Below are 136,369 nucleotides of genomic sequence, written 5' to 3'. Positions count from 1 at the left end.
GTTTGCAAAATATGAACGTGATTCCCAAGCCAACATAGAAGAGGTGGAGAGCTGGAAGGCTGGTTTAACCAGAGCCATCGGTTTATCTGGCTGGGTCTCCAAAAACTATGAGTAATATTCTTCAAATTCTTTCATAATTAGTCTATTTGTTTCCTGCTGAAGATTAATTATTTTCTTGAAGTTTCCTGCTCATACTTTATGATTTTTTTTTTTTCATGATCAAGTCGTAATGATGTTTATAATTATTCATAGTGTTCATATAATTAAGTCTTGAACTCTTGGTATATTACTGAGGTAAGTCAGGTAACATATATAACCTCTGGCCTGATCTTTCGTCATAGAATGAAATCAAGAGGAATTTAACTGATTTGTGCATTAAAAGTTCACACTATCTTCAAGTACAGAAGAATTGCAGGACTCATCCTGAGCTCAACTAATATCGCAGTGATAAAATCACTCTTTGTCCAGTTTTTAGTTTAATTGGATTTAATCTGTGCTTTTATCCTTCAACTATTTGGTTGATTTTTAATAGACCATGCTTCAAATTAATGTCTCCCACTTCCATATTGTTATTTATTTATTTATTTTCTAATTTCACAGAGATGATTTCAAGCTTATCGAGAGCATTGTAGAAGACATCTTAAAGAAATTGATCCACATCTCAGTAAGTAAAACTGATGGCTTGGTTGGAATGGACTCTCACATAAATAAAATTGATTCGCTATTAGAAATGGGGATGGATGATTTTCGCATTGTTGGAATCTGGGGAATGGGCGGTATCGGCAAGTCAACCATCGCTAGAGCTGTTTATGACAAAATCAGTCCTCAATTTGAACATAAGTGCTTTCTTGATAATGTGAAGGAGGGTTTCCTCGCAAAAAATGGTGCAGTACAAATGGTTGAAGAACTTTTATCTAGAATTTTGAAGGTAAAAGATGGACGCACTTTGGTTGGAGGCCTGAATATTATAAGGGAAAGACTAGGTAAGAAAAAAATTATTCTTGTTCTTGATGATGTGGACAATCTAGACCAAATTGAAACCTTGATTGGAAAGAAACCTTCATTTGGTGGTGGGAGTAGAATCATTATAACCACTAGAGATAAAAAATTACTAGCTGGATTTTTGATATACAAGCCCAAGTTATTCACTACTGAAAAAGCTCTTGAACTCTTTAGCCAGTATGCTTTCAGAACAAACAAAAACTCAGTGTGTTACAATGCTATCTCAAGACGTGCTGTAGAATATGCGCATGGTCTTCCTTTAGCACTCAAAGTCTTGGGAGCTTTGCTTGATAACAGAACTATACAGGAGTGGGAATATGAGTTGGAGAAGATAAAGAAAAACCCAATCACGTTTCTTGATAATAACATTGGACGTGTGCTTTGGGCAAGCTATGATGGATTGGATGAATATCAGAAGAACATATTTCTAGATATTGCATGTTTCTTTAAGACGAAGCACAAAGATTTTGTAACAAAGTTTCATGAAAGTTGTGGCTTTTTCCCTCATAATGGACTAAGAGTTTTGGTAGAAAGATCTCTTGTAACTGTCTCAATTTGTGGTGAACTAGAGATGCATGATTTGATACAGGAAGTGGGCAAGGACATCGTCCACCGAGAATCTACTAAGGATCCGGGAAGGTGTAGTAGATTATGGGGTTATGAAAATGTTCTCCAAGTGTTAGCTCAAAATACGGTAAGAATGTAAGATCATGATCTCCGTTTTCATATCTTAGATCTATACATAATATTTAGTAGAAAAAGTTCAACTTTTCAACCAAAATCATATTTTTTCAATGAGTTTATATATGATAAATATATATATATATATATATATATATATCTGCATCATATTGTTAATTAAGCTAGCTTCTGGACATTTATTACTCACTCTTTGTAATTTCCACGATTGGTTATGCAGGTTACGGAAGCAGTTGAAGGCATAATCCTAGACTTAACAAAGTTAAAAGAGGTATACGTAAATGATGAAGCTTTTGTTAGCATGAGGAGACTAAGGCTACTCCAGCTTTCTGAAAATTATCATAAAGATGGATATGTTTATGGAAGTGCATGGATGCGAGGAGCAGATTATGAACCCTGTGTACAATACGTGAGTAAGAACTTAAAGTTTCTTTTGAATGAGTTGAGAGTTCTTGTGTGGCATGGATACCCACTAAAGTCTTTACCAATTGACTTTCTACCAAAAAATCTTATTTACGTTGACATGTGTTATAGTCATATCGAACAACTATGGGAAGAAACTAAGGTACGTAAAACCATGCATCATGAATGTGTCATGTCTTCATTAATATAATTTAGTTCTCATATCTCTCATTTCTTTAATGTATGTTTTTCCTTTGTTGTTTTTTACAGCCTTTGCAAAACTTGACATACATCAATTTAAGTGGCTCAAAGTATCTAATCAAAACCCCCGACTTCACTGAGGCAACAAATCTCGAGAAATTGAATCTTGCGGACTGTACAAGTTTATTGGAGGTTCACCCATCCATTTCAGCTCTTAAAAGCCTAGTTGAGTTGTACCTAGACGGCTGCTCAAATCTCAAGAAGTTCCCAAATATATCCGGAAATATGAAGGAGTTGAGAAAACTTTACTTAGATGAGACTGCAATTATAGAAATGCCCTCGTCAATTAATGATCTTTCCGGGCTGCATGCTTTGAGCCTCGCTGGTTGCAGAGAACTCAGGAGTCTTCCGAGCAGCATTCACATGAAATCTCTGGAATATGTTTGTCTATCTGGCTGCTCGAAACTTACGGAGTTTCCAGAGATTTCAGAAGTAATGAAGGTGCTAAGGGTGCTTAGATTAGACGGGACAGCAATTAAAGAACTACCCTCATCTATTAATAACCTTACTGGGCTTGAGGAGTTGAGTATGAGAAACTGCAGAAGCCTTGTCTGTCTTCCCGACAATATCTGCAATTTGGCATGCCTTCATTATCTCAATCTGACTGAGTGCTCTAACCTTTCAAAGTTGCCTGAGAACTTTGGGAATTTGACATTCTTGGGTAGAAAGGAGAAATATGCGGTGACAGCCTTACATAGATATTATGAACTCTGTCTTGGACTAGAGGGAGGTGATGAGGAAGACAGATGCATTGAACTGGAGGGAAGTGGAATAAAACAACTTCCATTTTCTATCTCGTGTATGGAATCATTATCATGTAATGGATGTAAAGAAATGACGGCGCCCTTTTCCTCGTGGCCAACATGGAACCACCAAAATCCTACGTACTCTCTTCTGGGTAAACTTAATTTAAGCGACTGCAATCTCTTGGAATTATCGGATGGTATTGCTCATTTATCTTCATTGGAAACATTAATACTGCGCAGAAACAAGAATTTGGAAAGTTTACCTGCAGCAATGAATCGCTTGGGTTGTTTAGAACGGCTCTATCTGGAAGGTTGCAAGAGACTGAAATCAATACCAGAGCTTTCATCAAGTATATTAGAAATAAAGGCCGAGAATTGCACATCTTTGGAGACAGTTTCAACACCACAGCTTCCGTGTGGTGAACAGATTTTCTTCAGATTTTTTAATTGCTTCAAGCTGGTGAATACCAATCTATTTATAGATAATGTGGAAACTGCTACTGATAATCAGGTTTATGCCCTCTCTCAGAAAGAATGCACATACACATACAAACACCCCAATTTTCTAATTTTGTTTAACTCTCTGATTTCAATGTGTAGGAGAATGATTCTGTTTTTGGTCGTTATTACCATATGACTATGTCTCTTCCTGGAAGTGATATTCCAGATTGGTTCAACCATCAGAGTAGAGGGTCTTCCGTAACTGTGCAGTTACCACCCAATTGGCTCGCAAACAAGTTTCTGGGGTTCGCTATATGCGCCATCAGTAACTTGCGGGGTGCTGATAATAGAAAAAATCTTACATCTGCTTCCTGTTGCTGTACCTTACAAGCAAATGATGGTCAGGACAATTTCTCCTATTTTCCTTTGTTCCATTTTCTAGATGGAACGGACGTGCCCCTTGAGTCGGATCATATGTTCCTCGGATATACAAATTCCCGAACTTTAAGAGAGTCGTCCTGTAAACGCAAATACACTGAGGCCAGATTTAGGATAGTGGTAGGGCCTGATTCAACGACATTGGAAGATTGCACTTGGATCAAAAGTTGCGGGGTTCGGTTATTCCCCATGAGTCCACCATTCTCTGTGGACCTTATTTGCAATTTGGAAAATAGAGAAACAGAGATAAGTAGTAGTGCTCAGGAGGGAACACTAGAGAGAGGGAAAGAGAAGATGGCGGTGGAGGTGCAAGAAGAGGGGGAGGAGTGCTCAGGAGGTCCCATATGCTGCTTCTCGTTGAGTGGGTGCACTATTTCGTTGAGAAAGAGAAGAGAGAGAAAAATAGGAAGAGGGATAGGGCGTCAGAGGAAGCGGATGTCTCAGGGGAAGGGGAACTCCTCACATTGTCTCTCTAGGTATCTATCATCATTACAACTTTCCATATATACTCCATTTGAAATTTGATTATTCTTTGTGTCTTGGCTTTTTTCTTCTTCTTGTTTAAGTATAATGTATTTGAGAGAGATTGATGAGAGAGATGTGTTCTTATTATTGAGAATAGGAGCCCTATATATAGGGATTACAAAGTGCTAGTTCTAATGTTACAAGGAATACCAATCCGTGTAGGATTGGGAAATCTAGAACCTTCTCTCCTATTGCTACTCCTAGTTTGATAAGGCACACTAAATCGATATTCCTTCAACACTCCCCCTTGTGCCGCTTCAAACTTGGTGGTGACGCTTCATCCGTTGCCTCGTTAAAAACCTTGCCAGGTAACAAAAAACCCTGTGGGATAAAAATAACCCTGGTCGAAGGACAAAAAGAGCACAACACGTCCTTCACTCTTCGAGATCGAACATGTAGACATCATAACTCCCCCTGATGTCGATATCTCCCCCTGATTGCTATAATCGTGGGAGTTCGGATAACTTTCTCAATCCGATGCTCTTCACATGTTTCTCGAAGGTGGATTTAGGTAACGACTTAGTGAATAAGTCCGCTACATTATCCTCTGATCGGATTTGATTCACTTCAATCTTTAGAAGTGATTGTTGTTGCTGATTATAAAAGAACTTAGGCGATATATGCTTGGTGTTGTCGCCCTTGATGAAACCTAACTTCATTTGTTCAATACAAGCTGCATTATCCTCATAAATGCATGTAGGTTCATTTGTGGTAGACTTCAAACCACAACTTCCTTGAATGTGTCGAATTACAGACCTTAGCCATACACATTCACGTACAGCTTCATGTAGAGCAATAATCTCTGCATGATTTGAGGAAGTAGCAACAAGGGTCTGTTTTGTAGACCTCCAAGATATCGCAGTGCTTCCCATGGTAAAGACATAACCAGTTTGGGAGCGACCTTTGTGAGGGTCAGAGAGGTACCCTGCATCAGCAAAACCCATCAAGACATCATTGTCGTTTTGATGGAGGGAGATAGGAGAACGCCGGCCACCATGAGCGATGGCGGCGCCGGCGGCGGCAACATGGCCGGCGGCCATTCCATGGACGGGGGCGTTTTGCCTTTTGGGGTCCAATCCCAATTTTCCGTCATTCCTTTTCTCTCTGTAGGGATAGAATAGGCCCATATCAATCGTACCTCTTAGGTATCGAAAGATTGTCTTTATACCAATCCAATGGCGGCGTGTTGGCGCAGAGCTATGTCGAGCTAACAAGTTCACTGCGAATGAGATATCCGGTCTTGTGCATTGAGCTAAGTACAATAATGCGCCTATTGCACTCAAATAGGGCACCTCGGCCTCTAATGGTTCTTCGTCCTCATCCCTTGGACGAAACGGATCTTTTCCGGGCTCAAGACTACGGCCGATCATGGGAGTACTCGTAGGCTTTGCTTTATCTTCATTAAAGCGCCTTAGGATTTTCTGAGTATATGCAGACTGATGGATCAAGATTCCATCACTACGGTGCTCGAGTTCTAAACCGAGACAAAACCGTGTTTTCCCAAGATCTTTCATCTCAAATTTGGATTTCAAGTATTTAGCAGTTTCCTTCAACTCATCTAGAGTTCCAATTAGGTTCATGTCATCGACATAAACTGCTACGATTGCAAATCCGGAACTTGTTCTTTTAATGAACACGCATGGGCATATTTCATTGTTAATATATCCCTTCCCAATCAAGTAGTCACTTAGACGGTTATACCACATCCGTCCGGATTGTTTTAATCCATTTAGTGAGCGTTTTAATCTTATTGAAAACGCGCTCCGTGGTTTAGAGCCACTTGATTTGGGTAATTGAAGTCCATCTGGAACCTTCATATATATCTCTGAATCTAGATCCCCATAGAGATATGTTGTAACCACATCCATAAGCTGCATGTCAAGTTTTTCGGAAACTACCAAACTGACAAGGTAGCGGAACGTTATCACGTCCATTACGGGAGAATATGTCTCCTCGTAGTCGATTCCAGGGCGTTGTGAGAAACCTTGCGCCACAAGGCGGGCTTTGTATCTTACCACCTCATTTTTCTCATTACGCTTTCTAACAAAGACCCATTTATGGCCAACAGGCTTTACATTTGGGGGTGTCTGCGTTACAGGCCCAAATACCTGTCTCTTTGTTAGTGAATCCAATTCAACCTGGATCGCATCTTTCCATTTAGGCCAATCTGCTCTTCGTTGACATTCTTCAACAGAGCGAGGTTCGATATCATCATATTCTATAATTCCTTTTGCAATATGATATGCAAATGCATCATCAATCGCCATAGAATTTCTATCCATCATCTCATGTACACTAGTGTAATTTATGGAGATCTCTCTATTCTCTGGAGTTGGTTCTGACATTGGAGCGTCCCCCAATGATGTCTCTTGGACATAACCATAATCCGGAATATTCTCATGAGATGGATTATTTACATCGATGATTAATGGATTATTTTGTGCCAAACTCGCTTTCTTTCTTGGGCGAGAATCCATCGAACCTATTGGCCTCCCGCGTTTCTTGGCGGGAGCCGTGGGCCTAGCCATAACGTCACCATCATTGAGAGATGGGACGTTGGCGCCATGCTCATGCATTCTTGAGTTGGCGTCATGTCCTCTAGTTTTAGGGACATTAATCCTTGCAGGCACATTTGCAGCAGGTATGTGTGATCTCGTCACTTTAGCGATATCAGAAAACGCATCAGGCATCGATTCTGCTACGTTCTGAAGATCGAGAATTCTCCGCACTTCAATTTCGGACTATGCGGTTCGGGGATCAAGATGAGACAGAGTGGGGACAGACCACGACAATTCCTGTCGTTCCTGTTGAACATTTATGTTCTTATCTCCCCCTAACGACGGGAAGACTGTCTCATCGAAGTGACAATCCGCAAATCTAGCGGTAAAGAGATCGCCTGTCAAGGGTTCTATGTAGCGGATAATCGTTGGAGAATCATATCCAACATAAAGGCCTAATCGTCTTTGAGGACCCATTTTGGTGCGCTGTGGCGGCGCAATAGGCACATAGACTGCACACCCAAATATGTGTAAGTGTGAGACATCAAGCTCATACCCAGTAACCATCTGGGACGCAGAGAAGGGTTGAGTGGCAGTGGGCCTCAGACGAATAAGCACAGCTGCATGCAATATTGCATAGCCCCAAGCAGAAATAGGGAGATTGGTGCGCATCACCAATGCTCGAGCAACCATTTGTAGTCGTTTAATGGTGGCTTCTGCGAGACCATTTTGGGTATGAACATGAGGAACAGGATGTTCAACATCAATCCCAATGGACATGCAATAATCATCAAAAGTCTTTGATGTAAACTCCCCAGCATTGTCTAATCTTATAGACTTAATGGGATGATCAGGGTGGTGAGCCCGTAACTTAATTATTTGTGCTAGGAGTTTAGCAAATGCAGCGTTCCTTGTGGACAATAGCATGACATGTGACCAGCGTGTCGATGCATCAACCAATACCATAAAATATCTAAATGGTCCGCATGGTGGTTGAATAGGTCCACAAATATCACCTTGGATTCTTTGCAAGAATGGTATATTTTCTTTGGTGTCCTTTGCATAGGATGGTCTCGATCCTAACTTTGCTAAAGAGCAGGCTTTGCAGAACAGATAATGGGCTCCAGAAACAACCAATGAGGATTTTGGTTGAGCCATGAAGTCACAATGGACTTTAGAAGTCGAAATTTGAGTCAGAGGAGCAGAGGTGGCGTCAAAGCCACCCTTGAGCCGCAGGGGGATGGCGGCGCCGGCTAGTGGTGGCCGGACTTGAAGGGGGAAGGCACCGTGAGGCGCAGGTGCTCCTCCTTGATCCAAATTTCGAGTTTTACTTCCTTTTGTTCTGAAAAAGGGATGTCCGTGTGAAGTCTTTAATATACGGATCATCATGTCACGACCTGGGTGTCCCAAACGGTCGTGCCAAAGCCTATACGTGTCGGAATCCCATAAATCATCTCTCATGACATGGTTGGATTCAATGACTAGAATAGTGGTTGCATACAACCCACTAGAGCGACACATAAGTTTCTCTAATACTCGTTTATGTCCGTAGTCATTAGAGGTGATGCAAAGGAACTCTTGTCCATTCTCACAATGTGTTTCCACATGAAAACCATTGGCTCTTATATCTTTGAAATAATAAAGTTCGAAAAACATGTCTACGACATGAGATAAAATAAATCGATACTTTATTAATAATATCCAATGATGACACCAAAGTTTCGTGACCGTAATCTAATCCAATATAAAAATCAAATCGTAGACAAATCGTAGTCACTCTATCCGTTCGGGAATTTCAATTTAGTTGTGACCAGGTAAGGTAAGGCGAGATTTTGGTGGAGCGTTGCTCACTTTTAAAACCGTTCTCTCAGATCAAACCTTGCCTAGACATCACAAGTACTCTTGAGTACGCCTAGAGGGAAAGAGTTAATACAATAAGTCATTTTATTGATTTAAGGCATAATTGCCATTACATAATTCTCGGAAATATAAAAGACTATTCTAAATAAAAATCTGCGGCATGTTGTCTTCATCGCCAGATTTAAAGTCTTTGTGAACTCGATGTCTGGATCACCATAATGCGACTACCTTCGTAGGTACATTGCAAATTCAGGTCCATTGATCAGACGTTCCATATCAGAAATAGACACCATAAAGAGGATTCTCCCTTGATTGAGGCGCATTGGCGCAATATGCATAGTCCCTAAGACTAGTGGCGTTGGAAAGTGGTGCCCATGGCCAACGTTGGCTCCATGGTTTCCAACCCTATGTCCCTCAAAATCACGCCTCCTACGGTCGTGTGATTGTCGCCTTGAGTGATTACCTTCTTGAGCGTTTCGATCATATGGATCATGACGTCGATGGCGACTTTCTCTAGCCATAGGACGATGCTCTTGATAGCTATCTTGAAGCCTATCAAATCTTCTTTTCACAAGTTCATTGCCATGTCTTTCAGTAGTGACCATAGCTTCAATAAGCTGTTGAAAACTTGTGATCCGCCTTGCATTTACATGAGTCCGGAATAAGTCAGAGGACCTCATAGCATAGACGGGGAAGGTATTGAGGGTTTTCTCAATCAATTGGTCTTCTGTGATTGTTTTTCCACAGAGACGCATCATTGCTCTGATGCTGAGAGCTTCCGAATAAAATTGCATGACAGTGTCAAATTCAGAAAAGCGAAGATGTTTCCATTTTGCTTCTGTATTCGGAAGTATGGAGTCACGAACATTGCCATATCGTTCGCGAAGCGCATGCCAAAGCTTTATGGCACTATCCTCATTTATGAACTCAAACTGTAGGTCACTATCCATGTGACGTTTCATGAAGGCAAGTGCCTTGGAATTATCTTTCTCAGTTTGAGGGTCTGGAGCTGTTTCTATAGGACAAAGCTCTTGGATTGTATGCAATAAATCACGGGCAATGAGGTGGATCTCGACATCAGTGACCCAAATTAAGTACCTTTTGCCTGCATAATCCAATGGAACAAAATCGAGTTTGTTTGTGTTTGACATCTTGTTGAAAGATGAAACAAAAACAAGTTAGTTTCGGAGTCAATGCTTCCACGAAAACTAAATAAGATTTCCGAGCTATGCTACCAAGAAATCGATTTCCAAGAATAATTGGATTAGACCGAAACAATGATGTTTATATGGTCGTTAATCGATGCTTACGGACGCTCTTAGTCCGAAGTCTTACGAACGCTCTTAGTTCGTTAATTGCGTGAATCCCCACGATTCCGCTTTTCAAGAATCGAACCCACGTTATAAGAAAGGTGGGATGTAGAAGAAGGGAGGTTTTCAAGTCCCCGAGAAAAGAAGAAATATTTAAATTTCGAATTATAGGAACTTCAAAACTTACTCTTTTGAATACTTACTTGTTGAAAATTCGGAGCAGATTCTGTTCTGAGCAGCTTGTACTTCGATTAGTGTACAGATCTCAATATAACTCCGATAAGGCTGAAATTCGGAGATTAGATGGAAGAGACAGAGACGAACAACTTTGATGAAGAAAGTTTTTCGATATGAGCTTCCGAACTAGACGTTTCGAGGCTTGCAAGAAGACGGATGTGCACAGGAACGGGAAAAAGATGCAGTGGGTGTGCGTTGGCTTGTTTGCGCAGCAGTGATGCTTCGATGGCAGCAGGCTGGAACGCAGGGCTGCAGGAAGGGGGGCAGCAGGGGCTGCTGTGCAAGGTTGCAAGCGCACGGGCGCGCGGGCTGCAGCGAAGGCTCGGCTAGCTCGGGCTAGGGGCTGCTTTGTGAATGAGTTTTGGTTTTCTGTTTTGTGGTTAGAGTCGTGCTGATAACGTGTTTAAGTATAATGTATTTGAGAGAGATTGATGAGAGAGATGTGTTCTTATTATTGAGAATAGGAGCCCTATATATAGGGATTACAAAGTGCTAGTTCTAATGTTACAAGGAATACCAATCCGTGTAGGATTGGGAAATCTAGAACCTTCTCTCCTATTGCTACTCCTAGTTTGATAAGGCACACTAAATCGATATTCCTTCAACACTTCTCTCTTTTTTTGGAAACATTAATTTTTTTCTTTTGAAATAAAGGAGGAAAGGGTGGTAACAGGACTCGAACCAAGGCTGAGGTCAAGAGAGTGCAAAATTTGCTCAGCCCATGGCCAACTGAACCACCATAGGTTTCTGGAAACATTAATTTTTCGCAAACATGGTTTGTTGATTGCATTTGTTTCTCTTTTTAGAACACTTCTGTTTGAAATGCGTCATATTTGATGAAATGCCGCAGTGTGTTCTGCTGGTAATTTTTAGGTCCAGTAACTTCGGTACTTGCTCTAGCCTCTAGATCTCTCCGTCTATCTATAGCTGATAAATTTCTTAGCTCGATCGGTTGACTTTGGTATTCTTTTCAAGTTTTTTTATAGTAACTCAGTAGGCCTTTTGTTCTGGTATGTTAACTAGATTATTTAATTTGGGTGATTCATTTGTGTTCCTTTCATGTCAAGCCTCAAGGATCGACATCCTTTCATAGTTTCATGTCAGTTTCATGACATACTTGTATTCCCTTACTTGCATCTTCGAATTGCAATCTCTCTTGTTTCCTGCATTTGTTATAGTGTTATTAAATACTAATTGCATAGACGAATCAAACATTATATACCATGCTCATGAATACGACAAGTTAACCAGAAGCAACAACTGACAAAGCAAATAACAAACCTCATTGAAATGTTAAAACAGAATTCTTAATTCATGCATCCGTCTTGCTTATATGAAAGTTGCCCTGCCGACTGCATTTCTAGCTCTCTGTTTTTCCTTTCCATATAACATCAGATAGTACATATCGAGACTTTAGGTCACTGTATGAAAAGTAAATAATAAAATTGAGGCAAAGACCAAGTTTCAACAGAATAATGGCAAATCTAGATCTCCTTGAGTATATATCAGGCATCTCATGTAGTCAATCAAAATACGAAGTTATATCTGAACATTCTCAGGTGGTCATATATTAAGCCAGTATCCCTTGCTACAGTTTCACCGACTGATTAATCCAAAGAAGCATAATATGACATATCTGTATGTGTGAGGAACTAATAGGATATTAATTCAACCAAATAATGACTCAAAATTTTCCAATTGTTGCATTCTATTTGTTGATCAACATAACACTTTTTTTTTTTTTTGGAAATCCAAAAGAAGAGGTTGACGCTCAGAGCAATTTAGTATCTGCGTGAACAAAGAGGACAGAAGCATATATCAGATGGAACACTAGATTGGGATAAACAAATTGGTAGCCGGAAGTTCAGATTCAGCCTCTTATGCAGGAATCAACATCAATTTTACTTCAGGCTAGGTAATCAGTTTGTCGACCTTTGTTGTACCAAGGTTTCTATGAACAAGACACATACATCATTTGTGACGTTCTTACATGTCTTTACTTCAATTATATCAGATGGGATATTTGTTAGTGAACACTTTCACCAAAGCTGAGGAAGTGAGGAATTGTATTGCTTTAGGCACCATGCACCAGTATGAAAAGCAAAGACTGAAACAGGTACCGGTGGAAGGTTCAGGAAATTTAAATTCTCATTCTAATTGGTATGGTAGGGGTAAAGCTATGGTATGTTAACATTTCTCATACATCAACTATTTTTACCCCTCTAAGGACTCATGTTATCACTTTGAGGACTAATATTACTATTTTCAGGACTCATATGGTAAACTAAGAAATTTTACCACTGTAAGGACTCATGTTACCACTTTGAGGACTAATATTACTATTTTGAGGACTCATGTGGTAACTAAGAAAATTTACCATTTTAAGGACTCATGTTACTACTTTGAGGACTAATATTACTATTTTGAGGACTCATTTTACCACTTTCAAGGCAATTGTATGCATGTCATACGTTAACACATTGTAGAATTTTCCAGTATGGTAGATGTATGCAAGTCTTCCATGTTGGAGCACTCTTAAATGAACAGGAAGTATCATATTGTTGATTATCTGTAAGAGTACAGGGACAGCACCTCCTATACCCTTTAAGCTCTGTCAGATATATTTTATTCTCACTTTGCGTATACTTCTTGCAAAGAGGGTGAAGCTTAAATGAGTTATGGCGTGATTTTCAATTTCATACTTCAAGTTACGGGAAATTCTAGTGTAGTGGTGGGTATCTCATACCCACATTTACAAAAGTGAGAACAAATTTTGTTGTCAAAGTTGTAATTTGAGTCCTACTTTGTGTAATCTTAGTTCTAATAATGGTAATTACACCTCTTACGACATTTTACAAGTTTTTGAACAAATTCGTTGTCAATGTTGTAATCTTAGTTCTAATAATGGTAATTACACCTCTTACGACATTTTTACAAGTTTTTGAACAAATTCGTTGTCAATGGTGTAATTTTTGTTTAATTATATGTAAATAGTGTAAATGAATATGGTAACTTTTGTTCTCAATGTTGTAAGTTTGGTTCAAATACTTGTAATTTCACTACTAGGATAAAGTTCATAGACATCAGTTCACAACTGATGTTAAAAAAAAAAAAATCCGATGTCTTAGTGGGTGATGTTAAAGATCGCCAAAACTAAGACATCGATTGTGAACCGATGTCTAGTATGCGACCAGACATCGGTTTCAGGTTCAGAACCGATGTAAAAACGTTAATGTGATCACCATTTTGGTGTGTTTAGCTATTGTCAAACCTTCATATTTTGGCATTAGATGCTTAATGAAATATAGCTCTAACAACACAATTATCCATTTTAACATCGTTTCTGATTTAGAAACGATGTCTGATAATATTTTACACATCGGTTCCCATTATTTTTTGCTTGTGGTTCATAAGCTTTTCGTGTGTTTGGTACATAATATTTCACTAGATATTCAATCTACATTCTGTAGTATAGTTTTAACTGATGTCCATATTTATGCTAGACATCGGTTTTGTATATGTATCGATGTCCATAGTAATCCTAGACATCGGTTTTTGTTTATATATCGATGTTTATAGCAATTCTAGACATCGGTTTTGTTTATATATCGATGTCCATAGTAATGCTAGACATCGATTTTTGTTTATATATCGATGTCTATAGTAATCTAGACATCGGTTTTGTTTATATATCGACGTTTTTAGTAATCCTAGACATCGGTTTTTGTTTATATCTCGATGTCCATATATATACTACACATCGGTTTTGTTTATATATCGATGTGCATAGTAATGCTAGACATCGGTTTTTGTTTATATCTCGATGTCCATGTTTATATTAGACATCATTTTTGTTTATATATCGATGTTCATAATAATGCTAGACATCGATATATATATCCCTTTTGCTGCTGTATTTGGTACTAGAAAGCTAATCCACAAATAACATGAAATTCAAATGTACTTTAAATATTAGGGAATTGTATTAATTTCTATCAATCCGAGCTTAGGGAAATACAATTGAGCATCTCATGTAAGCAATATTAACAAATCTAAGCATCTTCTACACAATTGAGCATCTCGGTGGAAATTCCACAAATAAGCTCCATGAATCACACACTTTACGCAAGCACCTATAAAAGAATGCATTCAACACAAAGTCAGAGATACAATGACTGGCAATCAATTGCAATTCTCTAGAGTTAACTAAATTATTGTTCTAATACCAGCGAACTGCAGAATTGAAACAAACAAATAGTAGTGGAGTGCAAGAAGAGTTTTTGTAACTTCATAATGTACCTTAAAAGATATTCTGCACAACTGATTCCAGTATCTTTTGAAATAAGGTAATCAAGAAGCACCTGATGGTCATAGCTTAACTACAGAATAGAAGAAAAAAAAATAATTCCATTTATCTTCCCTCCCCAAATGAAAAGTAAATACCAACAATTCAACAAAAAGATCATTACAAGGTGGAAATGGGGGTAATTAGATGTACAAAACTGGCAGCATTTTTACCTCTACAAGAAATAGATGGAATAAGAGTACAGGATTGAAAAGATCTGAGACAAAGAAAAGCACATTGCCCTTTGAATCCTGAAATGATCCCCTTTCCTCTTCAAACCTGTATTAAATCCAAAAATTTGTTAGAAGGAAACAGTTACCATATATTTTACAAGATGGAAAAACTAGGATATTAATTCCGTACTGTTTCTCTGCAGGACAAGGTACACAAAGCAATTGCAAGAGCACTCTGAATAATACATCATCCTACAGTTGAAGATTAAGCCAAGAAATAAGGACATATGACTAAGAAAAATTGCAAATAGTATAGCAAACTTGTTGAAAAGATGATGCACACAGACAAACAAACATGGAAAGTAATCGGCTAAAAAGTTGGATACAGACATAATACAATTTCAAAACTATAGAGTGAATTCAGATGAGAATGGGGCACCTCTTTGATATATAGTTGGAGGAAGGATTTGGCAAAGTCTGCACATTTTTCAAAATACATTTCATGGTCCACTAACATATCAGTTGGAAGACGTCCTTGAAGCCAGTTATTAAGCTCCAACAGTCCTTCCTTTCTTCCACAACACTGCAACTCTGCATTTGAGTCATAGTCCAAGCATAAATTCCAACTTGCACAAGCACATTTTCTGTTAGTGCCTCCATTTGAGTTAATCAAACTAAAAGAACACCTCAGAAAAAGGAACACAGCCTGTCTTTGCAGATGGCGAGACAGAGAGAGAGAGAGAGAGAGAGAGAGAGAGAGAGAGAGAGAGAGAGAGAGAGAGAGACTTACAACTGGTTGAGTAATACCCAGTTGGTTGCTTGTAGTACCCAATCAACTGCTCTGCATACTGGGAGTATGCAAAGGATGAGGGTTTTTGGGCAAATAAACCAGATGAGATTGAGGTATTAAAAGGACTTGAAAATGTTTGAGAAAACGATGGTGCAGGCATATGTGAGACATGTATGTCTAAGACTCTGCAAATTTTAAGCTCCATATTCCCATTGGTTTAAGAACTATGGTCTTCCAAAGTCAATCTACAGTAATAATTTCGGTTCTGACCCTCCAGCATTCCAACCAATATTGCAGAAGATTTAGAACTCCAAATGCAAAACCCTTTTACAGGGAAACACTAGACATACAGACCTACAATCCCACAAAGTATCAGAACTTATGCTCTCACGAGGTGAGAACTCTAGGACTCCAAAGTCGACTGATATTTCTGGCAGAGCCTAAAATCAAAAAACTTTGAGCAAGATCGAATTTGGCAACCTAAGATTTAGCACCCCTCAAATTAATTTTCTGGTTGAAGAACCCCAGATATCTATTTTACCAAATACTCTAGTTTACCCACAAGCTGAAACCATCGCCTAAAAGCCTTCTCGTTCTCTCTAAATGCACACCATTTAAATCATGATTAGAAAAGCTTCCTGCTTTTAACCCATTAAACACTAAAACTGGCCTATATAGCACAATCACAATAAAGAAACAGAAATTGGAGAACAAATCATACAATCCAAATTTGATAACCGAAGAATTGGAAAAGAAACCAAAAATTAAACTTCAGTAGACATATAATTAAGAAGAAAGAGAACTATCGCTCTCTTTCCGAATTTGTTTTCAAGAGAAAAAAGTTGAAACCAAGTTTTGCAAACTGAAGCAAAATGAAGCTTTTTGCAAACCATATCATCCACTATATCATCATCCGTCTCTGACCTTCTCTTAAATCCTCAGGTATTGGCATCAAAACCCTGGTCCCAACCTGAAGTAACCCCCAAAATAGGTACACACATAGATATAGATTGATACATAGGATTAGACAAAAATTAACCGAGAAATTAACCAAAAGATACCCAGAAGCAATTGAAAACAATTTAACGCAAAATCGAGTGAGACCCAATAATCCAATACCTGAATCGACGGCGGGGGAACAAAGGCGGGGGAACAAAATTTCAAAACACTTAGAAGTTTTCCGCGTTTTTCAAAATTTTGAAAAAAAAATGTAGACATCGGTTAACTATTAGAAACGATGTTAGTGTACAGATAGAAATCGGATTTTTAAGAACCGATGTTAGAAATTTTTTTTACATCGCCTCAAATCCTAACCGATGTCTATGACATGATGTCTATTAGCATTATTCTAGTAGTGTTTTTTGTTCAAATAGTTGTAAATGAGGGTATCTCATACCCACCAGTACACTAGCTTGTCTCTTAAGTTACATTCCGTTAATATTTTCATATCTAACAATGTCAATGGCCAAGGTATGAAATTGAAAATCGCTCCATAGTTCGGTAGTTATTTGTAACTAATCATTTAACAAACTTCACATTTACCAGCAAATAAAAGATATTGTATGTAGTATGAAATTAATCCAATCCAGGACTAGAAAGGTTTATTCTCTAGCAAATCCTAATTTGGTTGAAACTAAAACTACTAATCTTTTCCAGAAAAGGATTCCTATGATAATTAAACGAAACCATGCTCTATAGATAACGAGTTAATTTAGTGCCATTTACACTCATAACACAAACTGCATCAGCAATTACTTTGCATATTAAACCATGTCAGCTCGTAGAGAAAGAGAAGCACTTGCACCAAGAAGAAGAAGAAGAATGACATTAGGGCAAAGACTAAGAAGAATTCATTCCCTCATTATGTTATCCTTCATTGCTGTGGTGTTTATGACGCTGCTGTTTTTTAATTGCACGTTAGTACTTGACGCGTTTACTTAATTAATGGTGGATTGTGTCTTGCATCTGCTAGATGATTGTTTACATGTTCTAGTTATTGTTGACCAGAAAAAGAATTGTTCATGTGCTTCATGATCTCAATTATTTATTCTTTAGATAGTTCATGTTTGTGATTACTGTATATTAAAATTGAAAACTGAATTGGCTGTGTTGATTGGTTCAATCTTTACATAGAAGTGTAGATACTGAATACTAAAATTGAAAACCAATTGGCTGTGTCGGTTCGTTTCAATCTTTACATTGAAGTGTAATAATTTAAGAATGATCTCCCTAATTTTGTTTATGAGATAAGTTGGGTCTCCCTAATTTTCGTTTTAGATGATTTCTTTTGTTTTGGAAGGCAGGATGATGTTTGTCATTCCTCATCAGTAGTACTTTACTTCTGGAAGGTGCAGGATATGTCCTCTCCTCTTACTTGTATTTTCCTTTACTTTTAATAAATATTTTTCCTCGCAAAAAAAAAAAAGTTAAGAATGATCTATTTGGTTTGCAATAAATACTCTATCTTACTTTTTTGGTTTAGTGATATATTTCTTAGTTTTCGATACTAGCAATCTCAATTCGATATACAATTTTGTCACACTTTTTTTTAACATAAAATTTTTACTTGTGCATCTTTATGTTGTTTGGGTTTATGGCTAACAGGTATCACAAACTATAGACTCATGCATCTTTATTACCTATCTATTAAATAACAAGATTATGTTATGTACCAATAAAGCGTAGCCCAACAGAAGGGGGAAATTAGGTTAGGATTAGGTCATGTCAAATGTTAGATTCGCGTTGTTGAAAATAATAACAACAACAATAACAACGTTATGTACCGACCAGGCATATCAGATGTACGTTGATTCACGACATTAAACTCTTGCTATTAAACTTTCCTTTATTAGTTTTCATCATATTTATAGGCAATAAGCTAGTCCCAGCTTACTTGAGCAGTGTTTTGTAAGAACTACACTAATCTAATGCTGTAAATCTATCTCAGTAAGAGCACATGTAAACAATGTTATATACAGGAACTTTATTTAGGATTGCAATAGTAAACGCATAGTAAATTAGGATTGCAGAAACATATCTATCCTAATATATGGATGAACTATTTAGAAGTGATATACTAGTCGTATCCTAATATAGGACTGAAACAACATATCTATCCTAATATCTGCAATGTATAATCATTCATCTTAGTCTTCTCCTGATTCCACCTCCAGTATTCTCTTAGTATGATGAGACTAATTTATGAGAACAGATCGTGTATCAGAAGGGACCAAAACGTTATATATATAGCAATGTAATAATAGTTTCTTCCATCAAGAAACTGCCATCACCCTTTAACTGCCATTTCAAATATATAACTTCTTGCAAATGTCCTAATTTGATTTCAAATCAATCCAAACAGATTAGGATAAGTATTTAAACTTATTTTAAATACAAACTCTAACAAATACGTTTACTTAAGTGTATATGTTGTACATACAAGGTTTCTATGTAATGTGTTGTTCATCAGGTTTTCTAACAATCTCCCACTGAACTTGACATTGCTTAGAAATTGATATGTGCATATACATGTATCAGTTAACTAAATTGTGCACATTCAGTTTGTATTCCCTGCCTGTTCCAAATTCTGTCAATCATGTTTGTTGTAAAGAATCATAGAATAACACAATGAATCAAAGAAAACATTAGTGTTCCATGATCACATTGCAGCAACCAAAATCACATGAATCATCCTTATTACAGCTGCACTGTAATCAAGCTTAAATCATCATACCATATATGATATAAGCATGCATAATGTCCTACCAAAATTTCTAATCATATAGAACTGAAGCAAATTATATTTCACTCGCCTAATATCATGAATCTGCATATTTGCTGTTTATAAACAACAATCTGAAATTGTACAACTTAATCATGCAAATACACAATGAAGTGAAAACTCAAGAATGTAATAATACTTAACTGATCATTGTCTGAAAATCCACAAATTATAATACACAGCAATGAGTGAGATACTATTAGACTTCATCAGGATTGAAACTGTCCAACACTCCCATATTTTTGGGGTGTCTAATAAAATCAGAAACTGCCAAGACTTTTGTCAAAAGATCAGCCAATTGATCTTTAGTTCCAATCTTCACTACCTCTATCTCCTCATCGATCTCTGACACTTTCTCTCACTGCAAAGTATTTCACATCAATGTTCTTAGAACCTGAAGACCTTTTATTATTCTTTAAAAAGAATACCGCAGATGCATTATCACAGTAGATTGTTATAGGCCTTGACACAGATTCTACAATCTTTAAGTGAGCAATGAAATTCCTCAACCATAGAGCATGCCCAGTAGCTTCAAAGATGGCTCTATATTCAGCCTGAAAGGTTGAAGTTGCTGTCAGAGTTTGTTTAGCTGTTTTCCATGAAATTGCTCCTCCTGCCATAACAAATATATAACCCGAAGTCGATTTCAAGTCAACTAAATCTGACTTGTACGATGCATCAGTATAAGCTTCCACTTCAAGTTCTTGATCTTCAATTCTTCTGTAAACCAACATATAACTTATGGTTTTCTTCAAATACCTCAATACTTTCTTACCAGCCACCCAATGTGCATGACCTGCACTTGATTGATACCTTGATAACATATTCACAGCAAAGGATATATCAGGCCTTGTACACACTTGAGCATACATCAAACTCCCAACCAATCTAGCATATGGCATGTTCTGCATATTCTTCCTTTCTAATGCATTCTTAGGACATTGGCCTTTATGCAACTTGTCTCCTTTTGACATTGGTGACTCTCCTGAATTAGAATTCTGCATCCCAAATCTCTTAAGTATTTTATCGACATAATTCTTCTGAGACAAGCCTAAAGCATACTGTTTTCTATCCCTTGTTATCTCAATCCCAAGCACATAATGAGCCTCTCCCATATCATTCATATCAAACTGATTTAAAAGAAAAGCCTTTGTTTCTTTTAATAGGCAAACACTACTACTAGCAAGCAAGATATCATCAACATACAAAATCAACAATATAAAGTCACTCCCACTGGTCTTCAAGTAAATGCACGTAGTCATCTAGTTTATTTTCCAGAAAACCAAATTGAGTGATTACTTTATCAAACTTCAAGTACCATTGTCTTGAAGCTTGTTTAAGACCATATATTGACTTTCTAAGTTTGCATACCTTACTGTTATCTTCTACAAAACCCTCAGGTTGCAGCATGTATATTTCTTCATATAGATCACCATTCAAAAATGCAGTTTCACATCCATCTGATGTAGTTCCAGATCATAATGTGCTACAAGAGCCATGATGACCCTAAATACATCTTTTGTTGAGATTGGAGAGAAAGTCTCATTGTAGTATATGCCTTCCTTTTGATTATATCCTTTTGCAACTAGTCTGGCCGTATACCTGTCAATATTCCCATATGCATTTCTTTTAGTTTTAAAAAAACTCACTTACAACCAATGGGCTTAAAATCTTGAGGCTTGTCCACTAAGATCCACACTCCATTCTGTGACATGCTTTGCAACTCATCTTCCATTGCTGATTTCCACTTCTCACTATTTGAGGATTGCATGGCCTCCTTAACTGAAATTGGATCACCTTCATCTCCCAAATCAGTTTCCTCAATAGTCAAATATAATTTGTATACATCTGGTATGGCTGATTTCTTTTCTCTTGCAGATCTTCTCAAGGTTACAGGTTGTGGTGCTTCTGCAATTTATGTGGTCTGCATTGCTAATGTATTTGTTGCAGCTTGCTCATTATGTTGTGCTTGCAATGTATCATCTGCAATTGGCTCACTTTGTTCACCTGTGATAGTGTTGACATGATCCACAACATCTGCACTTGCTTGTTGTGTTACGTTTTCAGCCTCTGCACTTGCTGGAACAAGATTCAACGACACTGAATTGTCTAGGACTGAAGTATTACTATAGTCCTGATCTAAGACTGATGTATTGCTGAGATCCTGATCTAAGATTGATGTATTGCTGCAGTCCTGATTTAGGATACGAATGTTGTTGCAATCTTGATAGACAAACCATTTCTCCATATCATCTTCTTCCTGTGATGAACTTTTATCCATTTCTAAATCATTCTTTGCACTGTTATCAAACACCTCATCATAGAATGCAGCTCTTTGAGATTCCATTATTCTTGTTCCCTTTCCTGGACAATAGAACTTGTATCATTTGGACTTCTCAGAATAGCCAATGAAAAATGCACTGACTGATTGAGAATCCAACTTTCCATCTGTATTGCCATGAATTCTAGCCTCTGCTTTACATCCCCACACATGAAAATGATTCAGAATGGGTTTATATTCACACCACAACTCAAATGGAATTTTGTGAACTGCTTTGGTTAGAACTCTGTTACAAATATAATTTGCAGTCTTTAAGGCTTCTCCCCACAGAAATTTTGGAAGTCCAGACCTAAGTATCATGCATTTAACCATGCTCATGAGAGTTCTATTTCTTCTTTCTGAAACTCCATTTTGTTGAGGATTGTATGGAGTTGTATACTGAGCAACTATCCCACATTCTTGCAAAAATAAAGCAAACGGGCCTTATGTTGCCCTTGTTCTGTATACCTTCCAAAATACTCACCACCTCTGTCAGACCTGACAACTTTGATAATCCTGCCTGTTTGTTTCTCAACCTCAGCTTTATAAATCTTGAAGGTTTCCAAAGCTTGTGATTTTTCAGAAATAAGGTAAACATAACAAAACCTAGAAAAATCATCCATGAAAGTTATAAAATAACAATTTCCACAGATTGTGTTAACAGGGAAAGGACCACAGACATCAGTATGGACTAAATCAAGCAAATTTTTACTCCTTTTTGAACCAAAACTCCTAGAGTTAGTCAATTTACCCTTTAGACAATCTACACAGGTTCTAAAATCTTCAAAACTCAAGGCTGGTAAGATCCCTTGTTTAACAAGTTCTCTTAACCTTTCTTTAGAAATGTGGCCAAGTCTTTTATGCCACAAAAAGGATGAAGAATCACTGAATTTTCTTTTGGAACCAGATGTTTTATCTAAGAAGAAAATATTCTTGCTATCATTTTTACTAGAAAACACAGTTTCACAATTGACAAGCCAATACCCATTTAAAATATTTGCTTCACCAAAACACACAGAGTCATAATAAAGCAACATCAATTTATTATCACTAGAGAAACTATAACCATTGTTAGCAACAAATTGAGAACCTGATATGAGGTTTCTCTTTATACTAGGAAAACAATACACATTATTTAGTTCTAATACATAATTATTCCTAAACAACAACTTGACAACTCCTATAGCCTTCACAGCTACTCTTTGACCATTTGCAGAACACACCCTTGTTTCATTCTTATTTGGGATTGTTATCCTTGATAATCCCTGTAAAGAATTCACAACATGAATGGGTGAGCCAGTGTCAAACCACCAAGAGTTATCATGAACAAAATCATTTGACTCAATACTAAAAACAGGTTTTGAAAGGAAAGTACCTCTTTTAGTTAGCCAAGCTTTGAAACCCTCACAATCTTTCTTAAAGTGGCTAGGTTTCTTGCAGAAGAAACACTTTAGGCCACCTGCAGGTTTATTTTTAAACTTAATGTTGTCAGACCTCACAGCAGATGTTGAAGTACCAGTTGAAGTGCTTCCTTTGTAGTTATTATTGTCAAACCTCTTCTTCTTGAGCTTTGAGTAGGACATGAGATTCATTGACACTTCTTTTCCCTTCTTCTTAATTTCATCCTCAACTTCCACACAAAGGGAAATCAGTTCATTCACACTCCACATTTCCTTTCGAGTTTTGTAAAGTGTTTTCAGTTGATCATACTCATCTGGTAGTGATTCCAGCAACAAATAAACAAGGAATGGATCTTCAACAGCCATGTTTAGTCATTTGAGTTTCCCAGCAATGTCATAACCCTTCAATATATATTCTCTAACACTCCCTTTTCCATTGAACTGCAACCTCATGAGAGATTTCATCAGCTTTCCAGTTTCTGCTTTGTTGGAAACCTTGTATTTTTCTGCAATGGAATTGAAGAACACTTTTGCAAACTCTGAGTCTGGAATACCTCCTATCACATTCTCAGTTATGCTCTTCTTGATCATTGATCATGATCAGTGCCATCTTATTGTCCTTGTACCACTTCTCATATTTTTCTTTGCTTTCCTTGCTTGCAGTTGCGGGCAATGCTTCTGGTGGATCTTCTTTCAAAACATGATCATAGTCCAGAACTCCCAGATTCAATTCAATGTCACTCTTCCATTTCTTGAAATTTGAGCCATTCAGCAACTCAATCTGACTTATGCTCATTGGAAAGTGCATTGCTGTATATGAAACTGATCAGTCAAAAAATTTCTAGTGTATCATGATACTAGAATAATCTGAATGTCCCAAAACAAATGAAATTCATATATGAATGTCATTTAATTGAAACTCTATGTATATGCAGACAAATGAAACTTTTCTATTTTCAAGACCTGACATCCTTTGTGGAGTACTCATCTCTAATAGTTTCTGAATGTTCATCTATCTAAAATATACAAGACTATGAAACCAAATGTTTGATGTAAATCTCTTTGGAAATTATACTCAAATTTAATTTTAAGTCTCATAATCTCATTCTGATGAAACTGAATACAATGTAATTGCTATATATTGGCCATTTTGACAGCACTTTATTATGCAACATATAACTGAATTCATACTAAATATTTCATCAGCATATTAGATCCTTTGGAATGTTCATTCATGGGACCACTTTGGCAGCACACAACATGATGAATTTCTCAATGAATCAAATATCATAACTTGAAACAAGCATATACATCAATGACTATTTATCAGACATGAATTATATATGTAGCTAACTGTATGCGGATTACAACAAAATTCCCAGAAATCGTTTCAAAATAAATTTGTTGAAGTAGCAATAACATGTAACTCATCTAAGCGTAGATTGCTCTGGTACCAATTGTAAGAACTACACTAATCTAATGCTGTAAATCTATCTCAGTAAGAGCACATGTAAACAATGTTATATACGTGAACTTTATTTAGGATTGCAATAGTAAACGCATAGTAAATTAGGATTGCAGAAACATATCTATCCTAATATATGGATGAACTATTTATGAGTGATATACTAGTCGTATCCTAATATAGGACTGAAACAACATATCTATCCTAATATCTGCAATGTATATAAACTGTAAAATATGTAAAGGAGTCTTACACGATGCACTTGAATCATTCATCTTAGTCTTCTCCTGATTCCACCTCCAGTATTCTCTTAGTATGATGGGACTAATTTATGAGAACAAATAGTGTATCAGAAGGGACCAAAACATTATATATATAGCAATGTAATAATAGTTTCTTCCATCAAGAAACTGCCATCACCCTTTAACTGCCATTTCAAATATATAACTTCTTGCAAATGTCCTAATTTGATTTCAAATCAATCCAAACAGATTAGGATAAGTATTTAAACTTATTTTAAATACAAACTCTAACAAACACGTTCACTTAAGTGTATAAGCTGTACATATAAGGTTTCTATGTAATGTCTTGTTCATCAGGTTTTCTAACATGTTTCAGTTTGGTTTAATTGCTTTCCCCAGTCCGTGTTCCCAGTGTTCCATTGTTCCATTTGGATCAGCTTTGCGAGGATTGTAGTTGTGGTTTTTTGTTGTAATTAAGGTTTTGCTTTCTTCATCCCAAAAAAAAAAAAAAAAAAAAAAAAAAAAAAAAAAAAAACTGATCCACTTCAATTGATTGTAATACACGAAATCATGCTTTATCCGAACTTAAAAAATTATTGTATGATTTCTAACATACGTAGTGGTCCAAAATATTGACTCATCGGCTTTGAATGTGTCATGCTAATTATTATAGGTCTTGTATAGGGCTGTCAATGGGTCGTGTCGGATTGGGTTCGTGTCAGGTCAATGTATTTGTCGTGTAGCAAGATACAAACCCAAACCCAACTCATTTAATAATCGTGTCAAAAATTTAAACCCAAACCCAACCTATTTATTAAACGGGTTACCCATTTCCAACCCGCTTAACCCATTTAATAAATAGGTTGTGTTGTGTTTAACAAAATGACCCATTTAAGGGTTAACAATGCGACTCATTTAACTAAAAAACTGCATAAATTGATTAAATTCACTAAAAACTCCACAATACGAAGAATATAAATAATTATATATAATTCATAGATAATTAAATCCAATAATTATAAAGCAAAATATTTCAAATTGTCTAATCCTATGATCAAATACTCTCAACGTCTAAAATTTCAAGAAGAAGTATAGCATAATCGGGTTATACGGGTTCACTTCGTGTTGGCGGGTTGACCCGTGGCCAACCCATTTATTAAATGGGTCATGGCGGGTTGACCCGCGGCCGACCCTCTTTTTAATCGTGCGGGTTCAACCCGCTTTATTTCGTGTGGGTTTCGAGTCGTGTTATCGGGTCGTGTCAGAATTGACAGCCCTAGTCTTGTACTTTATTTTATTTTATTTTTTAAAAGGAAATTAAATACCATTAAACAGAAAAATCTTGAGAGCAACCAGAGTTTACAGTATCAAATAACAAGGCTCCAGAGGCCTGAAATGGAACACTATTGTTCCACGAGGTTACTCATTACACTTGTGGGCTAAATCTGCAATAGCATCGGCAACAAAGTTTGCCTTTCTTAATACATGCTTGAATGAAGTTGAAGAAAAGTGAGAGGCACGCTTTCTAATATCTTCAACAATTTTTATCAATCTCCAAGGGGGGAGTTATTACTCCTTTTATAGCATTGATCACTAACTTCGAATCCCCTTCCACTTTGAGTCTATTAAAGCCTTTCTCCTTTGCACAAGCTAAGCTATCCCTTAAGGCTATAGTTTCAGCAAGTGGGGCTGTTGCAGTTCCTGTGTATCGAGTAGCTACAGCAAGAGGTTTACCAGAAGAGTCACGAATGATAAAACCGCCAGCTGTAGAATCATTACAAATTGAGCCATAGGTTTTGTACCGGTGAAAATTTTGAGTGGCAATAAACACTGGAATTTTATTCAAGTTTTGGTCGGTTTTTGTACGTATGTTTTTTTGAATCGAGCCCGAGGGCAAAAAATATATTCATCACAAGCCAGAATAAACCGTTACATATCCTTCCGCTGCTATCTATAGACAAACAAGAAGATAGTGGTAGTATCTACAGCGGTACATAGGAAATAGACCTACTCATTGTACAATCAAATACGTAGACATAGCAGAATCTTCCTTTGGTACTACGCCAGAGACGCTAGAAGAATTACCTGCGTAATTTAGAATGGCTCGATCTGAGTGGTTGCAAGAGTCTGAAATCAATAGAAGAGCTTTCATCAAGTATACGACAAATCGATGCCCGAGATTGCACATCTTTGGAGACAGTTTCAACACCACAGCCTCTGTACGCTGAGAACGTACATTTCCTTCCAATTTTTTAATTGCTTCAAGTTGGTGAACAATACCAATATATTTATAGATATTGTGGAACGTGCTACTCGTAATCAGGTTCATGCCCTCTCTCACAAGCATTAGCACATACACTTACTAAACATCCAAATTTTCTAATTTAGTTTAACTGTCTGTTTTCAATGTATAGGATTATGAATGCCATATGTCTCTTGCTGGAAGTGAGATTCCAGATTGGTTCAACCATCATAGTAGAGGGTCTTCCGTAACTGTGCAGTTACCACCCAATTGGCTAGCAAACAAGTTTCTGGGGTTCGCTATATGCGCCATCAGTAACTTGCGGGTTGATGATAATATAACAACTCTTGAATCTGCTTTATGTTGTTGTACCTTAAAAGCAAATGATGGGCAGGACAATTTCTATTTTTCTGTTTTCGATTTTCGATTTTCTAGTTGGAACTGACAAGCCCCTTGAGTTGGATCATATGTTGCTGGGATATACAAATTTCCGAAGCTTTGGAGAGCGGCATAGTGAACGCAAGTACACCGAGGCCAGATTTAGAATAGTGATAGCAGACTGTAAAGTCATCCGAGATGATTGGGAAGATTGCACTTGGGTCACAAGTTGCGGGGTTCGGTTATTCTTCGACATGAATCCACCATTCTCTGGGGACCTTATTTGCAATTTGGAAAATAGAGGAGGAAGAGAAGGAGAGAAACACAGAGTATGGCCCATTAGAACAGCGATTTGGGTCACTATAGGGATTGGAAAGAGTGGGTTTTTAGAATAGTTTGTCACCATTAATCAGATCGGTGGCACCGAATGTGGGTGGCCTAATGTTGAAGTTGTAAGCATGGTATTGTTTATTTTCCAATATTCATAATCCCAGTCTTGTTCAAAGTTCAAACCCAGATCGACCTCACTTCACCAAAATATGAATCTTGCAAAGCACCAGCTTGGAGAAGAACCTATGTTTGGCGTCTGTCAATCTCCTTCATAATCATGCAAGCTTGCATGAAAGATCTATCTTACTCTCAACAGCGTCCTTCCCATCTAATGCTACTATAGTACTGTAAGTTCCTTTGTTCAATTTCAATTTATTGAACCTAATAACTTCTACTTCAAATTTTCAAGAAATTGAATTTAATTCATAGAGCAATAACCCTTGATTTCTGGCAGTATGGGTATGTATTTGAAATTTGGATTGCAATTTTCTTCTTTTTCTGAAGATTCATAGCGGGTAATTTATGAGGATTGAGGTCAAGAAATATGATTACATCGATTATGGATGTGCATTTAGTGAATATACTAATTTTGTTCAACTATTTTAGATATGTTGATGCTATTGGAGTATATTGGTCGATTCATATTCTGTTGAGCACTCTATACAAATGGCTCTTCTGGTTATTGTTATATACATATCCTATTTGATTCTGCTAATCAAAAGTCTTGGTTATATGTGAAGCATGTTCGCTCTTTACCAGTTTTTAAGAAATACAAATTGAGGTCGCCTAAATTTAGTGTTTTATCCTTTATTTTTGGAAATAAATTTAATGCTTATAGCACATAGGTTTTTGCTCATTGGTAGTGCTGCAACAATGGCTGTCTGATTTGGTGTTTCAGTAATTCCTAGCTTGGTTTTTCTTTTTGTTTGCTTGGTTTTCTGTTCTCCTCTCATTTGTAGCTAGCATGCTGGTTAATACTGTCTAGTTTATGTGCTTCCAAATGTATGTTTTCGTCCATAATTTATTGGCATGTGCAGGTATGTTCTGAGTAGCATAAACAGGGCCGGTCCTGACATTTTGAAGGCCTGAGGTAAATAATTTAAATGTGGCCTCAGATAAAAAAAATCATACAATCGAACAAATTTTTATATATATATATAAATTAAACCCCTACATTAATGGTTACCATTAAAAAAAAAAAAGGTGTTCAATTCTAAAATAATTTTTCTCTTAGAAGTTGAAAAAATAAAAAAAGAATAAAATATATTTAACTACAAAAGAAACCAATGAAAAACAAAGGCCAAGTACATTAGTATTTAATTTCAAAATATTCTTTCCATAGAAGCTGGAAAAAGAAGGAACAAAAAAAGTTTAATTGCAAAGAAACTAATTAAGAAAAAAAAAAGACAAAAAAGTGCAATTAAACTAATTAAGGAAAAAATAAGGCCACTGTGTTTCGAACCTTGATGCTGCAAACAACAGCAAATCAATGTTACCACTACGCTAGCATGACCGACTTGTAGTAGATACGCGAAAGAAAATTATATAATTATACAACGAATATATGTAAAATTAAAAAGAAAAAAAAAAACTTGGCGGAGGCCCGTCGGAGAGTGGTGGCCTGAGGCGGCTGCCTCAAGCAGCAGCCCTCAGGACCGGCACTGAGCATAAAGTTTCTACTCTCTCCTCATTTGAAGTCTTGACTTGTGAACAACTGCAAATTATGGTGATTACGAAGGCAATAAATATTTCATTTAAATAAGTCTCTGCATTATCTTCTCCGTTTTTGTGTTATAAAGTACAAAACAGATGGGGTATGAATTTATTGGTTCATTGTACTTCTTACGGGGTAGGAAACCAATGGAGGAGGAGATCTGTCGTTGCTTTATGTTGAAGGTATTATTCCTCCCATTTAATCCTTTAGTAGAGGATTTGAAGGGTTTTAAAGTTTCGGCCAAACCGTGTTGGCTAAATCTTGCAGTATTTTGTTCTTTTATAGAGTCTAAAGGCTTTTTTAGTTCCGGAGTACGCATGAGTTAATATCTGTCATTTTATTGTTTATTGGTTTTTCCATTGCTTGTTATACTAGTTATGAGATTCGTCACTATCCTACCCTATTTGTAAGGGAATCAGAATAGCAAGTTGATACTTGTAATTGAAAGTGTTGTAGTGTAGTTGTAGTGTCATGACAAGTCACTGAATGTATGTGCACCATAGATATTCAAGTGCAAACATTTGGTTTATGTTACTTTCAATGGTGAAACTGATGATACTTTATTTTTTTATTTTTTTTATCAGAAGGGTTTATTGTTCATTCTCATTATTCAAATTGATTTTTCTCATGCTAAAGCTTTGAATTTAATCTCTATCTTTAACCATATTGATTAATATACATTTATGAATTGTTTTTAAATTTGAATGATTTCAAGTGTTATTGTGTTCAGAGTCATTGCTAGGAGGGTTGAGTCTAGGTCATGCAGTCATGCTCACAGTGTTGGGTTACCCCTGCTCACAATGAGTTTGATTCATTGGCTCATAACAAGGTCTATCCATACATACTATCTACACACATATGGTAATTTTTTACGTGTTACTGCCCTCCTTGCCCCAAATTTGTGGTTTCTATGACAATTGAAATGAGTACAGAATATTTTGCTTGAAGAAAATGTTGGGGGAAGGCCATAACATGTTTTGTGGTTTGTTCATTTCAGGTAATGTCCAGGTGGCCTTATTAGAAGGGAATTAATAAATTCTGTAATAGACTATGAACCGGGAACAGGGCCGGCCTTGCCATGGATGACGTTGGCGACAGCCCAGGGCCCAAGATTGAGGGGGGGGCACCAATTCCTCCCTCATTTCTCTATACTATAGTTTTATATTATAAAATTTTTATTATAAATACAAAACGGTCAAAAACCTACTCCCTATGGCCCCCTCAGTCCCATTTCTCTATGTCTCTCTGCCACCACCGCACCAACCCATCTTTTTCTCTTTTTTTGTTCTCTCATTCTTTTTAATTATACTTTATACTATATAATATCTTTTTCTCTAATAAAATACAAAACCTACCCTATACACTCTCGAAATTAAAATTATTAAAATGGGAGAGCCTGAGCTAAGATGGTAGACAGGTGCAGCCTCACAAACACTAAACCCTTGCAACTCCCCATTCAAAACTTTCCGCTCCAGTAAAGCAGAGAACACTTCAGTACACAATAAAAAGAGATATGGAGATAGAGGGTCCCCTTGACGAAGGCTCCTGGTAGGAGTGAGATATCCTCTAGGTTGCCCGTTCAACAGGAAAGTGTATCTGACGGTAGTGACACATTGCATGATCAATGTAACCCAAGAATCATCAAAACCCAACCGAAGCAAAACAGACTCCAGAAAGCACCATTCCATACGGTCATAGGCCTTACTCATATCTAATTTCAGAGAAAAAACACCATCTGAGCAAGAGTAACAGTTGTGAATAAAATGTGACACCTCATTGGCGACCAAGGTATTATCAGTGATCAATCGTCCCGGAATAAAAGCACTCTGAAAAGGGCTAATAATCTGGGATAAAAACTTTTTCAACCTATTAGCAATAGCTTTAGAATAGATTTTATACACAACATTGCACAAGGCAATAGGTCGAAGATCAGGAACAGACTGAGGATCTTTAACCTTGGGAATCAAACAGATGTGAGTAAAATTAACCTCACCGAGAATTTGACCAGAATGAAGAAAGTTCTGCACCGCATCCACTACATCATTTCCAACTACATCCCAATACTTTTGAAAAAATAGGGGTGGCATTCCATCAGGATCGGGGGCTTTAGTTGGGTACATCTGGAACAAGGCATCCTTTATCTCCACTGCTGTGTATGGTGCACAAAGTTCAGCATTCATGCTGGCCGTGACCCTAGGCTGCAAGAGCTCAATGACAGATTGCATATGGCCATAATCCACAGCACCTGCAGTGAACATCTTGGAAAAACAATGGAGCACCACCGACTCCATCCCTTCTGTCGATTCTTGCCAACTACCATGATGATCAAACAAGCCCTGCAAACGATTCTTAGCTCTTCTATTTGAAGCTTTCCTATGGAAGTACTTCGTATTTCTATCTCCCTCCGCGAGCCAAGTCACTTTAGAACATTGACGCCAATAAGAATTTTCTTCTTCTAGCAACGCATCCAGCTTGGAATTCAGCAGAACGTTCTCAGGTTGGTTTGACTCAGTCAATGGTTGATCAAGCAAAATCTGTAGTCGTTCCCTCAGCATCCCAATCTCACGCCTACGAGCTCCAAAAACTCTTCTCTGCCAATCATTCAAAGTGAACCGGGTATGTGTAATTCTCTTGCACACCTAAAACATGGGAAAACCTCCAGGGATTGGTCCTTCCCAACCCTCCTGCACCATCTCCAAACACTCTGGCTGGGTCATCCAGCAGCTCTCAAAGCGAAAGCGATAGCTCTGCCTTGCAACTCGACGCAAAGGTACCTGGAAAACACCTAAGACTATTGGAATATGATCGCCATAGATTGGTGCCAGATGAAGAACTCGCGCCGCCATAAAGATGTCGGACCACGTAGCCGTAGCCACAGCGCGGTCCAGCCTACTCCTCATTCCCGGGCCCTTCCAAGTGAAAGGAGAACCAGTAAACCCTAAGTCAATGAGATCACACTCTGCCAAAACATCTCGAAATGGTTGCATCTGACTTTCACGCCGGACCACACCTCCTTCCTTCTCTGCTGCATGGAGGAGCTCATTCATATCGCCGATCACAACCCACGCCAAAGAAGACTCAGCAACCAGGGATCGCAGCAGATCCCACGTAAGATGACGAGAAGCCGTCACTGGATGTCCATACAAACCAGTCAGCCTCTAAGCCAAACCCGAACCATCAGTTGCCCTAATCTCCACATCAATATGATGCACAGACTTAGAGCGGAAGTGAACATCAACCTCATCCTTCCAGAGCAGGGCAATACCTCCTGATTGACCCGTGCTCCAAATCGCCTCACAATTCAAGAACCCTAGCTGCAGACGTAGACTATTCATATACTCCCAATCGTTAAATTTTGTCTCAGAGAGAAAAATAATAGAGGGGCGCTGCTGTTGAATAAGGACCTTCAACGCCTCTACCACCGCCGGATTGTTTAATCACCGGCAATTCCAAGCCAAAACTTCCATGGTTAGGGTTTTGGATGCTACGTTCGTCTGAGAGAGAACGTCTATTTTTCTGTGCAGACACACCGCTACAGCAGCTGCCCAGATAGAGCCTCCCACGAAGAGAGGTCAGTTTCATGAGCGACGAGCGTCGCCGGAAGAGAGGTCGGGTTCACACCCTAACCCTAGGTCGGCTCGAAGAGATGGTAGAAAAAGACTTGATGACAATGAGATTCCCCTTTCATATCTTAGATCTATACATAATATTTACTTATTTAGTAGAAAAGCTTCAACTTTTCAACCAAAATCATATTTTTGCAATGAGTTTATATATATATATATAGGGCCCTTCTAGTGAGGGATCTATTTTTTTGGTCTTTCTAGGGATAAGGCTTTAGACCAACTTTTCGATCATATTTTCACATCTTAACCATTCAGTTTTTAGGTCCTAATGTATAGATCACTTCTGTAAATTTTCAGCCAATTTGATGATCATTAAGGCATCCAAAACTGCAAGTTACCATTATAAACATGAACGGTTCCGGTTTGACAGATTCGGTCCGTTCGTGTAAATTGCAGTTTGGATGCCTTAACAATCACCGATTTCACTGAAAATTTGCAGAAGTGATCTACACATTAGGACCTAAAAAATGAACGGTTGAGATGCCAAAATATAATCAAAAAGTTTGTCTAATACCTATCCCTATAAAAGACCAAAAAAAGGGATCCCTTATTGGAAGGGCCCTATATATATCAATGTTTTAAAAGGCGCGCCTGAGGTGAGCATTGAGGCGTAAAAGGCGTGAGGCGTTCATCAAAGTGAGTGTGTTTTGTTGCTGAGGCGACGAGGCACCAAAGGCGTTGATCAAGGCGCCAAAGGCGCAAAAGGCGCGGACGAAGGCGTACAAAGCGAACGCCCAGAATTTTTTTTTTTTTTTTTTAATGTATGAGGATTGAGGATATAGAAGATATTGATGCGCTGGGGTTTGGTTTACTTGATGGAATTAGTTTTGACTTTGAGCGACGCGATGGGGTTTGGATTTGAGCAAGGATTTCATGACATTTCTTTTTGGCAATATGGGTATATCAGAGAATTGCAGTTCATAGTTTCCGACCTTAGAGCCCTGCAGGTTATCTAATCATGGTAGGAGAGTTTGCGACATCTTTTTTGATCAGATTGAGTAGATATGAGCAGCATATTCCATATTGAATAATCACTACATTTGATTTTCTGCCAACCTAAATCACTAGGTACTGATTACTATGTTAATACCTTTTGTGTGTATTATATTTGCTCCATAATATTTTTCTGTGCAAGTCTGCTTGGCTGTCTAATGAAGGTATCTTTCAAGCTTACATTTCAATCTGATGTTGTTCTGTTTATAATATGCATTGTGTTATCCTGCTCCAATTTTGAATATCTGCTTTGGTGAATGACTAATAATTCAATTAATGAGGTTTCTTTTGTTCCAATACATATTCTCTATATAAGACTAATAATTATATAAATATAGCTCGTTTATACGTAAGGCTTACGCCTTACGCCTCAAGGCAAACGCCTTACTGAGGCTCTCCCGAAAACGCCTCGGCTACTCCTCAACTTTTTAAAACATTGATATATATATATATATATATATATATATATAGGTCGGATCTAGGAGAGCGGACGTCCGCAACCCAGAAAAAGTGCAGACATCGCTCCTCCAGCGTTGGGAAGGCGGCGATCAATGCGCTATAGGTGCCAGACGCACCCTCTGGACATCTCGGACGGCCTCGAGCAAGCGGCGAAGGCAAATTTGATCGGACACTTAGCGGTGTGCGGCGAGCTCGCCGGAAACCATGGAAGCCCATCAGCTCAACGTCGAACCCTTTGTCGACGACCCCAGCTGCTTCTGAACTGCTCCATGTCGTGGCCTGGTTCCGTCCGGCAATAGAAACGCCGCCGTCGCTGCTCAATCGAGGCCGGAGGAGCGACGTCCGCACTTTTTCTAGGTTGCGGACATCCGCTCTTGAACGATTTTGTGTGTGTGTGTATAATCCATCATATTTTTTAAATAAGCTAGCTTCTGGACAATCATTAAATTTCCACGATTGGTTGTGCAGGCTATGAAAGTTGAAGGCATAATTTTAGATTTGTCAAAGTTAAAAGAGGTATACATAAATGATGAAGTTTTTGTTAGCATGAGGAGACTACGGCTACTCCAGCTTTCTGAATATTATTATTATCAAGATGGATATGTTTATGGAAATGAAAGGATGCAAAAGGCGGATTTTGAACCTTGTGTACAATACTTGAGCGAGAACTTAAAGTTCCTTTCAAATGAGTTGAGAATTCTTGTGTGGCATGGATGCCCACTGAAGTCTATGCCAATTAATTTTCTACCGAAGAATCTTATTTACGTTGACATGTGCTATAGTCATATTGAACAACTTTGGGAAGGAACCAAGGTATGTACAACCATGCATCATGAATGTTTCATATCTTTATTAATTATTTAATTCTCATGCCTCCATTTTCTTGAATGTATCTTTTCCGTTTGTTGTTTTTACAGCCTTTACAAAACTTGGTATACATAGATTTAAGTTGCTCAAAGTATCTAATCAAAACCCCCGACTTCACTGAGGCAACAAGTCTTGAGAAACTGAAGCTTAAAGGATGTACAAGTTTACTGGAGGTTCACCCATCCATTTCAGCTCTTCAAAGCCTCGTTGAGTTGGACCTACGAGGCTGCACAAAACTCTGGAGCCTTCGGAAAAGATTTCACATGAAATCTCTGGAATCTCTTGATCTATCTGGCTGTTGGAAACTTACGAAGTTTCCAGAGATTTCAGAAGTAATAGAGGAGCTATGGGTGCTTCAATTAGACGGGACAACAATTAAAGAACTAGCCTCATCTATTAGTAATCTTACGGGTCTTCGGGAGTTGAGTTTGACAGACTGCACAAGCCTTGTCTGTCTTCCGGACAATATCTGCAATTTGGCATGCCTTCATGAACTCTGTCTGACTGGGTGCTCTAACCTTTCAAAGTTGCCTAAGAACTTTGGGAATTTGAAATCCTCGTTTGGGGGGGGGGGGGGGGGGGGGGGGGGGGCGGGACAGCGGCCTTCAACTGCAGGGAGTGGTATAAAACAACTTCCATTCTTTATCTTGTCTCCGCAATCATTTTCATGTGATGGATGTATCCTCGTTTGGCGCCCTTTTCCTCTTGGCCAACATGGAACCACCAGAATCAGAGTAACTCTGTTCTCACCGATCTTTATTTAAGTGACTGCAATCTCTTGGAATTATCGGATGGTATTGCTCATTTATCTACATTGCAATATTTAGACTTATCCGGAAACAACAATTTGGAAAGTTTACCTGCAGCAATGAATTACCTGTGTAATTTAATATGGGTCAATCTGAGAGGTTGCGAGAGTCTGAAATCAATACCAGAGCTTTCATCGAGTATACGAGATATCATTGCCCGGGATTGCACATCTTTGGAGACAATTTCAACACCACAACCCCCGACAGTTTCAACACCATATCCTCCGGACGCTGAGAACATTTGCTTCCAATTTTTTAATTGCTTCAAGTTGGTGAACAATACCGATATATTTATAGATATTGTGGAAAGTGCTACTCATAATCAGGTTTATTCACTCTCCCAGAAACAGTAGCGCGCACACACACATACAAACATCCCAGTTCACTAAATTATAGCTTAACTCTCTATTTCTAATGTATAGGATCATGACTTCCGTATGTTTCTTCCTGGAAGTTATATTCCAAATTGGTTCAACCATCAGAGTACAGGGTCTTCCATAACTGTGCAGTTACCACCCAATTGGCTCGCAAACAAATTTCTGGGGTTCGCTATATGCGCCATTGGTAACTTGCGGGGTGCTGAAAATAGAAAAACTCTTGAATCTGCTTCCTGTTGTTGTACCTTAAAAGCAAATGATGGCAAGGAAAATTTGTATTTTCCTTTGCTCCCCCCTTTTCTAGGTGGACCTGACGTGCCCCTTGAGTTGGATCATATGTTGCTGGGATATACAAATTTTCGAAGTTTAGGAGAGTGGCATAATGAACGCAAATACACCGAGGACACATTTAGGATTGTGACTAGGATGAATCCCAAATCAATGACAGAGAACGACGAAGTGGCAGAGGATGATGAATCATATGATTGGGAAGATTCCACCCGGATCACAAGTTGCAGGGTTCGGTTATTCGACATGAATCCACGCAATCTCGGAGGCCAACGAGCAGAGCCCCTTCGGCGCGTTAACCGCCGAAGAGTTCTACTCCCGTCACTCCGTCACTCCGTCACTCACGGCTCCGACTATGTCGCCAACCCCACAGGCCTCAAGCCCTTCACTCAGTGGTGGACCCCACTCCCTCCAACCGAGGTAGGGCAGAGACATTTTCACTTACCTTTACCACTTCCTTCTCACGGTCGATCCTCCTTGTAGTACATAGCTCATTTAGGAACTTGGCATATTTGGGCACTTGCTTGATGGCCTCCAGGAGGGGTAGGTTTACTTGCACCTTTTTGAAAGTTTCCAAGATAGCTTGGTCACTCTCATCCTTCTTAGATTTGGCAAATCTGGGTGGGAAGGGTATGCAAGAAGAAGGAGTGTTAGCAATAACCGAATTTGAAGAGTTAGAGTTGTTACCTTTATTTTCCGGAATTGCCTTAGGAAGTGGGGACGTCTTAGCCTCTACCCTGGACGTTGCAGGGTCTTTCTCAACGCCCATCTTGGTGGGCTCTTGTTCGTCCTCAGCTTCAATGTTCACTTGGGCTTCTTTGGATCTCTTGGGTTGATCCACAAACACTATTTCACTCCTAGTAGTAACAACTGATGCATTCTCCACATTACCTTTTGGGTTGGGTATTGTGTTACTAGGGAGCTTCCCAGTCTCGTGAATCTTGCTCATGAAGTCCACAACTTGGCCCATTTGCTTCTTAAGGTCTGCAATATCCTTAGTATGGGTCTGTTGTCCTTGAATCAAAGCCTGTGTAGAACTAGTCAATGCCTCAAACATTTTATCATAGTTAGAACTTGAATTCCCTGAGTTCTATTGAGGAGGCAAGTAAGGCCTTTGAAAGGGAGGACCTTGAGGACGATGGAAGTTCCCACCCAGAGGATTCTGGACTTTATCATTGTTGGTCCATTTGAAGTTGGGATGGTCCCTCCATCCAGGGTTGTAGGTATTTGAATAAGGGTCATACCTTGGACGTGGAGGTCCCCCTTGATATCCTCCTATGGCGTTTAAAGATTCACATCCTCCATTATCAATGAGTTGGGGGCATTGATCCGTCATGTGCCCTTGCATAGAGCATGCCCCACAAGCTATTGTTGCACCTGGTCCCTTGGCACTCACAACCTAGTTCACAAGGAGGGTGAGCTTATTCAGTTTGTCCTCAATGGCAGCATTTGTACTCACTTCATGCACCCTACGAGTAGTGTGTCCTACACCCTCATATTGTTGGGCGTTTAGGGCACGATTTGCTATAAGTTCTTTCCCAGCAGCAGGTGACTTGTCAACAAAGGCTCCTCCAGCTGCAGCATCAAGCATTTGCCTTTCCAAAGGCAAGAGTCCCTTGTAGAAACATGTAAATAGGTTCTCATCCTTCATCTGATTTTGAGGACATTGTGCAAGTAAGGACTTGAACCTGACATAGTAAGCAGTGTAGGACTCATCATGAGCTTGCTCAATACCGCTTATCTTCTTTCTGAGTGTAATGACCTTCGATGCTGGGAAGTACTTTTCCAAGAAGGCCTTCATCATTGCGTCCCATGAAGTGATATGTCCAGGCGGAAGCTCATACAGCCAATCCTTGGCTCTGTCAGCTAGGGACAAAGGGAATGCCTTCAACTTTAGGATATTCTCATCAGCTCCTAGTGGCTGCATGGTTATACAGACAGATTGGAACTCATGGAGATGTTTGTTAGCGTCCTCCACACTTAGGCCATGGAACATAGGTAGCTTATGCAATAATCCACTCTTAAGCTCAAACTCTGCAGTTCTTCCTGCTGCAGCTGCAGGGTACACTATGCTCGTAGGGAGTCCTCCTTGAACCACAGATGAGGAAAGTTCCCTAATAGATTGATTTGCGTTTCCACCCATTTCCTCTTCCTCTTGTTCTTCAACGAATTCTTGTGGTGGAGATGTTGATCCTTTAGATTCCTCTTGTGACTCGAACTGTAAAGCTAGCAAAGGACTTTTAGGAGGGTCCCAATAATTTGGATTCTTGAGCCTTTCGATCCTTGCAGCAATCACAGATAGTTGAGCTGGGCTATAGGGTGCGGTCATTCATAGAGGATCTGAAGGGACAAATTAATTACAAATTAGTATTTACAATATAATAAGAAAAACAAGAATAATGTACAAAATTTTTACACAAGAAAAACAAGAAGAACGTCACCAAAATATATACAATTATTTTTAATTATTTACAAGTATAATGTGCAAGAATAATTAACAAAAATTTCGACATATTGACAAGTGTTGCCTTATATTTTACAATTTAATTACTTTTCAACATTTAGGTACGGGAACAGGGAATCTCGATGTGCAATGGAACTGAAACAGCTACCCTTTTTCGAGAGTATGTTTTATCCAATATACCTTAATGTGTCACAACATTTTCTTTTGTTATAAATATCATTGATATCGAATTAAATTCCAAGCGGTAAATTAAGTGGACGTGCGGCCCAAGTATAATAGCCTAGACACAAAGTCCCTCCTACATCTTTTGGGCAACCTTACTGAAATGGCCAGGTAGGGGAGGGCGACCACGAGAGGTAGGAACCATTTTGGCAGAGCTACTCCCACATTGTGGTTTAGGCTCACTTGTAAAGCACTTCTGGATCCAGAACCCGTCATGAACGTTGTCCCCTTCCTAGACACCATCCCACATAGGCTATACTTACTAAGATGCAAAAGGTCCTAAGTGTGAAGACAGTTCAACAAGTGTTAATAAAAGCCGCCCTCAACCTTAAGGGACCTGAACTAGGCACCAATAAGGGGTTTAGGCCAATATTAACAAACGCGACTTCACCTATTCATCTTTAATTTACAACTTACAATTAAAATTCGTGTTCAATAATATAAATAACATCTTAAGTAATTAAACTAAGTTTCGAAAATTACAAACAATTAACAAGTATTTTTTTTTTTGAACACAATATATATATATATATATATATATATATACACACACAAAACAAATATTCACAATTTAACAAGTGATTTTTCAATCCCCGGCAACGGCGCCAAAAAATTGATACGCTCAAAGTAAGCATAATTTTTAACCCTGAAAATGTCATCGTTAGTAAATGGTAAATAGGGATCGTTCTAATCCGGGGATTGAGGGTGCACATGTCAATAAAAATACAAAGTATATTATTTACAAAAATAAAATAAATTAAAAACATATTTACGAAATTAAGGGGGGTTTTTGATTTAGGTTTTTCAAAAATTGAAAGAAACAAAGTAAAGAAAATATATAAACACAAATACAAGAATGAAACATATGAAACAAAGATCAAAACCAATTCCATAGTCAAATTCGATTCAACCCTACAATTGTTCATCGAAGTCATGAGAAAGAAGTTGATCATGTGAAATATTCAAAGCAAATGATTTCCCATATTTACTTTCCATCACTAATTAACCTAAGTGAAAGCACAAAGATCAATCCTATCAAACATGCAATCAAATTCTAGAAAGCTAGATCATCAAAACATGTTTAACGCATGAAGAACAAAGAGAAAGGTTATCAACTTAAATGTACAACTTAGTATGAATAAGTTCATCTAATTGCAACCTTTTTCAATTAAATTCGGTTCTTGTCCAAAACCTTTACTACTTTTGATTCAAGTTCAAAAAACAATTAGGTGAATCATGTTCTTAAATCTACCATCAATTATACATAAACCCTAAAAGTTTCGAACCAATTAGAATAAACATATAAAATATATCAATCAAGCAAATTTAATTGAACAAACTCACATAAGCAACTTTAGAATCACAATATAGGAATCGAAAATCTTATTCAATCATAAAAATTAGGCTTAAACACGTGAACTATAAATCGAATAATACGTTAATTGAGACCCCAATCTTTGGTTGTTGTGTCGCACAGATTTCAGGCCATCCCTTGTATCTTCTTCTAATCAGCAAATCACAGTGTTTTACTCCCTGGATGGAGTTAGCTGCAACATCACAGCGGTGTATGCAAAGACTACCATATTGGGTCGTCGTCAGCTTTGGAGTGATTTGAGTTATTTACACCAAAGTGTGGAGAAATTTTTCTATGCTACCGTCACACCAAATGGCTTGTGTGACGTCCACTTAAACGCTCCCACATGGATATTGGATCCAACTCAGATCTAAGTTGAAAACTGAGTTCTGTAAAATACCCTTTGGGTTGAAGATCCAGTTCCCTTCAATCTTTCTATGAAGTCCTTATTCGAGCAACTTTTCTCCCATCTCCACTGGTATCTACCTCTCAGCGAAACCACCACACTGAAATTCATAGGTATTTAAAAACAAAAACAAAAAACGTAAGAAGAAACCCAATCATATATCCATAAGACGTGAATCTCTTATTTGAATCAATTTTGATAATGAGAAGATGGGTATGTGCATGGAAGAAGACATCTCTTGGGTGGATCAATGCAACGTGGTGGGCATCTAATGTAACCTAGAAGTCTAAAAACTCAGATGAATGAATCCACATTCATATATTGAATCTCGTACAAACCCAGAAATATACAAACCCAGGATTGAGCATTCTCTCTTCTAAGTTGGATATTTACCCAAAAGTCTACTAACCAGATGAATGAATAATTCCAACAAAACATTGAGCTTAAGCTGGGTATTGTTGAAATTATTCCAAATATTGATTCAACTATTTACAATCAATCTTCTCCATTTTAATTGAAATCTTCTTTTCCAGACAAAAGAATAGTCATGTGAAATCAGATTCATGAGTTTTTGTTTTTGGCATAGCCTAGATAAGAAAAATTGGGTCTTCAAACGAACTTCAGGAGGTTTTTTTTATCCCATAAGGATTGATATTCGATCGATGATTATGTTTGAGATTGTAGCTTCTTTTGAAGGAATTGCATAGTGTTGAGAATTGCAGAGTGGTTGAAGAAGATGGAGAAGATAGAAAACAAACCCCAGGTTTCTTTGCCGAGAAAGGGCATTCTAGGAAAATGGTTTTCAACATGAATTTGAGTTGAATCTAATATCCACGTGGGAGCATTTAAGTGAAGCGTCACACAAGCCATTTGGTGTGACGGTAGCATAGAAAAATTTCTCCAAAGTGTGATTCAGGGGCCGTGGTTGGTGTTGGGAGATTTTAATTGTGTATTAGGTGCTCATGAAAAGCGTGGTGGAAATGTTCCTAATGTAACTTCCTGTCAAGATTTTCAGCAAATGATCACGGCATGTAATTTGTTGGATATCGACACCAAGGGCATTTTCTATACTTGGTCGAACTGAAGGACATATGTGAGGCTGGACAGAGCCTTCGGTAACTTGGATTGGTTTGAAGCTTGGGAGTCCTTTGAATGTCAAACCCTTACTAAAACATCCACTACCACAAAACTGAGCTATAAACACCATTCACAATGGTGTGGATTGAAGTAAAAGACAACAATGATTGGTGTGTAATGGCAATAGTCACCATCTTAGACACCAAAATTTGAATGGTTGCCATTGCTGGCGTGACAAAGACTCAAAAATGCACTATCATTTTTTTGGTGACTTACAAACTGTGGGCCCCATCATCAGAAAACACACTATCTAACAATGGTGACTGCAATATTTAAAATTTAAAAAAAAATGAAAATTAATATACAACCTCAATAGTTGTTATCAAATCACTTTTGTGAAAGAAAAAATAAACAAATCTAGGCATGATATCTGCAACTTCCACTTCTCCTCCATGGATGACTACATAAACAAGCCACATAAACAAAGATCACATCTACAATTCATAGATCATAGTCATGACTGCAAGTAATATTCTCCAAGACTGAAAAAGATCAGAGAAAGATGTTAATTTCAACCTGCCCAAAGGATCGCCATCTAGAATATCAGTTCTAGCATTGTAGATTATGAACACAGGAGCAAAATTATGAGCAGCAACCTAACATTCATATAAAGTTATTGAGTTCACATGGAAGTACTTTTAATCAAATAATTACACAACCAAACAGTGTCTAGAAGAAAAACTATTGCTAAAGACTGTCATATAGAAAACGGCAGCACATGACTTGTAAGTATATACCTCAAGAGCTTCATCTAACTTTCTCAAGTACTCTCAAGGGATTATGTTACACAAAGCCATGGACAAAACAACTAAAATCTGATATGATGATGGGATAACGAAGACTCACCGCTCCTTCAATCCTGAAAATGTGGGCTGCTATGCATGGAGACCCTGTTTCTGCCTGGAATCTGCAGAGGAGCAAGCATTGTTATAGAAAAGATAGCAGGTTGAAGATGTGGACAACCAAACAGTTAGAGCAGCGAGCTTACATTAGGAGAGAGACCCGCAGCAAACCAATGCCCACCACCAGGATGATGATCTACCCATATGTTTTGAGCAACAGGCTAAGAGAAGAGAAGAGCGCAATGAGCACAAAAACCATGAAGAAGAGAAAACGAAATAGAAGTAGTTAGTATTAACAAATGCAAACCTACTTGTCTTCCATTCATTGTTTCTTTTTTCCGTTGATCTAGATAAAGCAGAAATGCAAGATATGAACAAATCTTAAGAACCGAACCATATAATACTGAAATTACTCACTGAAGTAAATAACTCTTGAATGTCAGCAATCATGGTTCACATAAAAACCTATGATTTAAACAAATAACTGTTCAATGTTCAGTGCAGCAAATAATTGTTCCTATAAAATTCATACCTGAATCCAAAGTAACAGAAGCTGATAACACACTGTTCCCAGTGCCTACAGAATCAAACAATTGAATTTAGACAATTGTAGAGCAGCATTATCACACAAACTATGATCTGAATACGAAAAAGAAAAGCACCGAAAATAGACGAAACCAAAAATAAAGATAATAAACTGTGACAGGTCTACCTGAATAACAATAAGAGATGAAGATAATGTTAATCAACAGACAGAAGAATAATGGCAGTGAAACGATACAAAATTCCGTCGAACACAATCTGCAAACCCAAAAAAAAAAACAATAATGAGATCATGAAAGTAATTATAAAACAGATAAAACAAAGCCAAAAACAATTCACATGTATTAAGATAGACCCTCCCTATTCCTAAATTGAAATTCAGTGATACCTAAATAAAATCAAAATACTCAAACGATCTTACATGAAAATCATCGCAAACCTCAAATGTAAAACCAAAATCTTACCTAAAAGTGAATATAATGTGAATATAATCCAAATACAAACTGGACATCATTGAATCAGAAAAAACCTTTTAAAACAACTCATTGTAAAATAACAAAAATTAAACTGAATTTAAACTGCCCAAAGATTGCAAACAAATTTATAACCTCTTTCATAAAAACTACATTGCTCCTCCCTAGAGATTGCAGACAAATTTACAACAAATAATGAATTGAAAACAATAACAATAGGCAAATCTATAAGCCCTTGCATGAAAACTATACTGCTCCTCCCTAACTAAATTGTAGACCAATGAGTGCAAACTAACAAACTACTCCTCCTTAAAAGCAAAGAAGATACAGCTCCCTAACAAACGACACCACCTTAAAGTGTATAAATTTAAGCAAAGGACATTAATCTTATCTAGGCCAAAAGTTGTATAAATTTCAGCCTTATCACACAAAATAAGCCAAGCTAGTAAAAGTTGCACCCTTTCGAACCCTATGCTGATGCAAACTGCAAGGAATTCTCAAGTGATAAAACCTGATCTTCTACTTCCAAGTTTCAAGTAAAGATGGGAGAGGGAAAAAAAAAAGAAAAAGGAAAAACACATAATTCAAGCAGAACAGTAGGCAAATACCAACTGATCAAAGAAAACACACACAGCTTCCCGTCTTCTTCTTCTTTCTTCTTTCTCTTGTTTCCCTGTTCTCTTCTCTCTCTTTCTTTTTACTGTCGCCTCCTCTCTGTCGGGGGAACAACAAAACCCATAAGAATAGTTACGCGGCTATGATATAATCTGATTTTCATTGTTTATATACATACAAGTGAATAACTTGACTGTTACGCGGCTATACCAAAAATGGTCACCTACAGCCTACTGAGATACCTAAGTCGGTGTAAACTATAAACAAGTGAGAGGTAGAATTATAAGAAGTCATCGAGCTCCCTTATTTCAAATTTTGAAAGACAAATTCACGAATCTTCTTGGTAACAGAGTATTCCACTATGTATGCACAGGAAGTAAACAAAAGAGGGTATCTCAATTTCTTATTTAAATATATAGCTGACAAACTCACTTGTTCACAATTCTCGAATCTTCTTGGCACAGCAAAAATTCACGTTTACAGTGGCAATCACCACTAAGATGGCCAGCACGAATCTGTTCCAGCATGAATTAGCTCATGTATCACTACTTGGTTGACCTCATCTTGCACGTTCATGTGATTACTACACACCATTATCTGAAAGACAAATCATTCACAAAAGCCATTTTGTTCAAATCCCCGAAATTTCTTGCTATTATGAACCGCCACAGAACACACCCTTACAGACACAAAAGGAGAAAATTAAAAGAGCTAGAGAGCAACCCAAATGACGCAAACACTCATCCTAGGAATGACTTAGTCATTCCTCAACTACAAAGTGAAGTTTGTCACATTTGTAATAATCAAAATCATTTCAATTTCAACACAAAGTAGTCGAAACAAAGAGAAAAGGTCAAGTGTATAGTACCCATCCGCGGCGGGTGTATACTCCGGCAATCTTCTTCTCGCAATGAACAGCCCAGCAAGACCCGTCTAATATCCCACACCCAGATTTCTCCAGATGCTCCAGCATAAACTTCACCATCGGAGCAGATCCAAACTCGATTAAGACTGATGCTCCAGCAGAAACTTCACCGTCGGAGCAGATCGAAAATCGATTTCTCCAGATGCTCCAGCAGAAACTTCACCATCGGAGCAGATCCAAAATCGATAGTGGGGGATCTGCATGGATTTTGGATCTACTACCTTGTTCATGATTGAGAGATCGAGAGATACAGGAAGGAGAAGGAGGACGAGAGAGAGAGAGAGAGAGAGAGAGAGAGAGAGAGAGAGAGAGAGAGAGAGAGAGAGAGAGAGAGAGAGAGATCCAAACAGGAATTAGCGTTTTGTTTCTGAGGAGAGGGCTTTGCCCTTGATTTCACCTTATCAGCTTATCTACATTCTACACAAAGACGCGTTTGGTGAGTTGTGAATAGTTAGAAAAATATTTGTTTTAAATTGCAGGGACACGTTTGTGGGCTTTGGTGAGTGTCGGACCAAAGAAAAAAAGGAATGGTGAGTGTCGGACCAAAGAAAAAAAAGGAATGGTGAGTATTTTTTGGGTGCTGTCACCATTGATGTAATTGTGGGGATTGAATGGTATCTATAGGCCATATTTGTTGTAGTGATCATCAGATCATCATCCCATTATGATCACATGCTCGCACCTGGATTTTATTCCCCATCCTCCCTTTCGCTTCCAAGGTATGTGGTTACAACATCAGGGATTCGTTGCTATGGTGAGGGATTTCTGGAATAATAATTCAGTTTATGGTTGTCCAATGTTCATACTGGCCGCCAAGCTGAAAGCACTTAAAGTTATGTTGAAGGCTTGGAACACTAGTTCTTTTAGGGATATTACTCTTCGAGTCAGATCTTCGAAAGTCGAATTAGACCGTTTGCAGCAAGAAATTTCAAACTTGGGTCCATCAGATTTCAGGTACATGTGTGAGAATACTGCTATCTCGGAGTACCAGAATACACTTTCCATGCAAGAGACTTTTCTAAGAAGCAAATCTCGCATTCGTTGGTTGACTGAGGGAGATAGAAATACTACTTTTCTACACAACATGGTGAAGATTCATCGTGTTCACAAGTCCTTAGTTTCGCTCAAAGTTGGTTCTCAAATACTACTTGGTCATAATCAGGTTGAATCACATGTGGTTCACCACTTCAGTTCATTGTTCACACAAGATCCTCTTATTACAGACACAGGTTTGGTGGCGCGGGTTATTCCAGCTTTGGTGACTGAGGAAGAGAACTTGGGTCTCACAGCGAGGCCAACGGCAGAGGAAATCCACAGAGCAGTTATCAGTTTGGATGGCTCTAGTGCACCAGGTCCGGATGGGTTTAGTGGTGCATTTTTTCATTCCTGTTAGGAGGTGTCTCTCATGATGTAATCGCTGCAGTATCTAGTTTTTTTGATAGCGGATTTATTCTTCCTCATTTCAACTCCAGTTTGATTATTCTTATTCCTAAAAAAATGATGCAGACAGTATCTTGGATTACCGTCCCATTGCACTGGCAAATTTTTCTTTCAAAGTGATCACCAAAATACTTGCTGACCGGCTTAGTTTGGTGGCCTCTAGAATCATCTCACACGATCAGAGTGGGTTTATTAAGGGACGCTCAATTGTGGATCCTGTCATCCTTACTTCAGAGTGCATGAATCTTCTTGATAGACGTGGTCATTGGGGTAATTTTTCCATCAAGTTTGATATCAGTAAGGCTTTCGATACTCTTGATTGGAAGTTTTTACTTCGAGTACTTCAGGCTTTTGGCTTTGCAAATACATTTATTACATGGATTCACAAGGTGCTTCAGTCTGCTTGATTGTCTATTCAGATCAATGGTCAATCTTGTGGTTTTTTCCAATGTTCACGAGGAGTCAGGCAAGGTGATCCTCTTTCGCCGCTTCTCTTCTGCCTTGCAGAGGAAGTATTAAGCCGTGGTTTAACTAGATTGGTCTCTAAGGGCAGAATCTCATGCATTGCAGCTCCAACTAAGGTTACTCCTCCATCACATGTCTTATTTGGTGATGATGTCATGGTCTTTATGCAAAGCAATCCTCGTAGCCTTCGTGCTCTCATGAAGTTTATGGATGAGTATGCCCGTAACTCTGGGCAAGTTGTGAACAAAAACAAATCATCTGTTTTCCTGGGAAGATATGCTCTAAGACGTAAGGAATCCATTCAGCGTATTTTGGGAATTCGGGAGGGTCACTTGCCTTTCACCTATCTAGGAGTCCCTATTTTTCAAGGTAGCCCAAAACAGACTCACTTTCGATCAATTGCGGATAAGATTAATGCAAACTTACTGCCTAGAAGGGTAAACAATTGTCACAAGCAGCCCGATTACAATTGATTACATCTGTGATACAAGGCCAGCTCTTACATAGCTTTCAAGTTTATGCTTGGCCATGGTCTCTCCTTTTGAAGGTAACGTAATGGACAAGGTTTTTTTGGTCTGGTGATCCATTAAAGAGAGGATCAGCTTTAGTTGCATGGGATATTTGTTGCAAACCTATTGACCAAGTGGTTTAGGGCTAAAAAACTTGTTTACTTTCAACCGGGCTCTTCTCCTTAAGAATTGTTGGCATATTATTAATGCATCTTCTCCTTCAGCAATTTTTCTACGTGATCGTTTCTTCGAATTCGATCACTTCCAATATGCAAACCTTTCAGTATTATCAGAGATCCGCGGTTTGGCCTGGACTCAAAAAGCTTTGGCCCACTTTTCATTCTAAGATTATTTGGTTGGTAGGGGATGGAAATAGTATTAATTTTCACTCTGACAATTGGTTGGGGTCGCCGATTTTGGCAAATCAACAGCTCACGCCAGTGTTACATTCCTTCATGCCAATCAAGGTTAGTGATGTTATATTTAATAAACAATGGTCCTGGCCTTCTCTTTTTAGATTTTTCTTCCCGAACATTGCTTTGAAAATCCTTAATACAATGTTGCCGTTAGAAGAAGTCAGAGATCAAGTAATTTGGCTCGATAGCCCAGCTGGACAGTTGACCACGAGGGATGCTTTCAACTTTCTTTCACCGCCAAATCCAATTGTGGGTTGGAGTAAGTTAGTGTGGCATAAAGCCTTGCAGCCACGTAGAAGTTTGGTTGCTTGGAAAGTTATATATGGGAGGATGCTTACTGATGATATTTTACAACAAAGAGGTACTTCTCTTTGCTCCCAGTGCACTTTTTGTCTCATGCATGTGGAAACAATGAGCCACCTATTCTTTAATTGCCACTTAATTCATGACTTTTGGGAATGACTTGCTTCTTTTTTCAACGTGAACTTGCTGCACAGTAATTCAGTACTTGAGTTTATAAGCCCCGGTCATACAAATGAAATGATACATTCAACAATGCTACTTGGGGATTTGCCTTTGTATTGCTTTGTGGTGCATATGGACATAAAGAAATAAAGTTACGTTTGATGGTGCATCATTTGACTCAGTGAGGTTTAAGTATCTTTTTTTGGTCTCTTTAAAGGAGTCGGCATCCATTCAATTTGTTTCTTGCACTGCTACTTCGAGAATGCAGAATATGTTAATGTGCTTGGTCTCTCACCCTTGAGTTTGAAAGCTCCAAAGTTCATTCCTGTGCATTGGGATCCTCCTCCTGTAAATTGGCTAAAAGTTAATACGATGGTTCTTTTGGTAATCCGGAAACGGCAGGCTTTGGGGGCGTTTTTAGAGACCATGAGGGATTGTTTCGGGGTGCCTTTGCACATAAGGTTGAGGTTCCGAGTGCTATTGATGCAAAGGTATTGGCAGTAATAGAGGCTTTGGGGGTTGCCTGGAGAAAGGGTTGGACTCACTTATGGCTAGAAACGGACTCATATCTTGTGGTGCATTACTTCACTAATCCTAAGTTAATTCCATGGAGATTGTGAGTGGTGTGGAATAATTGTGTATATTTCTCTCGTCTAATCCACTTCAGAGTTACTCACATTTACAGGGAAGGCAATATGGTAGCTGATGCGCTTGCTAATTATGGTGCCACAAATGTTGGTGCTAGGTGGTGGGATTCTTTACCTACCTTCATTGCTGGACATTATGGAAAAGACTTATCGTCTGCTGTCTCTTATAGATTTCGTTAATGTGGGTCTTTAGATTTGTTTTGATTCCTTTTGATTCGTTGGATATTATTGTTGTTTTTTCTAGTTTTTGTATAAGAAGAGGGCTTTGTCTCTTCTCTATCTGTTACTTGTTGGGCTTTGGTTTGGTCCCCCCAACTTATGTAATTTTGCACTTTCTTTTAAATAAAATAAAAAATAGGGGGATGGGGGGTGGGTTCCCAGAGTGTGGCAGACCCTTCTCCTTTGGGATTGAAGGTGGGATTTGTTCCCTACATTGTCTGCCTCCGAGGAAGTAATATCGCCTAATCCCTTATTTTATTGAAAAAAAAAAATGTACATCAACATTCATAACTAGCACAAAGTCTGAATCAAAGCCATTTGGCCCGAATTTACCTCGACATATTTGAAATCTGAAGAACCTTAGATTCCCAATCTTCAAAATTCAATCATCACGAGTTGAATCGTTGCAAGCCACCTTGGGACCGAAGAAAGCTTCTACGTCCTCTGGCCTTCAAAAGTCCCCAAGAATGGCCGCCTGAGGTGGCAGGAAACGTGAGTTCCAATAAGGCCAGGAATTGCAGCGCCGCCAACACTTCTTGCCGTCGTAGCGCAGCCCACAGCTCAACCCAGGCGGCAAAGCTTCCACAGACTTGGAGAGGGGAGTGAGGCGAAGAGAATGGAACAAGTGGAGTGGCCAACGGTGGCCAGAGGAGGAAGAAATCGACCGGTGAAAATTTGACCCTGACTTGGGCTTGGGAACGAAGAGAGAGAGAGAGAAAGCTTTCCAAAAATGGAAAGTTGGTATTTTCTAATTTTTTTGGATTTTTTTCCTATTTAACGAAAATGAAAACTTTTTTCGTTGATCGTAACTTTTTCATACGAACTCTGATTTTCACTTTCCGCATGTCCACGAACTAGTATCGAAGCACTTTACAATTTCCGTGAATGAAGTTTTCACAGAATCCTAATGTATAAAAAGTCAACCCTTGACCCCTCGAAAATAAAACGTTTCGAGTAATTATTTGTCCGAAACACTTCTCTCCACTCTCGAACCACGATATTGTACTAACGTACATTTTATTAATTTCTGAAAATTTCAAGAAATTAATAACGAATTTTCGGGGTATTACACTAATACCATCTTAAAATAGCAGTCTTCTTCTTCTAACTCAGCAAAATTAAACTCTGATGGCTATGTTGATCATGGCAAGTCTGCAACGTACTCTCAATTTTGTTATCTGAGACTGTCTTGGTAAACTTATTGTGGTAGGATCTGGAGGAGTTGGACAAACCAGTGTTTCCTTTGCTGAAGCTTTTTCCTTAAGAGAAGGTTTGTGCAAAGCCAAGCAGAAATGTATCACAACATTGAAGTTGAAGATGACTCGAAACTTGTCATAGACTGTGTTAATGGCGTTTGCTGTACAGCTTGAAGGTTCAAGTCTATCATCAAAGACATCCAGCTAATAACTAGAAGCTTTGAAATATGCACCATCAAACACAATTTTAGAGAAACACCGTTCATCATACGACACACTCCGCCACTCTGCGTCTCTCTGTCATGGCAATTGCAGCTGCTTCTTCTCTTCCCTTGGGTAATCACTAATCACGATCACACTCCTCTTTTCCATTTGGGTTTCTTGTTTTTTTTTTTCTCTCAATATATGTCGGATCATGCCTTACTGCAATCACTGAACCCACCAATCCTGAAATACCCGTTTTCTATTTGCATGCCTTTCACAAAACCCATTTCGATTTTTCGCCTTTTGCTTCCAAAGTGCCTAGCTTTAATGCTTGTGGGAAGTTTTAGTTGTTGAAGAAACACCACATGCAAAAATGATTGATTGCTGCAAGTACTAGTTTCATGCTGTTAATCATGTCCTGTTCTGTTAACTTAATAGTTACTGTCATGTCGGATACTTGATTTAATAGTGAATTATTTTCACCAAGTGGTTTCTTGTTTGCATTAGCTCCCACTTGAAACCTTCAATTTTTCAGCGCGGGACACTTTTGAAACTGTTGTTATCGGTGTTTTCAGGTCATTCGCATTGCCACTCATGCCACACAGAAGGAGTTTGTTGTTCGACAAGACATGGGATCTCAAGCAGTTGGATGAAACCTCCTTTTGATGGTCGAAGATACCCTGATCCTCTGGGTGTAAGGTATAGCTTAGTTTATGATGATTTTTCTTATTTACAGTCTCATTAATTTTTTTACAGAATATGTAGTATGTTTTGGGGTAGTCTTTACCGAGTATAATATGCTTTTAATAGTATAATGTAACTGTTGCCTGAGAAATAGAGGAATGAAAAGAATGCCTTCCTTTAGATGAAATTAAGTCTACTTGAGTGAACATGAGTTTTATCTTCTGGTGCATGTTTATTTCTTATGGAGGGAATAATGAACTTCGATTCCTTTAGTCCTAATATTGTACAAATTTACCCAGCATTTGGGTATGAAGTTTTTAAAATTAGAAATGGAGTTTTAGGTGTAAATTGAAAATGAAGGAATATGAGTAATTAAAAGAGTGAGTCTCTGATCGTAGGTCCATAACCTGCAGCAAAATTTTCTACACTTTCATTAGATTTTCATCTGTATGTCATAATCTTAAACTTTTTTTTTTTAAACAAAGTTTACCCTTTAGTTGTTACAAAGAAAATTAAGTTCTATTACAGTTTGAAGTGCAGGAATCCGTTAGTTGGACCAACACAATTCCACTGGCTGTCTATTGGACATGGTCTTTGCCTTTCCAAAGTTTCGGTTGCTGCGGATTTCTCAGATTCTGCTCCTGAATCTTCTAGTTATATGACTAACCAGGGTTATCATCCTCTTGAGGAGTTGAAAGCGTGCAAAATGGTCCGAGACACTAAACTCACCTCTGCTGAAATAGCAAGAACAACAGTCGAGGTCTCTGTTTTCTAGAGAAGGCTGTTTACTAATTTTATAGTTTGAGTTCCAAATCTCAGTTAGTTGGCCAATGATGATGATATGTATTATATCTATTTGCGGGACAAAATACTAGAGTCAACTATCAATGTACTTGGTGTCATTACCATCCATGGTTAAACATTTTCCTTCTGCCTTAGGCTAACGACAGTGCTTTGCTGGTTTTCCCTGGGAAGATACACTCTGAACCACATGAACAAATTTCTTGGGCTGAGTTTCAATATGTTATCGACGATTATGGAGTCTTGTGAATCCTCATCTTGAAGTGCATAACTTTATATTTTGTTTTTATTGTACTCTTGATTTTAATTCCATCTTATTAATTACTTTGTAGATTTATATTTTGAACTGTTTGATGATGCGAACATATTAGAAGATCCTACAGCAAGTAACCCTGTGGTGAGCATTTTCTTGCTTTAATATGTTTTTTCTCACATAAATGCAAACCCTTCAGGTCTAATTCTTTCAGAGTTTGAGCAACTCTTAACTAGGGCAATTACCCTCCACTCCTCAAGTGTGTTGGAAAAGAAAAAAGGTTTTAAGTGATTTAGTAAATTATTCTTTGGTGCCAGTTCTAGGTCTTATATCAGCAATCTGTGTGTGTGTGTGAGGTTGTTTCAGAGATTTAAATACTAAATACCATAGTTTTGCATGATGTAAAGTAAATATTTAGATCGACTGCTATAGGTAATTGCATAAAGTCAATTTTATAAAATTATTCTAGGATATAAATCCTGGATTTTCCCTTTTTGGTATTGATATGTTCTTAATTATATGCACTTTACATAGTGCAGCAAAAAAGTTGCTTCTATAGGAGTTCAAGAAATTCTATCTCAACATCTATATCAGCCTAGATAGTGGACTTATTCTGGTTCAGATTGTAAATTTAAATATTCATTTATATTTCTTGTATCAATACTTATGCTCTTGGATAGTTGGACATTTCTAATATGAGTGCATTGCCTTCAGAATGCTTTGTTTGGAATGGATATCCCTACACACAACAATGGAAGAATAGCTGGAGGATTCAGCATTCTAGATGACCAGAACAGTGACGATATTCCTTTTGATGATCATTATCTAGAGGTTAGCAAAGATAGTCGTGCTTTTTAGAAGATATATGACAATCTCCCTTTTATTTAGATTGGATGGAGGTGCCAGAAACATAGGTAGGAATGGAAGATGGGGGGTGGGGGGGAAAGTAGAATTTATTACTTATTTGGTTGATGAAGAGAATTTGGACATGGTAAAAACTATTGAAGTGTAATGGTAAAACAAATTCTGAATGTCCTTATGGTTCATGTGATTGGTCTTGGACCTCGAATTATTAGCAAGGAAATCCCTTTTAACAATGACAAATAAACTTAGTTGCAGGAATAACGCCAAACATCTGTCTCTATGAATTTGATCTACATGGATTACCGGGCATTTTCAGCCAGCCAACCTAAATCCTGCCAAGACTATAAATTTTATTAGGGCTGGATGGCTAACTTGTCCCCATTAACCATGTAGTCTACTTTTTTTAATGACACAGAACTCTGGATGAGTTTCCTGGGTATTCAAATACATAGTTGCATAGTTTACAGGATAAATAAGGCTACCAAAACTTTTGTGCTTGATTCCTTGTTAAGAATTATCTTTTTTTTTCTTAAATCTGTTGCTTACATTTCTAAATTTCAATATTAAGTTATAGTTCATGCTCACATGCCTCTTTTGCTCACGTAGGTTGTACAATCTGAAGCTTTTGATGTTCTGGACTGGGAGATACCTGATGCTTCTACCTTGATTCATCCCATTTATTTTGCAAAGTGCTTAACAAAGGTAATCCTTGCATTTTGATCAGTAGATGTATGATGATTGAAATTGTTAATCATGAGCGAGTAGTTCCAGATATTCTACAAGGGATTTGGATAAGATCATATTGCATAATGTTCATCATTGCTTGCTATAGCCGTTGTTGTAACTCCATTTTCAGCTATGGTGTGGACCCTGTGGAGATGCCACTCAGACCAAGGGCCTTCTGTTCTAAAGTTATGAACTTTCTTATGAGTCATTTATGTTTTTGCAGTCACTTGTATGTTTATAAGTGGGTTTATAAGTGGTACTCTCAAGCCAAGCAGTACTTTCTTGACTTGCTTTAAATCCCATATGCTGTGGCTCATTACAAAAAAAATATAAAAATATAAAATAGTAATAATAATAATTATTATTATTGTAAATAAATAAATATTAATCCTGCTTCTTCGTTATATGGCGGGGAACATACTTTTAGAAGATGGGTGAAGTTATGGCTATTTGGAACCGAACTTAAACACTCTGGTTTCAAAATATATGCTCATAGAATAGATATGGTCTTAACTCTTATGAAAAAATTGATATGATATAGGAAAAAAAATCATTTAATATTTGCGCTTCATGTTGGCTTCACAAGGATTGAAGTTGAAGGAGATGCTCTCTCAGTTATTAATGCTTTGCAAGAATGCTCGGAGGATTATAGTTCTGAGGGTCATTTAATTGACGAGGTTAAGTTTTTATTTCAGTCTTTTTCTAGTTGTAGTAGCCACTTTGTCAAACGAGAAGGCAACAAGGTTGCTCATCGTTTGGCAAAGGAGGCGTTGAAAGTTAGTCAATCGTTTCTTTGTCTGGAGTCGGGGCCTAGTTGGCTTCATCAGTGTGTCAGTATAGATTTCCAGTGCGAAGTCTAATGTGGTCAATCCGTTGTAACAACTACTAGCTGGCTGTTGCAAGGTTGTTCCATCATTTCATGTATGCAGTTCATTATTATTAATGAAGTTCTATTTGATCAAAAAAATATTTGGGTCTTTTTGACATTGCTTTCACATATTATAGATCATTTACCTTTAGGCATGTTTTTCACAGGCCATCAATATCAGACATGACCGGAAAATGGATCACCCATCAAATGGTGTTTCTATTTTAGGATGCCTCATACCTGCATTTGCTGATGAAGAATTTTATGTAAGAAGACTATTTCATTATGAGGATAGTGACTATTACAACTCGGATGAGAAAGGTATTTTTCCTTTAGTACTGGAGTGTGTATCTAATTAAACTGATACACCAGACCGTGGGTTGAGTAAAATGAGCTTTTTCTCTAGATGGGTAGGGTGAACAATTTGGTATTTTCTGTTGCCATTTTCTTTTCCGACTCTGCACGTTTGTTGAAATCCATATTTGTGGTCATTAATTTCTACATTACTAGTTGAGTATCATTGTCAATCAGTCTGCTGATGAATTGTAATCAGGTGAAAATCTTGTTCTGGCCTGTTCATTCTTACAATTTACATTAGCTGGCCATTTCAAGTTAACCAAAACTAAATTTTTGTTTAGATGGAAAAGGAGTGAGCATTAGTTCCAAAAGTGACCGAAGCAAGAATTGCTTAGCACTCTACCGGTTGGAGATAATGAGAATAGAGTTGTTCTCAGTATATGGTGTTCAGGCATGTGTGGACTTTTTACTGCCATCTATTCTACTTTTCTCACTTTTGCTATTTAAATATGAAAGTTCTGCTAATAACATCATCTTCATTTCTAATTGAAGTCCAAAAAGATGTTGCCTGTGTTTTATGCTGGCTAATTGGACACAAATATGCAACTTTTCTTTACAATTTTGAACTGAGATAGTTTGAAGTCTTCTTATGTTATTTTTCATTTTATGACCTTTGCAGTCCACAATTAGCCTGCAAGATTTTCAAGATGCGGAACCTGATTTTCTTATAAAATCTATGTAGAACGGTTCAACGAAAGAGGTATTAGATGCGATGTTGCTCTTAAAGCTTTATGCAAAAGAAAAGGACTTCAAGTTGAGGTAATTAATATTTCTATTTTGTATATAAGCTGCATTTAGGGTCAAAGTTGTAGTATACATGGAAAAAAAATATTGAAAACAGTATATATTGATTAATGTGTGATAGATTCCACATATGAGTCAAATTAATCAAACCTGTTCATTTTACTTATTCATACCAATTGAAGTTGTGGGAACTTTACTAGGAAACCTTATGTTGAAATACCAGGGGATTCCTCTTAACATTCCAGGTTTCGGTCAAGAGAACATTAGTCTATATGACTATATGCCCTTAACTTCTGACAATGTCTGGAATTATCAATTACCTAAAAATGGGTGATAGAAAACAGGAAAAGAGGTTGGGAGTGGAATGGCTTTAGGATCAAGTGTATTATGGGCTTCAGTTGCTGCTATTCTAGGACCAGTCCATCGCTTCTATTATGATGAATCAGTTGGCTGTTGTGAAGTGGGGCTGGTTTTTAGTATTACAAGCAATCAGAAGTTTTTGTGTTTTTCTGGGTTACTAATTGGTATCTTTTTCTAGGTTTTGAAAAAAAAAAAAAAACACACACACACACAATAACACGTACAGGTAGAGAAGAGTCTCAATCAGCCAAGCTTTCCAACCCTATACCTAGAATATCTTCAGTGGTTTAAGTTTGTAATTGATACAGTCATTTTGAATAGGAGTACGCCTGCATTCTTATTGCTAATATTCATAATGGAGGCTGCTTGATATTTACTGGATTTTAGGAAGAATGTCTGTGCTGATTTCCGACTCACTGTGTACTTATATCTTATATTTGTACCAAAACTCTTAAAAAGATTCTTTAGTTGCTTGCTAGTTGCTACATTCAGATTTAAATAACTGAATTGAGGTGGTCGTTGAATAACTCTACTCTCTTGTAGGGAGCTCACTTGATGGGGGTGATACGCTCAAAGCAAGCATATAATTTAACCCTAGAAATATCATTAATAGTATAAGCAAGTAGGGATCGTTCTATTCCGGGGATTGAGGGTACACCTGTCAATGTAAGACAATATAAACAATTAAAATAAAAACAAAGTATAATATTTACACATATAAACACTATTCACGAATTTAGGGGGGTTTTAGGTTTTTGGTTTCTTCGAAAATTAAAAGAATTAAACTAAGTATAAACAAAAACACAAATACAAGAATGAAATGTAAGAAACAAAGATTAAAACCAAGTTCATGATTGAATTCGAATAAACCCTACATTGTTCTTCCAAGTCATGTGAAAGGAGTTGATCATGTGAAACATTCGAAAGCAAACGATTTCCCATATTTTACTTTCAACGCTAATTAATCTAAGTGAAAGCACAAAGACTAATCCTATCAAACATGTAATCAAGCCCTAGAAAGCTAGTCAATCATACACATTCAACGCAAGAAGCATCAAGAAAGGCTATCAACTCAAGTGCACAACTTAGTATGAATAAGTTCACCTAATTGCAATCCTCTTCAATTGAATTCAATTTTTGTCCAAACCTTTACTACTTTCGATTTAAGTTACACAAAACAAAAAGTTGATTTCATGTTCTTAAATCTTGCACCATTCATATCAAAACCCTAAGTGTTTCGAACCACATAAGATTAAAATACAAAAGATATCTATAAAGCAAATTCAATCGAACAATCACACATAAGCAACTTTAGAATCACAACATAGAATTCGAAATCCTTTATTCAATCATAAAATTTCAGATTATAAACCTTGTTCAAACATAAACGTTAACTAGAACAATCTTTAACGAAATCAAACAAGGAGAATCAAAAGTGATTACAAGAAAGAAGGTTGAATTACACCGTGAATGGAGATGGTGATGAAGAACTCGAATGATGACTAATGAAACTCGAAAGCTAGCTTCAAAGGAACACGGCTTCAAGGTGGAATGATGGAGATGACATGGCTTGGTCTTGCTTCTTCCTTCCTTGCTTGAAAAAGCCAAAGGTTGAACTAGAGAATGGAGAGAGCTTTCGCGCGTGGAGAGAATTTCTGAATTGTAGGGTGTCTAAAACGTCAAGAATGAGGAGTATATATAGGGACATTGGCCTTGGTCTCCAAGTCTTCATGAATCTTCTATTATTTTCCCAAAGAATTATTTAATAATTCTGCATAGCTTTGACCAATCACGTAGCGCCATGTAAGCCCTGGTGTATCATCCAACCAATCACAAGCCTTCAAATAAGTCCCAAATATATTATTGCCGAATATCCATGAATTAATTCTGATTTCTTCTTTATTTTCGGCCAAAATTCCTTTAGGAATTGTAGGAACGAATCTGGACTTGTTTTTGAACCTTTTCTTCCTTAAATCTCTCCATGGACTACCTTTAACGTCATCCCTTGATTTTCTCTTGATTTTCATGACAAAATGCAGATTTTATTCCTTATTTTCGTCCAAAATATATTGAGGGGCTTTAGGAACGAATCTGGACTTGTTTTGAGCTTTTTCTTGTTGCACAATCCCTTGAAACTCTCCCTATAATATTTCCAACTTTTTTCCTTGATTTCTTCTTGATTTTTCACATTATCTTCATGATTTCCCATGGCAAAATCAGATTTAATTCCCAAATATATCTCCATTACGTCACAAAACCCTAATTCCATGGGCTTTTATGGGCCTTGATCCATTTTGCCGAAAATCCAATTCAAATCCATAGAGTTCTTGGGCCTCGTTGCTTCAACTTCAAGCCTTTTCATCCTCCAACGTCTAGACACTTCATTTTTCCATTTCTTTTTCATGGTTGCGTTGGAAACTTGCTTGGGAAGCCTTCCTCCATTTCGCAGGGTTTCCTAGTTGGAATAGGAAAGCTTATTTCTTCATTTCTGCTGAATTGTGTGACCCTTTTCTTCTCATATTCGCTCGTCTTGACGTTCGCAAGCTCCTCTTTCCATTCGTGAGTTCATTTCCACCTTTTAGCTCGGAGGTCCTGAAAATAGAAACTATTACAGAAAATAGAAACTTTCCTAAAACGAAAATAGAAACTTACTAAAAATGAAAAATAGAAACTTTCCTAAACTAAGAATGGAAACTTGCCAGAAATGAGAAATGAAAACTACAAAAATGGAAACTTTCTACAATAAGGAACTTTCCCAATCAAAGAATGGAAACTTTCCCAAACAGGGATTTTTCAAGGAAATGGCGCAGAAAATGTAGGGAAATGCAGTTAAAACGTCGCATTAAAATGCTCCTATCAGGGGGTTGACAGTCTAGGTATGGATGTAGTCTTCTCAGGGTCAGAAGTACAAACTCATCGTTTTCCCTTCAGAGTCCGGGTAAGCAATAAGCAGTTAATCGTATTTAACATAGGTACATACTGTACATGCCACGTCTGGCTATGTACATGGAGTAATGCACTAGGCTTAATAGTTATATTTGATTTTTTACTTGATCCTAATGGTATCATGCTGTTTTCTCCTCACTATGCATGCAATTTTTGACTACTGACTTAGCTTTATCCTGGTGGGCGCTTAAGTATTTATTTACTTAAATCTTGAAAGTTACTAACACTTGGTATTCAATACAAATTTACAACAAAGAAGGTTCGATTTATTTATCTACCCCCTTTCTTCCTTGGAAATTGAATTCATTTCTCATCTCACTTTGAGTCACAATAGTTTTTAGTTAGTTATGATAGGCATATACTCACGATAGAAAGAGCTCATTGATTTTGTCATATATAAACTCTTTTTCATTTATTTTTTTGAGGTGAAGACAATATTTTTTCAGAGATTGCTTAAAAGCCTTCTACTCTTTTGCTTTCAAGGATATTTTAAGAACTCTGAGGTTGATTAATATGATCCCCACAAAAGGGAGGTGGGAATGGCATCTTTGGCGTTGCAAATGGTATCTGTTTGACGCGGAAACCAGTTGGCTTGCAAACTGTCTCTTTTGAGCGTGTGTGCGCAGGCGTGCCAGCACCGTGGGGTGCAGTCGTCGGGGGAGTCCTTGACCTGACTTCTTCTTCAAGCGCTGTGGATGAGGAGAGCACCAACCTCGTCACAGGGTTCTTCTCTAGCCTTCCGAGAAAGGACTTCTTGCCTTACGGATAAGGACTTTAGGTGTGATCTCTTCGCGTCACCGAATCGATACTTAGTATTGTAGACTAAGCAGAGCAATCAATGGGAAGTTTAGAGAAAGCACGGGTTTTGCTGGGTTGCGAGGGCGTTACCCTTGCTTCGCTGGTTGTATCGGTGGCAGTAGTACTGGCAGTCGGTTCGCGAGGAGACTAGGACTGGAAGCACGGTCGCCGGGTTGATCTGGTGATGCTGACAGTCGGCTCGCGAGGAGACTAGGACTGGCGGGCGGTCACCGGGTTTCAACGAGGTTGAAGGTTTGCTCTGGGGAGGCGTTGTAATCGCTGGGATTAGTTGATTCAAGAAAAGGTCCCTCTTCTGTCCTTGAACCCTAGTATTTATACCTAGGGCTTTGACTGTTCCTTGCTATAGAAGGATTATTGATTGAAGTTTCCTGTTCAATCTCTGCTACTTGATTCCAATAAGGTTTCGTTTTCCCTATGGATTACGGAATGGGCGAAGCTGTAACCCAAACCCAAGCAGGCTTATTTTTGGGCCGCAGGTATCGGCCCGCTATGCTAAATCCACTAAAGGATCTTGCCAAAAATACTTTTGGGCTTAAACATTGCCCCCCAGGCCCCAAAAGCAGGCCCGCGAAGATGTAACTAATTGAAGGGGACTAAAACGACGCGTCGGACGCTTAAACCGATGTCATTAATGAAGGTCGCGTCCCTTCGTTTACAAAACACCTTTCTGTCGTATCGTTTCCCTCACAAAATTCCTTATTTAAACCCACGACCGCAAGACCTGTCACATCAGAAACCCTTCCAGTCCCTTAAACCCGGAAAAACCCATTTCTTCCGATATCTCCTTCGCAGACACCCAGAAATGGCTCCCCCAAAGAAAATAGTCATCGATCAAGAGGAAGAGTTAAATGAAATAGTCGCCCATACTTGGGGAACCAACATCAGTGCCCGCATTCATCTCCAAACATCTATCCATCGACCCCTGCTCCTTCGATTCTCCGACCACCAAACCGGACTGGGGCCAGCGCCACAAGATGCTATTCCAACCGATGCTGCCGCTCTCTACGGCCTACCCGTCGGCGGCCTATTCTGGTCCTCCGAAGGACTCCTGGAGATTTCAGCAGTTGGGGAGCTCAAAACCATCGAGCCAAAATAGGACATTGGCCGTCCTCCATCAGTTCAGCGGAGACCTCTTGGTATCGCGAAACGAGGGCGCGGGATCTGGCTCGCTGGAATGCAGCAGGTATCACACACACCATCGATCTATGTTTCCATCTTCTGCGCGACAGCAATAGTTCGCCGCTCGCTGCCTTTCTGTGTTTCTGGAATACCGCCACCAACACTTTTGACTTTAGATTCGGTCAAATGAGTATCACCTTGCTGGATATTCTTGCCATCACTGGCTTGCCCATCGATGGCGAGCCCTATTTGCATGGTCAATTTGATTCTGTGAACTTTACTTCGACCATGGCCCAACACGGTCGTACCGCCCACAATGGCTCCTACCCACGATGGTTGGCGTATTACAGCCGGGAGCACAATGCGACCGGCGGAATCGCTTTCCTGGAGTATTGGCTCTGCAAGTTCATATTCTGCACCTCCTCTTGCAAGCCCACTGGTACTTGGACTCTTCTGGCGACGGCCCTCTACAACGGCCGCAACGTCGGGCTCAGGCAACCGGTACTAGGAGCCCTCTACCGCATGTTATATCAGGCCACGATGCATCCATTTGAGACTAGCATGTCTGGCCCCTTCTGGGTCTTGGACTTCTGGATCCAAACTTACTTTCCATTCTTCCGTCGGATGACATCCCGCTACTTCCGCCGGCCGACCAACTCCTGGGTCGGTGGTTCAGCCATGAGGGAAGGTACTCATCCCCTCCTTACTCCGAGTGTTTTTCCTACCTGTATCTCCTGGATGAGATGCCATACTGCGATACAATTTTGGGTAGAAGATTCCCACCTTTACTTGAATATGGCTTCCTTCCTGGCGATCCTCGCTACAGTGACTGCGCGCGCTTAGCCTTTAGCCGCGTGATCTCCTGCTCAGATATCAGGATCGCTGCTGAAGAACTTAGTTACAAGCTTTACGCTCCGAACCATTTCGCTCGCCAATTCGGCCTCGTCCAATTGGTGCCATTTCCTCTGTACGATGCTTGGAACTATAATTGGAACTATAACACTTCTTGGAGTAGATTCGGGCCCCCTACCGGGCCTGCGCCAGCACAAAGCATGCTCGCACTGGTTGATCTTCCTGACTGGGCTCAGGTTATCGATGTCGTGGACGGGACTGAGGAAGGATATGAAGCATGGTGGGCAGAGGTCTCCGTTAATTGCTGGACTCAGCGGGATGATGAACTCTTTGCGGCCATCTTCGGAGAACTGAAAAACCCCTATCCTGCTGATGTTGAAATGCTCGCTCGCTTCTCTGAGGACGCTACACGATCCCAGCCTCTTCCGACAACACAACCGGCGCGAGCCCCTCTCCCGGCCCAGGCTGGTATCGTAATCCGCGAACCCCCTCTGGAGGTAAGTATCTTAGTTCTATCTTATGTATCTTTCTTCATTACTTTCTTTTCACTCACCCCTCATTGGATCAGGGGAACGCGCCACGTTCTGGCAGCCGCACGATCCTCTCTTCCCCGGCGCTGGCCAGCCTGGAAAGCAGAAAGCGGTGATCGCGAAGCCTGAAGTTGAAGATTCCTCCTCTGACGATGATAATCCGCAGACCGTAAGAATCCTCTATTCTTAGGATCACGCCTTCTCTACGAGCTAAGTCTGACCCTTTGATTTTGGCAGGTCGCCGCTGCTTTGGCTCACAAGCGCAGCCGGTCGGACCCTCACACTGACCCCTGGGAAGAGGATGAACCAATCGCTGATCGACTTGTAAGAAATGGTAAATCCACGTTAGGATTTACTCATCCTTTATTTCAATTCCTGTAACTGTCTTTGCTCGCAGGTTCGTCGCCGGTCCTCTAGACAAGCTGGGGAAGGCCTTCGACTGCTGGTGAAGAGACATCTGCCTCGCAGGCCCAAGCACCCACTGATTCGAGCAATCTTCCACCTCCTGCCAGCACCGTGAGCAACACGCAATTGGCCTCAATTCCGGTGCAGGTCATAGACGACAGGTCGCCCGAATTGGAAGAAGGAACAGCCTCTTCAGACACGCCGCCTGAGGAACCGATCGCCGCACAACTCCTAACGCAAATAGCTCTTGATCCCCTTCCTGATGAAGCAGCTCAAGGGCCTGCGCCGATAGCAATCCTGCACGAGCCTCTGGCCGCAGAGGTACACTCTCTCATGAGCAAAAGGCCTTAGTCTTTATTTTATTCTCTGTGCACTCTAATAATTCCTCCTTAACCACAGAGTCCTGATCCTATCGGGGAAATAGCTATAGCTGCGGAGGTACCTGTCGCTGATCCAGCAGACCCAATCGGTGAAGATATGGTGATCCAGGAACCTGCCCCCCATGTTCTTGAAGTGAGAGAAGGAACGAATGTCGAACTAGAGCCAGAAGCGGTCCCTGTTATAGAGCCTCAGGAGGCCCACGCTACTGCTACTTCTCTACCTGAGCCTCCTTCCAGAATAGAAAGGCTTGTTCGCGTACTCGAAGTAGCCCCTCCTGGAGTTATAGATGAGGCGAAGGATGGACTACAGCGACTTTTGAGCCCTGATATCTTACTGCCGAGCGCGTCCGCGAGAGCTCAGGAGTACTTGATGGTTCTTCGCCGCGAGCGAACTATCACTGAGGCCGAGTTCACTGAGATATATGAGCTGTTACAAAACCTTCCTGAGCGGATCAAAGAACGACCGCGACCGCACAAGTGAGGCAAGCTCAGGCCCATTATCGGGGCCTTGCACAAAAGATAGAGACATCTCGCTATTTCTTGGGCGATAGAGTTATCCTCGTCAGAGACTTGCGGATCACACAGAATCATCTTCGGACTCAAATCCAGGAACTGCAAGCCCAATTGACTGCGGTGACGGCCCTGCTTGAGCATGAGGAACCTCTGCTAGAGCAACCCCTAGCGGCCTTCGAAACGATGTCTCAAAACTTAGCTCAGGCTTGCGAAGCAGCCAGACAAGCGGAGCGAGCTGCTGCTGACGCTAGTTTTCATCTGGATGAACACTTACTTCGCTTGACCCATGCGGGCCGAAAACTTTAGGCCTCTTACGTTTAGGCCCTTTTTGTTTTGTATGAACAATATTATAATTAATATTTATGTTTTGGCCCACTTTGCTTGGCCCAAATATTACTTTAATTCCGGTAGTTACTGACATCGAAACTGTTGAAAAGATAACCCCAATTTGGGCGGTTATCTCCTTGAAGACTGCCCCGCTTCCCACGCGTTTTCAAATCCTTTCATTTCTGAGATTCTGGCATTCAATTCCATTGATTCTCTCATTGATGGCGTTGAAAGTACTTCAACTGCCCATTGCACGGTTGGGATTACTACGACTGGCACTATAAATACCTGTACTCAGGGAGAATAAGCAACCAAGCCATCATGTCTTTTCCAGAGATAACCTCGCGAGCCTTGCTGCTCTTTCTTCAGTTTCTAAAATCTTCTAACCATGATCTCATCCTTAGCCACAAATTCATAGGCTTCATGGCTTAATCTCAAGACCTGGATAGGCCTCATGGCCTAATCTCAGGTCCAGTGGCATGTCTTTGGTTTCTGGGAATCTGGACGAACTCGCCAGTCTCAGTTAAACCGAAGAACATGTCACGCTCCTAACGCAGCAGAACCTGATTCTGAGGGGTCCCTCTTCTCAGACTTCTCGCGTGGAGCAGGAGGGAGAAGGGCGGAAGGCCACTTTGAGGCCGCCTGTTCTTCTTCCGCGGTCTACATCCAGGGCCCGATTACGAGGCTTCTGTTTTTCCCCTGGAGGTAGATGTGGTTGTGAGTCACGCTCGCTCTGGATACCAACTCCATCCCGGAGGATATTCAACTAGAAGGGTTGGGATGGAGTATTTCCTTCCCTCTTCCTCCAGTACAAATGAGAGCAGCGGCGACTCAGATCGGAGGAGGATCTGGGTGAAGAGAGGAAGAGTGCCAGCGGTACGGCCCAGATCCTTCTCGCCACCACAAGATCCAGGAACTCTTAGAAGATCTACAATCCTCATGTTTCTTTAAGCCACTTTTGCCCTTCCCATGAGGTCTCCCATCTTAGTACTGCTCTCGCCCAAACAAGCTTAACTTCAGAGTTCTGATGGGATCCGGTGCATTATTGCTGGTATGATCGCACCCGTTAGTGTATGCGAAATCAATCTACATAAACTCCCTTCGCTCAGCTCCCTAAACTGCTTTCATACATTACGCCAAAAAACTTTCATAGTTGGCGTCTCAACCGCACCACCTCCCCGCCGGGATACACTTTTATTGCTGTTAGAAAATGAAAATAAATATAAAACAAAATAAATGAATAAAAAAATCAAGCAAAAACAACTCCTCGATCAAACAAAGCCCGAGAGCCCCAAGGCCCAAGGCCAATCTTTTGCGTCTTCTAATCTCCGCGGCCAGTGAGCTTTCCTTCAATCTCACGAGCCTTCGAAGAGTTATATTGAATTAGTACACGGACAAAGTAGCCGAAATCAAAAAGCAACTTAATGAACCGAAACAAAAAAAAAAAAGGGGTGCAACACGAGGACTTCCCAGGAGGTCACCCATCCTAGTACTGCTCTCGCCCAAGCAAGCTTAACTTCAGAGTTCTGATGGGATCCAGTGCATTATTGCTGGTATGATCGCACCAGTTAGTGTATGCGAAATCAATCTACATGAACTCCCTTCGCTCAGCTCCCTAAACTGCTTTCATACATTACGCCAAAAAACTTTCATAGTTGGCGTCTCAACCGCACCACCTCCCCGCCGGGATACACTTTTATTGCTGTTAGAAAATGAAAATAAATATAAAACAAAATAAATTAATAAAAAATCTAGCAAAAACAACTCCTCGATCAAACAAAGCCCGAGAGCCCTTCAATCTCACAAGCCTTCGAAGAGTTGGATTGAATTAGTACACGGACAAAGTAGCCGAAATCAAAAAAGCAACTTAATGAACCGAAAAAAAAAAAAAAAAAAACGGGGTGCAACACGAGGACTTCCCAGGAGGTCACCCATCCTAGTACTGCTCTCGCCCAAGCAAGCTTAACTTCGAAGTACTGATGGGATCCGGTGCGTTATTGCTGGTATGATCGCACCCGTTAGTGTATGCGAAATCAATCTACATGAACTCGCTTCGCTCAGCTCCCTAAACTGCTTTCATACATTACGCCAAAAAACTTTCATAATTGGCGTCTCAACCGCACCACCTCCCCGCCGGGATACACTTTTATTGCTGTTAGAAAATGAAAATAAATATAAAACAAAATAAATGAATACAAAATCTAGCAAAAACAACTCGTCGATCAAACAAAGTCCAAGAGCCCCAAGGCCCAAGGCCAATCTTTTGCGTCTTCTAATCTCCGCGGCCGGTGAGCTTTCCTTCAATCTCACGAGCCTTCGAAGAGTTGGATTGAATTAGTACACGGACAAAGTAGCCGAAATCAAAAAAGCAACTTAATGAACCGAAACAAAAAATTAAAAAAGAGGGGTGCAACACGAGGACTTCCCAGGAGGTCACCCATCCTAGTACTGCTCTCGCCCAAGCAAGCTTAACTTCGGAGTTCTGATGGGATTCGGTGCGTTATTGCTGGTATGATCGCACCCGTTAGTGTATGCGAAATCAATCTACATGAACTCCCTTCGCTCAGCTCCCTAAACAGCTTTCATACATTACGCCAAAAACTTTCATAGTTGGCGTCTCAACCGCACCACCTCCGCGCCGGGATACACTTTTATTGCTGTTAGAAAATGAAAATAAATATAAAACAAAATAAATGAATAAAAAATCTAGCAAAAACAACTCGTCGATCAAACAAAGCCCGAGAGCCCAAAGGCCCAAGGCCAATCTTTTGCGTCTTCCAATCTCCGCGGCCGGTGAGGTTTCCTTTAATCTCACGAGCCTTCGAAGAGTTGGATTGAATTAGTACACGGACAAAGTAGCAGAAATCAAAAAAGCAACTTAATGAACCGAATCAAAAAAAAAAAAAAAAAAGGGTGCAACACGAGGACTTCCTAGGAGGTCACTCATCCTAGTACTACTCTCGCCCAAGCAAGCTTAACTTCGGAGTTCTGATGGGATCCGGAGCGTTATTGCTGGTATGATCGCACCCGTTAGTGTATGCGAAATCAATCTACATGAACTCGCTTTGCTCAACTCCCTAAACTGCTTTCATACATTACGCCAAAAACTTTCATAGTTGGCGTCTCAACCGCACCACCTCCGCGCCGGGATACACTTTTATTGCTGTTAGAAAATGAAAATAAAAATAAAACAAAATAAATGAATAAAAAATCTAGCAAAAACAACTCTTCGATCAAACAAAGCCCAAGGCCAATCTTTTGCGTCTTCTAGTCTCCGCGGCCGGTGAGCTTTCCTTCAATCTCACGAGCCTTCGAAGAGTTGGATTGAATTAGTACACGGACAAAGTAGCCGAAATCAAAAAGCAACTTAATGAACCAAAACAAAAAAGAAAAAGAAAAAGAAAAAGAGGGGTGCAACACGAGGACATCCCAGGAGGTCACCCATCCTAGTACTGCTCTCGCCCAAGCAAGCTTAACTTCGGAGATCTGATGGGACCCGGTGCATTATTGCTGGTATGATCGCACCCGTTAGTGTATGCGAAATCAATCTACATGAACTCTCTTCGCTCAGCTCCCTAAACTGCTTTCATACATTACGCCAAAATACTTTCATAGTTGGCGTCTCAACCGCACCACCTCCCGCTGGGATACACTTTTATTGCTGTTAGAAAATGAAAATAAATATAAAACAAAATAAATGAATAAAAAATCTAGCAAAAACAACTCCTCGATCAAACAAAGCCCAAGAGCCCCAAGGCCCAAGGCCAGACTTTTGCGTCTTCTAATCTCCGCGGCCGGTGAGCTTTCCTTCAATCTCACGAGCCTTCGAAGAGTTGGATTGAATTAGTACACGGACAAAGTAGCTGAAATCAAAAAGCAACTTAATGAACCGAAACAAAAAAAAAAAGAAAAAGTGGGGTGCAACACGAGGACTTCCCAGGAGGTCACCCATCCTAGTACTGCTCTCGCCCAAGCAAGCTTAACTTCAGAGTTCTGATGGGATCCGGTGCATTATTGCTGGTATGATCGCACCCGTTAGTGTATGCGAAATCAATCTACATGAACTCTCATCGCTCAGCTCCCTAAACTGCTTTCATACATTACGCCAAAAAACTTTCATAGTTGGCGTCTCAACCGCACCACCTCCCCGCCGGGATACACTTTTATTGCTGTTAGAAATGAAAATAAATATAAAACAAAATAAATGAATAAAAATCTAGCAAAAACAACTCCTCGATCAAACAAAGCCCAAGAGCCCCAAGGCCCAAGGCCAGTCTTTTGCGTCTTCTAATCTCCGCGGCCGGTGAGCTTTCCTTCAATCTCACGAGCCTTCGAAGAGTTGGATTGAATTAGTACACGGACAAAGTAGCCGAAATCAAAAATGCAACTTAATGAACCGAAACAAAAAGAAAAAGAAAAGAGGGGTGCAACACGAGGACTTCCCAGGAGGTCACCCATCCTAGTACTGCTCTCGCCCAAGCAAGCTTAGCTTCGGAGTTCTGATGGGATCCGGTGCATTATTGCTGGTATGATCGCACCCGTTAGTGTATGCGAAATCAATCTACATGAACTCTCTTCGCTCAGCTCCCTAAGCTGCTTTCATACATTACGCCAAAAAGCTTTCATAGTTGGCGCCTCAACCGCACCACCTCCCCGCCGGGATACACTTTTATTGCTGTTAGAAATGAAAATAAATATAAAACAAAATAAATGAATAAAAATCTAGCAAAAACAACTCCTCGATCAAACAAAGCCCAAGAGCCCCAAGGCCCAAGGCCAGTCTTTTGCGTCTTCTAATCTGCGCGGCCGGTGAGCTTTCCTTCAATCTCACGAGCCTTCGAAGAGTTGGATTGAATTAGTACACGGACAAAGTAGCCGAAATCAAAAATGCAACTTAATGAACCGAAACAAAAAAGAAAAAGAAAAAGAGGGGTGCAACACGAGGACTTCCCAGGAGGTCACCCATCCTAGTACTGCTCTCGCCCAAGCAAGCTTAGCTTCGGAGTTCTGATGGGATCCGGTGCATTATTGCTGGTATGATCGCACCCGTTAGTGTATGCGAAATCAATCTACATGAACTCTCTTCGCTCAGCTCCCTAAGCTGCTTTCATACATTACGCCAAAAAGCTTTCATAGTTGGCGCCTCAACCGCACCACCTCCCCGCCGGGATACACTTTTATTGCTGTTAGAAAATGAAAATAAATATAAAACAAAATAAATGAATAAAAATCTAGCAAAAACAACTCCTCGATCAAACAAAGCCCAAGAGCCCCAAGGCCCAAGGCCAGTCTTTTGCGTCTTCTAATCTCCGCGGCCGGTGAGCTTTCCTTCAATCTCACGAGCCTTCGAAGAGTTGGATTGAATTAGTACCGGACAAAGTAGCCGAAATCAAAAATGCAACTTAATGAACCGAAACAAAAAGAAAAAGAAAAAGAGGGGTGCAACACGAGGACTTCCCAGGAGGTCACCCATCCTAGTACTGCTCTCGCCCAAGCAAGCTTAACTTCGGAGTTCTGATGGGATCCGGTGCATTATTGCTGGTATGATCGCACCCGTTAGTGTATGCGAAATCAATCTACATGAACTCTCTTCGCTCAGCTCCCTAAGCTGCTTTCATACATTACGCCAAAAAGCTTTCATAGTTGGCGCCTCAACCGCACCACCTCCCCGCCGGGATACACTTTTATTGCTGTTAGAAATGAAAATAAATTTAAAACAAAATAAATGAATAAAAATCTAGTAAAAACAACTCCTCGATCAAACAAAGCCCAAGAGCCCCAAGGCCCAAGGCCAGTCTTTTGCGTCTTCTAATCTCCGCGGCCGGTGAGCTTTCCTTCAATCTCACGAGCCTTCGAAGAGTTGGATTGAATTAGTACCGGACAAAGTAGCCGAAATCAAAAATGCAACTTAATGAACCGAAACAAAAAAGAAAAAGAAAAAGAGGGGTGCAACACGAGGACTTCCCAGGAGGTCACCCATCCTAGTACTGCTCTCGCCCAAGCAAGCTTAACTTCGGAGTTCTGATGGGATCCGGTGCATTATTGCTGGTATGATCGCACCCGTTAGTGTATGCGAAATCAATCTACATGAACTCTCTTCGCTCAGCTCCCTAAGCTGCTTTCAGACATTACGCCAAAAAGCTTTCATAGTTGGCGCCTCAACCGCACCACCTCCCCGCCGGGATACACTTTTATTGCTGTTAGAAAATGAAAATAAATATAAAACAAAATAAATGAATAAAAAATCTAGCAAAAACAACTCCTCGATCAAACAAAGCCCAAGAGCCCCAAGGCCCAAGGCCAGTCTTTTGCGTCTTCTAATCTCCGCGGCCGGTGAGCTTTCCTTCAATCTCACGAGCCTTCGAAGAGTTGGATTGAATTAGTACGCGGACAAAGTAGCCGAAATCAAAAATGCAACTTAATGAACCGAAACAAAAAAGAAAAAGAAAAAGAGGGGTGCAACACGAGGACTTCCCAGGAGGTCACCCATCCTAGTACTGCTCTCGCCCAAGCAAGCTTAACTTCGGAGTTCTGATGGGATCCGGTGCATTATTGCTGGTATGATCGCACCCGTTAGTGTATGCGAAATCAATCTACATGAACTCTCTTCGCTCAGCTCCCTAAGCTGCTTTCATAGTTGGCGCCTCAACCGCACCACCTCCCCGCCGGGATACACTTTTATTGCTGTTAGGAAATGAAAATAAATATAAAACAAAATAAATGAATAAAAAATCTAGCAAAAACAACTCCTCGATCAAACAAAGCCCAAGAGCCCCAAGGCCCAAGGCCAGTCTTTTGCGTCTTCTAATCTCCGCGGCCGGTGAGCTTTCCTTCAATCTCACGAGCCTTCGAAGAGTTGGATTGAATTAGTACGCGGACAAAGTAGTCGAAATCAAAAATGCAACTTAATGAACCGAAACAAAAAAGAAAAAGAAAAAGAGGGGTGCAACACGAGGACTTCCCAGGAGGTCACCCATCCTAGTACTGCTCTCGCCCAAGCAAGCTTAACTTCGGAGTTCTGATGGGATCCGGTGCATTATTGCTGGTATGATCGCACCCGTTGGTGTATGCGAAATCAATCTACATGAACTCTCTTCGCTCAGCTCCCTAAGCTGCTTTCATACATTACGCCAAAAAGCTTTCATAGTTGGCGCCTCAACCGCACCACCTCCCCGCCGGGATACACTTTTATTGCTGTTAGGAAATGAAAATAAATATAAAACAAAATAAATGAATATAAAATCTAGCAAAAACAACTCCTCGATCAAACAAAGCCCAAGAGCCCCAAGGCCCAAGGCCAGTCTTTTGCGTCTTCTAATCTCCGCGGCCGGTGAGCTTTCCTTCAATCTCACGAGCCTTCGAAGAGTTGGATTGAATTAGTACGCGGACAAAGTAGCCGAAATCAAAAATGCAACTTAATGAACCGAAACAAAAAAGAAAAAGAAAAAGAGGGGTGCAACACGAGGACTTCCCAGGAGGTCACCCATCCTAGTACTGCTCTCGCCCAAGCAAGCTTAACTTCGGAGTTCTGATGGGATCCGGTGCATTATTGCTGGTATGATCGAACCCGTTAGTGTATGCGAAATCAATCTACATGAACTCTCTTCGCTCAGCTCCCTAAGCAGCTTTCATACATTACGCCAAAAAGCTTTCATAGTTGGCGCCTCAACCGCACCACCTCCCCGCCGGGATACACTTTTATTGCTGTTAGGAAATGAAAATAAATATAAAACAAAATAAATGAATAAAAATCTAGCAAAAACAACTCCTCGATCAAACAAAGCCCAAGAGCCCCAAGGCCCAAGGCCAGTCTTTTGCGTCTTCTAATCTCCGCGGCCGGTGAGCTTTCTTCAATCTCACGAGCCTTCGAAGAGTTGGATTGAATTAGTACGCGGACAAAGTAGCCGAAATCAAAAATGCAACTTAATGAACCGAAACAAAAAAGAAAAAGAAAAAGAGGGGTGCAACACGAGGACTTCCCAGGAGGTCACCCATCCTAGTACTGCTCTCGCCCAAGCAAGCTTAACTTCGGAGTTCTGATGGGATCCGGTGCATTATTGCTGGTATGATCGCACCCGTTAGTGTATGCGAAATCAATCTACATGAACTCTCTTCGCTCAGCTCCCTAAGCTGCTTTCATACATTACGCCAAAAAGCTTTCATAGTTGGCGCCTCAACCGCACCACCTCCCCGCCGGGATACACTTTTATTGCTGTTAGGAAATGAAAATAAATATAAAACAAAATAAATGAATAAAAATCTAGCAAAAACAACTCCTCGATCAAACAAAGCCCAAGAGCCCCAAGGCCCAAGGCCAGTCTTTTGCGTCTTCTAATCTCCGCGGCCGGTGAGCTTTCCTTCAATCTCACGAGCCTTCGAAGAGTTGGATTGAATTAGTACGCGGACAAAGTAGCCGAAATCAAAAATGCAACTTAATGAACCGAAACAAAAAAGAAAAAGAAAAAGAGGGGTGCAACACGAGGACTTCCCAGGAGGTCACCCATCCTAGTACTGCTCTCGCCCAAGCAAGCTTAACTTCGGAGTTCTGATGGGATCCGGTGCATTATTGCTGGTATGATCGCACCCGTTAGTGTATGCGAAATCAATCTACATGAACTCTCTTCGCTCAGCTCCCTAAGCTGCTTTCATACATTACGCCAAAAAGCTTTCATAGTTGGCGCCTCAACCGCACCACCTCCCCGCCGGGATACACTTTTATTGCTGTTAGGAAATGAAAATAAATATAAAACAAAATAAATGAATAAAAATCTAGCAAAAACAACTCCTCGATCAAACAAAGCCCAAGAGCCCCAAGGCCCAAGGCCAGTCTTTTGCGTCTTCTAATCTCCGCGGCCGGTGAGCTTTCCTTCAATCTCACGAGCCTTCGAAGAGTTGGATTGAATTAGTACGCGGACAAAGTAGCCGAAATCAAAAATGCAACTTAATGAACCGAAACAAAAAAGAAAAAGAAAAAGAGGGGTGCAACACGAGGACTTCCCAGGGGTCACCCATCCTAGTACTGCTCTCGCCCAAGCAAGCTTAACTTCGGAGTTCTGATGGGATCCGGTGCATTATTGCTGGTATGATCGCACCCGTTAGTGTATGCGAAATCAATCTACATGAACTCTCTTCGCTCAGCTCCCTAAGCTGCTTTCATACATTACGCCAAAAAGCTTTCATAGTTGGCGCCTCAACCGCACCACCTCCCCGCCGGGATACACTTTTATTGCTGTTAGGAAATGAAAATAAATATAAAACAAAATAAATGAATAAAAAATCTAGCAAAAACAACTCCTCGATCAAACAAAGCCCAAGAGCCCCAAGGCCCAAGGCCAGTCTTTTGCGTCTTCTAATCTCCGCGGCCGGTGAGCTTTCCTTCAATCTCACGAGCCTTCGAAGAGTTGGATTGAATTAGTACGCGGACAAAGTAGCCGAAATCAAAAATGCAACTTAATGAACCGAAACAAAAAAGAAAAAGAAAAAGAGGGGTGCAACACGAGGACTTCCCAGGAGGTCACCCATCCTAGTACTGCTCTCGCCCAAGCAAGCTTAACTTCGGAGTTCTGATGGGATCCGGTGCATTATTGCTGGTATGATCGCACCCGTTAGTGTATGCGAAATCAATCTACATGAACTCTCTTCGCTCAGCTCCCTAAGCTGCTTTCATACATTACGCCAAAAAGCTTTCATAGTTGGCGCCTCAACCGCACCACCTCCCCGCCGGGATACACTTTTATTGCTGTTAGGAAATGAAAATAAATATAAAACAAAATAAATGAATAAAAATCTAGCAAAAACAACTCCTCGATCAAACAAAGCCCAAGAGCCCCAAGGCCCAAGGCCAGTCTTTTGCGTCTTCTAATCTCCGCGGCCGGTGAGCTTTCCTTCAATCTCACGAGCCTTCGAAGAGTTGGATTGAATTAGTACGCGGACAAAGTAGCCGAAATCAAAAATGCAACTTAATGAACCGAAACAAAAAAGAAAAAGAAAAAGAGGGGTGCAACACGAGGACTTCCCAGGAGGTCACCCATCCTAGTACTGCTCTCGCCCAAGCAAGCTTAACTTCGGAGTTCTGATGGGATCCGGTGCATTATTGCTGGTATGATCGCACCCGTTAGTGTATGCGAAATCAATCTACATGAACTCTCTTCGCTCAGCTCCCTAAGCTGCTTTCATACATTACGCCAAAAAGCTTTCATAGTTGGCGCCTCAACCGCACCACCTCCCCGCCGGGATACACTTTTATTGCTGTTAGGAAATGAAAATAAATATAAAACAAAATAAATGAATAAAAAATCTAGCAAAAACAACTCCTCGATCAAACAAAGCCCAAGAGCCCCAAGGCCCAAGGCCAGTCTTTTGCGTCTTCTAATCTCCGCGGCCGGTGAGCTTTCCTTCAATCTCACGAGCCTTCGAAGAGTTGGATTGAATTAGTACGCGGACAAAGTAGCCGAAATCAAAAATGCAACTTAATGAACCGAAACAAAAAAGAAAAAGAAAAAGAGGGGTGCAACACGAGGACTTCCCAGGAGGTCACCCATCCTAGTACTGCTCTCGCCCAAGCAAGCTTAACTTCGGAGTTCTGATGGGATCCGGTGCATTATTGCTGGTATGATCGCACCCGTTAGTGTATGCGAAATCAATCTACATGAACTCTCTTCGCTCAGCTCCCTAAGCTGCTTTCATACATTACGCCAAAAAGCTTTCATAGTTGGCGCCTCAACCGCACCACCTCCCCGCCGGGATACACTTTTATTGCTGTTAGGAAATGAAAATAAATATAAAACAAAATAAATGAATAAAAATCTAGCAAAAACAACTCCTCGATCAAACAAAGCCCAAGAGCCCCAAGGCCCAAGGCCAGTCTTTTGCGTCTTCTAATCTCCGCGGCCGGTGAGCTTTCCTTCAATCTCACGAGCCTTCGAAGAGTTGGATTGAATTAGTACGCGGACAAAGTAGCCGAAATCAAAAATGCAACTTAATGAACCGAAACAAAAAGAAAAAGAAAAAGAGGGGTGCAACACGAGGACTTCCCAGGAGGTCACCCATCCTAGTACTGCTCTCGCCCAAGCAAGCTTAACTTCGGAGTTCTGATGGGATCCGGTGCATTATTGCTGGTATGATCGCACCCGTTAGTGTATGCGAAATCAATCTACATGAACTCTCTTCGCTCAGCTCCCTAAGCTGCTTTCATACATTACGCCAAAAAGCTTTCATAGTTGGCGCCTCAACCGCACCACCTCCCCGCCGGGATACACTTTTATTGCTGTTAGGAAATGAAAATAAATATAAAACAAAATAAATGAATAAAAATCTAGCAAAAACAACTCCTCGATCAAACAAAGCCCAAGAGCCCCAAGGCCCAAGGCCAGTCTTTTGCGTCTTCTAATCTCCGCGGCCGGTGAGCTTTCCTTCAATCTCACGAGCCTTCGAAGAGTTGGATTGAATTAGTACGCGGACAAAGTAGCCGAAATCAAAAATGCAACTTAATGAACCGAAACAAAAAAGAAAAAGAAAAAGAGGGGTGCAACACGAGGACTTCCCAGGAGGTCACCCATCCTAGTACTGCTCTCGCCCAAGCAAGCTTAACTTCGGAGTTCTGATGGGATCCGGTGCATTATTGCTGGTATGATCGCACCCGTTAGTGTATGCGAAATCAATCTACATGAACTCTCTTCGCTCAGCTCCCTAAGCTGCTTTCATACATTACGCCAAAAAGCTTTCATAGTTGGCGCCTCAACCGCACCACCTCCCCGCCGGGATACACTTTTATTGCTGTTAGGAAATGAAAATAAATATAAAACAAAATAAATGAATAAAAAATCTAGCAAAAACAACTCCTCGATCAAACAAAGCCCAAGAGCCCCAAGGCCCAAGGCCAGTCTTTTGCGTCTTCTAATCTCCGCGGCCGGTGAGCTTTCCTTCAATCTCACGAGCCTTCGAAGAGTTGGATTGAATTAGTACGCGGACAAAGTAGCCGAAATCAAAAATGCAACTTAATGAACCGAAACAAAAAAGAAAAAGAAAAAGAGGGGTGCAACACGAGGACTTCCCAGGAGGTCACCCATCCTAGTACTGCTCTCGCCCAAGCAAGCTTAACTTCGGAGTTCTGATGGGATCCGGTGCATTATTGCTGGTATGATCGCACCCGTTAGTGTATGCGAAATCAATCTACATGAACTCTCTTCGCTCAGCTCCCTAAGCTGCTTTCATACATTACGCCAAAAAGCTTTCATAGTTGGCGCCTCAACCGCACCACCTCCCCGCCGGGATACACTTTTATTGCTGTTAGGAAATGAAAATAAATATAAAACAAAATAAATGAATAAAAAATCTAGCAAAAACAACTCCTCGATCAAACAAAGCCCAAGAGCCCCAAGGCCCAAGGCCAGTCTTTTGCGTCTTCTAATCTCCGCGGCCGGTGAGCTTTCCTTCAATCTCACGAGCCTTCGAAGAGTTGGATTGAATTAGTACGCGGACAAAGTAGCCGAAATCAAAAATGCAACTTAATGAACCGAAACAAAAAAGAAAAAGAAAAAGAGGGGTGCAACACGAGGACTTCCCAGGAGGTCACCCATCCTAGTACTGCTCTCGCCCAAGCAAGCTTAACTTCGGAGTTCTGATGGGATCCGGTGCATTATTGCTGGTATGATCGCACCCGTTAGTGTATGCGAAATCAATCTACATGAACTCTCTTCGCTCAGCTCCCTAAGCTGCTTTCATACATTACGCCAAAAAGCTTTCATAGTTGGCGCCTCAACCGCACCACCTCCCCGCCGGGATACACTTTTATTGCTGTTAGGAAATGAAAATAAATATAAAACAAAATAAATGAATAAAAAATCTAGCAAAAACAACTCCTCGATCAAACAAAGCCCAAGAGCCCCAAGGCCCAAGGCCAGTCTTTTGCGTCTTCTAATCTCCGCGGCCGGTGAGCTTTCCTTCAATCTCACGAGCCTTCGAAGAGTTGGATTGAATTAGTACGCGGACAAAGTAGCCGAAATCAAAAATGCAACTTAATGAACCGAAACAAAAAAGAAAAAGAAAAAGAGGGGTGCAACACGAGGACTTCCCAGGAGGTCACCCATCCTAGTACTGCTCTCGCCCAAGCAAGCTTAACTTCGGAGTTCTGATGGGATCCGGTGCATTATTGCTGGTATGATCGCACCCGTTAGTGTATGCGAAATCAATCTACATGAACTCTCTTCGCTCAGCTCCCTAAGCTGCTTTCATACATTACGCCAAAAAGCTTTCATAGTTGGCGCCTCAACCGCACCACCTCCCCGCCGGGATACACTTTTATTGCTGTTAGGAAATGAAAATAAATATAAAACAAAATAAATGAATAAAAAATCTAGCAAAAACAACTCCTCGATCAAACAAAGCCCAAGAGCCCCAAGGCCCAAGGCCAGTCTTTTGCGTCTTCTAATCTCCGCGGCCGGTGAGCTTTCCTTCAATCTCACGAGCCTTCGAAGAGTTGGATTGAATTAGTACGCGGACAAAGTAGCCGAAATCAAAAATGCAACTTAATGAACCGAAACAAAAAAGAAAAAGAAAAAGAGGGGTGCAACACGAGGACTTCCCAGGAGGTCACCCATCCTAGTACTGCTCTCGCCCAAGCAAGCTTAACTTCGGAGTTCTGATGGGATCCGGTGCATTATTGCTGGTATGATCGCACCCGTTAGTGTATGCGAAATCAATCTACATGAACTCTCTTCGCTCAGCTCCCTAAGCTGCTTTCATACATTACGCCAAAAAGCTTTCATAGTTGGCGCCTCAACCGCACCACCTCCCCGCCGGGATACACTTTTATTGCTGTTAGGAAATGAAAATAAATATAAAACAAAATAAATGAATAAAAAATCTAGCAAAAACAACTCCTCGATCAAACAAAGCCCAAGAGCCCCAAGGCCCAAGGCCAGTCTTTTGCGTCTTCTAATCTCCGCGGCCGGTGAGCTTTCCTTCAATCTCACGAGCCTTCGAAGAGTTGGATTGAATTAGTACGCGGACAAAGTAGCCGAAATCAAAAATGCAACTTAATGAACCGAAACAAAAAAGAAAAAGAAAAAGAGGGGTGCAACACGAGGACTTCCCAGGAGGTCACCCATCCTAGTACTGCTCTCGCCAAGCAAGCTTAACTTCGGAGTTCTGATGGGATCCGGTGCATTATTGCTGGTATGATCGCACCCGTTAGTGTATGCGAAATCAATCTACATGAACTCTCTTCGCTCAGCTCCCTAAGCTGCTTTCATACATTACGCCAAAAAGCTTTCATAGTTGGCGCCTCAACCGCACCACCTCCCCGCCGGGATACACTTTTATTGCTGTTAGGAAATGAAAATAAATATAAAACAAAATAAATGAATAAAAATCTAGCAAAAACAACTCCTCGATCAAACAAAGCCCAAGAGCCCCAAGGCCCAAGGCCAGTCTTTTGCGTCTTCTAATCTCCGCGGCCGGTGAGCTTTCCTTCAATCTCACGAGCCTTCGAAGAGTTGGATTGAATTAGTACGCGGACAAAGTAGCCGAAATCAAAAATGCAACTTAATGAACCGAAACAAAAAAGAAAAAGAAAAAGAGGGGTGCAACACGAGGACTTCCCAGGAGGTCACCCATCCTAGTACTGCTCTCGCCCAAGCAAGCTTAACTTCGGAGTTCTGATGGGATCCGGTGCATTATTGCTGGTATGATCGCACCCGTTAGTGTATGCGAAATCAATCTACATGAACTCTCTTCGCTCAGCTCCCTAAGCTGCTTTCATACATTACGCCAAAAACTTTCATAGTTGGCGCCTCAACCGCACCACCTCCCCGCCGGGATACACTTTTATTGCTGTTAGAAATGAAAATAAATATAAAACAAAATAAATGAATAAAAAATCTAGCAAAAACAACTCCTCGATCAAACAAAGCCCAAGAGCCCCAAGGCCCAAGGCCAGTCTTTTGCGTCTTCTAATCTCCGCGGCCGGTGAGCTTTCCTTCAATCTCACGAGCCTTCGAAGAGTTGGATTGAATTAGTACACGGACAAAGTAGCCGAAATCAAAAATGCAACTTAATGAACCGAAACAAAAAAGAAAAAGAAAAAGAGGGGTGCAACACGAGGACTTCCCAGGAGGTCACCCATCCTAGTACTGCTCTCGCCCAAGCAAGCTTAACTTCGGAGTTCTGATGGGATCCGGTGCATTATTGCTGGTATGATCGCACCCGTTAGTGTATGCGAAATCAATCTACATGAACTCTCTTCGCTCAGCTCCCTAAGCTGCTTTCATACATTACGCCAAAAACTTTCATAGTTGGCGCCTCAACCGCACCACCTCCCCGCCGGGATACACTTTTATTGCTGTTAGAAATGAAAATAAATATAAAACAAAATAAATGAATAAAAAATCTAGCAAAAACAACTCCTCGATCAAACAAAGCCCAAGAGCCCCAAGGCCCAAGGCCAGTCTTTTGCGTCTTCTAATCTCCGCGGCCGGTGAGCTTTCCTTCAATCTCACGAGCCTTCGAAGAGTTGGATTGAATTAGTACACGGACAAAGTAGCCGAAATCAAAAATGCAACTTAATGAACCGAAACAAAAAAGAAAAAGAAAAAGAAAAGAGGGGTGCAACATTATTGCTGGTATGATCGCACCCGTTAGTGTATGCGAAATCAATCTACATGAACTCTCTTCGCTCAGCTCCCTAAGCTGCTTTCATACATTACGCCAAAAAACTTTCATAGTTGGCGCCTCAACCGCACCACCTCCCCGCCGGGATACACTTTTATTGCTGTTAGAAAATGAAAATAAATATAAAACAAAATAAATGAATAAAAAATCTAGCAAAAACAACTCCTCGATCAAACAAAGCCCAAGAGCCCCAAGGCCCAAGGCCAGTCTTTTGCGTCTTCTAATCTCCGCGGCCGGTGAGCTTTCCTTCAATCTCACGAGCCTTCGAAGAGTTGGATTGAATTAGTACCGGACAAAGTAGCCGAAATCAAAAATGCAACTTAATGAACCGAAACAAAAAAGAAAAAGAAAAAGAGGGGTGCAACACGAGGACTTCCCAGGAGGTCACCCATCCTAGTACTGCTCTCGCCCAAGCAAGCTTAACTTCGGAGTTCTGATGGGATCCGGTGCATTATTGCTGGTATGATCGCACCCGTTAGTGTATGCGAAATCAATCTACATGAACTCTCTTCGCTCAGCTCCCTAAGCTGCTTTCATACATTACGCCAAAAACTTTCATAGTTGGCGCCTCAACCGCACCACCTCCCCGCCGGGATACACTTTTATTGCTGTTAGAAAATGAAAATAAATATAAAACAAAATAAATGAATAAAAAATCTAGCAAAAACAACTCCTCGATCAAACAAAGCCCAAGAGCCCCAAGGCCCAAGGCCAGTCTTTTGCGTCTTCTAATCTCCGCGGCCGGTGAGCTTTCCTTCAATCTCACGAGCCTTCGAAGAGTTGGATTGAATTAGTACACGGACAAAGTAGCCGAAATCAAAAATGCAACTTAATGAACCGAAACAAAAAAGAAAAAGAAAAAGAGGGTGCAACACGAGACTTCCCAGGAGGTCACCCATCCTAGTACTGCTCTCGCCAAGCAAGCTTACTTCGGAGTTCTGATGGATCCGGTGCATTATTGCGGTATGATCGCACCCGTTAGTGTATGCGAAATCAATCTACATGAACTCTCTTCGCTCAGCTCCCTAAGCTGCTTTCATACATTACGCCAAAAAACTTTCATAGTTGGCGCCTCAACCGCACCACCTCCCCGCCGGGATACACTTTTATTGCTGTTAGAAATGAAAATAAATATAAAACAAAATAAATGAATAAAAAATCTAGCAAAAACAACTCCTCGATCAAACAAAGCCCAAGAGCCCCAAGGCCCAAGGCCAGTCTTTTGCGTCTTCTAATCTCCGCGGCCGGTGAGCTTTCCTTCAATCTCACGAGCCTTCGAAGAGTTGGATTGAATTAGTACGCGGACAAAGTAGCCGAAATCAAAAATGCAACTTAATGAACCGAAACAAAAAAGAAAAAGAAAAAGAGGGTGCAACACGAGACTCCAGAGTCACCCATCTACTGCTCCGCCCAAGCAAGCTACTCGGTTCTGAGGATCCGGCATTATTGCTGGTATGATCGCACCCGTTAGTGTATGCGAAATCAATCTACATGAACTCTCTTCGCTCAGCTCCCTAAGCTGCTTTCATACATTACGCCAAAAAACTTTCATAGTTGGCGCCTCAACCGCACCACCTCCCCGCCGGGATACACTTTTATTGCTGTTAGAAAATGAAAATAAATATAAAACAAAATAAATGAATAAAAAATCTAGCAAAAACAACTCCTCGATCAAACAAAGCCCAAGAGCCCCAAGGCCCAAGGCCAGTCTTTTGCGTCTTCTAATCTCCGCGGCCGGTGAGCTTTCCTTCAATCTCACGAGCCTTCGAAGAGTTGGATTGAATTAGTACACGGACAAAGTAGCCGAAATCAAAAATGCAACTTAATGAACCGAAACAAAAAAGAAAAAGAAAAAGAGGGGTGCAACACGAGGACTTCCCAGGAGGTCACCCATCCTAGTACTGCTCTCGCCCAAGCAAGCTTAACTTCGGAGTTCTGATGGGATCCGGTGCATTATTGCTGGTATGATCGCACCCGTTAGTGTATGCGAAATCAATCTACATGAACTCTCTTCGCTCAGCTCCCTAAGCTGCTTTCATACATTACGCCAAAAAACTTTCATAGTTGGCGCCTCAACCGCACCACCTCCCCGCCGGGATACACTTTTATTGCTGTTAGAAAATGAAAATAAATATAAAACAAAATAAATGAATAAAAAATCTAGCAAAAACAACTCCTCGATCAAACAAAGCCCAAGAGCCCCAAGGCCCAAGGCCAGTCTTTGCGTCTTCTAATCTCCGCGGCCGGTGAGCTTTCCTTCAATCTCACGAGCCTTCGAAGAGTTGGATTGAATTAGTACGCGGACAAAGTAGCCGAAATCAAAAATGCAACTTAATGAACCGAAACAAAAAGAAAAAGAAAAGAGGGTGCAACACGAGACTCCAGGGGTCACCATCCTAGTACTGCTCTCGCCAGCAAGCTAACTCGGATTCTGATGGATCGGTGCATATTGCTGGTATGATCGCACCCGTTAGTGTATGCGAAATCAATCTACATGAACTCTCTTCGCTCAGCTCCCTAAGCTGCTTTCATACATTACGCCAAAAACTTTCATAGTTGGCGCCTCAACCGCACCACCTCCCCGCCGGGATACACTTTTATTGCTGTTAGAAATGAAAACAAATATAAAACAAAATAAATGAATAAAAAATCTAGCAAAAACAACTCCTCGATCAAACAAAGCCCAAGAGCCCCAAGGCCCAAGGCCAGTCTTTTGCGTCTTCTAATCTCCGCGGCCGGTGAGCTTTCCTTCAATCTCACGAGCCTTCGAAGAGTTGGATTGAATTAGTACACGGACAAAGTAGCCGAAATCAAAAATGCAACTTAATGAACCGAAACAAAAAAGAAAAAGAAAAAGAGGGGTGCAACATTATTGCTGGTATGATCGCACCCGTTAGTGTATGCGAAATCAATCTACATGAACTCTCTTCGCTCAGCTCCCTAAGCTGCTTTCATACATTACGCCAAAAACTTTCATAGTTGGCGCCTCAACCGCACCACCTCCCCGCCGGGATACACTTTTATTGCTGTTAGAAATGAAAATAAATATAAAACAAAATAAATGAATAAAAAATCTAGCAAAACAACTCCTCGATCAAACAAAGCCCAAGAGCCCAAGGCCCAAGGCCAGTCTTTTGCGTCTTCTAATCTCCGCGGCCGGTGAGCTTTCCTTCAATCTCACGAGCCTTCGAAGAGTTGGATTGAATTAGTACACGGACAAAGTAGCCGAAATCAAAAATGCAACTTAATGAACCGAAACAAAAAAGAAAAAGAAAAAGGGGTGCAACACGAGGACTTCCCAGGAGTCACCCATCCTAGTACTGCTCTCGCCAAGCAAGCTTAACTTCGGAGTTCTGATGGGATCCGGTGCATTATTGCTGTATGATCGCACCCGTTAGTGTATGCGAAATCAATCTACATGAACTCTCTTCGCTCAGCTCCCTAAGCTGCTTTCATACATTACGCCAAAAACTTTCATAGTTGGCGCCTCAACCGCACCACCTCCCCGCCGGGATACACTTTATTGCTGTTAGAAATGAAAATAAATATAAAACAAAATAAATGAATAAAAAATCTAGCAAAAACAACTCCTCGATCAAACAAAGCCCAAGAGCCCCAAGGCCCAAGGCCAGTCTTTTGCGTCTTCTAATCTCCGCGGCCGGTGAGCTTTCCTTCAATCTCACGAGCCTTCGAAGAGTTGGATTGAATTAGTACGCGGACAAAGTAGCCGAAATCAAAAATGCAACTTAATGAACCGAAACAAAAAAGAAAAAGAAAAAGAGGGGTGCAACACGAGGACTTCCCAGGAGGTCACCCATCCTAGTACTGCTCTCGCCCAAGCAAGCTTAACTTCGGAGTTCTGATGGGATCCGGTGCATTATTGCTGGTATGATCGCACCCGTTAGTGTATGCGAAATCAATCTACATGAACTCTCTTCGCTCAGCTCCCTAAGCTGCTTTCATACATTACGCCAAAAACTTTCATAGTTGGCGCCTCAACCGCACCACCTCCCCGCCGGGATACACTTTTATTGCTGTTAGAAAATGAAAATAAATATAAAACAAAATAAATGAATAAAAAATCTAGCAAAAACAACTCCTCGATCAAACAAAGCCCAAGAGCCCCAAGGCCCAAGGCCAGTCTTTTGCGTCTTCTAATCTCCGCGGCCGGTGAGCTTTCCTTCAATCTCACGAGCCTTCGAAGAGTTGGATTGAATTAGTACACGGACAAAGTAGCCGAAATCAAAAATGCAACTTAATGAACCGAAACAAAAAAGAAAAAGAAAAAGAGGGTGCACACGAGACTTCCAGAGTCACCATCCTAGTATGCTCTCGCCCAAGCAAGCTTAACTTCGGAGTTCTGATGGATCCGTGCATTATTGCTGGTATGATCGCACCCGTTAGTGTATGCGAAATCAATCTACATGAACTCTCTTCGCTCAGCTCCCTAAGCTGCTTTCATACATTACGCCAAAAAACTTTCATAGTTGGCGCCTCAACCGCACCACCTCCCCGCCGGGATACACTTTTATTGCTGTTAGAAATGAAAATAAATATAAAACAAAATAAATGAATAAAAAATCTAGCAAAAACAACTCCTCGATCAAACAAAGCCCAAGAGCCCCAAGGCCCAAGGCCAGTCTTTTGCGTCTTCTAATCTCCGCGGCCGGTGAGCTTTCCTTCAATCTCACGAGCCTTCGAAGAGTTGGATTGAATTAGTACACGGACAAAGTAGCCGAAATCAAAAATGCAACTTAATGAACCGAAACAAAAAAGAAAAAGAAAAAGAGGGTGCAACACGAGGACTCCCAGAGTCACCCATCCTAGTACTGCTCTCGCCCAAGCAGCTAACTTCGAGTCTGAGGACCGGCATTATTGCTGGTATGATCGCACCCGTTAGTGTATGCGAAATCAATCTACATGAACTCTCTTCGCTCAGCTCCCTAAGCTGCTTTCATACATTACGCCAAAAACTTTCATAGTTGGCGCCTCAACCGCACCACCTCCCCGCCGGGATACACTTTTATTGCTGTTAGAAAATGAAAATAAATATAAAACAAAATAAATGAATAAAAAATCTAGCAAAAACAACTCCTCGATCAAACAAAGCCCAAGAGCCCCAAGGCCCAAGGCCAGTCTTTTGCGTCTTCTAATCTCCGCGGCCGGTGAGCTTTCCTTCAATCTCACGAGCCTTCGAAGAGTTGGATTGAATTAGTACACGGACAAAGTAGCCGAAATCAAAAATGCAACTTAATGAACCGAAACAAAAAAGAAAAAGAAAAAGAGGGGTGCAACACGAGGACTTCCCAGGAGGTCACCCATCCTAGTACTGCTCTCGCCCAAGCAAGCTTAACTTCGGAGTTCTGATGGGATCCGGTGCATTATTGCTGGTATGATCGCACCCGTTAGTGTATGCGAAATCAATCTACATGAACTCTCTTCGCTCAGCTCCCTAAGCTGCTTTCATACATTACGCCAAAAAACTTTCATAGTTGGCGCCTCAACCGCACCACCTCCCCGCCGGGATACACTTTTATTGCTGTTAGAAAATGAAAATAAATATAAAACAAAATAAATGAATAAAAAATCTAGCAAAAACAACTCCTCGATCAAACAAAGCCCAAGAGCCCCAAGGCCCAAGGCCAGTCTTTTGCGTCTTCTAATCTCCGCGGCCGGTGAGCTTTCCTTCAATCTCACGAGCCTTCGAAGAGTTGGATTGAATTAGTACGCGGACAAAGTAGCCGAAATCAAAAATGCAACTTAATGAACCGAAACAAAAAAGAAAAAGAAAAAGAGGGGTGCAACACGAGGACTTCCCAGGAGGTCACCCATCCTAGTACTGCTCTCGCCCAAGCAAGCTTAACTTCGGAGTTCTGATGGGATCCGGTGCATTATTGCTGGTATGATCGCACCCGTTAGTGTATGCGAAATCAATCTACATGAACTCTCTTCGCTCAGCTCCCTAAGCTGCTTTCATACATTACGCCAAAAAACTTTCATAGTTGGCGCCTCAACCGCACCACCTCCCCGCCGGGATACACTTTTATTGCTGTTAGAAAATGAAAATAAATATAAAACAAAATAAATGAATAAAAAATCTAGCAAAAACAACTCCTCGATCAAACAAAGCCCAAGAGCCCCAAGGCCCAAGGCCAGTCTTTTGCGTCTTCTAATCTCCGCGGCCGGTGAGCTTTCCTTCAATCTCACGAGCCTTCGAAGAGTTGGATTGAATTAGTACACGGACAAAGTAGCCGAAATCAAAAATGCAACTTAATGAACCGAAACAAAAAAGAAAAAGAAAAAGAGGGTGCAACACGAGGACTTCCCAGGAGGTCACCCATCCTAGTACTGCTCTCGCCCAAGCAAGCTTAACTTCGGAGTTCTGATGGGATCCGGTGCATTATTGCTGGTATGATCGCACCCGTTAGTGTATGCGAAATCAATCTACATGAACTCTCTTCGCTCAGCTCCCTAAGCTGCTTTCATACATTACGCCAAAAAACTTTCATAGTTGGCGCCTCAACCGCACCACCTCCCCGCCGGGATACACTTTTATTGCTGTTAGAAAATGAAAATAAATATAAAACAAAATAAATGAATAAAAAATCTAGCAAAAACAACTCCTCGATCAAACAAAGCCCAAGAGCCCCAAGGCCCAAGGCCAGTCTTTTGCGTCTTCTAATCTCCGCGGCCGGTGAGCTTTCCTTCAATCTCACGAGCCTTCGAAGAGTTGGATTGAATTAGTACACGGACAAAGTAGCCGAAATCAAAAATGCAACTTAATGAACCGAAACAAAAAAGAAAAGAAAAAGAGGGGTGCAACACGAGGACTTCCCAGGAGGTCACCCATCCTAGTACTGCTCTCGCCCAAGCAAGCTTAACTTCGGAGTTCTGATGGGATCCGGTGCATTATTGCTGGTATGATCGCACCCGTTAGTGTATGCGAAATCAATCTACATGAACTCTCTTCGCTCAGCTCCCTAAGCTGCTTTCATACATTACGCCAAAAAACTTTCATAGTTGGCGCCTCAACCGCACCACCTCCCCGCCGGGATACACTTTATTGCTGTTAGAAAATGAAAATAAATATAAAACAAAATAAATGAATAAAAAATCTAGCAAAAACAACTCCTCAATCAAACAAAGCCCAAGAGCCCCAAGGCCCAAGGCCAGTCTTTTGCGTCTTCTAATCTCCGCGGCCGGTGAGCTTTCCTTCAATCTCACGAGCCTTCGAAGAGTTGGATTGAATTAGTACCGGACAAAGTAGCCGAAATCAAAAATGCAACTTAATGAACCGAAACAAAAAAGAAAAAGAAAAAGAGGGGTGCAACACGAGGACTTCCCAGGAGGTCACCCATCCTAGTACTGCTCTCGCCCAAGCAAGCTTAACTTCGGAGTTCTGATGGGATCCGGTGCATTATTGCTGGTATGATCGCACCCGTTAGTGTATGCGAAATCAATCTACATGAACTCTCTTCGCTCAGCTCCCTAAGCTGCTTTCATACATTACGCCAAAAACTTTCATAGTTGGCGCCTCAACCGCACCACCTCCCCGCCGGGATACACTTTTATTGCTGTTAGAAAATGAAAATAAATATAAAACAAAATAAATGAATAAAAAATCTAGCAAAAACAACTCCTCAATCAAACAAAGCCCAAGAGCCCCAAGGCCCAAGGCCAGTCTTTTGCGTCTTCTAATCTCCGCGGCCGGTGAGCTTTCCTTCAATCTCACGAGCCTTCGAAGAGTTGGATTGAATTAGTACGCGGACAAAGTAGCCGAAATCAAAAATGCAACTTAATGAACCGAAACAAAAAAGAAAAAGAAAAAGAGGGGTGCAACACGAGGACTTCCCAGGAGGTCACCCATCTTAGTACTGCTCTCGCCCAAGCAAGCTTAACTTCGGAGTTCTGATGGGATCCGGTGCATTATTGCTGGTATGATCGCACCCGTTAGTGTATGCGAAATCAATCTACATGAACTCTCTTCGCTCAGCTCCCTAAGCTGCTTTCATACATTACGCCAAAAAACTTTCATAGTTGGCGCCTCAACCGCACCACCTCCCCGCCGGGATACACTTTTATTGCTGTTAGAAATGAAAATAAATATAAAACAAAATAAATGAATAAAAAATCTAGCAAAAACAACTCCTCATCAAACAAAGCCCAAGAGCCCCAAGGCCCAAGGCCAGTCTTTTGCGTCTTCTAATCTCCGCGGCCGGTGAGCTTTCCTTCAATCTCACGAGCCTTCGAAGAGTTGGATTGAATTAGTACACGGACAAAGTAGCCGAAATCAAAAATGCAACTTAATGAACCGAAACAAAAAAGAAAAAGAAAAAGAGGGTGCAACACGAGGACTTCCCAGGAGGTCACCCATCCTAGTACTGCTCTCGCCCAAGCAAGCTTAACTTCGGAGTTCTGATGGGATCCGGTGCATTATTGCTGGTATGATCGCACCCGTTAGTGTATGCGAAATCAATCTACATGAACTCTCTTCGCTCAGCTCCCTAAGCTGCTTTCATACATTACGCCAAAAAACTTTCATAGTTGGCGCCTCAACCGCACCACCTCCCCGCCGGGATACACTTTTATTGCTGTTAGAAAATGAAAATAAATATAAAACAAAATAAATGAATAAAAAATCTAGCAAAAACAACTCCTCATCAAACAAAGCCCAAGAGCCCAAGGCCCAAGGCCAGTCTTTTGCGTCTTCTAATCTCCGCGGCCGGTGAGCTTTCCTTCAATCTCACGAGCCTTCGAAGAGTTGGATTGAATTAGTACACGGACAAAGTAGCCGAAATCAAAAATGCAACTTAATGAACCGAAACAAAAAAGAAAAAGAAAAAGAGGGGTGCAACACGAGGACTTCCCAGGAGGTCACCCATCCTAGTACTGCTCTCGCCCAAGCAAGCTTAACTTCGGAGTTCTGATGGGATCCGGTGCATTATTGCTGGTATGATCGCACCCGTTAGTGTATGCGAAATCAATCTACATGAACTCTCTTCGCTCAGCTCCCTAAGCTGCTTTCATACATTACGCCAAAAAACTTTCATAGTTGGCGCCTCAACCGCACCACCTCCCCGCCGGGATACACTTTTATTGCTGTTAGAAAATGAAAATAAATATAAAACAAAATAAATGAATAAAAATCTAGCAAAAACAACTCCTCAATCAAACAAAGCCCAAGAGCCCCAAGGCCCAAGGCCAGTCTTTTGCGTCTTCTAATCTCCGCGGCCGGTGAGCTTTCCTTCAATCTCACGAGCCTTCGAAGAGTTGGATTGAATTAGTACACGGACAAAGTAGCCGAAATCAAAAATGCAACTTAATGAACCGAAACAAAAAAGAAAAAGAAAAAGAGGGGTGCAACACGAGGACTTCCCAGGAGGTCACCCATCCTAGTACTGCTCTCGCCCAAGCAAGCTTAACTTCGGAGTTCTGATGGGATCCGGTGCATTATTGCTGGTATGATCGCACCCGTTAGTGTATGCGAAATCAATCTACATGAACTCTCTTCGCTCAGCTCCCTAAGCTGCTTTCATACATTACGCCAAAAAACTTTCATAGTTGGCGCCTCAACCGCACCACCTCCCCGCCGGGATACACTTTTATTGCTGTTAGAAAATGAAAATAAATATAAAACAAAATAAATGAATAAAAAATCTAGCAAAAACAACTCCTCAATCAAACAAAGCCCAAGAGCCCCAAGGCCCAAGGCCAGTCTTTTGCGTCTTCTAATCTCCGCGGCCGGTGAGCTTTCCTTCAATCTCACGAGCCTTCGAAGAGTTGGATTGAATTAGTACACGGACAAAGTAGCCGAAATCAAAAATGCAACTTAATGAACCGAAACAAAAAAGAAAAAGAAAAAGAGGGGTGCAACACGAGGACTTCCCAGGAGGTCACCCATCCTAGTACTGCTCTCGCCCAAGCAAGCTTAACTTCGGAGTTCTGATGGGATCCGGTGCATTATTGCTGGTATGATCGCACCCGTTAGTGTATGCGAAATCAATCTACATGAACTCTCTTCGCTCAGCTCCCTAAGCTGCTTTCATACATTACGCCAAAAAACTTTCATAGTTGGCGCCTCAACCGCACCACCTCCCCGCCGGGATACACTTTTATTGCTGTTAGAAAATGAAAATAAATATAAAACAAAATAAATGAATAAAAAATCTAGCAAAAACAACTCCTCAATCAAACAAAGCCCAAGAGCCCCAAGGCCCAAGGCCAGTCTTTTGCGTCTTCTAATCTCCGCGGCCGGTGAGCTTTCCTTCAATCTCACGAGCCTTCGAAGAGTTGGATTGAATTAGTACACGGACAAAGTAGCCGAAATCAAAAATGCAACTTAATGAACCGAAACAAAAAAGAAAAAGAAAAAGAGGGGTGCAACACGAGGACTTCCCAGGAGGTCACCCATCCTAGTACTGCTCTCGCCCAAGCAAGCTTAACTTCGGAGTTCTGATGGGATCCGGTGCATTATTGCTGGTATGATCGCACCCGTTAGTGTATGCGAAATCAATCTACATGAACTCTCTTCGCTCAGCTCCCTAAGCTGCTTTCATACATTACGCCAAAAAACTTTCATAGTTGGCGCCTCAACCGCACCACCTCCCCGCCGGGATACACTTTTATTGCTGTTAGAAAATGAAAATAAATATAAAACAAAATAAATGAATAAAAAATCTAGCAAAAACAACTCCTCAATCAAACAAAGCCCAAGAGCCCCAAGGCCCAAGGCCAGTCTTTTGCGTCTTCTAATCTCCGCGGCCGGTGAGCTTTCCTTCAATCTCACGAGCCTTCGAAGAGTTGGATTGAATTAGTACACGGACAAAGTAGCCGAAATCAAAAATGCAACTTAATGAACCGAAACAAAAAAGAAAAAGAAAAAGAGGGGTGCAACACGAGGACTTCCCAGGAGGTCACCCATCCTAGTACTGCTCTCGCCCAAGCAAGCTTAACTTCGGAGTTCTGATGGGATCCGGTGCATTATTGCTGGTATGATCGCACCCGTTAGTGTATGCGAAATCAATCTACATGAACTCTCTTCGCTCAGCTCCCTAAGCTGCTTTCATACATTACGCCAAAAAACTTTCATAGTTGGCGCCTCAACCGCACCACCTCCCCGCCGGGATACACTTTTATTGCTGTTAGAAAATGAAAATAAATATAAAACAAAATAAATGAATAAAAAATCTAGCAAAAACAACTCCTCAATCAAACAAAGCCCAAGAGCCCCAAGGCCCAAGGCCAGTCTTTTGCGTCTTCTAATCTCCGCGGCCGGTGAGCTTTCCTTCAATCTCACGAGCCTTCGAAGAGTTGGATTGAATTAGTACACGGACAAAGTAGCCGAAATCAAAAATGCAACTTAATGAACCGAAACAAAAAAGAAAAAGAAAAAGAGGGGTGCAACACGAGGACTTCCCAGGAGGTCACCCATCCTAGTACTGCTCTCGCCCAAGCAAGCTTAACTTCGGAGTTCTGATGGGATCCGGTGCATTATTGCTGGTATGATCGCACCCGTTAGTGTATGCGAAATCAATCTACATGAACTCTCTTCGCTCAGCTCCCTAAGCTGCTTTCATACATTACGCCAAAAAACTTTCATAGTTGGCGCCTCAACCGCACCACCTCCCCGCCGGGATACACTTTTATTGCTGTTAGAAAATGAAAATAAATATAAAACAAAATAAATGAATAAAAAATCTAGCAAAAACAACTCCTCAATCAAACAAAGCCCAAGAGCCCCAAGGCCCAAGGCCAGTCTTTTGCGTCTTCTAATCTCCGCGGCCGGTGAGCTTTCCTTCAATCTCACGAGCCTTCGAAGAGTTGGATTGAATTAGTACACGGACAAAGTAGCCGAAATCAAAAATGCAACTTAATGAACCGAAACAAAAAAGAAAAAGAAAAAGAGGGGTGCAACACGAGGACTTCCCAGGAGGTCACCCATCCTAGTACTGCTCTCGCCCAAGCAAGCTTAACTTCGAAGTTCTGATGGGATCCGGTGCATTATTGCTGGTATGATCGCACCCGTTAGTGTATGCGAAATCAATCTACATGAACTCTCTTCGCTCAGCTCCCTAAGCTGCTTTCATACATTACGCCAAAAAACTTTCATAGTTGGCGCCTCAACCGCACCACCTCCCCGCCGGGATACACTTTTATTGCTGTTAGAAAATGAAAATAAATATAAAACAAAATAAATGAATAAAAAATCTAGCAAAAACAACTCCTCAATCAAACAAAGCCCAAGAGCCCCAAGGCCCAAGGCCAGTCTTTTGCGTCTTCTAATCTCCGCGGCCGGTGAGCTTTCCTTCAATCTCACGAGCCTTCGAAGAGTTGGATTGAATTAGTACACGGACAAAGTAGCCGAAATCAAAAATGCAACTTAATGAACCGAAACAAAAAAGAAAAAGAAAAAGAGGGGTGCAACACGAGGACTTCCCAGGAGGTCACCCATCCTAGTACTGCTCTCGCCCAAGCAAGCTTAACTTCGGAGTTCTGATGGGATCCGGTGCATTATTGCTGGTATGATCGCACCCGTTAGTGTATGCGAAATCAATCTACATGAACTCTCTTCGCTCAGCTCCCTAAGCTGCTTTCATACATTACGCCAAAAAACTTTCATAGTTGGCGCCTCAACCGCACCACCTCCCCGCCGGGATACACTTTTATTGCTGTTAGAAAATGAAAATAAATATAAAACAAAATAAATGAATAAAAAATCTAGCAAAAACAACTCCTCAATCAAACAAAGCCCAAGAGCCCCAAGGCCCAAGGCCAGTCTTTTGCGTCTTCTAATCTCCGCGGCCGGTGAGCTTTCCTTCAATCTCACGAGCCTTCGAAGAGTTGGATTGAATTAGTACACGGACAAAGTAGCCGAAATCAAAAATGCAACTTAATGAACCGAAACAAAAAAGAAAAAGAAAAAGAGGGGTGCAACACGAGGACTTCCCAGGAGGTCACCCATCCTAGTACTGCTCTCGCCCAAGCAAGCTTAACTTCGGAGTTCTGATGGGATCCGGTGCATTATTGCTGGTATGATCGCACCCGTTAGTGTATGCGAAATCAATCTACATGAACTCTCTTCGCTCAGCTCCCTAAGCTGCTTTCATACATTACGCCAAAAAACTTTCATAGTTGGCGCCTCAACCGCACCACCTCCCCGCCGGGATACACTTTTATTGCTGTTAGAAAATGAAAATAAATATAAAACAAAATAAATGAATAAAAAATCTAGCAAAAACAACTCCTCAATCAAACAAAGCCCAAGAGCCCCAAGGCCCAAGGCCAGTCTTTTGCGTCTTCTAATCTCCGCGGCCGGTGAGCTTTCCTTCAATCTCACGAGCCTTCGAAGAGTTGGATTGAATTAGTACACGGACAAAGTAGCCGAAATCAAAAATGCAACTTAATGAACCGAAACAAAAAAGAAAAAGAAAAAGAGGGGTGCAACACGAGGACTTCCCAGGAGGTCACCCATCCTAGTACTGCTCTCGCCCAAGCAAGCTTAACTTCGGAGTTCTGATGGGATCCGGTGCATTATTGCTGGTATGATCGCACCCGTTAGTGTATGCGAAATCAATCTACATGAACTCTCTTCGCTCAGCTCCCTAAGCTGCTTTCATACATTACGCCAAAAAACTTTCATAGTTGGCGCCTCAACCGCACCACCTCCCCGCCGGGATACACTTTTATTGCTGTTAGAAAATGAAAATAAATATAAAACAAAATAAATGAATAAAAAATCTAGCAAAAACAACTCCTCAATCAAACAAAGCCCAAGAGCCCCAAGGCCCAAGGCCAAGGCCAGTCTTTTGCGTCTTCTAATCTCCGCGGCCGGTGAGCTTTCCTTCAATCTCACGAGCCTTCGAAGAGTTGGATTGAATTAGTACACGGACAAAGTAGCCGAAATCAAAAATGCAACTTAATGAACCGAAACAAAAAAGAAAAAGAAAAAGAGGGGTGCAACACGAGGACTTCCCAGGAGGTCACCCATCCTAGTACTGCTCTCGCCCAAGCAAGCTTAACTTCGGAGTTCTGATGGGATCCGGTGCATTATTGCTGGTATGATCGCACCCGTTAGTGTATGCGAAATCAATCTACATGAACTCTCTTCGCTCTGCTCCCTAAGCTGCTTTCATACATTACGCCAAAAAACTTTCATAGTTGGCGCCTCAACCGCACCACCTCCCCGCCGGGATACACTTTTATTGCTGTTAGAAAATGAAAATAAATATAAAACAAAATAAATGAATAAAAAATCTAGCAAAAACAACTCCTCAATCAAACAAAGCCCAAGAGCCCCAAGGCCCAAGGCCAGTCTTTTGCGTCTTCTAATCTCCGCGGCCGGTGAGCTTTCCTTCAATCTCACGAGCCTTCGAAGAGTTGGATTGAATTAGTACACGGACAAAGTAGCCGAAATCAAAAATGCAACTTAATGAACCGAAACAAAAAAGAAAAAGAAAAAGAGGGGTGCAACACGAGGACTTCCCAGGAGGTCACCCATCCTAGTACTGCTCTCGCCCAAGCAAGCTTAACTTCGGAGTTCTGATGGGATCCGGTGCATTATTGCTGGTATGATCGCACCCGTTAGTGTATGCGAAATCAATCTACATGAACTCTCTTCGCTCTGCTCCCTAAGCTGCTTTCATACATTACGCCAAAAAACTTTCATAGTTGGCGCCTCAACCGCACCACCTCCCCGCCGGGATACACTTTTATTGCTGTTAGAAAATGAAAATAAATATAAAACAAAATAAATGAATAAAAAATCTAGCAAAAACAACTCCTCAATCAAACAAAGCCCAAGAGCCCCAAGGCCCAAGGCCAGTCTTTTGCGTCTTCTAATCTCCGCGGCCGGTGAGCTTTCCTTCAATCTCACGAGCCTTCGAAGAGTTGGATTGAATTAGTACACGGACAAAGTAGCCGAAATCAAAAATGCAACTTAATGAACCGAAACAAAAAAGAAAAAGAAAAAGAGGGGTGCAACACGAGGACTTCCCAGGAGGTCACCCATCCTAGTACTGCTCTCGCCCAAGCAAGCTTAACTTCGGAGTTCTGATGGGATCCGGTGCATTATTGCTGGTATGATCGCACCCGTTAGTGTATGCGAAATCAATCTACATGAACTCTCTTCGCTCAGCTCCCTAAGCTGCTTTCATACATTACGCCAAAAACTTTCATAGTTGGCGCCTCAACCGCACCACCTCCCCGCCGGGATACACTTTTATTGCTGTTAGAAAATGAAAATAAATATAAAACAAAATAAATGAATAAAAAATCTAGCAAAAACAACTCCTCAATCAAACAAAGCCCAAGAGCCCCAAGGCCCAAGGCCAGTCTTTTGCGTCTTCTAATCTCCGCGGCCGGTGAGCTTTCCTTCAATCTCACGAGCCTTCGAAGAGTTGGATTGAATTAGTACACGGACAAAGTAGCCGAAATCAAAAATGCAACTTAATGAACCGAAACAAAAAAGAAAAAGAAAAAGAGGGGTGCAACACGAGGACTTCCCAGGAGGTCACCCATCCTAGTACTGCTCTCGCCCAAGCAAGCTTAACTTCGGAGTTCTGATGGGATCCGGTGCATTATTGCTGGTATGATCGCACCCGTTAGTGTATGCGAAATCAATCTACATGAACTCTCTTCGCTCAGCTCCCTAAGCTGCTTTCATACATTACGCCAAAAAACTTTCATAGTTGGCGCCTCAACCGCACCACCTCCCCGCCGGGATACACTTTTATTGCTGTTAGAAAATGAAAATAAATATAAAACAAAATAAATGAATAAAAAATCTAGCAAAAACAACTCCTCAATCAAACAAAGCCCAAGAGCCCCAAGGCCCAAGGCCCAAGGCCAGTCTTTTGCGTCTTCTAATCTCCGCGGCCGGTGAGCTTTCCTTCAATCTCACGAGCCTTCGAAGAGTTGGATTGAATTAGTACACGGACAAAGTAGCCGAAATCAAAAATGCAACTTAATGAACCGAAACAAAAAAGAAAAAGAAAAAGAGGGGTGCAACACGAGGACTTCCCAGGAGGTCACCCATCCTAGTACTGCTCTCGCCCAAGCAAGCTTAACTTCGGAGTTCTGATGGGATCCGGTGCATTATTGCTGGTATGATCGCACCCGTTAGTGTATGCGAAATCAATCTACATGAACTCTCTTCGCTCTGCTCCCTAAGCTGCTTTCATACATTACGCCAAAAAACTTTCATAGTTGGCGCCTCAACCGCACCACCTCCCCGCCGGGATACACTTTTATTGCTGTTAGAAAATGAAAATAAATATAAAACAAAATAAATGAATAAAAAATCTAGCAAAAACAACTCCTCAATCAAACAAAGCCCAAGAGCCCCAAGGCCCAAGGCCCAAGGCCAATCTTTTGACCTTATAGATAATGTCCAATGTTTTAGTTATTTGCATTTTTGTCCGTGTTATTTCATTTACTTTTTAAGGATATGTGGCAACTCCTTTTTTGTAATGTGGGACTCTAAATTTAGAAAAAAATTTGATAAGTTTGTATTACTGAATGTGCTTCTGCAGTTCTGCTTCAGTATTCTTGGAATGATACCGGTGATGTTAGTTAAGTTTGTTAAGTACTTAATATGTCCAACCAGGGACATGGGTGAAGCTGTGAAGACGTGAAGTTAGATCTATATTAAACTAATTAAATGGCCAAGCTATATTGGTGAAGTTTGTTGTCTTCCTATTCCTCGAGCCCCCTTTTCATACTCTGCAGAATTATATGCATGCATGTGTTCTTCCGGTGTCCTTGCTTTATATGCTTCAAAGAATTCAAAGCTCCTTGTATGACATTAATTACTCTAGGGCCCGAAGCACAGGTTAATTAAGTGTACCTCCACAGAACCGCTGCCAACTCTGAAGTTACCCTAGCCAGTGTCAGTTTAACTAACCAGTGTCAATTCCTGGAATAGAGAACTATTTGGAACCTTCTTCAAATTAGAGGTTACGTTTAACAAATTGAAAATTCTAAGCATGATCTTTGTCGGTTTTGTTCTGTTAATACATAGGATCCTGATATTGTCAGTTTTGTTTCTGTTCATACATATAATCTTGATTATCTTGATGAGTGGGATAAGCAAGAATGGTTTGAAGGAGCTGTCATCTGAAAAGTTCTGATGATCACATACCCCATATCTACAATATCATTAGGTTTGCCATTCTTAAAAAAGACCGCTCATTCATGACAATTAGTGGTACATGGAATTCCACCGATGGTGGTGATCCATCAGTAAACAGTTGATGATAGCTAGCTCTTTAATTCAACCTGCAATAAGGTTTGTGCTGCTTGCTATCTATTATTCAGTGGCAAAGACAATACTGCTTTTGGTATTATATTGAATGATCTTATCTTTGTAGATATGGAAAGGATGTTGCGAAACTTGATCTGCAGAACTGCAAGAATTGGAATCGTTTTCTTGAGGTATAGCTTTTCCCCCATAATTATTTTGATGGCCAAAAACTTGATCTGGAACATGAAGAAAACGAAGAAACAGTACAGTTAAAAGAAGACCTAAATTGTTTGAATTTGAAGTGAGTCAATTGAGGTCTGCATTAGATGCGGCTGAGATGAGGTACCAAGAAGAATATATTCAGACCACACTGCAGATTAGAAGTGCATATCATGAAGTTGAATCTACAAAATCTGAATCGTGTCAGAGGGAAGCTGAATGGACATCAAAACTGAACGAAGCAAGGGCTCATGTTGAAGACTTTTTTTTTTTTTTTTTTTTTTAATCAAACCTCACAAATGAGAGGTAAAAGATTTATTAAAAATAAAGAGAAATACAAGTAAATATCCTACACTTCCGGACTTCCCAGATGTAAAGTACTACGAATGAGGAATGACAGACAATATCCTGCCTTCCAAAACAAAAAAAACTCATCTAAAACGAAAACTAGGGAGACCCAACTTATCTCTTAAACAAAATTGATTAACGAAGCTTGGAGATGAATCAAACCCAATAAAGAAAATGAATTACAGAGTATATCGGATGAAAATGACAGATTGAGATTGCATATTGAGAAAAATCTATCAAAGTGAAGGGGAATCTGAACTTGCAATGGAGCTGAAGAAGTCGGAAACTGCACGGAGACAGAATTGCAGAACATCACTGAGGAAAATGAAATCCTGAAGATTGAACTTGAAAACAAGGAAATGGAGAGGAACAGAGTCAATGACGACGCTGTTGGTTCGGCTGAAACAGCAAGTGAGGCAGAGCAAGAGGCTTTAATAAAAGTTGGTCATTTAACTGACAAGGTTTTGATTGCCTGTGGTTCAAGTATAGTCGTTCTGAAGCACTTTACTTAATCTGATGAGGTTTTGTAATATGATTCATGATGAGTGTAGGCTTTTGCTAAGAGAACTGGAAGTAGTAAAATTGCTAAGGAGAAGAACAAGGAACTGTCGTCTGAGGATACAGCGATGATGATACAAGGGAATTTCAGAGCTTATCTGATCCGTAGATCACAGGCTCTCCTGGCTCTTAGAGACCTGGCAGTTGCCAAGTCCAACCTGAAGGAGCTCAGAGCATAAGTTATTAAACATTCTTACCGCCGCTGTGTTGCCCATGATACAGCAGAGCGTCAAAGCTGAAAGGATCATTGTTCTGCTCGTCACTGTTGAAGCCATTGAGAGGTGCCGATGTAATGGTGCGATCTGCAAAGAGGTCAATGATGGATGAGCTGGAAGCAATGCTTGGGGATTTGAGGTGGTTGACCCCCATCCAGCCGGAAAATCGTTGTCCATGAGAAGGAGGACCTTTGATATGCCAGATGGTGTCATTCAAAGGGAGATCGCTGAAGGTGTGGCACAGGTTGTCCAAATGTGGCATAAATGCTTGATCGTAGAGAACAGTTCTACCTTTGAGGCATGTTTGTGAGAGCCCCATGATAATGTGACTGTTTACCTCTCTTTGCAGAGGTTTCCGTGTTGTAGTTGTTACTAGAAAAATGTTGCATGTCTAGTCGAGGAATTTGAAGGACTTGCTTATTGTGAGAGTATAAGTTTGTTTAAAACTAGCATGATCTTCTCCTACTCTAGCAACTCCGGGTTTGGAATTGATTTCAACTCATCCTGTGCTTAGACTTGTATCTTTGAAGTGCTGCCTTATTTATATATTAGATAATTTGGTTTTCCAAATCTAAAAATAATTCCTTGAGTTCACCTTATTCAGAAGACATGGGTGATGACTCGCCAAAAAAGAAAAATGTGACCATGTTGAAGAAAATTGGGGTGTTATGGAAGAAGAGCTAAAAGTAGGTGGAATTATGCTACAGGTTTCGTATATATCATTATCAGTTATTGTTACGCTGGGTTTTGTATGTCCTTTTATTCCAGTATAATGTGTTCTCCTTTCATTTATTGTCTCATAACTTTGAACATCAAACTTAGCATTGGTTGCCTTTTGTTTTGCCTGCTCAGCCATATGAATGATAAAATTCAGACATATAACATACTCGCAGCATCGCGCGGGCTTAGTACCTAGTTAAAGCTAAATTCCTTATATGCTGATCGATTGAGCTGCTTCTTGGCTGAAGACTCGGGTATGATGATTGTGCTTCATGATCAAAATAATATTTACTCGGTTTCACAACCGATGAGGTGATCGAGAGTCAACTATGCTCCAAGCAGTAGAATTGAAAAGAAAAAAAAAAACATAAAAGGTAATAAGAAAAAGTATATATCAAGTCTTAACAATCTTTAGAACAGTAGTTGAGTTATGGTAAACATATAAGGAACAAGAAAGAGTATATTAAAAAGAGAACCCCTTTATTAATTTGTTATAAAGTGGAGTCCTAATAGGAGATTCTAGGTCGGCCGCTTGTAGTATAAAATTAGGGCATCTATATTATATCCCATTATATCCCATGCCAAAAGGAAAAAAAATTAAACCCTCATCTTTTCTCCAAACCTAAACCCTAGCTCGACTGGAGTGTTCTTGTTACTGTGAGTAAGTTCTCTCTCTACTTATGTATGTTACGGATCGATCTGTTCTTATAGCATCATATTAGTATCTGATTATCAATTTATAGATTTGATATTTGCACGTTATTTATAGTCAATAGAAACAATGATTAAAGAATTAAACCAGATGGGCTCGAATAGTAAAGATTGCAAATTGTGTAGAAATTCTCTTAGCAAACACGTTACTTTGGACCATATTGGTGATGCAGGTCATAAACCTTCTTCTTCTTCTTCTTCCTTTATTTATTTATTTTTTTTTCGTTTCAGGGTTTTTGATCAAAGGTTTAGGGTTTACTGGGTAATGGATATATAAAGTACTAGGTTATTTGCTTGGTTATTTTTTTCATTGTTTTGTTTTGAGAAACGTGAGAGAAATCTCGGTCGGTGGTTTAGATTGTTTTTTTTTTTTTGGGTTTTTTTTTGTCATGCCAACACTGTTCACGTTGGGTCCTTTTAGGTAAATTTTTTTTTTTTTTTTAAATTTTATTTTGTCAAGTGATGTGAGATTTTACATGTTGAGGGATGATATTCCTGTCTGACAAAAGAAAAGATGATTTTCCTGAGATCTTGATGGAGTTAGATTTGACTGATCGATGTTACTGATCTTCAGTAACCATGAGAGGCTTTTTTTATTATTTTATTTATTTTTATTGTTCAATCACACGGTGTCCTCAAAGGCTTCCTAGGCCCAGAGACTAATCCGTGCTCTGGGGATCTTGTCAAAAGACCTCCCCCTGGCCACCAAGAATATATTGGGATTTAACTCCAATAATCGTCGGCGGGATTCGAATCCGGATATGGGGGTTCCACACCTGGAGGCTCTTACCAACTCGACCACCTGTGGTGGGTACCATGAGAGGCTTATATATGCCTCTATATGTGTATAAAGAAATTGGACATTGATGCTACTGTATTTAAATCCTGGAGCTGTTACTAGCTAGCTAGGGAATCTTTCCTTGTATGTACATGTTGCCAAAACAATTAAAATAGTTGCTTTGATATTCTTCTTGTTTGTGGCCTTTGATCTCTTATTATATTTCCATTGTTTCTGTACTGTAGGTTTGGAAATGTATCAGTACAATTCCTCAGGAATGGACAGTGGTGAGTTTGACTTTGTTTTCTAGTTAAAACTAAAGCAGGGTTGCAAGATATTTAAATTTGTCAATGTTATGCTGTTTAAGCAGGAAAAATGGAACAGGCTGCATATGTAGACTATATAAAATCAAAGAAAATGCTTGCGAGCTGTGAGACCCACAAGAAAGAACTCATGAAGGCGCTTGAACAGAGTGAAGTTGAAAAGGAAGACCTTAAGAGGCAGATTGAGAAAAGCAAAACAGAAAAAGAAGAGCTTAAGAAAGATCTTGAGTGGAGCGAGGCTCTGAAGAATGATCTCAAGAAAGAGCTTGTGAAGAGTGAATCTCATAAGAAAGAACTCAAGAATAAAGTGTCTGAGTTGCAGGGTGAGGCTGAGAAACATTTTACGAAGAAAATAGAGTTTATGAGGATTAATCTTCAACAACATAGTAGAGATCTTGAGGAAAAACTCAATATGAAGGAATCTGAGACAGTTGAGCTTAAGAAACAGCTCAAGAAGATTGAGGCTCAAAAGGAAGATCTTAAGTATGAGCTTGAGCAGACGACAGTAGAGAAAGAATATCTTGAAGCTGAAAAGGAAAACTTTGCAACTGAAAATGAAGAGTTTGAAACTGAAATTATATATCTTGAGGAAGAGTTTGCGCAGAGTGAAGCTCAAAAGGAAAACCTTAAGAAACAACTTGAGAAGAGTGAAGCTCATAAAAAAGAGCTAAAGGAAGCTCTTGAGGAGAGCGAAGCGCAAAAGAATGATCTTGTGGAGAATCTTGGTTTGAGTCAAGCTATAAACAAAGATCTTAAAAAAAAACTTGAACATTGTGAAGCTAAAAAAAAGGAACTTGAAAATGAAAATGAACGGCTTCAGCAAGAGCTTGAGGAGAGCAAAGCTGAAAAGATCGAGATTCAAAAAGAACTTGAGCAACTTGATATGCAACTGCAACAAGTGGTATGTTTCTTTTTTCTAATTAAAATCAATTTTCTCATTTCTTTTCAGACTGATATACTGATACACTTACATATGTAGCAAAGTGAAGCTCAAAAGGAAGACCTTAAGAAAGAGCTCGAGCAATCTGAAGTTGAGAAGGAAAATCTAAAGAAAAAACTTGAGAAGAGTGATGCTCAAAATGAAAATTTTAAGAAAAGGATTGAGCAGATTGAAGCTGAAAAGAAACATATTGAGGAAAAGCTTGAGGAGTGTGAAACTGAAAGAGAAGATATTGAAGCTGAAAAAGAAGATCTTGAGGAAAGGCTCGAGGAGTGTGAAGCGGAAAAGGAAGATCTTGAAGGAGAAAGGGAAGATCTTGAGGAAAAGCTTGAGCAAAGCCTCGCTAAAAAGGCTCATCTTAAGAAAGAGCTTGAGCAAACTGAAGCTCTAAATGAAGATCTTAAGAAAAAAATTGATCAGAATGAAGTTGTAAGAGCAGATCTTAAGAAAGAGCTTGAGCAGAGTGATGCTGAAAAGATAGAACTAAAGAAAGAACTTGACCAACGGGAGTTGAAACTAGAAAAAATGGTATGTCTTTTTTTATTTTTTAACTTTATATCAGTTTTCTTTCATCTTTTTGGATTAAAAATATGATTTACTACTATCCTAACCCGATACACTATGTTATAATTAGCAAATTAGTGAAGCTGAAAAGGAAGAATATTTTAAGAATGAGCTAGCACAAAATGAACTGGAAAAAGAAGACATTAAGCAAGAACTTGAGAATAGCATAGCTATAAATAAAGATCTTCAGAAAACACTTGAGGATAGTGATGCTGAAAAGGAGGAACTTAAGGAAAAGCTCAAGAAGAGTGAAACTGAAAAGGAAGAGCTGAAGGAAGTTGTTGTGGAGATAGAAGCTAAAAAGGTGGATCTTAAGAGGGAGCTTGAGCGGACTGCAGCTGAAAAGAAAGAGCTTACCAAAGTACTAGAGGAGAAAAAACTGAAACGAATGGTATTCTTTCTCTTAACTAACTTCAACTAAAATTCTAATGTATTTTCTGAGTTGACTAAAACACTATGTATCTATGCAGCAGAGTGAAGTTGAAATGGAAGCATTTAAAAAGCAGATTGAAGTTGAAGCGGAAGATGTTAAGAGAGAACTTGAGATGAGCAAAGCTGAAATGATAACATTTAAAAAGCAGAGTGAAGTTGAAATGCTAGCTGTTGAGAAAGAACTTGAGGTGAGCAAAGCTGAAAAGATGGCATTTAAAAAATTACTTCAGCAGCGTGATCTGGAACTTCAACAACTGGTGGAACACACGGTATTCTTCTTTCTTTCGAATCTTAATTAAAATTTAGTTTTGTTTCTTAAGTTCTTATTGGACCATGAACTAGTATACAATATTATGTTTTTACACATGTATTCCCACATGTTTATTAAACTTAAAGTTACACTTGTTTATCAGATACTCTTGTCATAGTGTTTTCATATGCTTTAGAAATTAAGGTGGTATATATGACAGGTAAAATAGAATACCTAAAGCTGATTGAATTTTTGTATCCTTCTTTCAGGATAAGAAAGTTACTTTAGAGCAAAACAAAGTTGATGACTTACTGGCAGACTTGGCAAAGGAACGCAAGGTTTGCTTAATTTCCAGTATTTGTAATGATGATCATATTATAAATATATATGATACAGATATATGTGTGTAAATATTGGCATGAACCTATGGCTCATTTTTCTTTTGCTTTGTATGATCGAGTAGCAATGGCAGAGTGAAAAGGAAAGACTTCAATGGATCAATGCTGAATTGGAAAAGCAGCTTGAAGATGTCAACAAGAAAAACATCAGCATAGAGGAAGATGATGAGTTAGAAGTTGTTGATGATGCGTGGTTGAAAATTTAAAGTTTAATTAGTTTCATTCAATACTAATAACTCTAAAGGCCATCATGGTCCTAGCTTTGCTTAGTTCTGGGGCTTTCCTAAGCATCACCTACATGCATGTGATTAAGATACTTAACTTGATGAATGCAGTTTATTCATATGGGCATTTTTTTATGTTTTTGCAATTTAGATTTTTAACATTGACATTCTATATTTGAGCTTTTCAGTTTTTCGGAAGTGAAATTAATGGTCTTTCTGCAGTTACTTTGTAGCTTATATGGAATGACTGCCCACCGTCCTAAAATGGTATCTTGAAGATGCTCCATCTTCTATATGCTTTATTTTGTTGATTTTTTCTATCTCTGGTACGTTATGCAGTTTGTTTATTCTGTATTTCCTTCCTTTATAAATTGGTCCTGCCATTTTTTTGGTGCAATGAAATTTCATTTTGTCAGAGAAAAAAATGGTGCCTTGTTTTGTGGTGAAAAATGTATCAAAAACAACAATGTATTTACTATTCCCAATGTTTGCATCATTCCCTTCCCTGAAAAATATATGAAGCCACTTCCCAAGTACTTTAGTGATAGAACTGCTGAAAAGGAAAGACTGAATCCCAAAGAAAAGAATTGGTGATTCGATTTCATTGGTAGTGAAGTGAATTGCTATGGAAAGTCACCAATTCTGGTTTTCATTGGATTCAGTCTTTGGTAGTGAAGTGAGTTGCCATTAGTTACGCATGCATTTGTTTATAATCGTTACCTTTTACTTTCCCAAATTGTTGGGTTAAGATGTTTCCCATAGACTCGATATCTTATGTGTGCACAATCAACAGAGGTCCTCCCCGACATATGTCACAATGTCTTTAATAGCAGCTCTTATTTCGTCTCTCCCTTAGTCATCAAATTTGGTGCATTTGGATCCCCAGGGTTACCATGGAGCTCTAATGCACACCTGCAACCTGTCTAAAGCCATAACCAGGTTAAGTCAGTAAAGCAGAAAGAGAAACAAAGACAGAAGAATAAGCAGCAGATTTAGAAAGATCTGTACAGCCTAGTACTTTTATGTCAATTAAGATTCTAAGTTCTGATTCAACTTAAGACGTGTGTCGTGCGCCTTAGAAGACTTGCATAAAACTTCAAATACAACACAAGCCTTGTGGGTGGGGGTGGGGGCCGCTCTGAGCTTGATTTGATCCTAGCAAACTAGTTCTAGCTTTCAAGTGTAAGTTTAGGTTTTGGGGAGATCTCCGCATAGTTTCAGCAGAATTGAAGACTAAATAATCTTGCAAGTACTATTTGAACAACAGAGGCCAGCAACCGAATAGTAGAGCCAAAAAAAAAAAAACTTTTGCATGCCTCCGAGCATGATTTCAGCCTAGTAGAAGATATAAACATTAAGGGCTATTTGAGCCATTGGGAGGCTCCCAAGAATTATTTGAGCCTACTGGTAGACTCATACAAATGGCGACTTACTGTCATTTGTGCTTTGGGGAGGCAGGAGGCATCGAAGAAGGATTTGAGACTTGCATAGCAACTAATTGTATTTCTAGGATTTGGAAGTCCTTTAAGAATTTAAGCATTATTTGATCCCAGTACAAGACTTATGTGCCTTGAGAAAACCTCCAACTAGCATGATTAACTTGAGCCTACTGGAAGACTATATGAACCTTGAACAGCAATTTCTGCCTTGGATTGCCTCCAAGAATGATTTAAGCCAAATAGATGACTCACACGAGTTTTAAGGGCCATTTTAGCCTCAGTGACACCTCCAATTACCGTCGTTTGAGCCTAATGACTGATGCAGCAACTAATTGACATTTCAGCAAGTGTGGGAGACCTCCAAGATTGATTTCAGCCCCACATAAGAGTTACAACTAGGTGCTATTTTCTTTTTTCCTGTTGATCAAAGACTAAAATCCTCCGCTACTTAAGGAGATCTGACAGAGTCATTTTGAATCGACTGTATAAGCCAATTTGCCCCTTTTCAATACAAGTTTTCATGTTCATACAGGATGAACTTGGCAATTCCATTAGCAACCACATTACACCTGGGGGTAAAAGATCACATGGACGGTACCAAGTTCATGCATAAGTGTCTTGATGTCCTCAGTAATCACAGAAAGACCCCTGTTGAAATTTGACTGCCTTGCCACTTCTGAGTTATCCAGTATGGAATTACTAGAGGAACAATACAAGCACCAAGATGTAAGCGAATGTGGGACTTTAGCACCAACAATCAAGGGTGAAAATGATCCAACCATTGGGATTGCGCAAGTTCCAATCACCCCTTTTCATTCCGGATCACAGCACCTATGCCTCTTCTGCCACTGTTGTTGTCAAGAGCAGTGTTAAAACAGTAATTTATCAAATCATAGTAGAAAATATCTAGAAGAATCATGCAAGTTGGAATATAATCAGGTTGTAGAAAAGTCTAAAATGTAATTGATAATTGTAAACTGAGTCGGTGGAAGTAAATAAAGTCCGTGGGCTAGTAAGGAAGTCGGCTGACCATCTCTATAAATATGTATCTGCATGTACTCTTCTAATTAAGAAATAAACTAGCCAATCAATAGTTGACAAGCCTCCTCTGTTTTAATTATCTCCCAAACTCTTGCTCCTAAAACTGAAGTCCTAAACATATTGTCCTAGCCTCACTACTACTAAAAGCTTCCGCACCAACTACCAACAGTGGTATCAAAGCCACAAATTCTAACAAGCAGCATTAGTGCCTGGAGGAGGAGAAACCAGCTGGACGATCTGTTACCGGCAGCACTGGTGACTATTTCTTCCTCCAACAAAAACTGAGCTTTTGACTCGAAGACTTCAGAACTATTGTGCCCAGCTCTACCATGCGCGCCATGGGTTATTTGTTTCATACCATTGCTGCTAACAGATGAATGCAAGAAGTTCCAGGACACCTCTATACAACTCGAGAAACACAGATGCTCCTTCACAATCTTTTCCATCAGAACTTTTCTCCTTTCCAGGCACACCCAGAGTGCCTGAAAAATGGACTCTTCTTCAATACCACACCTGACGCAGATGGCCCGACTGCCTGAGTAATGTTATGTTCACTTGTGGAGACTTAGAGCACAAGAAACTGAAGTATAGTTGCCACAAGAGTAGCTTAACATTGTTTGGGATAGCAAGACCCCAAACAATCTTCCAAAACTCATCTTATTCCAAAATAGGTGTCAGTTATAATAGATGTGGACTTTTTATTAATATTGACTTTATAATACAATTCGATCATTTGGATGAAAATTATCTTATCCCATCTTCGGGGTGACTGTTGGTTGCTATGCATATCATTCTTAAAGTTTGTCTACGCGATATATCAAATAAACTAGTTCGATAAAGAGGTTGACTGATTCCATGCATTGGTAGACTAGCTTAGCCTGATCTTCAGATGGTCTACAACCGTAAGAAGCTAGTATACTTCTATAGGAAATTGGTCTACATTAACCGTAGAACTTTCCATCAGTCTCCATTGTACACTGCTTACCAGTTTCTTAGGTAATTTTGTAACAGTCGACCCTCTAATTCCTTGTCTCAATAGTTGCCTTTATTTTCTATCTTATTTGCAAAACTGTAGCATAATCAAAAGTGAACAACTTCCTCAGTGCAATTCCTTCTTCTATTTTTTCGTTGGCTGGAACTTGGAAATTCTATAAAAAGGAAGCTTCATCAACCAATAAATCTCAGTATCTAATTTGTGCTGTAATTGCTGTAGTACTTTTGCTGTTTATAATCCCCCTGCATTTTTTGTTCGGCTCAAATCAAGTAATCTGAAATACACGCTACCATACTGTATACTGAATGGGAGAAACAAATGTCAAGATTTGGTTGCATTATCTGGAATCAACTATAAATGAAGAACGTAGCATTGACACATGATTTTGGTCTAGAACTAAAAATACTATTACAAAGTTAATGCTAACTAGAAATAAATAGATGAATGAATTCTTAAACATGAACTACATACCTCAACAACACTAAATAACCATCTTAACCCTTGGTTTGGAGGAATCTCAAACATACAAAAATGAAAACATCAACTCACACAAGTCTACAACTGATACTCTTTAACAGTTAAAAAATCATTAACAAGGACTTCAAACAAAGAAATTTGTTGAATCAATTTAATAGATGATCCTATTCTCCATTAACAAAGACTTCGAAGACAAAACCTACACCATTAAATCTAATTCACAATGCTCCTAATGGCCTACGTTCTGGAAGAGAATCCTAAAAAAAAAAAAAAAAAAATGTACCAATTTACAAATCTGACTGTTTAACACGCAGGCATTTTCTATATACAGAGCACGTATTATGCCATATTTACTTTGGAAAACCAAAATCTGGAAACCCAAATGAACCACCTTGATCACCAGGTGGAGGTGGAGGTGGAGGAATCCACTTGCGTTCAGCAGGCGCAGGCACCGAGTTTGTCTCTACTGAGGTTATGTCATGAATGCTTGATCTTTTCCTTTCCTTTTTCCCAGAGCTTTGGCGAAGGAAATATTTTTGAGCATGACTAGCCACTTGTGTGGGTGTTCTCGTCACAACTACATTTCTTGAAATGCTTCTCCAATCACCCTTGCCAAATTGCTTTAGTCCTACCAGAAACAATCTGTTGAAAGAAAAAAAAAAAAAAAAAATTTAAGTCAGCAGTCAGCACTCAAACTAGAAAGTAACAAATTTCCCAAGATCGGCTTCTGTTCACATTATTTTTTGAAGGGCTACTGTTCACATAATATAAGCATGTAATTGCATCACAATACCAAATATTCAAATGTCCAGTCAGAAACAACGATTTCATTAGTTCGCACTCAATGAGCATATTTAGAATTGACACCAAGAATGACAACTCTGTTAATAAATTTTCACGAGATTATAAATTTTGGATTTTATTACTCGATGAAAACTAGTTGTATATGTTACGGTTATAAACACAACCATCAGTTTTAATTGACTGCAACTTCAGCAACAGATATTACATTCTAATTTTAGCAACACACATCCAAACATGCACAAACTGAATAATACCCCTGACAAATGAACCCAATTTGGTTTGCAACACCAGTTGCCAGCAAAGACGGTTGAACAACAATTACATAAACGAGGTTAAGAATACCAAAACATTGATTCATTCATTTACAAACTCATTTCCAAACATAAAGCTAATTAACTAGAAAGCTCCACAAACCCAATTTCCATGTCGGATTATAGAAGCAAAGTATTGTATCTGTTTAGCTTGATCATTATCAGAATGAATAAATTTCAAGAAATTTCAAAAATTAAAAAATTGAGAGAGAGAGAGAGAGAGAAATTACTTGTGTTCAATTTCAGTCCACGGCTTTCCCTTCTTCCTCTCGGCCGCCTCACCGCCGCCGCCGCTATTATTGTTATTCTTGCAACCATCAAAAGAGATCTGACTCGACGTGTCCCACCCGACCACCGTGTCATCAGCGTAACTCGGCAACTCGACCCGGCCGGAGTCAATCTCCACAACATCATGCACCAGAGTCTCATAGTGCTCCAGAACCTCCTCGGCGCTCTTCCCCGGCACCATCTCGGCGATCCGCTCCCACCGATCCGGCAAGTCGTCGGAGAACCTCACCAGCGCCTGCTCGAACAGCTTGTCCTCCGGTCTAGTCCACCGCGCCGACGACGACGTCGACTGACTCACCCCCGCCGGCCAACACGGCGGCGCCGCCTCCTGGAACATTAGGGCTTTGTTTCTCGCTTTTGTTTAACTGATTTAAAGAGTTTGGTGGGAGATTTGGAGAGCTTGTGTTTTTATACAAGAATGAATGAGAGAGAGAGAGAGAGTTTGGGTTGGGGAACGAATGCGACCTATTTTATATTGGGACAGACTGAGAGAGAGTTCAAATTGAACACGTTTTTTCTTTTATTGGTGTTTTGTCTATTATGTTTCATTGTCGTCGTTTCCAGCTGTACATGGACAGTGCCAGGTGTAGAGGGCACCTATTTTCCGCTTCTTTTTTCATTTTTTTCCGCCGGGAATTGTCTCGGTTGCCGAATTTAGGCGGCTAAATGAAAGTACGGGACGGTTACACGGTAATTAATTTATTCTGGTAATCAACGCGGTTTTCGTCTAGTGTTATGATGTTATAAGGATAAAGCATCAGCAATTATTTTCCATGTGGACTAATCACACTAGCCAATGTCACAGGGTAGGTGATGGATAAGACCATATAATAAATTTTTTTTATTATACAAAAAATATTAAAAAATTAGGAAACTCTTCATGCAGGCAGTCGACTAACTCGGCTCATCCGACCGTTTAAATATAAAGGTGTGGTTTGCTAAAAAAAATGTGTCAATTTCACTCTGTGCATAAATTGATGGATGTCTACATTTTGATTGATTAATCGGACATACTGCTCAAGATTTTTCCTACAATCGATTACTTACAACGTGTGGGTCCGATTCTGGTTGGGTTTTGATCTGTTCAGTATACCGTTTTGTTTCGAGTCTCTTGAGTGGTGACATCGAGGTGGTGGTGGTTGCGATCGTGGGATCTGCATGTGTCTGCCTTGCAGAGGAGTTGGAGCCTAAGCTTGAGCTGGGCCAGCTTCTATTGGGCCTTGGACTAGGCTTCTCTTTTTAGGTCTTAGAGCTGCTTTTAAGTTTAGAATTTTCTTTATCAATAAATCTCTACCTTGTTTGGCGAAGCTAGTGGGTGGTTTAATCCCAGTCCAGGGACTTAGGGTGCTTTCTTATGTTCTAGTTTGTTACCAGATTAAGATAACGAATGGATGGTACTATCATACATACAATTTTATTTCTCATCTGCTTTATATCTCGCTCTAGGAGTGGAAACGTATGTAATGTGTTATTCTAGCCCGAGCATTCTCAATGACAAATGAAGAAGTTCATTGTTTCAAACAAAAAAATGCATATATATAATTTGACTATTTAATTTTTTATTTAATACAACCAATTTTTTAGCACATCAAAAATCACTAGATCGAATTGTTAGAGCAACTGAATCAAACTGAATAATTGCGATTTGCATATTAGAAATACCGGTCAATACGCAACTTGCGATCGCAATTGGCATATTTAAACACAAACGAGCATATTGTACTCTCATGCGCATAGCACGTGCATGAGAACTGTGGAATTAACAAATAACAAGAAAACACTACTAATGCAAATACAATCAAGATGTTCTTTTTCGATTACAATATAATTTAGAGAGTGAAATTTACACTCCTCATTTTACAATCCACACTCCATGTTTCTTTTTTTAATATCTTAAGTTTTGTTTTTTTTGTAGTGCATATTGTAAAAATGTGATGTTGAGATACTAAAAAATGAAACATGAAATGGAAATTGTAAATGAGGGTGTGAATTTCACTCTCCTATATTTAAGATATTTTGACCAATAGAGGATTTTTTTTTTTAAGTAAATGTTCATTGCATTAGATGATCAGCCAGAATCTACAGACACTTAACAACTTCCTATCTAAGCACTGCAAACTAATTACAGGTCTAGTTGAGCCCGCTATTAAAGTGAACCCATAAATAAAGAACACATCCGTGTCTTCTGAGGAAAAATCTTTTTATAGCCCTTCATCCGCCAGGCACGCAATTGTGGTACGAAAGGAAAGATACTTCCCAGCAAACAAATAGGAGTCAATTTCTCATCTAGACTTACAAGACTTACAAGGATAAAGCATCATCACTTATTTTCCATGTAGACCAAGCATACTAGCCAATATCATAGGGTAGGTGATGGATAAGACCATATAATAAAAAAATTTTATTATACAAAAAATAAAAAAACTCTTCATGCAGGCAGTCAACTAACTTGGCTCATCTAGTCGACTAACTCGGCTCATCCGACCGTTTAAATATAAAGGGTGTAGTTTGCTAAAAAAACATGTCAATTTCACTCTCTGTGCATAAATTGTTGGATTTCTACATTTTGATTGATTGGCTGGACAGGCCACTCAAGACTTTTCCTATAATCGATTACTTACAAGGTGTGGGTCTGTATCTAGTTGGGTTTCGATTTGTTCAATATACCGTTTCGTTTCGAGTCTCTAGGGTGGTGACGTCGAGGTGGTGGTGGTCGCGATTGTGGGATCTATGTGTGTTTGCATATTTAAACACAAATGAGTATATCGTACACTCACGCACATAGCACGTGCATGAGAACTGTAGAATTAACAAATAACAAGAAAATGCTACTAATGCAAATATAATCAAGATGTTTTTTTCCATTACAATATAATTAGAAGAGTGAAATTCACACTCCTCATTTTACAATCCACACTCCATTTTTTTTTTTTAATATGCTGCCATCAAGCCTTGATTAATGAAACTGTCGAATACAAGGGGGGGACAATGAGCCTAAACCCCTGATTACAATAAGCATCTAGAGAATATATTGAAATAATATCAGGAGTCTCTACAAAATCCATGTATTCTAACAAGCATCAATTAGCAAAGAGTGCACTAGTAGCTACTCCATTTGTTCTGACATAGCGGTGACATATAACGGAAAGATAACTCGAGTACAACGAAGCATAATTACTAAAATCACAACTTTCCCACTATGTTGCCGCTGAAAAATAATTTTGATGACACTTAGTTTCATTATGCTAATAGGAGGTTGAGACCATTTAACAATTGATCGTCGACTCGCTAGGCCAGACAAGACACTTATAGTGCACACATAGGCATTTAGCACGACTAACCCTACAAAATACATGTAGGGACTTATTACACGCCAAAGGTGAGACAATACTAACCAAGTAAAATAAATAAAACTAATAACATAAATAAAACAACCAACCTAGATCGGGCCCAAAAGGAGGGCCGAAGCACAAGCCTCTACCAAGGAAAACAGGGAGATCCATGCTGCTAGCCTGGCCCACCACCACGATGGCCTCCACCAACTGCACCGCTCCGCCATCATCATTCCACCCTCCCTACCGCGCCATGGACCCGCGCCGGCCCTGTCAAACTAGATCGGATTGATTTGATCATACCCGATCAGCGACACCATGACCAACGCCCAGCCTCTGCCAAATAAATCCATCCCCAGATCAGATCAAAAAGAACTAATCCATATCGGACTGATCTGATCAGACCTTAGCCACGCCATCACGACCACGACGCCACCCAGCAAGCGCCAGCCTTGCTCCACCCAGCCATTCCACCATCCAGACCACCGAGGGACACACCAAAGCCCGACAACCTTCGTGATCTCCCCCTTCCTCACCACAGGAACCGCCACCGCAATCTCCTCTATCTGATCTAGACGTCTATCGAGGACTCCGACTTACTACAAACCCACAAGGGGCCGACAAAGGCCCGTCTGACTACCACAGAAGGGCTCACCGCCGGACAGGAAGGAACAAACCAAGTTTTCCCTTAGGCGCGTGAACTAGCAAGGCTTAGGCTCTTAAATATCTTAGGTTTTGTTTTTTTTTAATATCTTAAGTTTTGGTTTTTTTTTTATAGTATAGATTGTAAAAATGTGATGATGAGATACTAAAAAATAAAACATGGAATATGAATTGTAAAGTGAGGAGTGTGAATTTCACTCTCTACAATTAAGATATTTTGAGCAATAGAGGATAATAACACAAAAAATTTAGAGGAAAAGGAACCTACAAAACCAGCTTATTATATACAATGTAAAATCCCATCATAGATACGGACCAGAAACAAAATTCTAATCGTAGATCACGGAACCAAATCAACGACAATGAAATATGTGGACTTTTTTCCATTAGGGTTTAGGGATCGCAATTTCTACCAGTTAGTTACACAAGGAAAATAGAGATGATCGCAATTTCTTTTTGAAGAAAATATTCAATCACATAAAAAAAAAAGAGACCCAAAAACAAAACAAAACAAAACAATTTCTAGATGTCCCCACATCTCACCTAATTCTTCCTTCAGTCTACCCTGCATAAGAGCTATCCACTTTGCCAATTTTTTTCACTGAAATTGGAAACTGTCAAACTTATGAAGCAACAGAAAATTTTAAAATAAAACCAAGGGGTCTTGACCCAAAGTCCTGAGAATGGTTAATTTGTACCTTTCAAAATTGACAATAGAGCTCGTCCAAAGAAAAGGATGACAATATCTTTAAAACTAATATCCTGTTTGTTAACCTCCAAGACCAATATCGCTTCAGAACAAGAAATTTTTATTGTTTTCCTTTTAATACCCAGGGCAAAAGAGATTTGAAATGAATAAAAAAAATGGGCTTCAGAGAAAATAGAGAGATAAAAGATGAAAAACATCAACCAAGGGGGGGGGGGGGGGGGGTGGTGTGGGGGGAATAAAAAAAAGTGCGACTTAGATTAAGAACTTGTGTCGCAGCCCAGTGTGGCGATCATCCGTTAGTTTCCTTCATGATATACTCTGAAACTGAACCAAAAGCCGGTAACTGCATGAAAGAGAGCTTGTCATACCAACTTCAGCTATCACAATTAACCCTGCCAATTTCTATTGAATAAAGTTGCTTTCTAATTCTGGGATCTCGTAGATTCTTCTTAACCACATTACACCTATGAAATCTCTATGATGCTTTGGATTCTCAAATTGGATTCAATACAATATACAAAATGTTGACAACAAGCTCACACATAAGGAACGAAGGACTATTCAATTAAATGTGGAACTACGAGCATCCTGAACCTGCTACGCCGTCATCTTTCCGGGTGGAGATGCACCTTGGGGTACAATATGGGAAGTAAGCACACAAAATGCCTTTACTTCCGCTGCTTTTTAGGTTGGGAATCTGAATGGACCTCGCCCTGCAAATTTAAACTTTTTCAGTGAATAAGATAGTAAAAAACTGAGTAAGCACTCAAACAATAAAATCAATACACAGAAAGATAACACAATAATCGTGTGCAATTCCCTGCTTAGTTGCAAAACCACATTCCAGGATATAGGCTTCTGATTAAGCTCTTCCATGGGTTTATTGGTAAGACTTCTGATTTCCCAAGATATAATATGCATTCATCAACATCCAAATTTGCGTAAGGAAATTTCCAGCATGCATAACAAATCCATAATAGCTCATAGCCAATCAAAAATCTAAGTACCAAGGCTGTAAAGTAGATTCAGATTTCTGTAGCAAATAGCTTTAATATTATTGTATATAAGATAATTACATTTAACAAGATAAAATGGCTATAAAATGTTTTTCCATCCATCTCTACAAGAGGCAGATAACCATTAAGTTTTCATGTTCTTTTATTTTATTTTGTGTTCTTTTTTCCCACTGAAAGCTAGATAACTATAGAGCAAAAAGGAGGAAGGAGAAATAAAGAAACAAAAATTACAAAAATTCAGAGAGAGAGAGAGAGAGAACCAAAAAGAAAAGAAAATATTAGAAACCTGAAAAGGTAGAAAGGTAGAAATTTGAAACATAACAGTTTCAAGAGAACGAGAAGATTTATAGCTGCTGTAGTTTTTGGAGAAGTTATAGTCTTGGGGAATAGAGAACCACATTTCCCCCATCCAAAGCAGCAATAAGCAGAAAATATATGACCCACATTTCCACCAACTACATTATCTTCCTTATGACACAAAACATTGATCCACAAAGGAACCACCAGCCCTCGCATAATGTATAATCGTATATACTGCTTTCTGAAAACCATACAAGGCATCAAAAACCTCCACAAATCACCATAAGTGCGTCTCTGGATCCTTGAAATACCTCACATTAAAGGGTAAGATTTTTGCCGTAACTAAAGATCACCATGCAAACTTATGTTTACCTCCATTTAAAGACATTGTTGGCTCATTCATGCTATTATGCAGCTAAATCAATTGAATTCCATGTATTTCCCCAAGTGTTTCTGATAAATGTGATTGAAATAAGCATTTCATTATATACAGTAGTATTGAGTTAATGTACTACAGTACAAATAACAAGGCATATACTATGATGCTAAGCTACTAAGGTTGAGGAAGTGGATTTTTCATTACAAAAGATCTTTATTATGTAAGAGATCTTTCATTGTCTGCTATCTTTTAAAGTCCGAGAGTACCAGTGGGATGATGTTCTAGTTGGATGGTACCTCATTGTCTAAATAGGAAGATTTCATGTTTTTCAAGTTTCTAAAACTGTAGCTTCACAGGCAGCTTTGCAGGAAACTAGTAGTGATGCAGGACAAGTAGGGGAAACCTGGTGAACAAGGTTTTCTCAGTAGATTCTAGGGTTTAGGGTTTATCGCTGTAAGGGTCTGGTTGTTTTGGAAGCAGTGGAATTTTATGAAAATAAGGATAGGGAATTGAGAAAATAACATGATAAAAGCTACTAGCATTACACCAGTAGGGGACTAGGATAAAACTACTAGCATTACCCCAGTAGGGTTCTAGGCATCACCCCTAGAGGCCTTAGGCATCACACCTAGGAATAGGTAGCATCACACATAGGGTTAGGTTGCATCACACCCAGGGTTAGTTGCACCACACAAACCTGGAGAGAAGCAAAAGCTTTCAATTTTATTAACTCCAATTTGAACTGAAAACTAAAGATTACAATGCCTTGTGTAGGGAGGTTAAGATAAATCTAGAACAAAGATAAAATCCCAATAGAAAGAACCTTCCTATTCTGCCTTAAGACGAAATCTAGCAGTAATTCCTAATACATTAGCCTTTATTAAACTTCCCCAAACCAACTAAGAACCCAGCAAGGCCCATTACCATTTACAGGATGCCTATTCAGGCCTTCAGCATTGGAATCCTATTTTACGAGGCTTTGAATAAACCCTAGAGATCTTCCACCTGCGTTCTTCATCAAGTAGTCTTTTCTTGTAAAAGGGATGCAGCGGATAGATTGTTATTTGGTTTTTTTCTTTTTCCTATTGTAAGTGGACTCCTAGTCCACTCTTTCACTGCTTGCAGCTTTTTATTACAAGGAACAAAACTTTCATTGAGGGAAAAAAAAAAAATATATATATATATATATATATATATATATATATATATAATAAGATCTTTGTCCACAGCTACTAGAATGAGAACTCATATAGAATGCTTACAGCGGTTGAAAGCTGCTCGCGGATATAGGCCATTGATCGTAGCATGGCACCTAATGTATCCCTAGACACTTGAAACTTAACCTCTGACTCCCCTGTAGTTGTCTCTGTGTCTTGAAGCTGAAGAAATAGGTAAAAGCTTTATATTAATAAATCAAAAATTAAAAGTAAACAAGAGACAAAAGCCCACTCAACATATGTAAGACAAGCAAACATATTTGTTTTTCCTCATTTGGACGACAACGACCACAACAACAACAATAATAAAATAACCATAAACTAAACACTTCTGACACCATATATAAGAATATTTTCAGCATTAAATAAGCAAGCACCATTATGCACAGAAGCAAATGTAAACATATCAGCTACTGCCGGCCAAAGAAGTCACTTAAAATCAGTTAATGTTGATACCAACCGGACAGACTCAAAATCAAGTTTCACGCTCACACAGATATATCACGTTTACTTTTCAGAAAATTCTCTTATCCCCTTCTCTCTAGATCTGAGCTCACTTGATCACCCCAATGACTTTATCCTGAGATGGTCAACTCTATGTTCTTCAGTTACGAGTGACATTGTCACACACATACAGAGAGAGAGAGTAGTTTGAATTTGAACACGGACTAGACTGCTCTGAATTTGAACACTAATCTATCATTCCAGATGACAAAGATCATCACAAATGCACTTAAAGTAATCAACTAAGAACACTACGATAACTTCAAACTGCAACACCCATGGCTACTGAAAGGGAGGCAATGAAATTGAAAATCCAAATTCAAATTTGAATTATTGGTTTTCGTACCTTTAAATTTATAACAGCGACCTTATTAGCTGGTGTTGAGAGCTGATCACTAATGTAGGCCATAGACCTCAACATTGGCTCCAATGAAACCCTTGAGAGCTGAAACTTAACCTCTGATTCTGCTGACGGAGTCCTGCTATAATCTTGCAACTGCAGTGGTTATAAGCGAAACGTTTAAGAAAAAGAAAAATGGAACAGTTGCTCAAATGCAAAAAAGTTGTGACAGTATAAAGCGAAGCGATCCGCTATCCCAATACTATAGGTCACAATTCAATACACAATAAGCAGATATCTGCAAAATGGCCAAAATAATATCGTAAATTTAAGGGACTTCATGTATAAATGCACTGATATCTGGTTTATCACAATTATATGCAGCACGGCCAACATGTCCTGAATGGAAAACTCAGAAGTCACAACTTGTTTTATGATTTGATCATACACGCACCTTGAGGTTAATGACAGCTACTCTATTTCCTGGTGCTGAATTTTTGTTCTCCATAACCCAAGTCATTGACTTAAGATGCGGAAGTACCACCTATAGAAAAGCCCAGATAAATACCATGACTTTGCACTCAGAACCCGAGGATAGACAATCAAAAAGAACAAAAGGATATATGCAAGAACAGAAACCAAAAACAAAACATAGAAACATAAATAATAATTAAAAAGAAATTTTCCTTACCATATTCTCAGGAGTACCATCATCCCGTAGAAGGGAAACGGGGGCCATTCGTGGCAAATTCAAATCAGAAACAGTTTGAGCTGGTGCCCCAGCATCATTAAGATTAAATCGCCTCATAACTTCATCCTGGCGTGGCCACAACAAAGGGGTCATATCTGAATTTGATGTAGAGTTTTTCTTGTCCTCATAGCCCGTCCCAGTAACCTGAGAGCTAGGAGGTGCAACTTTAGCTACATTTCTCTTCACAACAGAAACCTTCTTCCCACCATCTCGAAGAGCAGTCATTGCTGCATTATAAGTTTCTGTAGTAGTAGCCCCATCCTCTGCATATCTAATGGCTTCCCGACACAGATTGTTATACCGTAATGTTAGAGAATCTTGGTCATGCAACTCACCACTACGTTCATCTAGGCTAGTTCCATTCTTTGCATTTCTTGTCCATCGTTTCAAAATGTAATGGGAAGGTAGTGTAAGCACATTTGTAACTGTAAAGACTGTTAAAACATGTCTACAGAGAATACCTAAATACTCAAACAATTGACAACTACAGTTGGCTCTCATCTCAGGATAGTTTAATGTAACGATGTAGGCCTTGTGGTCATCCTCAAATTTTGCAACTCTGAATGTGCTAATAGCTCCATCACCTTCAATTCTATTTGCTGTGTATACAAAAGTTTCAACTAGCTCTTCTTGAAATTTTGCAAAAATTTTTCTTGTATACAGATTGGCTGCCTGTTTCTCCATGGGCGATGGTGTTCTCAATACTGGTGTAGTGCAGATTGTATCGAAGTCAGCTTCCACTTCCCTTTCAAACCAGTTCTCCAATGCTCTTTCATACTGCCTAAAGAACATTGGTAATGTGGTCTGCTGATTCACATAGCCTTCAAAAAAGGAACCATCATACCCTTGATTGGGAGATATGGTGGCAAAAAAGGAATCCCGGAAATACACAGGTACCCATTGAGCACGAGCACTATATAACGATTGAAGCCAATCATTTCTCCTGAGATCATACTTATCAAGGATACAACCCCAAGACAATTCAAACTCCTCAATTGTTTCAGTCAAATTGATACAATTATAAAGTTCCACCTGAAAATTGGGATGTGCATGGCATACGTGAGCCAACCTTTCCTGGCCTTCTCTCAAAACATGCCACTTGCTAATGCAGTGGCGAACTTCCGGAAACACCTGGGAAACTGCTGTCTGTATGGCTCTGTCTTGATCAGTCATAATAGATACAGGTGGGCAATCATTCATTGCGGTAAGGAATGTCTTGAATAACCAAATAAAAGATGCTTCTGACTCATCTAGGAGTAATGCACAACCAAACAAAATTGTCTGACCATGATGGTTCACTCCAGTAAATGGAGCAAATGGCACTCTATACTGATTTACTCTGTATGTCGTATCAAGCGTAACAGCATCACCAAAATGAGAGTAAGCTGCTCTTGACCTTGCATCTGACCAAAACACATTACCCATGTGATTATCTTCATCAAGTTGTATGGCATAAAAGAAACCAGGGTTCGCAGCCTGCATTTTCTTGAAATACTCCAGCAAATTCTGAGCATCCTTCCCTAATGTCCTCCTTCGAGTAGATGGCCGAATAGAATTTACTGCAGCAGCATTTTTAACTTGTCGATTTGATTCTGCAGATGAAGTATTCCTAACTAAACGGTTTTTCTCTCCAGATGCACGATTTCCATCCATGGAGACATACATAACACCACTGGGAACAATCCCCACCCCTTGATATGCTTCAGCCACGTTCTTGGCAGCACCAGCAAAATGCCGGCGAGGCCTGAGATAATGCACGGGACCAGGACTCACTAATGCATGACTATGCTCCTTGACAAACTTTGTCGCAAGCCATCTGTCCGGACCCTTAGACTCTATCCTAAGCATTGCGTCACAACTATCAGCATGTCTTCTTTTCAAACCCTCTCTGCCACACACAAACTCACGGGCAGTGGTTGTTCCGTCAGGATTAGAACGACTAGATTGACCAACTTTCGAGTTAAAACCCAGACGTCTGGCGTATTCGTCATACAAATTCTTGGCAGCATCTTCGGAGTGAAATTCCATACCCACATATGGCTCAGGAATCTCCCCCTCCTCGTCATGAGCCTGAGTATTTTCACCATTATTGACTTCTCCACCTTCACTACGTTCAGCATCACCTTCATCTCCCATTCCACCATGCCCTACTGCTGGTACATCAATCACTTGAACATCCATATCAAACTGACTATAGAAATAGCACCATTACTACTTAGAAAACCTAGTAGAGTTCAGAATCTGCACACAACCCCACGCACACAAACAAACTGATTCACAGTTAGGGCACTAACAACAACCGGTGCTAGCCAATTGCGAATATCCAAATCATTTTCAGGGTTTATGGAAAAACTCGTTCAAGAACACACTAGTAATACCATAACAAAGCGAAATTGAAAGGTGAAAATCAAAAACAAGTTAGAGGGAGGAGGAGGAGGCACACCTTGACGCTGTCATTCCAAGACTGTGGAGAAATTTGGCTTTCCTGGCTTGAATTTTGGAGAAGGAGAAAGCTAGGGCCTAGGTACAATCTTGAAGTGGAGATGGCCGGCCGAGCTCGGCGTTCTTGGAAATTAGGATCTCTATTTCTCTGGAGACCTGTTTGTTTGGACGAGAGGAAAAGCAAGTGTGGAAATTAGAGACGAGAGAGAAAGAGAGAGCTGGGGAAGAAGGAGGAGGAAGAGGGCGGTCGCGTCTGTCCGTCAAAAAACAAGAGCACGGTAAGGAACAAGATTGAAGGGCTATTTTTGTTATTAACCGACTACAGAAAATATTTAATAAGGCACATCGACCAAAAATGTTAATCGAAGATCATGGAAATATTGATAGTTCAAAAAATTGAAATTTTGAAGGAAATATCGAGAAAATATCGAATATCGATGGAAATTTTATCAAAATTTTAGATATTTTTAAGGAAAACTGAATTGGGAGAGAATTGAGTCGTACTTTCATTGATAATAAAGGCCTCTTTATATAGATGATTACAAGCATAGAGATAGAGTTGTACATGGAAACATAATCGTACATTGATTGGATATCTCCTAAGATTCTCCGAGAATATCGCTAATATAAACTTTATTTCAACTAGAGCAAGTAACCTCGAGTTTGGGCCAGACACACATTCTGGATTTATTTGAACACTTCCCCTTGTGTCGCTCAAACGTGGTGCTCCTCTCGTTGCCTCATTAAAAACCTTGCCGAGTAACAAAAACCCTGTGGGACAGAAATAACCTCGGTCGAAGGGGAAAAAGAGTACAACACACCCTTCACATTTCGAGACCATACATGTAGACATCTCTCCCTAATGACAACGGTCATGGGAGTTTGGATAACTTCCGCAAAAGATGCTACCAACATGTTTCTCGAAAGTGGAATTTAGGCAATGACTTAGTGAGCAAGTCTACCACACTGTCCTCAGATCGAACCTAGTTCACTTTGATCTTGAGGATAGTCTGTTGTTGCTGATTATGCTTGGTGTTGTCGCTTTTGATGTAGCATTTGCTTCTTTATTCAAAACAAGCAGCATTATCTTAAATGCTCGTAGGCTCATCTATGATAGACTTCAAACCAAAATTGTTCGAACATGCGTAATTATGGATCCAATCCATATATATTCACGAACCATTTTGTGAAGAGCAATAATCTCTGCATTGTTCGAAGATATAGTGATTAGGGTCTATTTCTGTAGACCTCCAAGATATCATGGTCTTTACCCATGGTGAACATTTAACCATTTTGGGAATGACCTTTGTATGGGTCAGAGAGATACCCAACATCAGCAAAATCTTCCAAAACACATGTCGTTTTGGGAGGGGGATAATGGACGCAGGCCAGTGTTGGCGGCGTTCCTGGTGTGTGATGGGTCTGAATCCATCATCTCTCTATAGGGATAGAACGAGCTCATATCAATCGTACATCTCAAGTACCGAAAGATATCTTTTACACCAATCAAATGGAGTTGCGTTGGCGCAGAGCTATACCTTAGCTAGGGGTCATCATTTAGCCCGCGGGCCTAAAAGGCCATGGGCGACCGCCCGGCCCAGTGGGCAAAAGCCAGGCCTGGCCCGCAACAAAGCCCATCTCGGCCCTGCTCATTGGGCACGAGGCAGGGCTAGGGCGGAGGGTTAGAAGCTCAGGCCCGGCCTGTTATATGCCCATTAAAGCCCACCCGAAAGCCCATTCAATTTTTGTATTAATATATTTTTATGTAGTTATATTGAACTAATTATTGCATTAGGTCATATGTTTTTTTAATTATGTATTTTATTTTGTTCAATCATTAACATATCATCATTTTTTCATAGCTTTTTGTATTTTTTTAAGGGGAAATTACTGGTCACTCCCTCAACTTTTGGGGCGTCGACAGTTCAGTCCCTCGTATCATAATTTTAACAAGTAGCTCCTCGAACATTCCAATCTTACACAATGTGGTCCAAAATTACTATTTAACCCCTCGCTTCCTTTTTTTTTTTTTGCTCTCTCTGTCTCTGTCTCTCCTCCCCTCCCCCCTTCTCTTCCCGATCTGTTCTTCATCTTAACCATTTACCCAGAAAATATATCCATACCAATATCATACCCAAGAATCTATTCTCAGACAAAATCAACTGATCTTGATTCTTTTCTGAATAAACCCAGATCATACCCATAACTTATAACCAAGTTTTTTGCTCAAGATCAAGCACAAACTCATACCCAGAAAACCAAGAACAATTCAAGATTCAAGAAGACAAGAATTCAAGATTCAAGATCAACTGGAAAATGGAAATAGCTGAAATTTGAAAGCTTGAAATCAACCCATTTCAACAATTCAAGGCTACGGTCTAGTGGGTCAATACAATTCCAAGAAGTAAGAACCAACAGTCCAACAACTCAACTAGTTACAAGTCATAAGATCAAATTGAGTAATCGACAAATCATCAAATATTCAAATGGAAATCGACTAAAGACTGGAGGAGGAGAGGACTGAGGAGCCGACCCGCTCGACCGAGCCATCGCCACTTGCCGAGAAGCAGAAGAAAACGGAGACTCAGAGAGGGAGAGAGAGATCAGGGGCGGTAACTGGAGGGTGGAGGCGGAGACGCCGAGACAGGTTGATGGAGCAGTCAGGAGTGCCGGAGTGCTCCAAGGACTAAAGCAGGAAATTTAGGAATGGAGGATTGCAGTTAGGGCTGCTCGGTGGAGGAGAAAAACTAGCCCAGAAAAAAATTCGACGGCACCAATGCAAATTAAGCCCTAAATCCAGAGGTTTTTGCAGCAATTAGAGGAAAACAAGAACATACCAACCTGTTTGGTCATGTTGGGCAATCAACCCACTGCCACAACTTAAGATATATATATATATATATATATATATATAGAGAAAGAGAGAGAGAGAGAGATTTCATCTGCAGCACCAGCCCTTCCGACGACTAGGACCAGTGACCTCGAGATCTTGAGAAGCTGGTATCATCGACACCGACGAGCCAGACGCCGACGACCAAGAAGGCCAGATCGGCCGCTCCTGTTTCGACCACCTGGGGTGCACACGATCTTCAGCTTCGGCTTCTAATCCATCAATCACCTCTCTCTCACGATTTGTTTATGTCTGGGTAAATGGTTAAGATGAAGAACAGATCGGGGAGAGAAGGGGGGAAGGGAGGAGAGAGAGAGAGAGAAACAGAGAGAGCAAAAAAAAAAAAGGAAGCGAGGGGTAAAATAGTAATTTTGAACCACATTGTGTAAGATTGGAATGTTCGAGGAGCTACTTGTTAAAATTATGATACGAGGGACTGAACTGTCGACGCCCCAAAAGTTGAGGGAGTGACCAGTATTTTCCCATTTTTAACAAAATAATATGACATATAAATAAAATGGGCTCGGCCCTGCCCACCCAAAAAAGCCCTGCCCGGCTCGGCCCTAAAAAGCCCGTAAGGCCCTGGGCCCATGGGTGGCCCTGGGCCTTGATTTTCAAGAGAAGCCCGGCCCAAAAAATATAAAAAAATATATGTTTTGGCCTTGCCCGGCCAGCCCGAGCCCATTAATTTTGGGCAGGGCCTGTCCATTGACGACCCCTAACCTTAGCTAACAAGTTCACTGCAAATGAGATGTCTGGTCTTGTGCATTGAGCTAAGTACAATAATGCGCCTATTATACTCAAGTAAGGCACTTCTGCCTCTAGCACATCTTCGTCATCATCCTTCAGACGAAGAGGATCATTTTCAGGATCAAGACTACCAACGATCATGGGGGTGCTTGAAGGTTTGACCTTGTCAAAATGCCTAAGCATCTATCGACACAATGCTCAAGTTCCAAACCGAGACATAATCGTGTTCTCCCATAATCCTTCATCTCAAAATCGGATTTCAAGTGTTCAGCGGTTTCCCTTAACTCTCTAAGGGCTTCTAATGAAGATCATGTCCAACATGAACTGCGATGGAATCCGAAGCTTGTTATAGAAACGCGTGGGCATATCCCTTCCCAATCAAATAGTCATTTTAGCGAGTGTTTCAACCTCTTTGTAAACATGCTCCGTGGTCTAGAGCCACTTGACTTGGGTAAATGAAATTGACCATGAACCTTCATGTATATTCCGTATCTAGATCCCTATAGAGATACGTAGTGACCACATTTGTAAGCTGCATGTTCAGTTATTCTGAAACTACCAAACTGACAGGGTAGTGGAGTGCAATGACATCCATTACGAGAGAATATATCTCATCGTAGTCGATTCCAGGGCATTTTATGAGAAGCCTTGCGCCATAAAGCGAGATTACCATCTCTTTTTCTCACTACGCTTTCTAACGAAGACCCATTAGTCAACAAGTTTTATGTTAGGAGGTGTTGACATCACTAGCTCGAAAACCTTCCTCTTCGTTAGAGAATCCATCTTAACCTGGATCGCATCTTTCCATTTAGGCCAAATCTCTCTACGTTGGCATCAACAGAGTGTGGTTCGATATCATCTAACTCAACAAACTCATGCGCAACTACATCATCAATTATGATGGAGTTTCTATCCCACGTCTCATGTACACTAGTGTAATTTTCATAGAGCTCTATATTCTCAGGAATAGGTTCTGACGTTGAGGCATCCCCCAACGATAACCCCGGAAGATTCTTATGAGACGGATTTTGAGTCTTGATTATCAAAGGATTGGAATGTGCCAAAGTATGCTTCGAACTCACGGGCCTCCCACGCATCCTAGCTGGGGCTATGGCCTATAACGTCAGGGTGCCACTCTCTTTGGTGTTGGCGCCATGCCTACCTCCGTATAGGATGGCGCTACGTCCTCTCGTAGGGACGTACTTCCTTGCAGGCATGTTTGCAGCATATTTGTGTGATCTCGTCACTTTAACAGGGATCGAGATGAGACATAGTGGGGACAGGCCACGACAATTTCTTTCGTTCCTACTGAACATCCGTGTTCTTATCTCCCCCTAACAACGGGAAAACTGTCTCATCAAAGTGAAAACCCGCAAATCTAGCGGTAATGAGATCGCCTTGCAAGGGCATTAAGTGGCGGACGATTGTTGGAGTCTCAAGTCTAATGTAGTTGCTGATTCATCTATAAGGACCTATCATAGTGCGCTGTGGCGGCGCAATTGGCACATAAATGGCTCACTCAAATGTGCGTAAGTACGATACTAGTACCCAGTCACTAGCTGTAACACAAAGGTAGATTGAGTGGCGGTAGATCGTAGACGAATTAGCGTAGCTGCATGCGATATTGCATCACCCTAAGAGGATATAAGGAAATTGGTGCGCATTACCAATGTCTGAGCTACCATCGTAGTCATTTCCGCGAGACCATTTGGGTGTGTTCATGGGAATATAATGTCCAACATTAGTCCCAATGCAATAACCATCGAAAGTCTTCGATGTAAACTCTCTAGCAACGTCAAGTCCAATTGACGGTATAGAATGATCCGGGGAGTGAGCCCGTTGTCATATGATATGTGCTAGGAGAGTAGAATAAGCAGCTGTTACAGGTGAACAATGGCATAATGCGTGACCAGCGTGTTTGCGTGTCAACCAACATCATGAGATATTTAAACGTCCGCAAGTTGGTTGAAATAGTCCACAGAATCCCCATGGATTCTATGTAAGAACAGAATGAGTATGTTCATTTCCTTTGCATACGACGGTCTTAGTCCTAATTTCCCTAAGGAACGGGCTTTGTAAAACGAGCGAGAGGCTTTAGAAGCAACCAATGAGATTTTTGGTTAGGCATGAGCGTCTGAAACGCTATTTGAAGCAAGTTGGTGACTGCAGCATCAACTGGGGCGCCATCACCATGATGGACGCCATCCATGGCGTTATAGATAGGGAGTGCAAAGGAACTCATTTCCGTTCTCTACATGCGTTTTCCCATGGAATCCGTTGTCTACTCATAGGTGTGATTTTCCCTAGGAGCGTAGAGAGTTTTTGCGACAGTAATCAAGGTGCCTTTTGGCAAGGGGAACTTGGGCTATTCCATGTCCTTGAATTAATACTGATAGCCCAGCCATCGTAGTCACAAAGTCATATGCTCATAATCAAAATTGAGTCATAATGAAAAGAATTCAAAATTTTATTCATAAGCCAACAGAGTTACATCATTGTCTCTTTGATCAAAGAAAATCTAATTCAAAATGCTAACTAATGCAAAACAATGGTAGTCATGTAACTTTTTTCGGTAATTCAAAATAAATGTGACCAGGTGAGTAGAGAGATGTCGGTGGAGCAAGGCTCGCTTAAGTACCACTAATCTCAGAACCTTCCTAGACATCACACTTACTTTGGGTGAGCCTACTTTGAAGAAAGACTAAGCCATTGGCATTTACTACAAAGTATATGGCAATTGCCTATTACATCTCTTGGAAAAATAAAAACTTAAACAGAATTGGCGATCTATTGATCCCAGCCAGATTTGTAGTCTTCAACCCTTCACTCTAGATCATCTTCTTGATCTTCTTGTTCCACATAGTGAGCTTCTCCTGCTTCACAATATGCTTTGTAGACGGTGACAAGTTCTTCACGAGCTCTACAAATGTGGGCCCAATGATCAGACACTCCACATCGAGAACATACATCTCTTTGCTCAAACTCCATTGATTGAGGTGCTTTGAAAGCTTCATTTAGATGGCTCTTAGTATTGTTGGTGGCTCCACCAACATGGCTAGAGGCATTTCCTCCCTTTCTCTTTCCACATTGACCTCTTCGGTTCCGTGCTCCCCTATTTTGGTGGTTACCTTCCCAAGTAGAGCGATTATATGGACTAGAACGTCCAAATGTATCCCTAAGATTAGGGTTTCGCTATTAGCGCCCTCTCTTTGGGGCGCGACTATAATTGGGTTCCGGAATATGCTCTGTTCCCACGGATCTCGAATTATAGTTCTTCACAAGGATGTTGTCATGCTTTTCAGCAACATTCGTAGCTCTAATGAGCTCATGAAACCTTGTGATCCGTCCTGCAGTAACAATTCGATAGTTCTTAGCAACCATCAATGCTGAGACAGGGAAGGTAGAGAGAGTCTTCTCAATCAACATTGCATCTGTGATCTCTTTACCATAGAATTCCATTAAGGATTTAATGCGAAGTGCTTCCGAGTTGTAGTCAAGAACTGACTTGAAATCACAGAAGCGGAGGCTATGCCATCTCACTTCTAGGTCAAGAAGCAGGGAGTCACGGACGTTGCCAAATCTTTCTTCGAGTGAGACCCACAGCCTTCTGGGGTCTTCTTCATTCATACACTCGTACTAGAGCGAATCATCTATATGACGAGTCATTAGGATGATGGCTTTCGCTTTATTTGCCTCTATGGCTGCTCTATTTGCTTCTAAAGCTTGAGCTTGCTCAACAGTTAGCACGTCCTGGCTAGGCTCGAGAATCATGTCCAGGATTCCATCGGCCTTGAGATGCTGGCGGACATCACGAAGTCACGAACCCACCTGTGATATCCAGAGCCAGTTATTCCCAATGGAGCAAAGTCCAATTTGTTCAAGTTACTCATCCTAAAAGAGAACAAGAAATTAGGGTTAGTTTCAGAGTGCAATAGGCTACCACGAAAACATATAAAATTTCTTAGCGTAATCGCTTCCAAGAAATTAGGAATTTCTAAGCGTAGTCGCTTCCAAGAAATTCGATTCCAAGAGATATTGGATTAGATCGAAACAATGACGTAAGTGGTTGATGATAAATTCTCTACAAACTCTAAGTTTGGAGATCTCAACAAGCTCTAAGCTTGGAGTGAACACGAACCCCCACAGTTCTGCTTAATTTGGTCTCCCCTATGATGAAGAAAGGGGGGTAGAAGAAGGGAGGTTGCAAGTCCCTGAAAAAGAAGAGAAATTGAATTTAAAAACTCTAAAAAAAGAGGAATGTTTAGTAAAAAATACCTCGAAGTAGGTCGCCAGAAAATTCGACCGGAAAAAGTGGTCGGAAAATGGCCGGAAAATTAGTTGACCGGGGGTTGACCAGCGTTGACCTGGGGTTGACCGGAGGGCTGACGTGGCAATGGGTCCTGTTGCTGACATGGCGCGGGTCCTAGGGCTGATGTCAGCGGGCTTCTGGGCTTGGGTCAGTGGACTTCTGGGCCTGTTCCTTTTTCTTCTGGGCCGGGCCTTCCTTTCTTCTCTCTTTCTTCTTCTTTCTTTTCTGTTGGTTTTTCTGCCGTACCGGCTGGTTCAGCAAGTTTTACACCGGTTTTTAGACTTTTTATTCCGGTTCCTGAAATGTCAGATCAAGAGGCTTCTGCTACCAAATTTTGGTGGAAATTGGAGGTCCGGAAGATGGTGAACTGATGGAATATTTGCTGCAAGTTGTATGGAGCTTCCGGTGGCCGGTTTGGTGGGTTTCCGGCCTGTTCTTGGGGTGGGGTCGCCAGTTCTGGACTCCTGGGATCAAGTTCTTCAAGGTGTGAGGTGGAGGCAGAAAAGGCTTCAAGGTTTTGTATTCGGATTCAAGGTTTTTAGCTTCTTGAATCAGGGTTTGGCTATTTGTTTCAGAGTTAGGGTTTCGTGTTGATAACGTGTTTAAGGAAAACTGAATTGGGAGAGAATTGAGTCGTACTTTCATTGATAATATGTGCCTCTTTATATAGAGGATTACAAGCATAGAGATAGAGTTGTACATGGAAACATAATCGTACATTGATTGGATATCTCCTAAGATTCTCTGAGAATATCTCTAATATAAACCATATTTCAACTAGAGCAAGTAACCTCGAGTTTGGGCCAGATACATATTCTGGATTTACTTGAATAAGATAAAAGTTGTATGATCAGCTAAAAATATATTAAAAATAACGTATTTGATAGATGTTAAAATTAATATCAACGCTTGTAAAAAAAGAAAATTTTGAGGAAATATCGAGGATATCTTGGATATTTTAGTCCTTAAAAAATACTAAGTAGGGGCAGTGTAGTAGGAGTTTTTTCTTGTTTTATTTTTCTTTTCTTTTTTTGGGTATAAAAAATGGTGGTCTAATGGAGTACTGTTTCGGAAAATATATTATCAGTATCTATCTGAGCAGCGTCCGTCTGTGCAAGGAGGCCGAGACTTGCCAAATGCCAACACGACCACACCACATGCTTTTATTCAAGAGGTTTGAGGATTGGTACAATTGTTGGACTTGGTTTAAGTAGTTCAAGTCCAAATGTCCAATACTCAGCTTGGTATTCGGAATATAATTTTGGTTCCACTGCTGAATTAAAAGTGATTAAGAAAATTGTAACTTCCGAATTTTGAGTTCAAAATTTTGTATGATTGTCCTTCCTTATGGAAATAATTGAACCACGTGCAAACATTGGAATGGGAATGTGAATAAAGATTATGGGAGTATTGTTTTAAAATATTATAATTTGAAACTTACGATTGACTATAAATTGGGAAAATCGTCCGTATAGTACCTGACCTTTTCCCCATTCTAAACTTCAATACCTCACATTCAGAAAATATCAAAACGGTACCTGAGGTTTTGACCCCGACCGAAGATTGGTACCTAGTGCCGTTAACTCCGTTACAAAAACTAACCGCTGGCATATTTTGATCATTAAATGACCAATTTACCCTTTAGTTTTTATTTTTTTATTTTTTTCATATAATAAAAAAAATTCCATTATTTTGAAAAATTATTTAAATTTTTGGTTTGTCAAATTTTATCTCTCGAGCCCGTAGGATTAAACTAGATGTCGTTTCGAGATTGTAGAACTTTCGGAGGATTTTTTCGTACACCCGAGCTATTTTAAATAATTTTTGGAAGTTGGTAATATCCAAAAATATAATTTAAAATAGAAATTAGAGGCGGTTTAATCTGGAGCGTCCATTTTAATCACCGTTTGATCTCAGCTGTTGGATTTGAGTATATATAAGTTGAACCAGCTTGAGGAGCACCAGATTACAGCCCAGACTGACCTCGGTCTCGACCGTTTTGTAACGACGGGCTTAGATCGATGGTATCTCCACTTTCCGGCCAGCACCCGACGTCAGACAGGCGTCGTTCGACTCCTCTCGAAATCGCTAACCGAAGCTCGGTCGTCCCTGCTCCGAACGACCGACGACGGAGGCAGGAAGAAGCCCGAAAACTTCTCAGGTTCGCCGGCGTGTTTTCCGATTCCGGCCTGGTCATAGCGTCTCACTGGTGTCAGAAGCTTCCTTTCGACCTCGTCGACTTATCCATAGTGTTGGTTTGTCCAGATGATAAGACATGAGAGAGAATCGAAGGGGAGAATAATTTTGGGATTTCCGACAAGTTTCCAAGCTTCTCGTCGACCAATCTGTTTTAGTTTGCTTGCAATTATTGTCTTTTGAAGATTATGCTTTCTGGGTTTTGATTGTTTCAGTGTATAATGGCTAGATTTGGGTACTGTGATTTGTTGGGCCACTGTGTTCTTGAATCAAAATATGCATTGGATTTTGATTTTTGTGTGAAATAAACAGATAGGAGAGATAGCTGATACAGATTCATTGATTGAGGAAAGAGAAATAGAGGAAACTGATAGCGGACTGGTGAGTCCAAGGACTCCAAACTTGAATAGATTAGAGGGGACGAGAGGAGAGAGTTCTGGGTTTGAATGGGGACAAGAGAGAAGAACAGTAGGGAGAGAGAGAAAAATACAAAAAAAAATGTTTGGATAAAAAATAATGGATTAAGACATGAAAAGACGAAAATATCCTTCAGCTATCAAGTTTCGTAACGGAGCTAACGGCACTAGGTACCAATCTTCGGTCGGGGTCAAAACCTCAGGTACTGTTTTGATATTTTCTGAATGTGAGGTACTGAAGTTTAGAATGGGGAAAAGGTCAGGTACTGTACGGACGATTTTCCCCTATAAATTTTAATCTAGATATTGAATCGAGAATTTCAAAGAAATTATCATAAAGTATTATTAGGGGAAAAGTGTCTAAAACAAATGTAACAACTTACCATAATCATATAATTCAAAAAAATTGTTCAATTATTTCTTCAAAAATGGTTGGTCAAAGTGTATATGATTTGGTTCAAAAAATATTCTTCAATGGCAATATTATAGTAACACAAACATTATCGGACTAGAGATCAATGTATATGTCTATGCTTGACTATATATATGCATGCACGTAGCCTATGTTTGGATGGTTCATCATAGTTAGAGACATATTTGGGACTTGATTGACTTTTGCACCCCTTATATGTGAGATTGATAGTGTATGCATCGTTCATTCACTTGTTCTTTCATGTATACAATTTTATGACATCATGAGGATACTTGTTATCTCATGATGAACTAGAAATGATTGAGGTTAGGATTACCACCATTGCTAAATGAGCATGTGCCTAAAGATATATACCACTAAATTGTCAGTTTGAGCCTATTTACGTTTAGCTTTTTGTTCATTCACACCACATATTCGGACCTACATACCCTAAACACTTTCATTCTACTCTTCTATGTAATAGTAGTTAGTGAAGCGATTCATGAGATCGACTTTACATTTGAGTGCTTCAAGAGTAAAGAAAAGTCAGAAGTGTAAGGTCAGAAAAGTATAAGTGTGAAGTGAGCAATTTTATATAGAAAAAACATTTCAAAGAAAAATAGATGACGAGTGAAAGAAAAAAAAAGGGAAAGAAAGAAAGAAAGCAACTAAAAAAATCCAAAATAGAATAAATAAAAAGTGTAGTGTTAGTTTGAGTTGCACATCAGGATTAGAGTGAGTGAAGTTGCATTTGAAAGCAAAAGTCTTATATTTCTACAAGAGAGAGTCACTTCACGATATTCCTTGGACTTTGTCTTTTCTTATCCTTCATTCGTTTGAGTTCTTTACAAGTACAGCTCGGATCACTTATGATCTTTCTAGAGAGAAGGGGTGCCTCCTCACAAAGGGGGTCGCATTGACCAGGCCCAGGTGACTGTTTACCAAAAACACAGGTCTCCGCAAAGTCGTAAGACCATGTATGGGGGCTGACACCTGTCCAGTGCTAGAAGGTCAAGGAAGTTGGTGACATGATGACGAGGGAGCTGATGACCGAAGCCCCGGTGAATGGTGGCCGTAATTATAACGGTCCTAAGGTAGCGAAATTCCTTGTCCAGATCCCGTAGAAAATGCTTCTTTTATGCCATAGCCTCACTGTAACCAAATAAAATGCATCTTGATTTAGCAAGTAGTCATGAGTTAATTAGCGGAGGGCAAGTATATGTCAAAATATATTGTGAGATTGTTTATGAGTTAAGAGTAATGTGCATATATCTCCTACATGCTTGAGTGGTAATATTTACTATTTAGATGTCTTATGCGAGTTTAGTGGGTTATATCGTGTTTTCTATGTGCCTATTTGATAACAGAATTATGGTGGATTGGTTTGACACATAGCTTTCACACATACTTGAGCATTTTTTACATGTGCATTTTAGTGATCATTGCATTTGTATGACTCATGTTCATGTACATAATTAGTTCTTTAAGGATAAGATTGAAAATACCACGCTTCTTTGTATGTGAGTTAGTTAGATTTTTTTTTTTTAATTATGTTTTGTTTGGCTTGCTTGAGGCCAAGCAAACTTGAAGTGAGGTTGTAACTACACACCTTTTCATGTTTGTAGTGCCTCCTGATACATTGCAAATTCATTTTTGTTAGAATTACAGGGAGTAAGTGGAGTTAAGGGAATCAAAAGAAAACATGATCGAGTTAAAAAAAAAAAAAAAAAAAGGCAATTTGAGATTTCGTCCAAAAGACAAATTAATTAGAAAAATTAAGTTGTGTTCGGATTGAGTTGAGCCTGAAACTGTGAAATATCAAAATCCTAGAAATCATTTGGAAGTACACCATCATAGGTACTCAAGAAACCGTTGTCCCTTTTTGGGTTGGTAAGAATGCTCACTAGCCACCACATAAGTGCTTCTGATTGCGAAGCAAAGGCACTGAGTGTGGCGAGATGAGGCTACGAAGTAGACAGTGCAGAATAACCTTTCTGTTTTTAGTCTCTCCACTCATAGGCTCATGCAACTTATTGACATGTTGGCGTCAGCTACATAGTGAAATCTTCTTACATTGTTATCTATTGATCGATTCTTCTTCTTAGAGATTGTCTTTATAATAAAGTTTGATGTCCTCCCTTCAAAAAAATAATTTTTTTTTTATCTTTTTTTTTTTACAGAGTAATAGAGATTTCATTTAATCCCAAAGCCAGAACAACACTTACAAATAATCCTCATATGTTTATACTCTAAATCAGTGGTTAAGCAGGTAAAGGAAAACAGGTACCATCCACTAGTACATTGATGCTCAATTATTCAAGAGCCTACACAACTATATAAATTCAACGTACACGAAGAAAACTATCTTGAATCTTCCTTTGTCAATGCACTCAATTGTGGTACTCCAGAAGATTTATTAACTTGGTGTAAAAAGAACCCATAGCTTATAGACTAGAAACACACCAAGTGTCTTTAGTGGGCTTAAACCCACAAGGTTCCCCAAACAAAATTGGGAGTTATTAGAAAGAAAAAAAACTAATTCTTAAAAAGGAGCCCTAAAGCCCAAAATCCAGCCCAAGGCCCAAACAAAGAAACATGCCTAGCTCAGGCCCAGACCCAACATAGGTCCCCAACCACAACCTCGTCGCTGAAGCATCGACACCAGAAGCGTCGTCGCACCAACCCGCAGCCCAACAAGGCTGCAAAGCCTCCATCGCCGTTAACACCCCTGATATCTACCCTGCCCAACTCAGCACGGCCAAAGCTAGTCAACACCATCAACACAACCTATCATCAACTTGAGAACAAAGGAAAAATACCTGGATCGCTTGATTGGCCAACCACACCTCCCCTTTGGATCGCACCACTGTCCTGCCTTGCACCACCCGCATCGCCGGTTGCCCTCAGTTCTGCCTTCGCTTCTATCCATGCATAAAAAACATCTTTCAGGAGCCACCAAACTCCCCTGAAAAATTCCCTGCCCAGCTACACTCACCACACTCCGACGAGGCCAGAGGCCAAGTTGGTGCGGGAGCCGCCAGACTAGAATGAAGAGGAAGGTAGCGAAACCCTAAGAAGGAGCCGCCGATAGGGTTCTCATAGAGAGAACTCGTTTTATCTTACATTTTTTTTTAATCTTTTGAAAAGTTGTTTCTTAATAAATTTATATGGATTTTGGCAAAAATATAAGTTCATCTCGATAAGTATTTAAGAAAGCAAACAATGAAATTAATGTTTTTTTTTTCAAATGAAAGCTGGAAAAAAAAAAACGCTTTATACAATGCATTTCTCGGTACAATGCATCAATAATTGTCAAAAGTGTCATTTTGTTCGTCTGTTTAAAAGACTGTTACAGCAGTAATTGATGTAGCTACGACTCTTGCCCTCTTCCTCTCTTTTTCTCTTTCGCTATGAATTTTCTTCTATTAAATTGATCCTTAACCAAGGCTCCAACATAAAGTACTCCAAACCACTTGAACAAACCAGCCAAAAAAAAAATTAGCAGATATGACTCGTGAAAATAGATTCATCATACACAAATACTATGTCTCAACCAACCTTCCTGAAAATTTAATTTTTAATTTTAGAAAACTTATTACTAAATAGTTAATAAAATTGATTGAATCAAACAACAACATTGTTGACAACGACAAAAAAAAGAAGGTGAAAATTATATGCACATATCTATATATG

The 136,369-nt window shown here is 40.1% G+C and overlaps 8 protein-coding genes, 2 long non-coding RNA genes, 54 other non-coding genes and 2 pseudogenes across 66 annotated transcripts in view; 5 read left to right on the top strand and 61 right to left on the bottom strand.

The window, feature by feature from the left end:
• Nucleotides 1-115, top strand: part of LOC121049180 (TMV resistance protein N-like) — a 486-nt gene extending 371 nt beyond the window's left edge. Inside the window, exon 1 of the mRNA XM_040505797.1 lies at nt 1-115. This exon is cut by the window's left edge and continues 371 nt beyond it. Coding sequence (XP_040361731.1) covers nt 1-115 — 115 coding nt within the window.
• A 615-nt stretch (nt 116-730) lies between these two features.
• Nucleotides 731-3,533, top strand: LOC112164200 (disease resistance protein RPV1). Its single transcript, XM_040505793.1, has 5 exons — nt 731-1,696; nt 1,922-2,266; nt 2,374-2,567; nt 2,709-3,045; nt 3,351-3,533. The coding sequence occupies exons 1-5, from the start codon at nt 731-733 to the stop codon at nt 3,531-3,533; spliced, it is 2,025 nt and encodes a 674-aa protein (XP_040361727.1).
• Nucleotides 3,534-14,419: 10,886 nt separating this feature from the next.
• Nucleotides 14,420-15,657, bottom strand: LOC112182434. The gene is made up of 5 exons (XM_024320929.2): nt 15,377-15,657; nt 15,128-15,189; nt 14,938-15,043; nt 14,719-14,798; nt 14,420-14,552 (listed from the first exon to the last, which is right to left on the bottom strand). Exons 1-5 carry the CDS (start codon nt 15,452-15,454, stop codon nt 14,483-14,485), a joined length of 396 nt encoding a protein of 131 aa, XP_024176697.1. The 5' UTR covers nt 15,455-15,657; the 3' UTR covers nt 14,420-14,482.
• A 19,112-nt stretch (nt 15,658-34,769) lies between these two features.
• LOC112164176 (disease resistance-like protein CSA1) lies at nt 34,770-37,501 on the top strand. The gene is made up of 5 exons (XM_024300408.1): nt 34,770-34,964; nt 35,146-35,490; nt 35,595-36,103; nt 36,451-36,679; nt 36,776-37,501. The coding sequence occupies exons 1-5, from the start codon at nt 34,770-34,772 to the stop codon at nt 37,499-37,501; spliced, it is 2,004 nt and encodes a 667-aa protein (XP_024156176.1).
• Nucleotides 37,502-42,649: 5,148 nt separating this feature from the next.
• On the bottom strand, nt 42,650-44,001 carry LOC112186258. Of its 2 annotated transcripts, none has more exons than XR_002930717.2 (5): nt 43,976-44,001; nt 43,751-43,789; nt 43,590-43,664; nt 43,448-43,508; nt 42,650-43,083 (listed from the first exon to the last, which is right to left on the bottom strand). It is a non-coding gene; the product is annotated as an uncharacterized LOC112186258 (long non-coding RNA). The 2 variants fall into 2 exon arrangements; XR_005803318.1 differs by having other exon boundaries at nt 43,755-43,789; nt 43,976-43,996.
• A 181-nt stretch (nt 44,002-44,182) lies between these two features.
• LOC112188057 lies at nt 44,183-46,335 on the bottom strand. The gene is made up of 4 exons (XR_002931289.2): nt 45,943-46,335; nt 45,507-45,671; nt 45,068-45,173; nt 44,183-44,244 (listed from the first exon to the last, which is right to left on the bottom strand). It is a non-coding gene; the product is annotated as an uncharacterized LOC112188057 (long non-coding RNA).
• A 5,223-nt stretch (nt 46,336-51,558) lies between these two features.
• Nucleotides 51,559-56,641, top strand: LOC112164159 (uncharacterized protein At3g49140). The gene is made up of 10 exons (XM_040505783.1): nt 51,559-51,692; nt 52,136-52,259; nt 52,773-53,004; nt 53,184-53,284; nt 53,376-53,442; nt 54,013-54,129; nt 54,769-54,864; nt 55,924-56,077; nt 56,395-56,504; nt 56,606-56,641. The coding sequence occupies exons 1-10, from the start codon at nt 51,659-51,661 to the stop codon at nt 56,639-56,641; spliced, it is 1,071 nt and encodes a 356-aa protein (XP_040361717.1). The 5' UTR covers nt 51,559-51,658.
• Nucleotides 56,642-66,054: 9,413 nt separating this feature from the next.
• Nucleotides 66,055-66,173, bottom strand: LOC112183132 (annotated as a pseudogene).
• A 383-nt stretch (nt 66,174-66,556) lies between these two features.
• LOC112183088 lies at nt 66,557-66,675 on the bottom strand. Its single transcript, XR_002929694.1, has one exon. It is a non-coding gene; the product is annotated as a 5S ribosomal RNA (ribosomal RNA).
• A 331-nt stretch (nt 66,676-67,006) lies between these two features.
• Nucleotides 67,007-67,125, bottom strand: LOC112183085. Its single transcript, XR_002929691.1, has one exon. It is a non-coding gene; the product is annotated as a 5S ribosomal RNA (ribosomal RNA).
• A 387-nt stretch (nt 67,126-67,512) lies between these two features.
• Nucleotides 67,513-67,631, bottom strand: LOC112183074. Its single transcript, XR_002929681.1, has one exon. It is a non-coding gene; the product is annotated as a 5S ribosomal RNA (ribosomal RNA).
• A 387-nt stretch (nt 67,632-68,018) lies between these two features.
• LOC112183089 lies at nt 68,019-68,137 on the bottom strand. Its single transcript, XR_002929695.1, has one exon. It is a non-coding gene; the product is annotated as a 5S ribosomal RNA (ribosomal RNA).
• Nucleotides 68,138-68,516: 379 nt separating this feature from the next.
• On the bottom strand, nt 68,517-68,635 carry LOC112183095. The gene has a single exon (XR_002929701.1). It is a non-coding gene; the product is annotated as a 5S ribosomal RNA (ribosomal RNA).
• A 388-nt stretch (nt 68,636-69,023) lies between these two features.
• Nucleotides 69,024-69,142, bottom strand: LOC112183069. The gene has a single exon (XR_002929676.1). It is a non-coding gene; the product is annotated as a 5S ribosomal RNA (ribosomal RNA).
• A 387-nt stretch (nt 69,143-69,529) lies between these two features.
• Nucleotides 69,530-69,648, bottom strand: LOC112183067. The gene has a single exon (XR_002929674.1). It is a non-coding gene; the product is annotated as a 5S ribosomal RNA (ribosomal RNA).
• A 389-nt stretch (nt 69,649-70,037) lies between these two features.
• LOC112183066 lies at nt 70,038-70,156 on the bottom strand. Its single transcript, XR_002929673.1, has one exon. It is a non-coding gene; the product is annotated as a 5S ribosomal RNA (ribosomal RNA).
• Nucleotides 70,157-70,544: 388 nt separating this feature from the next.
• LOC112183223 lies at nt 70,545-70,663 on the bottom strand. Its single transcript, XR_002929812.1, has one exon. It is a non-coding gene; the product is annotated as a 5S ribosomal RNA (ribosomal RNA).
• A 388-nt stretch (nt 70,664-71,051) lies between these two features.
• LOC112183222 lies at nt 71,052-71,170 on the bottom strand. Its single transcript, XR_002929811.1, has one exon. It is a non-coding gene; the product is annotated as a 5S ribosomal RNA (ribosomal RNA).
• Nucleotides 71,171-71,561: 391 nt separating this feature from the next.
• On the bottom strand, nt 71,562-71,680 carry LOC112183221. The gene has a single exon (XR_002929810.1). It is a non-coding gene; the product is annotated as a 5S ribosomal RNA (ribosomal RNA).
• A 368-nt stretch (nt 71,681-72,048) lies between these two features.
• LOC112183219 lies at nt 72,049-72,167 on the bottom strand. Its single transcript, XR_002929808.1, has one exon. It is a non-coding gene; the product is annotated as a 5S ribosomal RNA (ribosomal RNA).
• A 391-nt stretch (nt 72,168-72,558) lies between these two features.
• On the bottom strand, nt 72,559-72,677 carry LOC112183082. The gene has a single exon (XR_002929688.1). It is a non-coding gene; the product is annotated as a 5S ribosomal RNA (ribosomal RNA).
• Nucleotides 72,678-73,066: 389 nt separating this feature from the next.
• LOC112183218 lies at nt 73,067-73,185 on the bottom strand. Its single transcript, XR_002929807.1, has one exon. It is a non-coding gene; the product is annotated as a 5S ribosomal RNA (ribosomal RNA).
• Nucleotides 73,186-73,575: 390 nt separating this feature from the next.
• LOC112183217 lies at nt 73,576-73,694 on the bottom strand. The gene has a single exon (XR_002929806.1). It is a non-coding gene; the product is annotated as a 5S ribosomal RNA (ribosomal RNA).
• A 390-nt stretch (nt 73,695-74,084) lies between these two features.
• Nucleotides 74,085-74,202, bottom strand: LOC112183077. Its single transcript, XR_002929683.1, has one exon. It is a non-coding gene; the product is annotated as a 5S ribosomal RNA (ribosomal RNA).
• Nucleotides 74,203-74,593: 391 nt separating this feature from the next.
• Nucleotides 74,594-74,712, bottom strand: LOC112183216. The gene has a single exon (XR_002929805.1). It is a non-coding gene; the product is annotated as a 5S ribosomal RNA (ribosomal RNA).
• A 390-nt stretch (nt 74,713-75,102) lies between these two features.
• Nucleotides 75,103-75,221, bottom strand: LOC112183215. The gene has a single exon (XR_002929804.1). It is a non-coding gene; the product is annotated as a 5S ribosomal RNA (ribosomal RNA).
• Nucleotides 75,222-75,612: 391 nt separating this feature from the next.
• LOC112183214 lies at nt 75,613-75,731 on the bottom strand. Its single transcript, XR_002929803.1, has one exon. It is a non-coding gene; the product is annotated as a 5S ribosomal RNA (ribosomal RNA).
• A 389-nt stretch (nt 75,732-76,120) lies between these two features.
• Nucleotides 76,121-76,239, bottom strand: LOC112183213. Its single transcript, XR_002929802.1, has one exon. It is a non-coding gene; the product is annotated as a 5S ribosomal RNA (ribosomal RNA).
• Nucleotides 76,240-76,629: 390 nt separating this feature from the next.
• Nucleotides 76,630-76,748, bottom strand: LOC112183212. The gene has a single exon (XR_002929801.1). It is a non-coding gene; the product is annotated as a 5S ribosomal RNA (ribosomal RNA).
• Nucleotides 76,749-77,139: 391 nt separating this feature from the next.
• On the bottom strand, nt 77,140-77,258 carry LOC112183211. The gene has a single exon (XR_002929800.1). It is a non-coding gene; the product is annotated as a 5S ribosomal RNA (ribosomal RNA).
• Nucleotides 77,259-77,649: 391 nt separating this feature from the next.
• On the bottom strand, nt 77,650-77,768 carry LOC112183210. The gene has a single exon (XR_002929799.1). It is a non-coding gene; the product is annotated as a 5S ribosomal RNA (ribosomal RNA).
• A 391-nt stretch (nt 77,769-78,159) lies between these two features.
• LOC112183208 lies at nt 78,160-78,278 on the bottom strand. The gene has a single exon (XR_002929797.1). It is a non-coding gene; the product is annotated as a 5S ribosomal RNA (ribosomal RNA).
• A 391-nt stretch (nt 78,279-78,669) lies between these two features.
• LOC112183206 lies at nt 78,670-78,788 on the bottom strand. Its single transcript, XR_002929796.1, has one exon. It is a non-coding gene; the product is annotated as a 5S ribosomal RNA (ribosomal RNA).
• A 391-nt stretch (nt 78,789-79,179) lies between these two features.
• LOC112183096 lies at nt 79,180-79,297 on the bottom strand. The gene has a single exon (XR_002929702.1). It is a non-coding gene; the product is annotated as a 5S ribosomal RNA (ribosomal RNA).
• Nucleotides 79,298-79,687: 390 nt separating this feature from the next.
• Nucleotides 79,688-79,806, bottom strand: LOC112183205. Its single transcript, XR_002929795.1, has one exon. It is a non-coding gene; the product is annotated as a 5S ribosomal RNA (ribosomal RNA).
• Nucleotides 79,807-80,195: 389 nt separating this feature from the next.
• Nucleotides 80,196-80,314, bottom strand: LOC112183204. The gene has a single exon (XR_002929794.1). It is a non-coding gene; the product is annotated as a 5S ribosomal RNA (ribosomal RNA).
• An 818-nt stretch (nt 80,315-81,132) lies between these two features.
• Nucleotides 81,133-81,251, bottom strand: LOC112183195. Its single transcript, XR_002929785.1, has one exon. It is a non-coding gene; the product is annotated as a 5S ribosomal RNA (ribosomal RNA).
• A 389-nt stretch (nt 81,252-81,640) lies between these two features.
• Nucleotides 81,641-81,754, bottom strand: LOC112183131 (annotated as a pseudogene).
• An 880-nt stretch (nt 81,755-82,634) lies between these two features.
• LOC112183183 lies at nt 82,635-82,753 on the bottom strand. The gene has a single exon (XR_002929774.1). It is a non-coding gene; the product is annotated as a 5S ribosomal RNA (ribosomal RNA).
• Nucleotides 82,754-84,054: 1,301 nt separating this feature from the next.
• On the bottom strand, nt 84,055-84,170 carry LOC112183121. The gene has a single exon (XR_002929725.1). It is a non-coding gene; the product is annotated as a 5S ribosomal RNA (ribosomal RNA).
• Nucleotides 84,171-84,558: 388 nt separating this feature from the next.
• Nucleotides 84,559-84,677, bottom strand: LOC112183172. The gene has a single exon (XR_002929763.1). It is a non-coding gene; the product is annotated as a 5S ribosomal RNA (ribosomal RNA).
• Nucleotides 84,678-86,062: 1,385 nt separating this feature from the next.
• On the bottom strand, nt 86,063-86,181 carry LOC112183160. The gene has a single exon (XR_002929753.1). It is a non-coding gene; the product is annotated as a 5S ribosomal RNA (ribosomal RNA).
• A 391-nt stretch (nt 86,182-86,572) lies between these two features.
• Nucleotides 86,573-86,691, bottom strand: LOC112183148. Its single transcript, XR_002929743.1, has one exon. It is a non-coding gene; the product is annotated as a 5S ribosomal RNA (ribosomal RNA).
• Nucleotides 86,692-87,081: 390 nt separating this feature from the next.
• LOC112183057 lies at nt 87,082-87,200 on the bottom strand. Its single transcript, XR_002929664.1, has one exon. It is a non-coding gene; the product is annotated as a 5S ribosomal RNA (ribosomal RNA).
• A 390-nt stretch (nt 87,201-87,590) lies between these two features.
• Nucleotides 87,591-87,709, bottom strand: LOC112183137. The gene has a single exon (XR_002929737.1). It is a non-coding gene; the product is annotated as a 5S ribosomal RNA (ribosomal RNA).
• A 389-nt stretch (nt 87,710-88,098) lies between these two features.
• LOC112183133 lies at nt 88,099-88,217 on the bottom strand. Its single transcript, XR_002929733.1, has one exon. It is a non-coding gene; the product is annotated as a 5S ribosomal RNA (ribosomal RNA).
• A 390-nt stretch (nt 88,218-88,607) lies between these two features.
• On the bottom strand, nt 88,608-88,726 carry LOC112183068. Its single transcript, XR_002929675.1, has one exon. It is a non-coding gene; the product is annotated as a 5S ribosomal RNA (ribosomal RNA).
• A 388-nt stretch (nt 88,727-89,114) lies between these two features.
• LOC112183056 lies at nt 89,115-89,233 on the bottom strand. The gene has a single exon (XR_002929663.1). It is a non-coding gene; the product is annotated as a 5S ribosomal RNA (ribosomal RNA).
• A 389-nt stretch (nt 89,234-89,622) lies between these two features.
• Nucleotides 89,623-89,741, bottom strand: LOC112183123. The gene has a single exon (XR_002929727.1). It is a non-coding gene; the product is annotated as a 5S ribosomal RNA (ribosomal RNA).
• Nucleotides 89,742-90,131: 390 nt separating this feature from the next.
• On the bottom strand, nt 90,132-90,250 carry LOC112183110. Its single transcript, XR_002929716.1, has one exon. It is a non-coding gene; the product is annotated as a 5S ribosomal RNA (ribosomal RNA).
• A 391-nt stretch (nt 90,251-90,641) lies between these two features.
• LOC112183098 lies at nt 90,642-90,760 on the bottom strand. The gene has a single exon (XR_002929704.1). It is a non-coding gene; the product is annotated as a 5S ribosomal RNA (ribosomal RNA).
• Nucleotides 90,761-91,151: 391 nt separating this feature from the next.
• Nucleotides 91,152-91,270, bottom strand: LOC112183087. Its single transcript, XR_002929693.1, has one exon. It is a non-coding gene; the product is annotated as a 5S ribosomal RNA (ribosomal RNA).
• Nucleotides 91,271-91,661: 391 nt separating this feature from the next.
• Nucleotides 91,662-91,780, bottom strand: LOC112183076. The gene has a single exon (XR_002929682.1). It is a non-coding gene; the product is annotated as a 5S ribosomal RNA (ribosomal RNA).
• Nucleotides 91,781-92,171: 391 nt separating this feature from the next.
• LOC112183064 lies at nt 92,172-92,290 on the bottom strand. Its single transcript, XR_002929671.1, has one exon. It is a non-coding gene; the product is annotated as a 5S ribosomal RNA (ribosomal RNA).
• A 391-nt stretch (nt 92,291-92,681) lies between these two features.
• LOC112183070 lies at nt 92,682-92,800 on the bottom strand. The gene has a single exon (XR_002929677.1). It is a non-coding gene; the product is annotated as a 5S ribosomal RNA (ribosomal RNA).
• A 391-nt stretch (nt 92,801-93,191) lies between these two features.
• On the bottom strand, nt 93,192-93,310 carry LOC112183052. Its single transcript, XR_002929659.1, has one exon. It is a non-coding gene; the product is annotated as a 5S ribosomal RNA (ribosomal RNA).
• A 391-nt stretch (nt 93,311-93,701) lies between these two features.
• LOC112183040 lies at nt 93,702-93,820 on the bottom strand. Its single transcript, XR_002929648.1, has one exon. It is a non-coding gene; the product is annotated as a 5S ribosomal RNA (ribosomal RNA).
• A 391-nt stretch (nt 93,821-94,211) lies between these two features.
• Nucleotides 94,212-94,330, bottom strand: LOC112183029. Its single transcript, XR_002929637.1, has one exon. It is a non-coding gene; the product is annotated as a 5S ribosomal RNA (ribosomal RNA).
• Nucleotides 94,331-94,727: 397 nt separating this feature from the next.
• Nucleotides 94,728-94,846, bottom strand: LOC112183231. The gene has a single exon (XR_002929820.1). It is a non-coding gene; the product is annotated as a 5S ribosomal RNA (ribosomal RNA).
• A 391-nt stretch (nt 94,847-95,237) lies between these two features.
• On the bottom strand, nt 95,238-95,356 carry LOC112183220. Its single transcript, XR_002929809.1, has one exon. It is a non-coding gene; the product is annotated as a 5S ribosomal RNA (ribosomal RNA).
• A 391-nt stretch (nt 95,357-95,747) lies between these two features.
• On the bottom strand, nt 95,748-95,866 carry LOC112183209. Its single transcript, XR_002929798.1, has one exon. It is a non-coding gene; the product is annotated as a 5S ribosomal RNA (ribosomal RNA).
• A 390-nt stretch (nt 95,867-96,256) lies between these two features.
• On the bottom strand, nt 96,257-96,375 carry LOC112183134. The gene has a single exon (XR_002929734.1). It is a non-coding gene; the product is annotated as a 5S ribosomal RNA (ribosomal RNA).
• Nucleotides 96,376-96,773: 398 nt separating this feature from the next.
• LOC112183022 lies at nt 96,774-96,892 on the bottom strand. The gene has a single exon (XR_002929631.1). It is a non-coding gene; the product is annotated as a 5S ribosomal RNA (ribosomal RNA).
• A 4,950-nt stretch (nt 96,893-101,842) lies between these two features.
• Nucleotides 101,843-104,702, top strand: LOC112192385 (myosin-10). Its single transcript, XM_040505782.1, has 7 exons — nt 101,843-101,852; nt 101,936-102,789; nt 102,868-103,356; nt 103,463-103,783; nt 103,863-104,093; nt 104,344-104,412; nt 104,538-104,702. Exons 1-7 carry the CDS (start codon nt 101,843-101,845, stop codon nt 104,676-104,678), a joined length of 2,115 nt encoding a protein of 704 aa, XP_040361716.1. The 3' UTR covers nt 104,679-104,702.
• Nucleotides 104,703-108,724: 4,022 nt separating this feature from the next.
• LOC112192427 (transcription factor DIVARICATA) lies at nt 108,725-110,495 on the bottom strand. Its single transcript, XM_024332168.2, has 2 exons — nt 109,993-110,495; nt 108,725-109,289 (listed from the first exon to the last, which is right to left on the bottom strand). Exons 1-2 carry the CDS (start codon nt 110,385-110,387, stop codon nt 108,998-109,000), a joined length of 687 nt encoding a protein of 228 aa, XP_024187936.1. The 5' UTR covers nt 110,388-110,495; the 3' UTR covers nt 108,725-108,997.
• Nucleotides 110,496-115,098: 4,603 nt separating this feature from the next.
• Nucleotides 115,099-122,008, bottom strand: LOC112192379 (protein FAR1-RELATED SEQUENCE 3). 2 transcript variants are annotated; one of them, XM_024332092.2, is made up of 6 exons: nt 121,705-122,008; nt 119,202-121,531; nt 118,965-119,054; nt 118,517-118,666; nt 117,712-117,828; nt 115,099-115,467 (listed from the first exon to the last, which is right to left on the bottom strand). In XM_024332092.2, the coding sequence occupies exons 2-6, from the start codon at nt 121,440-121,442 to the stop codon at nt 115,423-115,425; spliced, it is 2,643 nt and encodes an 880-aa protein (XP_024187860.1). In that variant the 5' UTR covers nt 121,443-121,531; nt 121,705-122,008; the 3' UTR covers nt 115,099-115,422. The 2 variants fall into 2 exon arrangements, with proteins under 2 accessions (XP_024187860.1, XP_024187850.1); XM_024332082.2 differs by having other exon boundaries at nt 119,202-121,502.
• Nucleotides 122,009-136,369: the final 14,361 nt, after the last annotated feature.

The sequence above is a fragment of the Rosa chinensis genome, chromosome 1 (genome assembly GCF_002994745.2).
Source record: "Rosa chinensis cultivar Old Blush chromosome 1, RchiOBHm-V2, whole genome shotgun sequence".
NCBI lineage: Eukaryota > Viridiplantae > Streptophyta > Magnoliopsida > Rosales > Rosaceae > Rosa > Rosa chinensis.
The sequence above is the reverse complement of the archived record's forward strand: the minus strand, read 5'-3'. Positions and strand labels throughout refer to the sequence as shown.

What these genes read in the sequence shown, in the direction of transcription:
- LOC112192385 (XM_040505782.1), top strand. An exon ending in AGTTGAAACTAGAAAAAATG is followed by an intron (nt 103,357 to 103,462) that starts GTATGTCTTTTT and finishes TGTTATAATTAG; the next exon opens with CAAATTAGTGAAGCTGAAAA. An exon ending in ACTTGGCAAAGGAACGCAAG is followed by an intron (nt 104,413 to 104,537) that starts GTTTGCTTAATT and finishes ATGATCGAGTAG; the next exon opens with CAATGGCAGAGTGAAAAGGA.
- LOC112164159 (XM_040505783.1), top strand. Translation starts at nt 51,659, where the DNA reads ATGGCAATTGCAGCTGCTTCTTCTCTTCCCTTGG. An exon ending in TTGATGATCATTATCTAGAG is followed by an intron (nt 54,130 to 54,768) that starts GTTAGCAAAGAT and finishes TTGCTCACGTAG; the next exon opens with GTTGTACAATCTGAAGCTTT. An exon ending in TTGCAAAGTGCTTAACAAAG is followed by an intron (nt 54,865 to 55,923) that starts GTAATCCTTGCA and finishes TGTTTTTCACAG; the next exon opens with GCCATCAATATCAGACATGA.
- LOC112182434 (XM_024320929.2), bottom strand. Translation starts at nt 15,454, where the DNA reads ATGTTAGTGGACCATGAAATGTATTTTGAAAAATGTGCAGACTTTGCC. An exon ending in TCCAACTATATATCAAAGAG is followed by an intron (nt 15,190 to 15,376) that starts GTGCCCCATTCT and finishes CTTCAACTGTAG; the next exon opens with GATGATGTATTATTCAGAGT. An exon ending in CCTTGTCCTGCAGAGAAACA is followed by an intron (nt 15,044 to 15,127) that starts GTACGGAATTAA and finishes GATTTAATACAG; the next exon opens with GTTTGAAGAGGAAAGGGGAT.
- LOC112164200 (XM_040505793.1), top strand. Translation starts at nt 731, where the DNA reads ATGGGGATGGATGATTTTCGCATTGTTGGAATCTGGGGAATGGGCGGT. An exon ending in AACTATGGGAAGAAACTAAG is followed by an intron (nt 2,267 to 2,373) that starts GTACGTAAAACC and finishes TGTTTTTTACAG; the next exon opens with CCTTTGCAAAACTTGACATA. An exon ending in GTAGAAAGGAGAAATATGCG is followed by an intron (nt 3,046 to 3,350) that starts GTGACAGCCTTA and finishes AATACTGCGCAG; the next exon opens with AAACAAGAATTTGGAAAGTT.
- LOC112192379 (XM_024332092.2), bottom strand. Translation starts at nt 121,442, where the DNA reads ATGGATGTTCAAGTGATTGATGTACCAGCAGTAGGGCATGGTGGAATG. An exon ending in TCGCTGTTATAAATTTAAAG is followed by an intron (nt 117,829 to 118,516) that starts GTACGAAAACCA and finishes CTATTTCTTCAG; the next exon opens with CTTCAAGACACAGAGACAAC. An exon ending in GCGAGCAGCTTTCAACCGCT is followed by an intron (nt 115,468 to 117,711) that starts GTAAGCATTCTA and finishes TTAAATTTGCAG; the next exon opens with GGCGAGGTCCATTCAGATTC.
- LOC112164176 (XM_024300408.1), top strand. Translation starts at nt 34,770, where the DNA reads ATGCGCTATAGGTGCCAGACGCACCCTCTGGACATCTCGGACGGCCTC. An exon ending in TTTGGGAATTTGAAATCCTC is followed by an intron (nt 36,104 to 36,450) that starts GTTTGGGGGGGG and finishes GGTCAATCTGAG; the next exon opens with AGGTTGCGAGAGTCTGAAAT. An exon ending in AAAGTGCTACTCATAATCAG is followed by an intron (nt 36,680 to 36,775) that starts GTTTATTCACTC and finishes TCTAATGTATAG; the next exon opens with GATCATGACTTCCGTATGTT.
- LOC112192427 (XM_024332168.2), bottom strand. Translation starts at nt 110,387, where the DNA reads ATGTTCCAGGAGGCGGCGCCGCCGTGTTGGCCGGCGGGGGTGAGTCAG. An exon ending in TGGACTGAAATTGAACACAA is followed by an intron (nt 109,290 to 109,992) that starts GTAATTTCTCTC and finishes TTCTTTCAACAG; the next exon opens with ATTGTTTCTGGTAGGACTAA.